General features: G+C 37.8%; 11 protein-coding genes and 2 long non-coding RNA genes across 30 annotated transcripts; 10 read left to right on the top strand and 3 right to left on the bottom strand.

Annotated features, from left to right (window-relative positions):
- The first annotated feature begins 23,168 nt into the window (after positions 1–23,168).
- On the top strand, positions 23,169–33,911 carry LOC6034705 (serrate RNA effector molecule homolog). 2 transcript variants are annotated; one of them, XM_038253625.1, is made up of 8 exons: positions 23,169–23,282; positions 23,594–23,741; positions 23,809–24,063; positions 24,127–24,309; positions 25,106–25,172; positions 30,944–32,976; positions 33,038–33,145; positions 33,518–33,911. In XM_038253625.1, the coding sequence occupies exons 2-8, from the start codon at positions 23,605–23,607 to the stop codon at positions 33,591–33,593; spliced, it is 2,859 nt and encodes a 952-aa protein (XP_038109553.1). In that variant the 5' UTR covers positions 23,169–23,282; positions 23,594–23,604; the 3' UTR covers positions 33,594–33,911. The 2 variants fall into 2 exon arrangements, with proteins under 2 accessions (XP_038109553.1, XP_038109552.1); XM_038253624.1 differs by lacking the exon at positions 33,518–33,911 and adding an exon at positions 33,258–33,438.
- A 4,617-nt stretch (positions 33,912–38,528) lies between these two features.
- On the bottom strand, positions 38,529–40,672 carry LOC6034703. Its single transcript, XM_038254527.1, has 3 exons — positions 40,176–40,672; positions 39,032–40,114; positions 38,529–38,944 (listed from the first exon to the last, which is right to left on the bottom strand). Exons 1-3 carry the CDS (start codon positions 40,556–40,558, stop codon positions 38,632–38,634), a joined length of 1,779 nt encoding a protein of 592 aa, XP_038110455.1. The 5' UTR covers positions 40,559–40,672; the 3' UTR covers positions 38,529–38,631.
- Positions 40,673–40,842: 170 nt separating this feature from the next.
- Positions 40,843–42,594, top strand: LOC6034702 (zinc finger protein 791). 3 transcript variants are annotated; one of them, XM_038254529.1, is made up of 5 exons: positions 40,843–40,912; positions 40,974–41,083; positions 41,602–41,754; positions 41,811–42,209; positions 42,265–42,594. In XM_038254529.1, the coding sequence occupies exons 2-5, from the start codon at positions 41,003–41,005 to the stop codon at positions 42,445–42,447; spliced, it is 816 nt and encodes a 271-aa protein (XP_038110457.1). In that variant the 5' UTR covers positions 40,843–40,912; positions 40,974–41,002; the 3' UTR covers positions 42,448–42,594. The 3 variants fall into 3 exon arrangements, with proteins under 3 accessions (XP_038110457.1, XP_038110458.1, XP_001844983.1); XM_038254530.1 differs by lacking the exon at positions 40,974–41,083 and having other exon boundaries at positions 40,846–40,912; XM_001844931.2 differs by lacking the exon at positions 40,843–40,912 and having other exon boundaries at positions 40,919–41,083.
- A 608-nt stretch (positions 42,595–43,202) lies between these two features.
- On the top strand, positions 43,203–46,520 carry LOC6034701 (zinc finger protein 484). 4 transcript variants are annotated; one of them, XM_038254524.1, is made up of 9 exons: positions 43,203–43,310; positions 43,382–43,843; positions 43,898–44,086; positions 44,146–44,634; positions 44,897–45,310; positions 45,362–45,445; positions 45,502–45,720; positions 45,981–46,214; positions 46,275–46,520. In XM_038254524.1, exons 2-9 carry the CDS (start codon positions 43,382–43,384, stop codon positions 46,350–46,352), a joined length of 2,169 nt encoding a protein of 722 aa, XP_038110452.1. In that variant the 5' UTR covers positions 43,203–43,310; the 3' UTR covers positions 46,353–46,520. The 4 variants fall into 4 exon arrangements, with proteins under 4 accessions (XP_038110452.1, XP_038110453.1, XP_038110451.1 ...); XM_038254525.1 differs by having other exon boundaries at positions 43,217–43,305; XM_038254523.1 differs by having other exon boundaries at positions 43,274–43,329.
- An 836-nt stretch (positions 46,521–47,356) lies between these two features.
- On the top strand, positions 47,357–50,030 carry LOC6034700 (zinc finger protein 587). 6 transcript variants are annotated; one of them, XM_038257605.1, is made up of 7 exons: positions 47,458–47,593; positions 48,302–48,413; positions 48,487–49,074; positions 49,135–49,218; positions 49,280–49,498; positions 49,556–49,780; positions 49,838–50,027. In XM_038257605.1, exons 3-7 carry the CDS (start codon positions 48,508–48,510, stop codon positions 49,913–49,915), a joined length of 1,173 nt encoding a protein of 390 aa, XP_038113533.1. In that variant the 5' UTR covers positions 47,458–47,593; positions 48,302–48,413; positions 48,487–48,507; the 3' UTR covers positions 49,916–50,027. The 6 variants fall into 6 exon arrangements, with proteins under 6 accessions (XP_038113531.1, XP_038113528.1, XP_038113533.1 ...); XM_038257606.1 differs by lacking the exon at positions 47,458–47,593 and adding an exon at positions 48,098–48,177; XM_038257603.1 differs by lacking the exons at positions 47,458–47,593; positions 48,302–48,413 and adding an exon at positions 47,357–47,435.
- Positions 50,031–50,458: 428 nt separating this feature from the next.
- Positions 50,459–52,587, top strand: LOC119766991 (zinc finger protein 888-like). Of its 3 annotated transcripts, none has more exons than XM_038253967.1 (7): positions 50,459–50,554; positions 51,145–51,462; positions 51,525–51,614; positions 51,678–51,767; positions 51,831–52,058; positions 52,129–52,185; positions 52,244–52,587. In XM_038253967.1, the coding sequence occupies exons 2-7, from the start codon at positions 51,145–51,147 to the stop codon at positions 52,523–52,525; spliced, it is 1,065 nt and encodes a 354-aa protein (XP_038109895.1). In that variant the 5' UTR covers positions 50,459–50,554; the 3' UTR covers positions 52,526–52,587. The 3 variants fall into 3 exon arrangements, with proteins under 3 accessions (XP_038109895.1, XP_038109896.1, XP_038109894.1); XM_038253968.1 differs by having other exon boundaries at positions 50,461–50,941; XM_038253966.1 differs by having other exon boundaries at positions 50,461–51,058.
- A 3,906-nt stretch (positions 52,588–56,493) lies between these two features.
- On the top strand, positions 56,494–62,965 carry LOC6034699 (zinc finger protein 91). 2 transcript variants are annotated; one of them, XM_038253965.1, is made up of 21 exons: positions 56,494–56,774; positions 56,908–57,274; positions 57,332–57,613; positions 57,685–57,795; positions 57,946–58,122; positions 58,185–58,289; positions 58,350–58,436; positions 59,616–59,834; positions 59,893–60,066; positions 60,121–60,453; positions 60,703–60,762; positions 60,831–60,917; positions 60,973–61,188; positions 61,252–61,485; positions 61,539–61,640; positions 61,713–61,898; positions 61,965–62,045; positions 62,109–62,318; positions 62,383–62,466; positions 62,529–62,684; positions 62,744–62,965. In XM_038253965.1, the coding sequence occupies exons 2-21, from the start codon at positions 56,963–56,965 to the stop codon at positions 62,852–62,854; spliced, it is 3,327 nt and encodes a 1,108-aa protein (XP_038109893.1). In that variant the 5' UTR covers positions 56,494–56,774; positions 56,908–56,962; the 3' UTR covers positions 62,855–62,965. The 2 variants fall into 2 exon arrangements, with proteins under 2 accessions (XP_038109893.1, XP_038109892.1); XM_038253964.1 differs by lacking the exon at positions 56,494–56,774 and having other exon boundaries at positions 56,790–57,274.
- A 2,087-nt stretch (positions 62,966–65,052) lies between these two features.
- Positions 65,053–76,904, top strand: LOC6034697 (zinc finger protein 721). Of its 2 annotated transcripts, none has more exons than XM_038256384.1 (20): positions 65,053–65,165; positions 65,792–66,121; positions 66,179–66,433; positions 66,493–66,777; positions 66,840–67,040; positions 67,100–67,435; positions 67,493–67,690; positions 67,759–67,851; positions 67,911–67,997; positions 70,614–70,832; positions 70,899–71,072; positions 71,128–71,451; positions 71,546–71,587; positions 74,924–75,466; positions 75,528–75,803; positions 75,865–75,945; positions 76,009–76,218; positions 76,283–76,366; positions 76,427–76,618; positions 76,680–76,904. In XM_038256384.1, exons 2-20 carry the CDS (start codon positions 65,792–65,794, stop codon positions 76,746–76,748), a joined length of 3,999 nt encoding a protein of 1,332 aa, XP_038112312.1. In that variant the 5' UTR covers positions 65,053–65,165; the 3' UTR covers positions 76,749–76,904. The 2 variants fall into 2 exon arrangements, with proteins under 2 accessions (XP_038112312.1, XP_038112311.1); XM_038256383.1 differs by having other exon boundaries at positions 71,510–71,587.
- A 2,045-nt stretch (positions 76,905–78,949) lies between these two features.
- On the top strand, positions 78,950–81,491 carry LOC119767942 (zinc finger protein Xfin-like). Of its 2 annotated transcripts, XM_038257997.1 has the most exons (11): positions 78,950–79,094; positions 79,152–79,444; positions 79,507–79,638; positions 79,794–80,021; positions 80,089–80,166; positions 80,224–80,409; positions 80,469–80,552; positions 80,609–80,818; positions 80,888–80,968; positions 81,041–81,208; positions 81,271–81,490. In XM_038257997.1, exons 2-11 carry the CDS (start codon positions 79,154–79,156, stop codon positions 81,355–81,357), a joined length of 1,545 nt encoding a protein of 514 aa, XP_038113925.1. In that variant the 5' UTR covers positions 78,950–79,094; positions 79,152–79,153; the 3' UTR covers positions 81,358–81,490. The 2 variants fall into 2 exon arrangements, with proteins under 2 accessions (XP_038113925.1, XP_038113926.1); XM_038257998.1 differs by lacking the exon at positions 78,950–79,094 and having other exon boundaries at positions 79,134–79,444; positions 81,271–81,491.
- Positions 81,492–86,360: 4,869 nt separating this feature from the next.
- On the top strand, positions 86,361–91,820 carry LOC6034696 (zinc finger protein 266). The gene is made up of 12 exons (XM_038257213.1): positions 86,361–86,682; positions 86,749–87,051; positions 87,119–87,598; positions 87,664–87,885; positions 87,944–88,177; positions 90,482–90,562; positions 90,621–90,803; positions 90,867–90,944; positions 91,007–91,231; positions 91,297–91,377; positions 91,439–91,582; positions 91,647–91,820. The coding sequence occupies exons 1-12, from the start codon at positions 86,650–86,652 to the stop codon at positions 91,758–91,760; spliced, it is 2,178 nt and encodes a 725-aa protein (XP_038113141.1). The 5' UTR covers positions 86,361–86,649; the 3' UTR covers positions 91,761–91,820.
- A 9,428-nt stretch (positions 91,821–101,248) lies between these two features.
- Positions 101,249–105,010, bottom strand: LOC6034695 (SET and MYND domain-containing protein 4). Of its 2 annotated transcripts, none has more exons than XM_038255044.1 (3): positions 104,922–105,010; positions 102,841–103,304; positions 101,249–102,779 (listed from the first exon to the last, which is right to left on the bottom strand). In XM_038255044.1, the coding sequence occupies exons 2-3, from the start codon at positions 103,194–103,196 to the stop codon at positions 101,387–101,389; spliced, it is 1,749 nt and encodes a 582-aa protein (XP_038110972.1). In that variant the 5' UTR covers positions 103,197–103,304; positions 104,922–105,010; the 3' UTR covers positions 101,249–101,386. The 2 variants fall into 2 exon arrangements, with proteins under 2 accessions (XP_038110972.1, XP_038110973.1); XM_038255045.1 differs by having other exon boundaries at positions 102,841–103,299; positions 104,922–105,006.
- Positions 105,011–106,638: 1,628 nt separating this feature from the next.
- On the top strand, positions 106,639–107,753 carry LOC119767165. Its single transcript, XR_005277366.1, has 2 exons — positions 106,639–107,148; positions 107,467–107,753. It is a non-coding gene; the product is annotated as an uncharacterized LOC119767165 (long non-coding RNA).
- Positions 107,754–109,761: 2,008 nt separating this feature from the next.
- LOC119767164 lies at positions 109,762–110,439 on the bottom strand. The gene is made up of 3 exons (XR_005277365.1): positions 110,202–110,439; positions 110,068–110,139; positions 109,762–110,007 (listed from the first exon to the last, which is right to left on the bottom strand). It is a non-coding gene; the product is annotated as an uncharacterized LOC119767164 (long non-coding RNA).
- Between the last annotated feature and the right edge of the window lie 20,708 nt (positions 110,440–131,147).

The raw sequence follows: 131,147 nt of genomic DNA, 5'->3' as shown, positions 1-131,147 counted from the left end.
GACAAATTTATGTCATTATCAGCATACAAGAATGAGAAATTTATTTGCGACGTGATCTTGATAACATTTTCTTTGTTTCTCGACCCGGACAGACGGTAATAACAATTTCAATAACAATTACTGTTAAAATAACAGAAAATGTTATGGAACCTTCTTGAAAAATCCATTTTTGCATAAGAGTTTAATAACAATTTATGTTATCATAACAAAATTTGTTATTGGTCTGATATTGGTTGAAAGCCAAAACAACTTGGGAATAAATTTTTTTGTTATGGAGAATAACTCAAACTGTTAATAGGATGATAGGGTTAGTTGTTAAAATAACAAAAAAATAATAACAATGATTTGTTCGAAGAATAACTAAAAATTTTATTAGTCTGTTATTACAATAACAATCCAATAACAAAAAAAAATCTTATCGACTAATAACAAATCCTGTTATAAATAACATAAATTGTTAATGGCCTAGTATTTTCAAATATCAAACAATGTTATTCCCAAGTTATTTCCATCAGCTTGGGTCGGTTATAAAACAAAGTTTTAAATTAATCGAGAAATTAAAAAGAAAGATGTGAGCCGGTAACATGGAGTGAAACTTTTCCAGCTGTCATGGAAAACTTCACAGAACATTGACAGAAAGTTTAACTCCATGTTGCACTTTCCCAGTCAAACGAAACGGAATCTAATTAGAATCGTATACAAATTCCGTTTCTAACGCAACAACCGGTTCGAACACGGAACCGCTTGTTGCGTTTGAAACGGAATTTGTATACGATTCTAATTAGATTCCGTTTCAGAACTCGGATTGATTTGACTGGGTTTAATTTCTCAATAGTAACCGGGCCGACGGAAAAACAAAATTAATAATATTTCAATAACAAATCCTGTTAAAATAACGAAAAGTGTTATTATTTTATCCTGAACTTCAAGAAGAAAAAAAAAGTTTCTGGTAAAATAACAAGATTTGGTATTGACGTGATATTATATTGAAAATTTTCAATAGCACGCTAATAAGAGGAAATGTTACACATTTTAAAAACTCTCCTAATAACAAGATTTGTTATTCGTTAGGTATTCTGACTTAGAAATAAAATTACCATAAATCGCACAAATGGAAAAGTTGTTATGTGTCCATATCACAATCTGTTATTATTTTTTCTTTTGTTAAATATGTTTAGATCTTTGGGATAATTTTGTCCAATAACGTCTTTATTTTAGCCATGAAATTTTTCGAAAAAGTTGGAATTTTGAAAGTTGATTTTTTTATTTTTTGATATTCCCCTAAGGAACTTTGCTAAAATTGGCTAAAACTATGGGATAATTTTGACCAATTTCATCGGGGTCATTTATTTGACCATGAAATGGGGTCCTTAAGCTAAAATTAATCCGACTAAATTAACTTTTGAAAGTTGTTTTTTTTTATTTTGTTATATTCCCTAAGGGAATTGATTTATTTATTGAGAATTTTTGAAATGTGAATAACAAAAACTGTTATTATTTTCACAGAGCCAGGAAGTCGGAGCTACGTGGAAGTTCGAGCTGGAGTGAGACCTCGGAGACGGCATCGGATTCAGCTAATTTTCAGCAACTTTTACTTGGAGTCGGAATCTGTGAAGTCGGGTATTTTTGGAGAGCTGAAGTCGACGTTGACGCACGGACGAACGGACATGACACCAGGAACAAATTTTCTTCAAATTTCTGAAGCAAACTATCACTAGCACCATCTACATTTAAGTTGTCGAAGTAGCATCGAGCGATTTCACAGGATTTCTCAAAATGTCTTATGAAATAATTAATTAAAAAATTCAGCATTTGTATGGTACTAGAAACAGTTTATTGGCATTAAGTTTGTCTTTAAGACTCTAGGTAATTCATCTTTTTACTAGAATTTCCGAAAAATTAATAAAAATTGTATTTTTAATGTAAATTTCATACGACCATTTCAAAAAGTGCCCATGAATTTGCAACATCAGCTGGCTTTGTTTACGTTTGAAACCACGTGGAGCGTTGATTTTGACACAAGCGATCTCGCTTGCGCAGGTTTGCGCCAAGAAGAAGTAAAAGAAAACCGGCTTCACTTTTTGAAGCCCCGTGTCATGTCCGTTCGTCCGTGGTTGACGTCATATCCTGCATCCAGAGTCGGAGTTGTCTTCAAAGTATGGATTCAAAGTCGCTTGAAGGTAACCGACTCTGCAGCCCTAACTAGTACAGAGGAGTTATGGAAACTAACTTTTTTGTTATGGAGACACACCAGTTCAATAACAATTTTTGTTATTATGCTACTCCACCTCTCCGTACAAAATAACAAATCTTGTTAGTTCTTCTTTTGTGATTTGTGATTCCTTCTGTGTTATTGGTTTGTTATTGCAATAACAATATAATAACAGTTTAATGTATTCTTCGAACAAATCTTTGTTTTTGTTATTTTTACATCTAATCCGATCATCCCAATAACATATTTCGATCTTCTCACAATATCAAAAACTGACCTTCCCAAGTTATTTCCGTCTGCTTGGGTATCAAGAAATTAAAAGTGCAACATGGAGTTAAATTTTCCGTCAAGGTTCTGTGAAGTTTACCATGACAGTTGTGAAAGTTTAACTTCATGTTACCGGCTCACATCTCTCTTTTTAATTTCTCGATAGATTTATTTCAAAAATCAAGTGTCTTGTTAAAATGGTTGGTTGGTTTGAAAATTTAACAATGTAGATTGCAAATTAAAAAAAAAACTAACTTAATCCACCTATGTGGTTGGAGCCTTCCTCACTTATTACCAACAATGGCTGATATTAATAATTTCAAGAAAAATTAGAATCCTGCGCTCCAATTAATCGCCGCAGAAAGATATTAATAATTTCGAGAAAAATTAGAATCCTGCGCTTCAATAAATCGCCGCAGAAAGATACCGTCGCAATGGAAAACCCTAAAGAGAAGGCAGAGAGTAGGCTTAGACGAAAAAAAAAATAAAAACATGTTGATTGTCATTCTGAAAAAGGCGTAGGAACGTTTGGAGCTGCCTTTCGATTGCTTGCTGACTGATGTTTGGTGACGGAATCTGCGGTTCGTTCTACGACCTTCGCGGCTGGCTCGGTGGCATCCCTAGTGGAGCAGGAATTTGCGAACTTCGCGACAAGCTGTACCGTACCGTCGAATGGAGACACTGCGGGTAGGCTGTCCCCTCGTTGGCGAACCTGCTGCCCAGGAATGCGCTTATCGGGGCATGCCCTGAAGGCCAGTTAAGCCGCCTGAGGGCATATCGTCCTTGATTTTTTTTTTTGCGCTAAAAGGCGCAAGACGACGGGGAAAATGGACCCAAACATTTACAGGAACAAATGCATACAAAAAAAAGCTTGTTTTTTACTTTTGCCAAGAATTTTTACTAATACAAAAAAAAATCCAGCTCCAGGCTCTCTAATCAAAACCGGTTTCAAGATCTCCGGTGGCCACATCCAGAACCGTTTTAAGGAAAAAAATATAAACAGACTTAACCTGATCATGCAACAAATTCTTGAATTTGAATAAACAGTGTCTCTTAGTCTAATTTCGTCTCCTGGACAGATTTCCAGTGGTTATATCCGGTCCCCCCCCCCCTTCGTTACAAAATTTCCCCCAACCGTGTAACAAAGTCTTCGACCCCCTAACCGGACCGTCCCGTTGATCGGTCTTCTGGGCTGAATCCAGGGTTCTATGGCCTTCACGGCGTGCTTGGTGGTCTTTTGGCTTCGACCCTGGCTGGAAGAACACACTGCGTTGCTGGCTTCTTTGGGGAGATAACTTCATAGTTGAATCGGTGGTCCGGGTGTGTGCTCGTATAGCGGATGCAAGTGCAGCCTATTGATCAACGAGGGACAATTCGGCCTGACAAAGCCATCACCACCCCACCCACAGTGCGTCCATCCGACCCGGTACGAAGACTAAGGATCGCCATGCCTGTCGCGAAGGCCACAGAACCGCTGCATCCGGCGGAATTTCTGAACATAAATTTCTTAACGTTTGTAATTTGACAGCAATGGAAAGTGGTAATCAACACGGTTGCTGCGATGAATATAAAAAACGCTTGCGCTCCTATCTTTGAGACCCCTACAAGAAAATCACCAAAACTGATTTTTTCTCAATACGAGCAATACCGTCGCAATGGAAAAACCTATAGAGAAGGCAAGAGAGTAGGCTTAGACAAAAAATTAAAAACATGTTGATTGTCAATATGAGCCAAATCGTAGGGACTTTTGCTGCTGGCTGTCGATTGCTTGTTGGTGTTAGCTGACTGATGTTTTGTGACGGAATCTGCGGTTCTGCGAGCTTCATGGCCGGCTCGGTTGCATCCGTACTGGTGCCGGAATCTGCGACCTTCGGGATTAGCTGTACCGTACCATCAAATGGAGGCACTGCGGGCGTTGTTGGCTTCGTCGGGCAGGCTCCCCTCCCCTCGTTGGCGAACCTGCTGCCCAGGCATACGCTTATCGGGGAATGTCCTAAGGAGAACCTTTTGAAGGTTAAGCCGCCTGATTTTGTTGGCGCTAAAAGGCGCAAGACGACGGGGAAAATAGACCAAAACATTTACAGAAACATGGTTTCGTGCAAACTACAAAAGCTTGATTTTGACAAAGAACTTTGTCCTAAGGTTTCTATACGTGGTGTCAATCCAAAATTTTCGCGAAGCGAAAACGTTACGTGACGAATTCCCCTCTCGGCAAATTTCCCCTCTTTTTGGTGCACGCTGGTTGGATGAACGAACGTTTCCCAATCAGTCAATCGAGAGACGTGAGATTGATGTATCTAAATTCACCCCCACTCCACCTCATACTTTTCGGATCGTCGACGAGCCAACAAAACTCGGCTCGATCGGTCCCGAAAATTCATTCTGTTGCTGGACGTCGACGAGAACACATCAGAAGCAGATGGCCTGGTGGCCCGGTAGCAGACGGCCTGGAGGTCCGAGAGCAGATGGCTTGGAGGCAAGGACCAGCTAAGACATGCCAGTCGCGGGAGTCGATCATTGGAACTGGCCACCACCTGGACTGGAGTGGCCGGAGGCCCCAGGGATGTTCCGATGGAGGGACACTTTCCGGACCGTAAGAGTTGGGGCAATATGGGTATCAAACTTTATGGTTTTTGATACCGGACATGAAATTTGACATTTTGGCAGTAGTGGCCACAATCCGGAGTGGCCGAAGGCCCCGCAGATGTTCCGATGGGGGGACATTTGCCGGACCGTAAGAGTTGGGGCATTATGGGTATCAAACATTATGGTTTTTGATACTGGACATGAAATTTGACATTTTGGAAGTAGTGGCCACAATCCGGAGTGGCCGAAGGCCCCGCGGATGTTCCGATGGGGGGACATTTGCCGGACCGTAAGAGTTGGGGCAATATGGGTATCAAACTTTATGGTTTTTGATGCTGGACATGAAATTTGACTTTTTGGCAGTAGTGGCCACAATCCGGAGTGGCCGGAGGTCCCGCGGATGTTCCGATAGGGGGACATTTGCTGAACCATAAGAGTTGGGGCAATATGGGTATTAGGGTGGGTACGTTTTTCAAAAAGTTCTCGGATCAAGTTTTAGTATGGTTCCCTTTGTAGGGCATGCCCATAGGGACTTTCATGCCAAATATCAGCTCATTTGGTTGTAAACTGGCTGCGCGCATCAGGGTTAAAGTTTACATGGGAATTACTATGGGAAATTGGAACTTTTCGTTCAAACGCTCCTACAGGTCTGGGAAAATCACGCGCCAACTTCTGGTATGGTCAGGCCTAAGGGGAATGGTCTGGAGAACACTTTTCCCGAAGAGAGCATATGGATTCATTGTCCCTAGACCTGGCGCATCGGCAAACAATCCGATGTCTCCGGAATCAACGAGTTTCCCTGAAAAAGCATCAAATTTTCCTAAGCATGCTATGAAAGTTTGATGAACACTGCGACGCCATACGTCAGGTAGCTACCACGTGGTTGAAATATTTGCAAAAAAATACAAATTTGCTATGCAAAGATTCTGAATTCGACTAAATAATAGCAGGATTACTCGAAATGATCATTTTCTAGATAAAAGAAGGTTTGCAATTAAATATTCCAGCCGTTTTTCACCCACGCGGTAGCTGTCTGACATATGGCGTCGCGGTGTTCATCAAGCTTTCATAGCATGCTAAGGAAAATTTGATGCTTTTTCAGGGAAACTCGTTGATTCCGGAGACATCGGATTGTTTGCCAATGCGCCAGGTCTAGGGACAACGAATCCATATGCTCTCTTCGGGAAAAGTGTTCTCCAGACCATTCCCCTTAGGCCTGACCATACCAGAAGTTGGCGCGTGATCTTCCCAGACCTGTAGGAGCGTTTGAACGAAAAGTTCCAATTTCCCATAGTAATTCCCATGTAAACTTTAACCCTGATGCGCGCAGCCAGTTTACAACCAAATGAGCTGATATTTGGCATGAAAGTCCCTATGGACATGCCCTACAAAGGGAACCATACTAAAACTTGATCCGAGAACTTTTTGAAAAACGTACCCACCCTAATGGGTATCAAACTTTATGATTTTTGATACTAGACATAAAAAGTTGCATTTGGCCATTATCTGAAATCAAGCAGTTAAAATATATTGCTTATTAGGCAGGAATTAATAAATAGATTACTGCGATGCACATTTTTTTGTGCCACTGCGAAAATCTGTTTCTGAAAATTTAAAATAACTATCCCGTAATCATTAAGAGCCCTGTAAGGGTAGTTTTTAATGTTTGCTGTTCAAATATCCTTTACTGCCGCCGATTGCTTGCAACAGCCTTGCAAAAACATTCCCGCATCTTGGTAACTTTCGAGTGGTGAAGGAAAGTAAATTGATTTCACTTCGATTTCTATATCAGCTCCACTTGCAATTTCCGTCCCCTTAGTTCGATAGGACGGTTATTATAAGGAGGGAATTTGGACCGGACATTCTAATCGAAAATTTCAACAATCATCTTGCAAAGTTCTTTGTCATACTGGTCATGTGTAACATAACCACCTGCACCTTTTTTCACACAGAAACAGAATGTAATGAAAAAACTAACTTAATCCACCTATGTGGTTGATGCCTTCCTCACTTTTACCAACAATGGGTAATATGAGTGGTTTGGACACATATTTCAGCTATTTTTTTAGGTCCAGAAAAATAAGTACACAGATATAACTTAAGTTGTCATAACTCGAGACAGGGTTGCCAGATTTTCAATTATGTGGACTCGTTGGAAAGGTCTCTTGATTACCTAACCAACGATGGGTCGGATGATGGTTCCGGACATCATTTACATGCATTTAAGTGAGATCCGGCTTCAAAAAAGTACACAAATATCACTTAAGTGGTCATAACTCGAGACAGGGTGGCCAGATCTTCAATGTTGTGGACTCGTTGGAAAGGTCTCTCGATTATCTAACCAACAATGGGTCGGATGATGGATCCGGACATCGTTTACATGCATTTAAGTGAGATCCGGCTTCAAAAAAGTACATAAATATCACTTAAGTGGTCATAACTCGAGACAGGGTTGCCAGATCTTCGATGTTGTGGACTCGTTGGAAAGGTCTCTTAATTACCTAACCAACGATGGGTTGGATGATGGTTCCGGACATCATTTACATGCATTTAAGTGAGATCCGGCTTCAAAAAAGTACACAAATATCACTTAAGTGGTCATAACTCAAGACAGGGTTGCCAGATCTTCAATGTTGTGGACTCGTTGAAAAGGTCTCTTAATTACCTAACCAACGATGGGTCGGATGATGGTTCCGGACATCATTTACATGCATTTAAGTGAGATCCGGCTTCAAAAAAGTACACAAATATCACTTAAGTTGTCATAACTCGAGACAGGGTTGCCAGATTTTCAATTATGTGGACTCGTTGGAAAGGTCTCTTGATTACCTAACCAACGATGGGTCGGATGATGGTTCCGGACATCATTTACATGCATTTAAGTGAGATCCGGCTTCAAAAAAGTACACAAATATCACTTAAGTGGTCATAACTCGAGACAGGGTTGCCAGATCTTCAATGTTGTGGACTCGTTGGAAAGGTCTCTCGATTATCTAACCAACGATGGGTCGGATGATGGATCCGGACATCGTTTACATGCATTTAAGTGAGATCCGGCTTCAAAAAAGTACATAAATATCACTTAAGTGGTCATAACTCGAGACAGGGTTGCCAGATCTTCGATGTTGTGGACTCGTTGAAAAGGTCTCTTAATTACCTAACCAACGATGGGTTGGATGATGGTTCCGGACATCATTTACATGCATTTAAGTGAGATCCGGCTTCAAAAAAGTACACAAATATCACTTAAGTGGTCATAACTCGAGACAGGGTGGCCAGATCTTCAATGTTGTGGACTCGTTGAAAAGGTCTCTTAATTACCTAACCAACGATGGGTCGGATGATGGTTCCGGACATCATTTACATGCATTTAAGTGAGATCCGGCTTCAAAAAAGTACACAAATATCACTTAAGTGGTCATAACTCAAGACAGGGTTGCCAGATCTTCAATGTTGTGGACTCGTTGAAAAGGTCTCTTAATTACCTAACCAACGATGGGTCGGATGATGGCTCCGGACATCGTTTACATACATTTAAGTGAGATCCGGCTTCAAAAAAGTACACAAATATCACTTAAGTGGTCATAACTCGAGACAGGGTTGCCAGATCTTCAATGTTGTGGACTCGTTGGAAAGGTCTCTCGATTATCTAACCAACGATGGGTCGGATGATGGATCCGGACATCGTTTACATGCATTTAAGTGAGATCCGGCTTCAAAAAAGTACATAAATATCACTTAAGTGGTCATAACTCGAGACAGGGTTGCCAGATCTTCGATGTTGTGGACTCGTTGAAAAGGTCTCTTAATTACCTAACCAACGATGGGTTGGATGATGGTTCCGGACATCATTTACATGCATTTAAGTGAGATCCGGCTTCAAAAAAGTACACAAATATCACTTAAGTGGTCATAACTCAAGACAGGGTTGCCAGATCTTCAATGTTGTGGACTCGTTGAAAAGGTCTCTTAATTACCTAACCAACGATGGGTCGGATGATGGATCCGGACATCGTTTACATGCATTTAAGTGAGATCCGGCTTCAAAAAAGTACATAAATATCACTTAAGTGGTCATAACTCGAGACAGGAATGCCAGATCTTCAATGTTGTGGACTCGTTGGAAAGGTCTCTCGATTATCTAACCAACGATGGGTCGGATGATGGATCCGGACATCGTTTACATGCATTTAAGTGAGATCCGGCTTCAAAAAAGTACATAAATATCACTTAAGTGGTCATAACTCGAGACAGGGTTGCCAGATCTTCGATGTTGTGGACTCGTTGAAAAGGTCTCTTAATTACCTAACCAACGATGGGTCGGATGATGGTTCTGGACATCGTTTACATACATTTAAGTGAGATCCGGCTTTAAAAAAGTACATAAATATCACTTAAGTGGTCATAACTCGAGACAGGGTTGCCAGATCTTCGATGTTGTGGACTCATTAGAAAGGTTCTTTGATTACCTAACCAACGATGGGTCGGATGATGGATCCGGACATCGTTTACATGCATTTAAGTGAGATCCGGATATATGTGAAAACACATTTTTATACATAACTTTTGAACTACTTATCGAAACTTCAAACAATTCAATAGCGATGTATGGGACCCTAAACCAAGTCGAATGCAACTGTTTCGATCAAAATCGGTTCAGCCAGTGCTGAGAAAACTTGGCAAGATTTTTGAACACATACATACATACACACACACACACATACACACACACACACATACACACACACACACAGACATTTGTTCAGTTTTCGATTCTGAGTCGATATGTATATATGAAGGTGGGTCTTCGAGCTTTTGATAAAAAGTTCATTTTTAGAGCAGGATTATAGCCTTACCTCAGTGAGGAAGGCAAATCACACTGCACGAACTAAAGATCAAAAGTTTGTTGAATTTTCATCAAGTTTATTCATACGAAAACTGATTTCATTTAATTTCTCCGCTGGCCACATCCAGAACCGTATTGAGGAAACAGTATAAACCAGCCCCCTGGCACCACTGTAAATGTCTAGAACGTTTGACAGTCACCAAAACCTCGAAGAGCCCACGCATTAGTATGTGTGAAGAGCCCACCATAAACAAAGCATCGGATAGAGAATGTGCATAAGTATGTGTGAAGAGCCCACCATCAACAAAGCTTTGGTTGAATTAGTATTGGTGTTTTCTGATTGTTTACATCAAAATAGGGAAATGGCGAACACGAAAGAGGTTAACCAAAAATAATATTTGGTGTAAATTTATTATAAAATTCACGCGAGTGGCCTTTTTATCTTGGGCAAATTTCCGGGCATATAATGTGTGTGTATGAGGCCGGAGTCGAAGGAGCTCTTGAATCGGATGGCGGGATGAGCAACCGGAGAAGCAGGAGTAGTTTTAACCAATTTAGAGGAAAATCCGAATCAACCGGGAAAATCTGGGACTTGGGAACAAAAATTTCTTGGAATCGACTCGGTTGGAACATTCTTTAAAGAGTCCTGGACATGCAGCAAGTGTTACATGAGAAAAAGTACATTTTTAAGAAACGTCTGTGCACTTTGTTTATTTTTCAAAATCTGACAGTAGACACCTTCGTTTTCTTCTTTGTTTTCTTGATGTTCGTCATCGAATATTTTGGTTTCATAAACATGGCGGCAGTGACAGAGGGCTGGTATAAACTGATCATGCTACATATAAAACTTCTTGAATTGAATGTTTGAATATAGAGTGTCTCTAGTTCAATTTCGTCTTCTGGACATGTTTTCCATGTTTCCCGGTGGCCACATCCGGTTTCTCAAATGTAACAGTCTTCGACACCGTAGCCAAACCACCCCCAACCCCACCCCCTTAATGTGTTAGCGGTTGGCCGGTTTTCTGGGCATTGTGCAGCGGTTCTATTGGACTTCGCGGCGGGCTTGGTGGTTTTTTAGCTTCGCACCTGGCTGGATGTTAACGCACTGCGTTCCTTTCATCGGGCAGAAATCTTCGGAGTTGAATCGGCAGCCCTAGCATCCGGTGGCCCGGCTCGAATAGCGGATACAAGTGCCGCCGATTCACCAACGAGGGACAACTCGGCCCGACAAAGACATCACCACCCACAGAGCGTCCATCCGACCCGGTACGGACACCGAGGATCGCCATGCATGCCGCAAAGGCCACGAAACCGTTGCATCTGGCGTAATTCCTGATCATAATTTTCTCAACCTTTGTAAATTGACAGCAATGGAAAATGAAAATCAACACGGTTGCTGCGATGAATTTCAAAAAACGCTTGCGCTCGTATCTTTGAGACCCCTACAAGAAAACCACCAAAACTGATTTTTTCTCAATACGCGCAATATGATGGAATTGTACAAAAATTTCATCTATTTTTAAGATCCATTTAAGTGAGATCCGGCTTCCAAAAAGTACATCAATATCACTTAAATGGACATATCTCGAGACAGGGTTGCCAGATCTTCAATGTTTTAGGCTCGTTGGAAAGGTCTTTCGATAACATAACCAACGATGTGTTGGATGATGGACCCGGACATAGTACGTTTCAAACAAAGTTCACTTTTAGAGCAGGATTATAGCCTTACCTCAGTGAGGAAGGCAAAATAGTGATGTATTGCTTGCAGATGAGAATGCTGGTAAAAAATTTAAACTCTGTATCTAGAGATAGACGAACGAAGGAAAGTGTAGTTTTTTTTATTAAATAAAAAAAACTAACTTTCGATCAACGATTTCTCTTCGAAACCCCAAATTCGTAACTACTTTCTCTCACCTACATCCCATTTTTGGCCGTTCTCCCCCATATGGTCATTGTTCTGAATAACTCCTTGCTAAAAGCAGATTAAAATTAGTCGAACAGCTAAGTGGACGCATCACTTGGCTTACATTTATTTCACCAGATTGGCTAATTAATCTTCGTGGTGCCATTATCGGGGTGAAATCCGCCCTCATGCTGTCAGCATTAGTTAGTGTTTCAAGATTTAGCTGCACTCTTTAACGGAGTTTCTCTAGCATAGCTATGATTAATCTCAACTTCTCCAAAAGTGATAAAAGCTTGCGTTCTCATCGTCGGCGACGTCATGAGCTAGGCAGTTGCGTCGAGAGATCCGCAATAATAAATTCTGCTGCAACGACGACGTGATGGCCAAGGTTAGCACAACTAACTAAGTTAGCGGTTTATCAAAATTATATATGACTCAAGACTTGAGCGTGGGTGAATCGTGGGGAAATTCCTCTGACGATGCTTTTCGAAGGGGAATTTCTGGTTCTTTCGAGGAGAAAGGTCAGTGTCAGTGTCGGAAGAAGTATGAAAGATTGTTTTGGGCTTTGAAACGCGTGTATTTACGTGGGACTTGAACAAGTTCAGGCGAGGAACCCTTTGGTTCTTAAGAAATTTCAACTTTGGAATAACGAGCTTCATGATGTCATCGCGTACAGCACAAGCTGAAAATGTCGTTTAAAGTGTAGCTCCAAGCCAGAGTTTAATTAATTCCAACTCAATTGAGTGTGAATGAACACAGAAAAGAAGAGCAAATACATTGCACCTGAGAGAGGAGATGGGCTGTGAATCTTCATACTTTGCTCGTAGAGACCGAGACGTTGGCTCTTTTTTCTTGCATTACTCGGTTTCCTGATGTTTAGTAGTTTTATAGCACTTCGTGAGGGGACTGCACAATCGAACTCGAACAAAGGTATTCAAAGTGAAATGATTTATTTATTTACTTAGGCTATTAGTAACATTTGTCAAGTCTTTGTTTCGTCTCCTTAAAAAGTATTGTTGCGGCAAATTTTTGAAAGTTTTGCATCATACTCAGAATTCCGGAAGTAGAATTCTGCAGAACCCTGAAATCAAGCAAGTCTGATTTAAATAAGCGTGCTGTTTTTATTTCTTTGCTAATTGTCTCATAATAGGTATTCGATCTTTCTTTTTATGATATTTTATTTATATGCTTTACATTCCAAATACAAAATCATTTATTTGATCATGCGTTTTTCGTTTTGTGTCGTCTTTTCAACTGTTATAATTTAATTAATTTAAGATTGCTTATCGATTTCAATACACTTTGCATTTTTTTTGTTTTGTGATGCATCTGCAAACAAGGACTATAACATTTTAAATTTGTTTAAATTCACTTTTAAAGTGTGCTCCCTTTTCTTAACAATCCTGCAACCCATAACACTACTCGACAAAACAAAACTTGTGTCAAGGGATTGACGATATCTCATCGGTTCCTCAGAGAAAAGGCATCCCCGAATCCGATGCAATCGACAGAATTTGATTTTATGTCCACGCGGACTGATGCGAATGTGGTAAATTTTTTAACATAAAAAAATCGAACAATTTAAAAAAACTTGCGTCTCCTCCCAACTATATGAGCCATCTACAAAAATATGGAGGCGCCTGGTGCATAGTCATTTCCTTTAAGCACAACGGAAACAACCAATACAAATGTATAAAAAGTTGTCAAGATCGGGGGTCCACAGCTAGCATTTTTTGTACGATTATAAGAATAAATATTAAAAGTTTAAAATTAAAATATTTGAAAAACATTTTTTTTAAATATATTTGTTTACTAAAATTTTATGTTTCTCAAAGGTCTATGGGTACTTCGGGATGTCCATGGTAATCCAAGGACTCCCTAGAGTTAAGATCTATGAGTCTACCGCCGTAACAAGCAAGAGGTCGTCGGATTTTGACCCCGGATCATGTGCGTATAGCATCAGTGGATATGGTAGACTACTATATGAATGTATTGGGATGTCCATGGTCATCCAAGGACTCCATGGAGTTAAGATCTACGAGTCTACCGCCGTAACAAGCAAAAGGTCGTTGGATTTTGACCCCGGATTATGTGCGTATAGCATCAGTGGATATGGTAAACTACTATATTAATGTAATGGGATGTACATGGTCATCCAAGGACTCCCTGGAGTTAAGATCTACGAGTCTACCGCCGTAACAAGCAAGAGGTCGTCGGATTTTGACCCCGGATCATGTGCGTATAGCATCAGTGGATATGGTAGACTACTATATTAATGTAATGGGATGTACATGGTCATCCAAGGACTCCCTGGAGTTAAGATCTACGAGTCTACCGCCGTAACAAGCAAGAGGTCGTTGGATTTTGACCCCGGATCATGTGCGTATAGCATCAGTGGATATGGTAGACTACTATATGAATGTGTAGGGATGTACATGGTCATCCAAGGACTCCCTGGAGTTAAGATCTACGAGTCTACCGCCGTAACAAGCAAGAGGTCGTTGGATTTTGACCCCGGATCATGTGCGTATAGCATCAGTGGATATGGTAGACTACTATATGAATGTGTAGGGATGTACATGGTCATCCAAGGACTCCCTGGAGTTAAGATCTACGAGTCTACCGCCGTAACAAGCAAGAGGTCGTTGGATTTTGACCCCGGATCATGTGCGTATAGCATCAGTGGATATGGTAGACTACTATATGAATGTGTAGGGATGTACATGGTCATCCAAGGACTCCCTGGAGTTAAGATCTACGAGTCTACCGCCGTAACAAGCAAGAGGTCGTCGGATTTTGACCCCGGATCATGTGCGTATAGCATCAGTGGATATGGTAGACTACTATTTGAATGTAATGGGATGTCCATGGTCATCCAAGGGCTCCCTGGAGTTAAGATCTACGAGTCTACCGCCGTAACAAGCAAGAGGTCGTCGGATTTTGACCCCGGATCATGTGCGTATAGCATCAGTGGATATGGTAGACTACTATATAAATGTGTTGGGCTCCCTGGAGTTAAGATCTACGAGTCTACCACCGTAACAAGCAAGAGGTCGTCGGAATTGGACCCCGGATCATGTGCGTATAGCATCAGTGGATATGGTAGACTACTATATGAATGTAATGGGATGTCCATGGTCATCCAAGGACTCCCTGGAGTTAAGATCTACGAGTCTACCGCCGTAACAAGCAAGAGGTCGTCGGATTTTGACCCCGGATCATGTGCGTATAGCATCAGTGGATATGGTAAACTACTATATGAATGTAATGGGATGTACATGGTCATCCAAGGACTCCCTGGAGTTAAGATCTACGAGTCTACCACCGTAACAAGCAAGAGGTCGTCGGATTTTGACCCCGGATCATGTGCGTATAGCATCAGTGGATATGGTAGACTACTATATGAATGTAATGGGATGTACATGGTCATCCAAGGACTCCTGGAGTTAAGATCTACAATCGATGTAAAGTTATCGAAATATTTAAGTTTGAACGATGAACAAAAGTCCTTGCTTACCACTTTAGCCAAACGGCGACCTCTTTTTGTTACGGTGGTAGACTCGTAGATCTTAACTCCAGGAGCCCAACACATTTATATAGTAGTCTACCATATCCACTGATGCTATACGCACATGATCCGGGGTCAAAATCCGACGACCTCTTGCTTGTTACGGCGGTAGACTCGTAGATCTTAACTCCAGGGAGTCCTTGGATGACCATGGACATCCCATTACATTCAAATAGTAGTCTACCATATCCACTGATGCTATACGCACATGATCCGGGGTCAAAATCCGACGACCTCTTGCTTGTTACGGCGGTAGACTCGTAGATCTTAACTCCAGGGAGTCCTTGGATGACCATGTACATCCCATTACATTAATATAGTAGTCTACCATATCCACTGATGCTATACGCACATGATCCGGGGTCAAAATCCGACGACCTCTTGCTTGTTACGGCGGTAGACTCGTAGATCTTAACTCCAGGGAGTCCTTGGATGACCATGTACATCCCATTACATTAATATAGTAGTTTACCATATCCACTGATGCTATACGCACATAATCCGGGGTCAAAATCCAACGACCTTTGCTTGTTACGGCGGTAGACTCGTAGATCTTAACTCCATGGAGTCCTTGGATGACCATGGACATCCCAATACATTCATATAGTAGTCTACCATATCCACTGATGCTATACGCACATGATCCGGGGTCAAAATCCGACGACCTCTTGCTTGTTACGGCGGTAGACTCATAGATCTTAACTCTAGGGAGTCCTTGGATTACCATGGACATCCCGAAGTACCCATAGACCTTTGAGAAACATAAAATTTTAGTAAACAATTATATTTAAAAAAAATGTTTTTCAAATATTTTAATTTTAAACTTTTAATATTTATTCTTATAATCGTACAAAAAATGCTAGCTGTGGACCCCCCGATCTTGACAACTTTTTTATACATTTGTATTGGTTGTTTCCGTTGTGCTTAAAGGAAATGACTATGCACCAGGCGCCTCCATATTTTTGTAGATGGCTCATATAGTTGGGAGGAGACGCAAGTTTTTTTTAAATTGTTCGATTTTTTTATGTTAAAAAATTTACCACATTCGCATCAGTCCGCGTGGACATAAAATCAAATTCTGTCGATTGCATCGGATTCGGGGATGCCTTTGCTCTGAGGAACCGATGAGATATCGTCAATCCCTTGACACAAGTTTTGTTTTGTCGAGTAGTGTAATCCCTACACACATGTCGTGCCGATAGGCTTAAACTGTAACTGAAATTTGTAATGGCAAAAACGAATTTTGAGCAACTAAAACTTTATTTATTTTATTTACTTCAATTTTAATGTATATTTATTAGCATTGTTTATTTAAGGTGAAGCCATTGATCATTTTCGAAGAAAATTAAATTAAACTCAATTGTGTATTAAATTCAATTTAACGAATTTCAGCACCAAAAGAAATCAGCATGAGCCGGTTGTTGTCTTCTTGAAGCCACTGAAGGAATTTTTGATCTAAATCAATTGTGCTTCAAAATTTATATAATTTTGTGGCACAGTCTTTGACGTCCTAGTTGGCAATCATTGATTAATGACGATTTCCATAACTTTACAAGAAATGGGATAATCGTTACCAAAAGGAATCAACATGTGTAGGGCACTATTCTAAACAACTTGTTGAAGGAATTTTGTCAAAATATTGAAAGCGACGCAAAATTTATATCTTTGAAGGAAAAATCATGACAATGATGGAAGTCTTCACGTTAACAAACTTCTTTTTTAACTACTTCAAATTGATTTGCCGCACCATTTTTTAAGAAGCTACCTATGGGAAAAATTACTCGAACTGTCACTTTTTACACGGCGCTCACGCACACTATCAAAACAAACGTTTGGTAGTGCCTGTGAACTCCGTGTAAAAGGGGTGTCAAACTAAAAAGTGACCCCGTTCGTTTGACAACAGTTGGTGTCAAACCATCGGGGTTTGAGTATATTGAGATATTATTAAATTAATTTGTTTAAATATCTCCAAAATAAAGCACGTCCTGAATCTCAAATTCATCAAAACTGGAACCATCACTCAGTCGCCAGCCAGCGACAAGTTCAGACGTGTTTTGCTCGTGTTGTCATCTCGCGTGCTTGGAAGTTTTTGACAGATGGAGGTGGAGGAATCCTCCGAGGAGGAAGATTTTCGTCCCGTCCGCGGGAATCGGAAGCGGAAGAAGTCCAGCGAGGTCACTGGAATCGGCATCGAAGGAGAAAAAGTTGAGAAGACCCTGCTCAACAACAACAAGTTCAGCCCGCTAGCGGATAACAAAAACAACAACAATGCCAGCCCAGCAGGAGGAGGGGACGCCCCGGCGGTTCCACCACCCGGCCAGTCGGCAGGTAAACAAAAGCAACCACCTTTGGTGGTGAAGAACACCACGGATTTTTACAAGCTCGTGGCGATAGTGGAAAGTTGTAAATTGGGTACTAAAGCCCTGTGTCAATTTTTATGTACAACGGTAAAAAACACGATTAAAACCCATTTCTGATCTTTTTTTTTCATTTTAACTCAAAAAAAAATTTGACAAGACAACATTTTTTCGATGGATCAACTATGGTCCCCTTGGAACGAGCTGTCAAGTAGGAGCTTTTCTGTCAAGAAGGACCGCGAGGTTAATTTTTCAATATTGATTTAAAAATCCATTTTAAACTCTTTGTGGTCGTACAAAGGGTCATTGTACTTAGAAAAATAAGCTTTATCGTTGTAAACAAAAATATCAGCAATCTAAGCTTCATTTTAGGACCCAATTAGGTTTCAAACCGATTTACAAACTAACCCGATTTGGAACCAAGGTGACCTGCTTCTCTGTCAAAGATTTTGACAAGTTGCAAGAGCTACTCAAGAAGAAGAAAGTGGAATTCTACACCCACGATCGGCGGAGCGAAAGAAATCATCGGGTGGTTCTTCGTGGTTTTCCTGATGAACTGAAACCGGACGAGGTCAAGTACCTGCTGAAGAGGGATCTCAAGCTGGACGCGCTGGAGGTGCATGTCATCAAGCGGAAGGAAAAGTCTACCGTGGACGAAACTCCGTACATTGTGGTCTTCCCCAAGGGATACACCAATCTGAAGAAGCTCTCTGCAATGAAAGTTGTGGCATGCACTATCATCCGGTGGGAGGCCTACCGGAACAAGCGGCCGAACGTGACCCAGTGCAGGAACTGCTTGCAGCTGGGTCATGGAACCAGGAACTGTCACCTGAAAGGCAGGTGCAACAACTGTGGGGGTCCCCACAAGACGGACGAGTGCAAAGTCCAAGAAGCCGAGCCGAAGCGGTGTGCCAACTGCTCTGGAGCCCACGAAGCCTCGGACCGCAGCTGCCCTAAGCGTGCGGACTTCATCCGAAGGCGCCAGCAGGCGTCGAAACCGAAACCGCCGGCAAGGAAGGCGGAGAAGCAGAATCCAGTAGTTCCGGCGTTTACTCCGGCGGAGTTTCCTCCGCTGCCGGGCGCAGTTCCGGACGGAAAATCCAAGGATCGCCCTCGTCCCGCAGGAAGCAGCCAAGGTGGCCCCCGAGACGGTGGAGCCAAGGGAGAAGGAAGCCGGGGAGGTACTCTACAGTTCGGCTGAGCTGTGGGGGATTTTCTCCGAGTACATCGGCAGGTTCAAGTCCTGCAAGACCCGCTTGGACCTAGTAACCCTCGTCAGTTACATGATCTCCAAGTATGGAATTTAGGGAGTTTTTTTTTGTTATTATATATTGTTATACTGATTCTCGGTCCCAACCTGGTCACAGCACCTAATAAAGGACCTAATAAAAATAAGTTAAGAAAAAAAAACTGGAATCATTGAAATAAGTGCAGTAAAGATTTTTTTGCTTTCCGTAATTTCAGCAATAGGGAAATTTAAAAATTTTGATAAAGTTCAGCAAAATTTAATTAATCCCTTCCCACCCAGAGACAAAACCATTTTTGTTTCTTTTTCCTCGTTACTCAGTACTGAATCGACCAAATTGGATGAAATTTTAATGGTTGTCAGTTAACATAAGTAGGAAAACTATACCCATTCTCAGCCTATTCTATTATCGGCCTATCAGCACTTTGATCATGAATTACAGCTTAAATAAAGTGTTTTTGACTGTTTTTTTTTTTTTACTGTGAACAGACACGGACCACTGCGACACTTGCGTATCTATTGTAGTATGATCTGTTCTCAGGTTTTCTGTTTTGCTGCTATACACAGCCTGCCGAACGATCGTCTTCCGTAGCGCTATTGTTTGAGCGAGACAGTATTTGACAAATTATTCGAGCAGTTGCCCCTCTCATTCCCCAGACCAATCCCCCAAATGCCATGCCACACGAGCACGAGAGACCGATCCGAGGACGTGGAGATGAGCGAGATTGAGGAAATCTCGTTTATTTTTGACCCATCTAGAGATCGTTACCGATCATATAGCCCAATCTTCAGCTCGAATTTTGCCTGAGAGCATGTGACCGAGTCGAAAGTAGCATTTGAAGCTCTTCTCTACGTATTGTTACAGAGTTCTTCAACGCTCAGACTCAGTCGCCAACAGATCGTCCGAGAGATTGGATGGGATGGGTTTTGGAGAGGCTTGGGACTTGACAAAGTCAATTCCCGCAGCAGCCGATATCCCCTCTCGACCGCCACCTACCCCTTTTGCCACGCCAGATGGGTTTCAAGCCATCGACCTTCCGCTTACAAAGCGAAACCCGTACCACTACACCACGGGAGCTCGGCTTTTTGACTGTTACAAAGTAATAAATAGCTCAAATTAAAGTGAGCAAACAACTCTTCATTGTTGATACATCTGAAAATGTTGATTTAATAGCGGAAAACGGCAAAAGTGATGAGAATGGGTCGAACGGCTTTGTGTGATTAAAATGAGTATATTTCCCCTATTATTTTAATAATCAGTTGAATTAAAACACATAATTCATATTCAAAATATTTAAATGTAATTTCTTCATCGTTATTTAATATCGTTGATTAATAAAATTTAATAATTTTACAAAAAAATAAAAATTTAAAAGAGTTTTCTTTCAAAGAAGTGTTGATTGATGTTCTTTTAAAATCATTTTTAAGTTTGCGCAATAAAGAAACTATCAGCATTTTATTGAATATTCTTATGAACAATATCTTCAAAAAAAAATTGTGGATCGGATATGAAATCATTTTTTATGTATAAACTGCTCGTTGATTAAAATGTTTGAATAAAAAAATAAAGCTTGAATGCACTGAGAAGCAATTTATCAATTGAATATTTAAAATTTCGCTGCATTTCACAGAATTTCCCAAATTTCACGGCTTGGGAGAAATTTTACGGATTACGCGGCTTCCGTGAAATCGCGAAAAATCACTAGCCCTACCCTCCACGCGTCTGCGTACAATTTTGACAGCTATCCATACAAAAGTGATACGAAATTATTCGAAAATCTTTATAAAATGAAGAAAGCTTCTAATCGATTTGGAGTCATCGGCAAATGTAGGAATTCATGAAAAATGGAAACACGAAAAGAAACGATTTAAAAATTAACCTTTTTCCACAAAAAAATAAAACTCAAAAATCGAATTTGCACCGTTTTCGAGATATGGCCACTAAAGTTTGATTATAACTAAAAATGGCATGAAATGAAATTTTCTTCGTTGCTTTTTTTGTAAATAGTACCCATGAGTTACAATCTTAAAAAATTCAGGAAGTTCAAAAAATTTAAATGAATAAAAAAAGTGTTTCAAAATGTTATTTTCACTTGCCCAATTGTTTTGCAAACATTAGTTTTTTTTTTTTTTTCAAAATATCCAAGTATCGACGAAACCTTTTTTTGGCCGAAAAAAACACTTTTTGCAGTACTGTAATCTGGGGCGAATCGGGACTACAGTCTGAATTTGGACAGCAGTTTTTAGAGCACTTAAAGCTTTTAAATTTGGAAATGGATATAAATATTGGCCTGACCCAAGTAACTGCGGGACTCTAAAACTTAACATTAAATCCACTCTATATCAAAATATAAAGTAAGCTATTTACAGTCACATAACTCTATATTCCCTTGTAAAGTGAGTTTAAAGCCAAAAGTGGCGACTGCAACAGTGGATATAGAGTTTACGTACATTGGAAAAGCACCTTAAAAATGTCAAAAGAAGAAAAAGCTTTTTTCAACGCGCCATCTGTTGGTTATTTGATTGGTGAACTTTTTCAAGTTCAGATGGCGCGCTATCAAAGCTCACGTTTTTTTTGTGAATTCTTCCAATTTGCTGCTCCGTGACCCCGGTCGGTGATGATGTTGTGATGAACTCCAAGATTATGATGCCGTGTACTAACCAACTGCTCTGTAAAGTAAAACACTTTTCAACGAAGAAAATTGTCGATGTTGTCGATGTTGATCTCTGGGGAAGGATCGTTCCAAAAGTGCACCTGAGTAATCAATTTAGAAACTCCTTTCTCTGATCGTTATTTATTTATAATTTTAAACATTGTCAATACAAAATCACTTTAAACTTGAACACAAATCACTATTTTAAAGATCATAAGCAGCAGCCTGTTTTTTCTTGCCTGAGATGGTTCTCATTCCGTCACTCGTAGACTTGTACTTTCACCTAGGATAAGTCGATTGGAAAGCCCGGAATTCTGGGAGTATGCTAAAAATTTTCAATAATGTTTCAGTAACAAGTAATTTTCACTGTAGTTTATCACCAACTTACCCATAATTATCACAGTTTAAGCGAAAAATTCAACACCAAGATCAACACTTTGAATATTTCAATGTCGCTTTTGTTTACAATATTATGAAGCACTAGAACAGTTGATATAAAGTTATTTTAGAGTAACATGAATTGTCAAAGTTTTGAAACTTTAACCAAAGCTTATATAGAGATAGAACTCTAAAGTAACAATATAATTTGCATTTTAGGGGCTCAAAACATGGAAATAATGATTTAGAGTTGATTTAGAGTTCCGATTTAGTGCTTGTGGTTACTTGGGGAGTCTGTTCTAACTGAAACCAACCATAAAAATCAAAATATTGTGCTCCAACATGGTTAAAACTGCTGTCCCAATTCGCCCCATGTGTCCCGATTGAACCCAGTTTACGGTACTACAAAACGGAATTTCACAAAAAAAAAAAACAAAATATTTTTTATCGATCCCAGATATGCTAAATATAATTTTAAACCTACCTTAATGTCTTTAAGATTTTTTTCAGTTGATTAGACTTCTATTTTTTCAATTCAATTCGGTTTTATTGGTGAATAATCAAGATACAATGAGTCTTTTTGAAGTGCATAACAGAGTTTTGGAGTTCCTTTTAGCTGTGTGTTGCATCATAATCGTGATCATAATCCATTTTAGAACAATTATTTCTTTAACTAGGGCACTAGCAAGAGTAAGAAAAAATTAAAAAAAAACATATAGAAATTCTTTCTTTTTTTCACAGACTTCTATTTCCATTAGAAATTTTGAAATCTTTAGAATTTTTTAAATTGTTGATGAAACAACATTCGTCTTACAGTTTTTGAAACTGATTATTGCACAATAACTGGGCAGATGTAAAATAGATTTTAAAACACTTTTTTCGTTCTAGAGTTGATTTAAATGTTTTGAGTCATCTAAAAAATAACTTTAAAAACCCCATTTTTCCTTAAATTTATTCGTTTAAAGAAACTTGTGCCTAGCCTAGTGTTAAAACCAAATTTTCACAACTTATCCAATTCCTTTACCTATCCTGAGCATCCCTACCTCCAAAGCGACGCCCATTGTAGCGCTCCTCCAACAACAACACTGCCCATTGTAGTGTTCCCCTACCCCGCGCGCGTCTTTTTTCCGCTTTCTCCGCTCAAACGTCATCCAACCTTTGACAGCATCGCGTGGGCCATCAAGCGAAAGTTTTTCAATCTGCTGGCAGCGGACGCATCCAATTTTCGGACAAGAACAAAATCCAACTTTTTAGTGCTTAAAAACGTAAGTAAAGTGGAACATTTTGTGATAAATTTGAAGATGGTGTGACATTGAACGGACTTGTGGTGTTTGTGATTGGAATTTGTGGGAATTTGGTGCCGAAAATTGTATTTTAGATTTAGACCGGAATGACGGAACATTTTTTCGTGGCGTCCTATTTTTAGCGAAAAGTACCGTTGGTGCGCAAATTTCTGGTGATTGGACGCTGAAATCGGCGATTTTGCAAATTTTCGCACAATTATCTTCCGAATTTCAACTGTTTTAAATAGTTATTTAAAAAAAACTAATTTGAGGTTATGTTTCCCCCTTTCCAGCAACTCCCAAAATGGGCGATTCCGACGACGAGTACGACCGCAAGCGGCGCGACAAGTTCCGCGGCGAGCGCGGCAGTGCCGGTGACAGCTACCCGCGCGGAGCGGACCGTTCGGAGCGATCGCGCGGCCGAGACGATTGGCCGGAGCGGTAAGTGTTGAGAGAAGGTCAAAGCTGAGAAGCTTCTAGAAGGTAAATTTTGTTTGTTTTCTTTCAGTGGACGACCCCGGCAAGACTACCGTGACTATCGGCCACCGCCGCGGGACCGCGGCTACTCGCCGGTGCGCGAGGGTCCTCCGATGAAGCGGATGCGCGGCGAAGGCTGGGGTGACGAGGGACGGGGTGGCCGCTTCGGGGGTCACGACTCGTACGGGATGTACGGAGGTTATGGCGGAGGCCACGACCACTACGGTGGGATGCACGGGGGTGGCGGCGGCGGCCCGTACGGCCATCCGGCGCCGATGCATCAGAGGTGAGTTTTTGAGGGCGAATTGTAGCATGTTTTTGAACTCTTTGCTGATGCTGGCTCTTCCAGGGAACCGCAATCCTCCGGCGACATGCAAACCCAGCCGTGCATGATGACGCTGAAGCAGTTCCTGGCCACCCAGGACGATGCCATCTCGGACTCGGAGGCGATCCAGAAGTACAACGACTACAAGCTCGAGTTCAAGCGCCAACAGTTGAACGAGTTCTTTGTGGCTCACAAAGACGAGGAATGGTAAGAACCATGATTGCAATTGCAGGATCCCATCGCAGCCCGGCGCTCCTTCCTGTGTGTGTGCGCGCAACCCCCCCATCAGGCCGGAACCGCATCACCCCAGGAGCAACGTCAACAACGCGCACACACACGCCGGCCCGGCCCCGGGAACAACCTTCCCCACATGTTTATACGATTAACGAAACCATAAATTCTTCTCCTTGACAGCGCTAGAACACGCCGTCGCCGTAACTCCTCCCACTTCTCCCCCGTGCTAGGTTCTGCTCCCCCTCCACTTGCTGGCCGCGTAAACTTTAAACTCGAACAAAGTGTCCATCGCGCGAACGTCTTGGTTAGGGCCCTAGCTCGCGGCATTTGAGAGAACGCGTCCGGCGAGCAATGCCGGTTCGCTGCGTTCACGAGCATATTTGTCTCTGGTAGGTTTCCTTTTTGGGGGGGCGTGGACCACTTTCATGGTTCGCCCCTCACGACACGACTTCTTGATCGCAATCGAATCGCGGGCGTGAAAACGAAAGAAACAGAGAGTGTGTGTTGAGAGCCAGAGGTATTTAAATTTTAATAGAATAAGGGTTAAAACTGAGAAAATATTGTGGTTGTGTCAATGGGCACACGAATGTGATAACAAACAGAGTTGTCTCTTTTTAAGCAAGCTTGTGAAAAGCTAGAATCTTGAAATCTTTCAAAGAGAAAATCAAACATTTTCAACTTACTTTATAACTTATTCTAACAGACGTTTTGTTTGCTTTCTCTTTCTCTCTCTCTTTTCTTTTTGCCAAATTCTCATTGTTTCTACTAGGTTCAAGATCAAGTACCACCCGGAGGAATCGCAAAAACGAAAGGACGAGCAGTTTGGCTTCCTGAAGGTGAGTTATCTTATCTGAATTGATCTCATTTACATGTTAACAGCTTCTTGAAAAATCCAGAAAAAGGGTTTTTTTTACTCACAATTTGTCAGGATTTGATTAGTTTCTGCCAAGCGGAAAGTTGTTTGAGCTCAATTCTGTCAAAGTTAGGCAGATAAGCGTGAGTCACGTAACTAAACCTGAACCCGGTCCTATTTAAAGCCATTCCGATTATGCGAAATTATGACTACTTTGACTTTTTTTGATAAAAGCTAAGTACGGGGTTCGGAAGGAACAAGGTCAGGCAAAGTTGAGATTTATAGGGGAAAATATTGCAAAGATTAAGATATTCAATAATCAAATTGAAAAATTTAAATGCTCAAATTCAAAAAATGCATATCTCAAACTTTAAAAATTTAAGATTTTAAAAATTAAAAAAACCCGGGTATTTAAAAACATATGTTTCTCCAAAAATTAGCAGTGTTGGTATGATCGCGCTCTCGCGAGAAAATTTTCTCTCTCTCGAGTTCTCGCCGCGAGTCTCGAGCTGCCGAGAGAAACTCACCGAATGCCCGTGCACTCCTCCGCTCGCGAACGGGCTTTCTCGCGAGCCAGAATTGCCCGTTCGCGAGAAGTTGAACGTGTTAGAAACGATCAAAAAACAACACAGCGATTGAAGTTACACCTCTATACCATTGCCTGGTTCGTATTCATACGCCTGATAAACAAATTGCTAGCTTGGGGCGAACGGCTAGCACGAGGCGCTCGCGAGCGCTCGCGGCGAGAGCGAGAACGCGAGTGAAAATGCAAAATTTTACATTTTTCAATAGGGTCCCAAAGCCCTATGCCAATTTTTATGTGAAATTGTAAAAAAAAAACACGATTAAAACTATTTCTGATCACATCTTTTTTTTCATTTTAATGCAAAAAAAAATCACAAGACAACATATTTTCGATGGATCAACTCTGGTACCCTTGGAACGAGCTGTCAAGTAAAACCTTTTCTGTCAAGAGCCGCAAAGTTATTTTTTTTTAAAATTGATTTAAAAATCCATTTTAAATTCTTTGCGGTCGTACAAAGAGTCATTATACTCAGAAAAATAAGCTTTATCGTTGCAAACAATATTTAATTAAAGGTTAATTTTAGAACCCAATTGGGTCCTAAAATGAAGCTTAGATTGCTGATATTATTGTTTACAGCGATAAAGCTTATTCTTCTGGTTACAATGACCCTTTGTACGACCACAAAGAGTTTAAAATGGATTTTTAAAACAATTTTGAAAAATTAACCTCGCGATCCTTCTTGACAGAAAAGCTCCTACTTGACAACTCGTTCCGAGGGGACCATAGTTGATCCATCGAAAAAATGTTGTCTTGTCAATTTTCTGTTTTTGCATTGTCCAAATTTGTCAAAAAAAAATGTATGGAAAAGGGGTTGAGATTTCCAAAAAAAAAACTAACTTAATCCACCTACGTGGTTGGAGCCTTCCTCACTTATTTCCAACAATGGCTGATGTAATGGAATTGTACAAACATTTAATCTATTTTTTAGATCCGGAATAAAAAAGTACATAAATATCACTTAAGTGGCCATGCCTCGAGACAGGGTTGCCAGATCATCAATGTTTTGGACTTGTTGAAAAGGTTTTTTCATAACCTAACCAACGATGGGTCAGATGGTGGATCCGGACCTAGTTTACATACATTTAAGTGAGATCCGGCTTCAAAAAAGTGCATCAATATCACTTATGTGTACATATCTCGAGACAGGGTTGCCAGATTTTCAATGTTTTGGACTTGTTGGAAAGGTCTTGCGATAACCTAACCAACGATGGGTCAGATGGTGGATCCGGACCTAGTTTACATACATTTAAGTGAGATCCGGCTTCAAAAAAGTACATCAATATCACTTAAGTGGGCATATCTCGAGACAGGGTTGCCAGACCTTCAATGTTTTGGACTCGTTGGAAAGGTCTTTTGATTACCTAACCAACGATGGGTCGGATGATGGACCCGAACATAGTTTACATACATTTAAGTGAGATCCGGATATATGTGAAAACACATTTTTATACATAACTTTTGAACTACTTATCGAAACTTCAATCTGTATAAAACTCGATCTATGGGACCCTAAACCAAGTCGAATGCAACCGGTTCGGGTCAAATCGGTTCAGCCAGTGCCGAGAAACATGAGCTAGTTTGTTGGTCACATACATACATACACACACACATACACACAGACATTTGTTCAGTTTTCGATTCTGAGTTGATATGTATACATGAAGGTGGGTCTACGACGTTTTTATACAAAGTTCATTTTTAGAGCAGGATTATAGCCTTACCTCAGTGAGGAAGGCAAAAGTGTGCACGCAAATTCCAAAATTTAAAAAAATTAAAAAAAATCAACAATTTAAAACAAAAGCAAACATGTCACAAAATAAAAAAAAAAGATTCTAAAAATTTCATAAATTTTATAAAATTTAAAATTTTTATTCCTTTAAATTTATTTCAAAAATTAAGAAATAAGTGTTTGATGATTTATTTTTTTTTTAAATTAAGGATCTCAGAAATTTTTGATTGACATTTTTAAATTTTGAAAACTCTTTAAAATTTGGAAATTTTAGACTTTTTTTAAGTTTGGTATTTTTGAATTTTTTTATTTAAAAAAAATAATTTTTTAAAATTGTTCTAATTTTTAAAATCATAGAAATTATTGCACGGCGTGTTTTCTAGATCAAACTTTTCAGGAAAAAATAGTCATCGCTACTTTCAAATGTAATGTATAGAAAATTTTCTCAGCTTTCCAATGCTTCTAAGAGCGAAATGTTTCATCGGGAAATTTCTGAGATATCTATATTTTAAGTTTTTTGGTTTTAAATTTCTATATTATTTGTTAGAAACTTTATACTAACAGTTCAGAAAACATATCAAATGATGTGTTTCATTTGTCATTCACTCATCAAAAAGTGCAAAATAAGACAAGAAACAACTTTTTAGAAGGTTACAAACCGCTAAACATTTTGAAAATTATGTTTTGTCTGAGTTTTTGAATATAAGGGATTTATTCAGAAATTTAAATGATAAAATAGTGTAAAAATATATTTTTTACAAGAATTATTAGATTATTACATATTTTTGGTGTACAAATATCACGTGTCTGCTCTAATTTAGCTTGTTCAACCGAAACTTTGGCAGGTTTGTGATTGTGAATGGTATTATTGAATTTTAATGAATAAATTTGATATTTTTTTAAACAAACATTAACCAGGAACATAAATACAAATATGATTTAAAATCGAAAATGTACTACATATTACTGTTGCAAGCTTCAAAAGTCATTTTTTCATTAGTTTAAAATAAATATAAAATTTTATTTAATGTTTACTTTTGAAAATGCACTTAAAAAGTAGCAATAAAACTCGAGTCTTCCAGTCTTCCAGTGCTGAAAACACCGTCACAAACTTTGTTTTGTTCGAACAATATTATTTATCAGTTCAACAAAAAAATCAAACAGAAACTTCCTTTCCAAACTATTTCAAGAAAAATCAGGAAAAAAACATTTTTAAAAAGTTAAGATTGAAGATGAGAGTCTTATAAACTTCTAAAATATTGCTAATTCCTTGATTATTTAATACAAAAAAACTAAAACAATCATTTTATACAAATGAAAAGTATTTCTCTTAAAGCTTGCAACAGTTAACATGTTTTGTATCCATGCAACTGGTTAATGTTTGATTGAGGAAATAAGATATTAAGTCATAAAAATCTAAAAAAAAACCCCCATCAATCTCAAACCTGAAAAAAATCGGTTGTATCAGCTAATTCCAAGCTGGATCAGAGCAGACCGGTGTTATTTGTACACAACAATTATGTAAAAATCTATTTGTTCTTGTAAAAATAATATTTTAATGCGGTTTTATGATTTAAATTTCTGAATAAATCCCACATATTCAAAAAATCGGTTAAAACTTCATTTTCAAAATGTTAAGCGGTTTGCAACCTTCTACTAAGTTGTTTCTTGTCTTATTTTGCACATTTTGATGAGTAAATGACAAATTAAACACATCATTTGACAAGATTTCTGAACTGTTAGTATAAAGTTTCTGATAAATAATATAAAAAATTAAAAACAAAAAACTTAAAATATAGATATCTCAGAAATTTCCCGATGAAACATTTCGCTCTTAGAAGCATTGGAAAGCTGAGAAAATTTCCTATAAGACACATTCGAAAGAAGCGATGACTATTTTTTCTCTTTAAGGTTGCCCAGAAAACACGCCGTGATTGACATTTTTAAAACGTTTAAAATAAAAAAAAATTACAAATCTCAAAAAAAATATAACTTTAAAAAAAGTTCATTTTTAATTTTTGGAAATTTATTTAAAATAAATAGAAATACATATTTAAATTTTGAGAATCTTAGAATTCAGAATTGAGTTATATTTAGCTATTTGAGCGTCTGTTACGGTATGTCCACGCATCCTCACTGCTCTGATAATTCTATAAAATATAGGTTCCGTTCGCTGAATCTGTCTCATGCGGTTAATGCAACACAGCAGGCCTGGCCGTTTTTACTGCGATCAGAAAGAATTTTGGGGTGTAATCTAACTCAATCTAGCTGCATTCGAAATGAAACTTTTACTTTTTTTTATTCTCTATTTATTTTTTTGTTTGGTACAGTCCAGACTCGATTATGTAAAGGTCCTGGAAAATTACACCTTGAATAATCGAACAACACCAATAACAGGTTTTCGTTGTTTTATTTTTGATTGTCGATCTGAAGTATGGCCACTACGCTGAAGTGATTTAGAATTTGTAATCAAAGATGGCGGTGATAAAATATGACTAAAATGGGTTCGTAGATTTCAAATTTCATGTTAAAAGTACCGTAATCTGGGGCGAATTGGGACTACAGTCTGAATAGGGACAGCAGTTTTTAGAGCACTTAAAGCTTTTAAATATGGAAATGGATGTACACATTTTGTTAGTCTGAGTCTGTTCTAACCGAAACCAACCAGAAAAATCACAATATTGTGCTCCAACATGGTTAAAACTGCTGTCCCAATTCGCCCCATGTGTCCCGATTGACCCCAGTTTACGGTAAGGCCTTTGCAGATACCGGAAAAAAATTGTTTGTAAAAAAACATGTTTTTTTTTTAGTATTTAGATATTTTGGAAACTTATGATTTCAAAACAACTGGACAGGTTTACAGTTACAGTACTTGTTCGGTAATTGGGTGTTGTTGAACTGGGCGCTCGATAATTGGGATGTAGCCCAATTATTAAGCTGACAAACGTCAAAAAACAAAAACAAACCCGAAATGATCGAGGGGCAGGTGGATGCAAAAACATGTTAAAAGTCATACTTATTGTTTTTTTAATGAAATTTCGAGTCAAAATTAAAGGAATAATCAACAATGAGCTCAGGAAACAAACTTAAAAAAAACCTTTTTTTTTACATTTTGTAGAGGAATTGTTATGCATCGGTGGTCCCCTCGTCAGTTTTCGTACAGTCCAGTTACCGAACAAGTAGTATGAATGCATTTTAAACCAAAATGATCGGGAAAGGCAAATTGCTCATAACTTTGCCAAAAATGTAATCAATTTTGATCCTAGAAGCATTTGAAACGAAAGTTATTCGGCTCACTCTTGATATTTTTGGCAATTTTTAAAATGAGGTGAAACAAAAACTTTAAATCAAATTTGCATTGTATATTTCCTGGTCAAATTCTATTCGACTTTAGTTAGTTTCAAAACCAATAATTCCATTTCCTATCTTAACTTTCCAGCGCCGCTGCGACGTCTTCTGCGAGGTGCTGGAGCTGGGCGAGGTCGCCAAGGTCACGGTGGACACGAGCCAGGCCGATCCGCTGCTCCGCCTGCTGGACACCGTCGTCATCAAGCTCGAGGGCGGCACCGACGAGGACCTGAAGGTGCTGGACGAGAAGCCCCCGCCGCCGGCGGTTCCGGACGTTCCGACGCTCAAATCGCTGCTGCCCGAGAAGCCCAAGCTGGAGATCAAGCGGGAACCGCTGGACGACGGGATAAAGAAGGAGAAGATTTCGATCAAGGAAGAAAAGATGGAGGAGGAGAAGGACGGGGCGGAGGAGAGCGCGAAGGATGGGGTTGAGAAAGAGGGGGAGGTACAGGGGGAGAAGGAGGCGGAAGAGAAGGGGGTTGGGGAGGAGCAAGTTGGGGAAGCGGAAGTGGCGAAAGGAGCCGAGGAGGAAGAGGACTCTACGAGAAAGAAGGATCGTAGAAAGCGCAGCCGGTCGGATTCCAACTCCAGCTCGTCGAGTTCGTCCAGTTCGAGTTCGAGCGACTCCGAGGATGAGAAGGAAAAGGAGAAAAAGGACGAGGAAGAGGGGGTAAAGGAGGGTCAAGTTGAGGGAGAGCCTACCGCTGAGAAGCCGGTTGACGAGGATGAAACTCCGAAGAGTCCGAAGGCGGTTGAGGAACCGGAAGCGGCTGAAAGCAACGGCCACAAGAGTGGGGATGAAGAAGCTGGCAGGAAGGATGACGAGCCGGAGAAGATGGACACTGAAGAGGTTGGAGCTGCTGCTGCGGTGGCACCGGAGGAGACTCCGGCTGAGGCGGACAAGGAAGGTGAAGCGGAAAAAGACAAGGAAGCCGGTGAGAAGAGTGGTGAGCAGGGAGAAGCTACGGAGACGGTTGATTTGGTCAAGGACAGCAATACTTCTAGCAGTCCGCGTGCGCTGCATCGAACGAGTTCGATTTTCCTGCGAAATTTGGCCCCGTCAATCACGAAACTGGAGGTTGAAGCCATGTGCAAGCGTTACAACGGATTTCTGCGAGTTGCGATCGCCGACCCGCTGCTGGAGCGACGTTGGTTCCGGCGTGGGTGGGTCACGTTCCGGCGCGATGTCAACATTAAGGAGATTTGCTGGAATTTAAACAACATCCGGCTACGGGACTGCGAGTTAGGAGCGATCGTCAACAAGGACTTGAGCAGGCGGGTTCGCCCGGTGAACGGCATCACGTGCCACAAGACGATCGTCCGAAGTGACATTAAGCTGTGCGCCAAGATTGCGCACAATTTGGACGACAAGGCCGGTCTGTGGAAGGACTCGACGGAGGATAATAACGGAGGTCAAGGGGAAAAGAATGGAGAGTTCTTCGGACTCAACTCGAAGAACCCTGTTCTGCAGAACATCACCGACTACCTGATCGAGGAAGCTTCCGCCGAGGAGGACGAACTGCTGGGACTGTCGGAGGCCGAGGCCAAGAAGACCACCGACGGCGAACTCGTCGAACGCGACGCCCAGCTGCTCGAAGTTCTGGACAAGCTAATTCTGTACCTGCGCGTTGTTCACTCGGTCGATTTCTACAACCACTGCGAGTACCCGTACGAGGACGAAATGCCCAACCGGTGCGGAATCATCCACGCGCGTGGCCCCGCCCCCCAGAACAAAGTCACCACCAACGAGCTCCAGGAGTACGTGCGCACCTTCGAGGGCAAAATGGGCTCCTTCCTGGCCCGCGTCAGCACCCTCGAGGAGGAAGAGATGAAAAAGCTCGGCGCCAAGGACTGCGAAGCCGAGGTGGAAAAGTTCATCCAGGCCAACACCCAAGAACTGGCCAAAGACAAGTGGCTCTGCCCGCTGTCGGGCAAAAAGTTCAAAGGTCCCGACTTTGTGCGCAAACACATCTTCAACAAGCACGGCGAAAAGGTCGACGAGGTGCGCAAGGAGGTCGAGTACTTCAACAACTACCTCAAGGACGCCAAGCGGCCCCAGCTACCCGAACATCCGGGTAACACGAAGAAGGCGGCCGGCGATCACGGCGCACCATCCGGCGGAGGGTGAGTTCCTCAACTTCTGAACCATTGATTTTGAAATTCACTTATTACCCGTCTTTCACAGCTACCGCCAACCGTACGGCATGTCGCACGGCTACGCCCCAATGTACTCTGCGTACGCGCCACCCATGATGGCGCCGCGTGGCCGACCCGGATTCGGTCGTGGAGGAAGGTAAGTGTCCACCACCCCCTCTCTCTCGTCAGCGCCCAGTTTAGCTTTTCTCTAGTCTAGTCTAGCTTCCAAGTCTGACCTCTTCTTTTTGGTTGCCCCCTTTTTTCCACAGCGATTCGATGGCGGACGTTCGCCGTCCGATTGTGGCGTACAGCGATCTGGACAGTGCCAGTTTTAGCGATAGTTTCTTCTAGCCGGAATTCGAGTTGCTGTTTAGAGAAAAAAATGTTTTTATTTTCACGCCCCAAAAAACACTGAGCAAATACATAAGATTTGAGAATAACTAGAGAAAAGCTATTCTTACTCTTTCTTGATCCGAACAACAAACAAGCAAACAAAAATGAGACTAAACCTAACTTTACTACTCCACAGAATGGGCAACGACTACCGTCCGGTGATTCACTATCGCGATCTGGACGCACCGCGCGAACCGGACGAGTTTATCTAAACATAACCCAATCGTTTTTTAATCATACACACAACTAGTACTTTGAGCAATTGTAAACAACGCGCAGCATTTAAAACACAAAATAAGAACATTGCATCACAGAGCGCTGAAATTGACTAAATTGAGCGGAACAGTGCCCCTCTCCGTTGTCTTGTGGTTCGTATTATTTTAATCCGTACAACACGTATCTTAAAATTTCAAAAGTAAAAGAAAATCTCCTGAAACAAAGGCTGCAGTCTTGATCTTGGAACGATTCCCCGTAGCTGGTAAACTGCTAAATTATATTCCAAACATATTGAAATAAATGTAGTAAAGGCATGGATATTGGCTTATTTTGTGAAAGAAATGATTCCCAAAAGGTAGAGTGGGGGGGAGGAGATATGATTATCAATGCAGAAGGGCATTTTAGATTGCTTTGAGTAGATTTGAGTTCTATTTCCACTAAAATTTTGCAGTTTTATGAAAAAAAAATGTTTTGCCCTCTGATTGTTCGAATCAATTTTGAAGGAAGGGCGACATAAACTTTGAAAAACTTTTGTAACGGCCTAACTGATTTCAAAAAATATATTTTGAAACTAAAAGAATGTTATTGATACAACAAACAAGTTTAATATATATTTGATTAAAGTAGAAAGATAAATCCTAATCCAAAACGTTATAAATTTCAATGTTTTATTTCACATTTACGTAATGTAAAGTATGTAACACTTATTTAACTTTTTTTTTGCTTTATCATAGAGCAAAAAAAAAGTACTTACATAAGAAGTTTTCAATGAAAAATCTGCTTCAATGGTAGAAATTTTCAAAGTTTTCAAAACAAAATCAATATAATATATTATACACATGAAAAAAATTTCATGAGTTCTAAAATAACTATCTTGCAAATTAATTAAAGCAACATAACTGGCATCTAGTTGCAGGCCAAGGGCGAATGATGCTGCTGATACCTCTTCAGTTGACGCTCAGGCAAGAAACGTCCTGAGCAGTTCTCTACGGAATCGGTATTTTTTCTTTAATTTTAATTTTTGTATTTTTTTATCCGGCTGAAACTTTTTTGTTGCCTTCGGTATGCCCAAAGAAGCCATTTTGCATCATTAGTTTGTCCATATAATTTTCCATACAAATTTGGCAGCTGGCCATAAAAAAATGATATGTGAAAATTCAAAAATCTGTACCTTTTGAAGGAATTTTTTGATCGATTTGGTGTCTTCGGCAAAGTTGTAGGTATGGACTACACTGAAAAAAAATGACACACGGTAAAAAAAATTTTGGTGATTTTTAATTTCACTTTTTGTCACTAAAACTTGATTTGCAAAAAAACACTATTTTTATTTTTTTTATTTTATGATATGTTTTAGAGGACATAAAATGCCGACTTTTCTGAAATTTCCAGAATGGGCAAAAAATCTTTGATCGAGTTATGATTTTTTGAATCAATACTGATTTTTTCGAAAAATCGAAAAATTGGTCGCAAAAATTTTTCAACTTCATTTTTCGATGTAAAATCATCAAATTTGCAATCAAAAAGTACTTAAGTGAATTTTTGATAAAGTGCACCGTTTATAACCATTTTATGACCGGCTCCGTGGCTCAATGGTTACGACTTCTTCCTCACAAGCAGAAGGTTCAGTGATCAAATCCCGGTCGGTACCTTTGAAATTTGGAATCAGGAATTTGAACTTTAAATATGAACAAAAACGAAACAGAATCAGGTGGGATTCGAACTCACACCTTTGGATTGGTGGTCTGGGACTCTAACCAGTCAGTCATCTGAAGGTTTTAAAAAACATGTTGTATTCTTCTCATATTAAATACGGTCTGATCCCTGATTTGCCTCAAGGGATTGGGAGTCTTAAGATAGATAAAGGATCCGTCTGGTGCTTGCTTCTATGTTAAGGCGGGGCCGGACAATGCCCAACGACCTCGGAATTGGGCCGCTAGGATCTCTGCCATTCTGAAATGGGTCGTTGGAAGCAGCGCGAGGGCTATCACCACCTAATACTGAAATAAGTTGTATCCGCATTCGGCATATACAAAGTCTGATACAAATTATACTTTCCCATAATTTCGCTACCGGTTAGCGGGTATTGGATTGGACCACACACACACACACAGTGCACCGTTTATAACCATTTTTAGGTAACTTTTTTGAAAATAGTCGCAGTTTTTCATTTTTTAAAATTAGTGCCCATGTTTACCCACATTTGAAAAAAATATTTTTGAAAAGCTGAGAAAATTTTCTATATTTTGCTTTATTGAACTTTGTTGATACGACCCTTAGTTGCAGAGATATTGCAATGCAAAGTTTAAAAAACAGGAAAATTGATGTTTTCTAAGTCTCACCCAAACAACCCACCATTTTCTAATGTCGATATCTCAGCAATTAATGGTCCGATTTACAATGTTAAAATATGAAACATTCGTGAAATTTTCCGATCTTTTCGAAAAAAATATTTTCATCAAGACTAACATTTTTTTCTTTCAATATTGCGCCCGTTTCAAATGTTAGTCTTGATTTAAATTTTTGAAATGGGCAATAATTTAAAAAAATAAAAAACTGCGACTATTTTCAAAAAAGTTACCTAAAAATGGTTATAACTTGAAAATTGATTGCCTATCCATCGACAGGTCGCATGATAGATCCGAACAACGTTTTCATCGAAATATACGTTGGAAAGGTCTTTCGAATACCTTTCTAAAAATGCATAACATGACCAGGTTTCTTACAAAAACCACCCTTTTTACAATCTTCCGGATTTTTGTTAGAATCGTTTTTTTGGCATAACTTTTGAAGTACTTTACTAAACTTTATAATTTTCAATAGCGACTTATAGAACCCCAAGATGGATCGAATGAGACCAATACGGTTCCAATCGGTTCAGTGCCGAGATAATCCAGTGCAATTTGTTTTGATCAACATCCCACCACATACACAGACATTTGCTCAGAATGTGATTCTGAGTCGATAAGTATACATGAAGGTGGGTCTAGGAGGTCAAATTAAGAATTTCGTTTTTCGAGTGATTTTATAGCCTTTCCTCAGTAAGGTGAGGAAGGCAAAAATGAAGTTGAAAAATTTTTATGACCAATATTTCGATTTTTTGAAAAAATCAGTATTGATTCAAAAAATCATAACTCGGTCACCCCATTCTGGAAATTTCAGAAAAGTTGGCATTTTATGCCCTCTAAAACATATCAAAAAAAAAAAAATAGTGTTTTTTTGCAAATCAAGTTTTAGTGACAAAAAGTGAAATTAAAAATCACCAAAAAAATTTTACCGTGTATCATTTTTTTTAAGTGTAATCCATATCCATACCTACAACTTTGCCGAAGACACCAAATCGATCAAAAAATTCCTTCAAAAGATACAGATTTTTATCATTTTTGTATGGACAGCTGCCAAATTTGTATGGAAAATTAAATGGACAAACTAATGATGCAAAATGGCTTCTTTGGGCATACCAAAGGCACCAAAAAAGTTTCAGCCGGATTAAAAAATACAAAAAAAATCGAATGACCGAAATCTCAGAAAATTGCTCTCCTGGAAAGAGCGTCACTGACTACGTCCGTAGTCCTGTTAGATCATTTCTTGATCAAGACAGTATAGCTCTGGTCCCTTGCAAGTGTCCTATTTTCTTAACTCCACGTTGGCTTGGTTTTCATGATGACCTAGCTGGTGGCCTGTGGAAATGGCTCGTAAACCTTTGACTACCGCGGGTCAGACTCGAGACGGCTAAAAGAAAGGGGTGCGACAATGTAGGAAAGAGAAGTAATTTGTGATTGTAGACGGTATTATTTTGATTCGCAGTATGTTGGGTCAACTGCTGTGAATGTACCTGAAACATCGCACAACGGGATTTCTCTTCTTTTCGTTTTTTCTACCATCTATATTCTGTTTATTTTGTTTCACTGATTCTCTAACACGCCTTCTGTTTATTATCGTCCATTTGTTTTCGATTTTACTTTCATGATTCTCTTATTTCTCAACGCTTTTTCACTCTATTTACTAATTGATTCTGTTGTAACAAACTGTCTGTTTTCCCTTAATTTGGCAGCGATGTCAATTTTGTTTATCTTTATTTATCTATTTGAATAATTTTTCATCTGCCCTATAAATTGCACTTAATATAATCTAAGCTTGTTTGTTGCCTCTATTTATTAACTATTGTTAATCTCTTTATCTACTTCATAAATTACTATCTTTCTTTTACTATTGATTCTTCAAATAGTATATTTCTTTCACTGTCCATTGTTTTCAATCTTCACCCTTTTCTTCAAACAAATGAGTTTCGAGCCCTTACTCAATTTTTTAAATGATCAAAGAATTAACACAAATATTACTATAGTACTTTTGAAAAACTTTTATAAAATGCTTAGGACCAAAAATTGTAACAAAACACCGCGACAAAAGAAATAGAAACATAAAAATACGACTCAAAACTAGTAAAGATTTCAGCAGAAAACAGTACACAGTAAAATAACAACTAGTTATTGAATTCAAACCAAAAAATAAAACAGTTTTTGCTTTAATGAAAATTGATAGGCACACTTGAAATGGTTTGGCGCTTATACTTACATCAAACCCTACGTAATGTACCACCCCGGCCGAGTTAAAATGCGTAATCGGAAAAGAAACACTCAAAGCGTGTTCTAGCGCGTTGCTCGTACTGACTCAGAGCAAGGGTGAGATGTAGGTGTAAGGGCAGTGCGTGTTCGTCGGGCACCAAGTGCATAAGATCGGTCAAGGCCCGTTCTTACACTGAAAATTGCGAATGTACATACTTCGAGAAAATCTCGCACGAAGTTTTTAATTACTCAATAAAAAAAAGAGGAAGATGTAGAAAGTTCAAGAATAATAATTATTCAATTGGTTCAAATATGGGATTTCTTTAAGCTCTTGGTTCAGAAGACTTTTTTTTAATTTTCAGTAATTTTATTATGAAATGACAAAAGCAACTGTGTGCCATAAAACTTAATTATACAAAAAGAATGGAAACTTTACAATTAAACAATCAACATTTTTTCGAGCATACATTCATCACAGCATCTTATCCGCCCGTTCCCGCGCCTCACTCCGCGCCAGCACCAGCCCCCTCTCGACCGAAGCCTTCCGCAGCCCGTCCAAATAGCTCGCCAAGATGGAGCAAAGCTCGTCGTTCGGATAGTCGACGTCAAACTTTTCCACAAACTGCTGCATCATGTTCAGCTTGGCCGCGTGCGGTGCCCGCGAATCGGCGATGATACTAAGCACAATCTGAAAGTGCTTGAGCGCCTTTGGACCAAACGGACAGCCCATCTGAACCCAGAAGTTACGTTCGATCGGATTGCACACCTTGCAGATGCAATCGAAGCTGAAATAAATAAATAATAAATAGGTAACAGTCGTTGGCCACCAACGGCGCCCGCCATGTCAGTTTGTAGATCTCATGGACAATCACCTGAGTTGAGCGCGCGTTCCGTGCGGTTTGTTCGGGAAGTCGCGGAACCAGTTCGGTCCGTACGTTATGAAGATTTGATCGTTCGGATCGAGAATTCTGAGGGCGATCAGCTTGGCGGAACGCGTTCCGCCGGTTAGGATGGCATCCGGTTCGCAGGAGTGGTTACAGATCGAGGCGATGGGGAAGAACGAGTTGACGGCTTTGTTCCAGTGGGTGACGTTGAGGTAAGCGAGGGCTTGGATGTAGTCGTAGAAGTAACGCAGCATGAACTTCCGGTTGGGTTCTGTTACGAACAGCGACTGCACGAGGGGGTGCTTGAGGTATGCTTGTTGATAGAGACACGCGGCGAAGGCAAACTGTCTACGCTGATTGGCGTCAAAGTTCGGGAACTTGACCTGGTGAAAGTTCTTGAACTTCTCTAGCTCCAACCCGTCGGTGTTGCGGTAGTCCAGCTCGAGCGGGTTCGCTCCGGATCGCTTGTGCGACTCGCAGAACTTTCGCATCTCAACGACGTCATCGTTGAACAGCGTCAACCCGGTGAAGAACATCCGCGGGCCAATGGCGTTCGACGTGTGCAGGTAGTTCAGCTTCTCTCCAATACCACACTCAAATCGGTGCCCACCTTGGCCATCCTTCTCCAAACACTCCTCGCTGCAGTACATCACCGAGCAACAGCCCGGACACGGAACCAGCTGGAAGGCCTTCATCTCCGTGCAGTAATTACAATTGACGAGCCGAAACTTGGGATCGTTCATCGCGACGAGGGCCTCCTCCTCCATCAGAACGTCCCCCGGACGAAAGATTTCATCGTCGGGAAACAGACATCGGCCGTAGTCCGGATCTTGCTTCATCGCGAGACCCTTGGCCATAAACGGAATTCGTGGGTTCGGCTCGAGGCGCATCGGAAGGCGAGCAAATGGCGCGTTTGCGAACGATTTGCCTTCGGCAATCTGCTCGCGGCATTTGGTCTCGCACGTGGTCAGCTCTTCGAGCAGGTCCGGTGAACAATTGGGCTGCTTGCGCGCCAGTGCAACATTGTACAGCGCGAACTCGTACTCTTCGTTTTCTATGCAGACTTTGGCTCTGGAAAATAAAATTCAGTTTAAAAATAAAACATATTTTTAACATGAATAAAGAAACTAACCTTGCCGCATACCCCAACGCCATCACCTCGGTCCCCTGCTCGGCCCAGCACAGACTCTCGTTGTACCTGCGGACGGCCTCGTCGTGGCGAAAAACGTTATCCAGCGCCATCAGCTCATCCCCGAGGGCGAGCAGTTCCGCGGCCTTCTCGTTGCTCTTGGGCGGATCTTCGGGCCACGCGATCGCCGCGGCGAGTCCCGATTCTTGCACCTGGTGGAAGATGCAAAACAGGTCACTCGTTTTGCCACGATTGCCCAAGGTGGATAGATGCTGACGGTGCAGCGATTGCAGGGCGCTCTCCTGGGGTCTCTGCTGTAGCCTTGGCGTCAACGGTAGCTCGCCGCTCAGTTTGCGCATCAACATGGTTTGAATTGGACGATTCATGATGGAATGTACCGAAAAAAATACGGAAAACTGATTTTGCCAAATTTCACCGTTAGAATCCGCAGGACATGTGAAAGGGACAAAATTGCGCGCAAAAATCAGCTGTTTGGTGCATGACAGCTGTGCAAACCGCTAACTGTTATACAGACCGGCTTTTGAATCCCGTTATAGAACAGTTAGAGCATGCACGCAGCCAATAATGATCAACAGGTGTCATTTCGAAATGATGTGAACACTGAGGAAAATTTGCTAAACATTTCCAAGGTGAACACTAAGTCTTTTAGCATGACATTTATATGCGTGCATACGCACTTGTCAAAAAATTGAGGTGAACATTAGCAGCTTGATCTAAAGGTAAACAAAATGTTATGTATCAAAACAATCCATTAAATTTAGATTTTTCGTGTTTTTTGAGGTCCTAAATTAAAATAAAAAGCGAAAGTCATGCAATCCGAAGACTCAGAGGAAGCGGTGGTGATAAAGGATGAGCCAGATGATGTCGAGGACCCGTTGGATACGTCCCACGTAAGAACCCACATTATTCAGTAAACTTTGTAGCTTTTCAGGTCAAATAAGAAGCAACGGTACTAGAAATCGGTTAATTTCCAGCAAAACAATGGAAATGAGCCAAAGACAAAGTGTAAACAAACAGTCCATCCTGCTCACGTCAGTTGCTGTTCGCTAGGGTTATAGTAAAATTTTCAGTACAAACTTTGATCCCAAGGGAACAGTACAAATTAAAAATCTACCTCCAGTTGTCAAGTTGGTAGAGCTATTAAAACTACCAAAGCAAGCAAAAATTCATATTTTTATCAAAATCGAACCGTTTCAAAAGGGGTAAAAGTTCCGGTTTGACAAAATAGATGCTTGTTTTCAGGTTTCAATCCATCGCCATCACCATATTAGTCCATGAAACGTATTTTTTACTTGACATATAATTTCTATAAAAATATTCAGAAGTTTAGAAAAATTCCCAGTAATTTTTTTAAATATTTTTCAAAACAATATTTTTGATGATGAATTTTAATTTTTTATTTTTACAGCCATCGGCAATGATCATGGAACACGAGGGACAGCTGGTTTACCAATGTCCGGAATGTGACCGGCAGTTTGATACCGATCGTGCCTTTTCCCTTCACTCGGAAAAGCACGAAAACATTAAGAACGGCACGTTTCAGTGCAAGCACTGTAGGAAGGTATTTGAAGTAACTGTTTTCAAAAAGCTTTCTCTAAGATTTCCTTTGTTTTCAAGTGCTGCATCACGCTACCGTTCCTGCGAAGTCACCTGTGGAAGGCGCACAAAATTATCACCGAGTTGACTGATTCCAGCGGCAAACGATCCTACACCAAAAACAAATCGTCTTACTGCGAAATATGCAACAAAACGTTCCTATCGGCGCACAATTACAATTCTCACATGCGCAGACATCGCCATCTCGAGTCCGGCAAGTACAGTTGCGGCATTTGTCAAAAGTCATACGGCACCAAGTCCGAACTAAACCGGCACATCAAGATGCACCCGCCCATGGGAGTGTGCGAACGGTCGGACATTCCACGTTACTGCAAGAATTGCAACAAACACTACGCGTCGGACGTTTCGTTTCAGCACCATCTGAACTATTCGATGAAGAAAGGCCAGCAAATTAAGCGGGTAAGCTTAATTGAAGGATTGAAACCAACATCAACTAAATTATTTGCTCTTCCAGCTGAAAACTCACGCCGAGAGGGCAGCAAGTAAAAACGGCGAACCTGGTCCAAGCGTTCAGCAAATGGTGGTCAACGTGAAAAGCAGTAATATGCCGGATCACGATTATGTTGGGGAGCCACTGCAGGGCGGTGCACTGGATCCATCCGAGTTGGTTCAGGTTAAGCTGGAGGGCGGCGATTGACGACGGCAGCGGCTAATTTTATATAATCTTTATTTTCTTCAGTAAACCTTTGTTGTAATCATTTGAAGTGTTATTTTCTAGCTTTTAAATTATTTTCTGGGGCTAATGTGAAATAAAACGTGAATTCAATAAGACAGCTTAGAACATTAAACTTTAATGTCATTTTTTTCAGGAGACTGATTAGTTATCGAACCATTGCCTTTCAATTACGGACGTTTAATTAAATTGCCGGTACACCTCAACGCCACATTTCTGGGACATATTTTTCAGAGAGTTTCGAAACGTAGCTGGTAGCTCATTGAAGGCTTTGAATCGGCCATCAAGATGCAATATCTTTCTGATTCGGAAATACAGAAACGCAGTCGGGTTGAGGCTGTCAGTTGATCCACGCGGACAAACTTCTGGCAAATTTGCCATGGTAGCAGTTTTTTCCTTTGCTTCTCTAAGTCTTCTCTAACCTTTGCTCCGAGCGGCCCTCATCTTCGGATTCCCGTTCTCACTCTTATCGTTGTTCGTCGGCAGCCGGATATGGGACATCTTGTCTTGACGTCCCCTGTATGACTTTGTGTCCTGCTGCTTTCCCACTTCTTACAGAATCCCATCCTCGTCGCCAGTTGTAATATCTTACTTTGAGACTTTAAGTTACGACCTCGGCTACAAAGCCACAGCTCTGCTTTTACTTTAAAATCAGCAAATCAGCTGACTTTTAGTGCATTCTGTTTACCGACAAATCACAAGTAAGCAGCACGCAGCTAGTTTTTGACAGATGAAAAAAAAAAACAGATTGTTTTTGTTTACAAGTTTGCTAAAGTTCACAGGACGGGTCGGTCAGTTTCACGCGTGCACTGCTAAGAAAAAGTGATGTACATTTTGTTAAAATTTGTAATGACTTAAATTTTAAGGGGATATTTATTCTGCCAAATTATTTCTTCAGATGGCGTCAGAACAATCAACCGACTCGAATGTGGTTCTACAATATCCGGTCACCGTGAAAGAGGAACCACAATCTTTGCCAGAAGTCGACGATCGCATCCCAGCCATCTACAGCGGAACGGTGGTGACCAAGGAGGAACTTATACTGGAAGATGACTACCTAGACAACGAGGAGGATGAGGATATGGAGGTGGACTCCCAAACCGAATCTTTCGGCGAAGGATTCAGGTGCAACATATGTCAGGAGACGTTCCTGGATCAAGAAATGCTATCACAGCACTTGCTTATTCTCTGTGATAAGCAGTACGAGCGTTTCATAGACATTGAACTGTTGAATAAGGATGGGGTGATAAAATGTACCAAGTGTAAAAAACCTTTCAAAGTGTTTACGGCAGCTCGGTTTCACTTTGAAAACCACATGACGTTGGAAAAGTTTAGATACGAGTGCGACGTGTGTTATTTGGTGAGATTTTACTAAACTTTCTCTTGGTAGAAAGCATAATTTATTAATTTTTAGGGATTTGGCACAAAAGCCATTTATTTGAAGCACATGATGACCCACAAGAAGAATGTCGAACTGTCCCTTCTGAAGTATCAGTGCCATCATTGCGACGAAGTTTACACGGATCGAGCAACGTTTAGGGAACATCTGGAAAGGCATGAGTCTCTTAACGCGGGCAAATACAAATGCGAAACTTGTTCATCGGTAGCTGGTTCAGAATTCAACGGTTGAAATCCATTTACTAATCATTATTTTCATTCCAGTTCTACACCACCAAAAGCGATCTGAAAAGACACGAACTGAGCTTTCACAAGAAGTTGTCCGCGATCTGCCGCGATGCCTGCGAGGAGTCGCCGGATGTGCCGCTGTACTGCAAACGGTGTGACATCCAGTTCGATTCGAAGAAGGCGTTCAACGCGCACATTCGGTGGCTCCAAACCAATGACGAACGGCTGCAAAAGACGGCTAAAGATTCGGCATCTGCCGGGCCGATGGCAGTCGAGGACAGCTCGTTAAATTTCCAATGCACCAAATGCGACAAACGATTTGAAACTGCAGAAGCTCTTAAGAAGCATGCAAAAACTCACAGCATATACATTAATAAGTCGGGAATGCTGGTTATGGTCAGCGAACGCGAGTACAAATGTACCCAATGTGATAAAATATTCAGCAATAAGGTTTCGGCAAGTGAACACGTCCGTAATCACCTTGTCAGGTTGAAGGGAACGTATCAGTGTAAAACATGTAAATTGGTAAGCAATTTCAGTAATAAAGGAGCTATTATACTACCGCAAACAAACAAACTCGCATTTTTCGTGTTTGACAGTTTGCCAAACTCGCAAACTTGTTAGCGGCTAACTCGGAAACAAGGCAAAATGTATGCAAGCTGACGTTTGTACAAACAAATCCAGGCAAACTGTCAAAAAGTGCGAGTTTGTTTGTTTGCCGTAGTGTAATAGCTCCTTAATAATAAGTTTGACTCATTGAAAAAAATTCTCCAATCATCAAATTAAGCGGTGCATTTCTGAGCGTCGTTTGAGGATCCACATGAAAATGCACGAAAAAGCTCAAAGTTTATCAAAAAAACGTGACGAGATGACATCGAAACAACCCGTCGATAAGGTTCAAGCTTCCGTTAAAGTGAAGCAAGAACCGCAAACAACCGTCGAAGTCTCTGTAAAGCGAGAAGCGGATGCCGTTGTCGTGAAGGCCGAACCGCTCGAACCGGAAGCCAGCTCGATAAAGGAAGAATTCATCATCGAAGAAGTTCCTGAAGAGGAAGAGGCACCGGTTCAACCGTCAACGGATGGCCACTTGGAGTGTCCTCAGTGCGGTCGCAAGTTTTTGAAGCAGCATTTGCTGCAAAATCACATACGAGACCATAGGAACTTGGAGACGGAGCGGTACAAGTGTGACGTGTGCGGGAAGGTTAGTTTTAATATGCTTGTTATTTCATCTACTTTAATCAAATCATTTCAGTGCTTCCCGAAGAAAGGCAATCTCGATATACACAAAAAGATTCACAAAAGAGGAACTCGCTATGAATGCCAGACATGCCACGAGGTGAGCGTTAGCTTTTGTTCATCAAACATTTTCAAAAATAACTTTTTTAACTGTAGAAATTCACCAACCACATGGGTCTGATGAAGCACGAACGGGTCCATGAGATGGACCCCAAGTACGTGGAAATCCTGGACAACATACCACAGGACGAAACCAGAAACTGGCGCTGCGTCATGTGCGAAGCGAAATTTCCGCTTCGAACAGCTGCGTATGGGCATTTAAGGAGGCACATTAGTAGATTAGAGGACACATTTTTGTGCAAAATATGTGGTCTGGTAAGAATAAAGTATCCAGGTTTTTAAGCGAAGATGGCGTTCGAATGGTGAACGTCCCAAATGTCAAAATCGTGCAGAAGCACCAACATTAGAAAATAAAATATGCCTGTCATACATTACACACTTTCTTCGTAATGTTGGTACCACTGCGTGATTTTGACATTTCGGGCGTTCATCATTCAAACGCCATTTTCGCTTAAAAATCTGGATAAAGCTGAAATATATTTAACACCACTCATATATTGTTCCGCCCTTTCCAGCGATGCACCAAAAAGTCAACCTTTAGAGCGCACATGCAAATGCACGATAGCTGGAACGAGCTGGCGCAGCAACCGTCCGACAATGCAGGTGAAAGCGAGGAGGAGCTGCCCAATCCGGACGTTGTTTGCGAGAAGGGCGAGGTGCCACTGCACTGCAAAACTTGCGACAAGTTTTTCCTCACGAAACGTGACTTGCACGTGCACGTGCAGAAATCGGAGATTCGGTTTCTAAAGGTAATCAGAATGGACGAGTAACGAATTGGTCCATTTCTAAAAAAGTGTTTATTTTTTCAGTTGAAGTTAGCTGCCGAAAAAGGGATCAAAGTCGACGATAAGGAATCGAAATCGAACAAGATCAGTGATTTGATTTAGAAACTTGTTTGAAAGCGGTCCAACCAGTCAAACAGAAGAGCAATAAAAGCTGATAACTTGCGTAAGTGACAAGACTGACAAGCGTTTCAATAAGAAGTTATTGAAACATGTCAGTAGAACATGCTCAACAAACAATTCAATTCAATAAAAATGTGCATTCATCCGCTAGGTTCGCTGTTGTTTTGACCAGATTCGAAATGCTCCCTTAGCATGGTATTGCATCACGTGCTAGATCACAAACAAACTCGTCCTTTTCGCGTTTGACAACAAGACAAAATCTGGGGACAAAATGTATGCAAGCTGACGTTTCTGCAAACAAATGTTGGCGAACAAACAACGCAGACAAACCGTCAAAATTTTCGAGTTTGTTTGCCATAGTGTAATATCTTCTTTACCACTCGTCACCGACTCTTGGGTTGCTCTTGGTGGGTTTAAACTTTTTCTAAATTTTAATTTGCTGCCATTTTGTCCAAAACTGGCAGGTAAGCGGATCGGTCCTATTTTTGTCTTGTGTTCAACTTTAGATAGAATCTTGCTTGCGCACTTTCTAATGAGCTGTCGAGATGTTCAAAGTGCAACATGAAGTTAAATTGTCTGTCCAGTTGCTGTGAAGTTCACCATGACAGCTGTCTTTTTTCAGGCTGTTGTCCCTATTCACCCGACTCACCCAGTTGACAGTACCGTCTTTTGGGGCGAATCGGGGCTACAGTCTGATTAGGGACAGCCGATTTTAGAGCACTTCAAAGCTTGAAATTTGGAAATCGATGTACTATTTTTGTTGATCTGTGTCTGTTCTATCCGTAAACAATCAAAAACATCCAAATATTGTGCCGTAACAAGGGTAAAACAGCTGTCCCAATTCGCCCCAGATGACGGTACACGTTTTTATTTGTGAGTTTTTGAAACGAGATTGCAAAGCGTGACATATCAAAGTTATTAAATTCCTGTTAAAACAATGTGATTTTTAATCTTGGTGCACAATGAACGCAGCCGGTTTTTGACAGATTTCAACAGTATGTTTGTTTATAACCTTTCACTGTTATTAATAACTGTTTACGTTTCTCCAACTTTGAAGCTTAAAAGGTGAAAAAATCAATTAAGTTTACGTAGTTTCTTTTCTTTTTGATTCGGTACAATGTACAATCATTTTAATGCAATATATACAAAATTATTCGATAAAATTCCATTGGTTTTAACCTGTATAGTGGTTTGGATGATCCTGGCAAATGAAAACAGAAGCGGTATAAAATAAAGTGCAAAGATTTTTTTTTTATAAAAGCCTTAATATAAGAAAAGATATTTGTGTCCGAAAATTTACTCTTCAAACTGTGTTTTAAGTAAAACATAAAAAAAAGGATATTAATTAAAAATCAAATATAGGCTACTATTGAACAAGAATCAAAGGATTTAAGGATGTTTTCAATAACGGAAAAATGGGTACTAAAGCCCTATGTCAATTTTCATGTACAACGGTAAAAACACGATTAAAAACTATTTCTAATCCCTTTTTTCATTTTAATGCAATTTTTTTTTTGACAAGACAACATTTTTTTCGATGGATCAACTATGGTCCCCTTGGAACGAGCTGTCAAGTAGGAGTTTTTCTGTCAAGAAGGACCACGAGGTTAATTTTTCAAGATTGATTTAAAAATACATTTTAAACTCTTTGGGGTCATACAAAGGGTCATTGTGCTCAGAAAAATAAGCTTATTCGCTGTAAACAATAATATCAGCAATCTAAGCTTCATTTTAGGACCCAATTATAACGAAACATATGCTGATTCACTTTGCTTAGCAGTATATAAATGCTGAAGTGTTGGATAGGGTGAGGTTGATAAAATGTACAACGTGTAGATAGACTTTTAAAAAGTTTAGACCTGCTCGTATGCACTTTGAACAGAACCTGACCTCAAACCAGTTGAAGTATGTGTGTTTGTTGATAATTTTAGGTAAAGCAGGACTAGATAGTAATTTAAACAATGCGCACAAGAAGAAAACTTACGGTCTGAATTATCAATGCAATCAATGTGACAAAGGTTACAAAGAAAGTCCTTGAAGAGGGTAAATTCAAGTGCAAACTTTGTTCAAAGGTGGCAATACTCAGACCATATGCTAATCAATACTTTCATTCCAGTTCTACGCCATCAAACACGCCATGAAGATGCCCGAAGTCAGTCAAAATCCTTTCGAGGGGGCGCCGGATGTTTCGCTGTACTGCAAACGGTGTGACATTCAGTTCGATTTGAAAAATACGTTCAAAGATCACCAGCAGTGCCTTCAAAAGACGGTGGTGTCTAAAGCTGAACATTGTGCTTCGGCGACGGTTAAACAGGAGCCAATGGTGATCAACGAAAGCTCGTCAAATAGCCACTACAACTTTCAAGAATCTATCGTGGTGAAGCAAGAACCGCAGCTTAGCGACAGCATCTCAACACTACCCATGGAAATCATCTTCAAGCAGGAACCGGCCACAATCGATGGCGCCAGCTCATCTTTCTGCTACGAAACGGTGGTGAAAGAGGAATTAATTTTCGACGACACTGCTCAAGAGCAAAGCACTAGCCTAGCGAAACCGAAAGTAAAAGCGCGACAGGAAACGGTTCGGAAGTATGACTGTCCCCGGTGCGATCGCTCGTTTGGGAAGCAGTTCCTACTGAGAGATCACACACGAGACCACGTCAACTTGGACACGGAGCGGTACAAGTGTGACGGGTGCGGGAAGGTTAGATTAAGTTTAGCAATTGATTGGAACCATTTAGCTAATCAAATTTCAACCTTTCAGTGCTTTGCGCGGAAAGGCAATCTTGAAGTTCATAAAAGGGTTCACGAAAATGACACTCGCTATGAGTGCCAAACTTGCCACGAGGTAAGCGATAGCGTTTAATCATTGAACGAAGCATTTTCACAGATAACTTTTTCAACTGTAGACATTTACCACCCAAGTGAGCCTGACGAGGCACGAAAGAGTCCATGTAATGGACCCAAAATTCGTGGAGCTTCTGGACAACATTCCACAGGACGAGAGCGGCAAATCGATTTGCGCCGTATGCAATGCGAAGTTCACACATCGCGAGCTAGCATATTGGCACCTAAGAAGACACATTATGAAGGTGGAAGGCCATTTTTCGTGCAGTGCTTGTGGCCTGGTAAGAAATAGGTAAGACACATTCCGAACACCCTTTTAATTTTGTCGATCTTTCCAGCGAGGTTTAACCAGAACTGCCCACCAAGTGCACATGAAAAGGCACGAAAATGCAAACGAGGTGCCGGAAGAACGCGACGAAGATGGCCCAGACGAGGAACTACCCAATCCGGATGTCGTTTGCGTGAAAGGTGCTGCAAGGCACTGCAGAACTTGCAACAAATTTTTCCCAACGAAATATGACCTGAACTCACACATTCAACGGTCGGAAATCCGGTTCCTCAAGGTAATTGTGACGTGTTGGTTCTATTGGGTCATTCTAATGCCGTTTTTTTTTTTGTAGCTGAAGTTAGCTGCCGTAATTGGATCTGATGTGGAGGACAACCGAGAGAAATCGAACAATATCAAAAAAGATTGTTAAGCTATCAGTCCAATGAGGGGAGTTTTTCATATGTTTGGCAGGTTAAAGATTCGTTCTATTGTTTGTTGTTTAAACTTATTTTCCGAAACCATTGAAATAAACTTGATTCCTCTGACTTCGTGTTTGGCCCATTTAAATTGTTATGGCAAATTTCTCCCCGAGCATGCAAAAATAGATTTATTTACGCATGTATTGCGTGTACGTACACGAAAATAAAGTGAGGTTAAATTTTGTCAGGCAGCAAAACCCGAGGCAAAACCAAATGGTGCGATAGTGTGCGTACGCGAAACGTCATAAAGCTCTGTAGAGTTATCTAAGCCCGCTCTCACGCACACTTGCACACCATTTGTTTTGCTGGCGGGTACAAAATTTAACCTCAATTTTGTTTCGTGTACGTATACGCAATACATGCGCAGGTAGATAACTCTTTTCAAGTAACATTTTTTGGTAAAATACAGCGCTTATTTAGCTCAGTGCACACTGTGCGCGGTTAAACTAAATTAAGCAGCACGCAGCCAATTTTTGACAAATGTAGACATGTAAACAATACTTAGTGTTTATCTTATCCCTTGGTGGTGTTTATCAAATAAATTAAAATTTTGCAGCTTAAATATTAAAGTACCGATCCAGGAAATAAAAGTAAATTTTAAATTAACTTTAGACATAGATCTTTGTCTTAAGGGCTCTGTTGAGGTGTCAATCCAGAAAAACGAAAAGTGTCGAGGAAGGGGTCTGCAACGCAACAAGTCTCGTTGAGTGGAATTTTCAGCACGGTTGCAACAAAAAGTGAATGCCGTAGGAATGGGATAACTGACGCTAAGGGGCGGGACATGCGTCCCCAATCTAGGCCAATAAAACTAGTCCCGGTCAGTCGAGGGAGATCATTCTATCGCTGGACACCGAGGAGTAAACTTCAGCCTGGGCATGGAGCCAGATGGCCTGGAGTTTGGAGCAGTCTAAGTTGAGGCCCCGGAACAGTCCAGCCACAAAAGCTGTACTGGCAAGATCTCTCAGGGGGCAAAATGGGTATCAAACTTCATGGTTTTTGAAATGTATAACTCATCGGCCTCAGGCAATAACGGTTTGCATGATGGATCCGCCCATCATTTCATCAAAAAATATAAGATCCGGCATCCAAAAAGTGTATGATATACACTTTAGTACTCATTACTGTTGATAGGTCTATTTACTGTTTCACTCAAAATTGTCAAATTTCGAATTTCATCCAGATGACAACGGAGCAACTGCCGGAGCAGTATTCTGTCTTCGTGAAAGAGGAACCCCGTGAGGAATCACAAATTCCGGTATTCTGCTATGAAGCGATAACCAAAGAAGAAGTTATCCTCGAGGACGAGCTGGCCGAGAATGAGCCATCCGGTGATGAACGCTCGCACGGTATGCCAGCTCCAGTGGGTGAAAATCAATTTAAGCACTTTAAATGCTCCGAGTGCAACAAATTGTTCAAGAGAAAGAAATTCGCCAACACATGCGAAAAGAAGCACGAAATAATACGGCTAGGACTGTTTGAGTGCAAGATTTGCAACAAGGTTGGTGTTGGCTTTTAAAATTTATAATTGATTTAATAATTGATTTGTTCATACACTTTAAGCGCTTAAGTAAAAAACAACATCTTGCGAATCACATGGAATCCCATAAGAGAGGAACGGTTAAAATGTTTGGGTGCAACATTTGCAACAGGGTTGGTATTGATGTGATACGATTGAGAAATTTGTCCAAAATTTTTCCTTCAATTCTTTTTTAGCGCTTTTGTTCGAAGCAACTTTTTGAGAAACATGAAAAGAGCCAAAGCTGCGGAGCTAACAAAATGTTTGGTTGTCAAATTTGCAAGGAGGTACACATTCAAATTTGGTTGTTTATTTAAATACTAAGCTGACTTTCTTATTTCTTTTAAAAGCATTTCGATACACAGGCAAATTTTTACAGACACATGTTATCTCACACTAAAGAAAAAAATGCAACAAATGCAACAAATATACTCCCGGCGAAGGTTGCAGTCGATAATCACATGTTCAAGTGCCCAGAGTGCGGTAAAACATTTGATCGTGTTAATTTGGTTAGAGGATGTCTTAGGAAGCACGAAGCCCGGCAAATGGGATACTTCAAATGTCGCTTTTGCTTGATCGTTAGTATTTTATGACTTTTTTATCATTTCAATCAAGCATATTTATAAAAATGATCATTTTCTTTTTAAGCACCTTGGCACATATCAATATCTGAAGAAACATGAGGCTCGACATCGATTCGAACAGGTTTGAAAAAAAAACTGCTGATTATTCCTGCAATTTTTAAACATTTTTTTTTCTTTAGAATACTGACAACGCCGAAACAGACCTTCCAACAGACGAGCAAACGCTCCCGCCAGTCATCAACGAGGAAGAAGATGAGGCTGAAGACTGTAACGGCGAGCTGGAGGCGGAATCAAAACAATTTTACATTATCGAAGAGAGTTCGGTAACTGCTTCGGTGAAAGAAGAGGAGCTGCAAAATCTGCCCATCAAAACTGAGCCTGATATCGAGCAATGCATTCCGCACACTGTAGTGAGTGTCAGTCCACAAGTGAAGAAAGAATTTAGTCGAAATTGGACCTAAAATCGTACTTAATTAAACGCGGCTGCTACTCACGAAATGGCAAAGGGTCCATTTCGCCCCAATTCCCTATTTTTCAACAATTTTTCTTGAAAATAGATCTGCACTTAGAAAGGAGGCTTCACGCGGCCATCTAAATGCACTTAACTTATGTAAAAATGTCCCAGCATTCCAGTCAAAATAACCACCTGCACCGCAAAAATCATCTAGGGCCCATTTGACCCCAATTTCGCTGTAAAAGCATTTTTTAACGTTTTCAAATGTTAAGTCAGACTTTAAAAAATCTGAAAATATTTTTATCGGAACGATCAGACAATTTCACATAAGAATGACACTTGACTTACACTTGATAGTTTGAAAAATTTAGGTTCTCTAAAATGATCAAAAATATTGTTTGCCTAATGTAACAAAAGAACGCTCCATTACACTCTGACTTTAGCCGATTTACTCTTTTTTAGCTTGATCTAAAATTTTATTGTTTGCTGCGCAGAAATGCATACACGCAGAAAAATCAAGCCTATTTGAATCAAACAAATATTTTGTTGTTTTAATTTGACGATTTTTTGTTAAAGTAACCCTGAAAACCAATTGAAACAACTCAAAACTTTGAGTTGAATTAACTTACTGTATTTTGTCAAACTCTTTGAGAAATAACAACAAAATTGTCGCTTTGATTCTACCTAAAACAGCGTTGATTCAACTTAACTTAATTTTTTGGTTTAAATGAAAAGTATTGTTGTTTACACGTGCCCGCTATCTGTCAAAATGTTAAGTTTTTTCTCGGCAGGCGAATGATCAATCTTCGAAGTTCGTTTTTTTTCGTTCCGTGCGGCCAGTCCATACGTGTGATTCTATCCGTGGCCTGTTCTCTTGCAGCGGCAATGAGCGTGAGCAATGATTCGCGAAATTCGGGACGGAAGTGTTCGAGATTCGAGCCACCAAGAACCAGAACTCAACAAGTTGCAAAGCGGAGAACCAACCCAGGTCAGCAGATCGAATGGAAATCCCAAAAAAAATAGCCTTCGACGAAACCAGTTTCGTAAGCATCTTATGATTTTACCTCAAAAGTCCCTTTTTAACGCTTTTTCCACACTTGCAGAAGTCTGTGAAAAACCACGATTTACCTGGAAGCCAGTACTGGCGTGATAACATGGCCGCGAAGATGCAACTTAGCCAACTTGGCGGTTCAACGAGCGATGTTGTTAGCAACACCAGGTGCGGTGCAAGGACAGCGAATCAGATTGTTCAAGAGTCGATTGAAATTATTTGAGATCTTCAATAAAATTTGAAAAATTAATTGCCAATTTTATTTATTGATTCAATAGAAATAATCACCAAAAGAATGGATAAAATACTCAGTTGTTTCAACAAAAAATCCAGATTTAAGTCAACAAAAAACCGACGTTGTTTCAACAAAATTGTGATTTGAACGCACTATCTGTCAAATCTCGATCAACAAAAGTTAGGGTAGATTCAACAAAAAAACTGCTTTGAAATAATAAAATGTCCCGATTTTAAACAACAAAATTCGAGAGTTGATTCAATGCAAAATTTTTGTTGATTATATTCAACAAAATATTTTGTTGAATCAAACCTCGTACAGGCTGATTCTACAAAATATTTTTCTGCGTGTAAACTTCGATTCGTTGTGGACCTTTCAGTTAAATGCACCTGAACTCAAAGTGTAAGTTTATTTCAGTGTAACATGTCTTCTGCGGCCATATCCCAATCAAACCGTTCTCCGCTTGACGGGTTCATTCCGCTTCGAATTCCGCTTCGAAAATTGTTTCGAAATTTTCTAAACGGAATCTCCGGATGGACTCCGTTTGGATTCCGTTTGGGCCATTTTGGCACACTTGCGACACCTGGTGGTGTACGATAGAACTTCGGTGACATTCCTCCGAATTTCGCCCAAACGGTTTTGTTGTTGTTTTGACAATGCGTGCGTGAGTCAAACGTCACAGTGTTGAGAAAAAGGAATGCCAAAACATGTTCATTCCTGTTTTGCTTAAATACGTGCCACGTTTTCAGGAAAAAACCTCAGATTGTTTGAAGAATAATTAAACTGGTAAGTTAAACATAAAGTTGAGTTTTTGTTTATTCATCAGATAACATTTTGTTTTGTTTTTTTGTAGTTTTCCCCGCCGTGTTAACAAACCGAAGTGCTCGGATAGAAGAACAAGCCGACTTTTTGTTCCCTGCTGCGCAACAAACTGACGGAGACTCAAGGTGTTCGTCAGTCTTACCTTTTTTAACCCTCCAAGTATGCCAGACCGGATGTATCGGATAGCCTACTTCAGGTTCCGATTTTTTCGAAGAATCGACGGTAGTGCTCAGAAAACATAACCTCACAAAAGTGATTACTAATTTTTACCTCTATTTTCAGATCCAAGAAACAGAGACGGAAGCTGGGCGGAAGTGGAATGGCGATGGACAGAGGCAAGGGTTTGCGATCACACCCGAACAACGAACTCAATCACAAACGATGTTCCCATCGCGTAGGCAACTAGCAACAAAATGCCGCTTCGCCGATCAATGCCTCTGACCGCTTGCTGGCTGCTGCGGCTGGAGTTTTCTATGGTGGTCTTAGCTCATCCACAGCATCATCCGGTACGACCGTGCCGCGTTGTCTTGGATGAGTGTGAGCCACCAACATCTGCAAATTGTGCATTCTGGCCAAAGGACCACGTCCGCCAGAAGAAGAACGTCAAGAAGACCTTGTCCAAGGCGCCCAAGATCCAGCGTCTCATCACGCCGGTAGTGCTGTAGCGCATGAGACATCGTCCGTCATCAAGAAGCGTCACGTTGAGTCGCGCAAGGAGGTCAAAGCCGAGTACCTGAAGGTTCTGTCGAAGGACTGTCGTCGATGCTTGACTCGCGCAGCTCGGTCGGTTCCGGAGGAGGACAAGGCCGTATTCAAGGCTGCTAAGAAGGTCGCAAAGGAGGCTAAGAAGGTGACCGAAGCCACCAAGAAGCGCGACGAGGTCAAGACTGCCAAGAAGTCCGACGACAAGAAGACCGACGCTGTCAAGCCCAAGACCGATGCCGGCAAAAAGACCTTCGTTTGACCTTAGTCACCTGAAGGAGGAGGAACCGCACAGCGCCAGTATAGCGAATAATTCTGTGGACAAAAAGGAAGCTGCGGCGTTCATCTCTACAGAATCAGTGGAAACCAGTTCCAACATTTTGGAATCATGGCAGGACGATTGGCCGACGACTGTCACGTACCGCCGCCAGCAAGTGACCTCAAGCAGGATACGATCTCCAAGGATGTGCTTTAAAAGTTATGCCGTATGGACTTTTGTTTCGTTCGGGCTGCCGTCGACAAGACCAGCCTCCGTTTCACACTTGTCAGCAACGGTCCTGATCAGCAAGACAACCTTCGATAGCCACGCCACGTCAACGATCTGTTCAGACACCGTCGGTAAGCGGCAAGCGGGACGGCGTGGACCAGATCGGACGAACGGCGGAATTCAAGCTCTCGCGGCCGTTCACCTTTACGCCTCAGTTCAGCAACTTCAACTTGGCCAACAGATTTCGTCGGTTCGGTTCCTCCGAGGTGCGGTCTCGACACAATTGAATGTAATATTTGCTGTATTGTGAAAGTTAGAACAAAATATTATTAAATTCCTGGGGATTTGCGGTGGGGAGTGTTTTATTTATGATAAATTTTTGAATGTCAATAAAATTTCTTGAAAAAGGCAAAAGTTCAATTAGTTGTTTAATTCTAGTCTCACTAAACTAAGAATAAAAACTAGACAGAAAAAATAAGAAGAAGAAGCAGCTGTCAAAAACCAACCCGTAATTCCGTTTCGATTCCGTTTGAATTCCGCTTGAACCGATTTGCGGCGAAAACTCAAACGGAACCGGTTGTTGCGTTTGAAACGGAATTCGTTTTAGAATCTAAAACGAACACTGTTTAGAATTCGAATCGAACTTTTTTCGCTCAAGCGGAATTCTAAACGGAATTCAAACGGAACGCGCCGAGTGGGATAGAGTTATTTACGTGCGCATGTATTGCGTGCACGTACACGAAAAAAAGTGAGGTTAAATTTTGTCCGGCCAGCAAAATCCAATGGTGCGCTAGTGTGTGTACGCGAAACGTCATAAAGCTCTATTTTCGTGATGACATCGATGACATTGTAAACAACAAAAGATGGTGAATATAAAAACAGTGCATAAGTATGTCAAGTAGTGTTATCAGGATGATTTTTATGAGTGCACCCGTGCAGCCGCAGCCACTCTCCCAGAGGTAAACAAAACCACTACAAAAACAAAGGTGACAGATCAGTGAATCAAGATGGGAGTGGAGAATGTTTTGCATTACTAGAATATCGTTATATTCACAAAAGGTTTTTGGTTCAATCAATTTATTGTAATTTTAGCGTTTATCGATAACGATAGCCCGATAGTTTACCAACAACCATATCAGATCCATAAATGGCAACGGAAATTTTTTCCGAACAGTTGCACCAAACTCATGTGTTTACGGTTGTGAAAGAGGAGCCTCCAGAGATTGACCCGGGAGCCGCGTCATTCTGCTACGAAACGGTGATCAAGGAGGAAGTTATTCTGGAGGATCCGGTTGAACGTGCCGACGATCTGCCAGAACCAACAGAAATCCCAAAAGAGCACCCCTTTAAATGTTTCGAATGTTATCGAACGTTTGCTATAGAAAACAATTTGAAAAAATGTTTAAAAAGACACCATGCCATTAGAAATAAACTTTACCAATGTAAATTTTGTGGAAAGGTTGGTTTAATTTTTAAACTTTAACAGACAAATTCGACTGTTTCGTTTTATTTTTAGTGTTGTGGTACTAAGCAAGACAACGACAGACACAAGAGATCCCACAAGAGAAATTTGAAGAAATTAAAGCCGCCTGTTCAAGATATTGAAATAAATAAACAGGAGCAGCCAGAACCTGTGGGCGAAAGCCCTAGCGGAAATTCAACGGAAATTTCAAAAAGCCACCGCTTTAAATGTTCCGAGTGCAGCAAAACATTTGATAAAAAGCATCTGCGTCAAAGATGTGAGTGGAAGCACAAGGTTATTAAAAGTGAGCGGTACAAGTGTGAAACATGTGGAAAGGTTGGCAAAATTAGTTCTGTCTAGCCTTGCTACTGTAAAATTCTAATTCAATTGCCCAATTACTCTTCCAGCTTTGTTGTTCCAAGTTTAACCTTACCAGGCATGAGTTCACCCACAAAAACGAACAACAACAGCCAAAATCCGGTGGAGATCTGCCGAGTTCAGAGGAGAAAAATTCAATGGTACAGTTCCCTTCCGATTTACACTTACAGCTCTAAAATAGTTGCAGTAGTAATTTTAACGTTTCTGAAAACTGATTAAAAATGTTTCTAAAATAGCAAAACTCTATTTTACACTCTCCCTACTTTACATGCGCTGATAATAATGAAAAGACGCCCAATGAGGACAGCAATGAAAACGAAAGTGAAGAATCGGACGAGTCTTCCGAAAATTGTTACAAATGTCCCGAGTGCCCACGCAGGTTCAAAGAACGGTACCAGGCCAATAGATGTAAAAAGCAGCACTTGGCCAAACGGTTAGGATTGACCGAGTGCAAATTGTGTAAAAAGGTTGGTTTGCGTTTGGGAAATTTTGTTCAGGCGATGCAGCTTAAAAATCGTTTCTTTTCCAGCAATTGGGAACCATACGTGATCTTAAAAATCATGAACTTACTCACAGTAGAGTAAAAACCCCCGTAGTTAAGCCAGCGTACTTTGCGTGCGAAATTTGCGATAAGGTTTGTAGCTGAGTTAAACATTAAAACAGTTTCAATGACTCTTTTTACTGAAATTTTCAGCGCTATGTCAAGAAGAAAAGCATCAAAAAACACATGCTTACTCACCAAGAAGGGGCACTTCTGTTCAAATGCCACACGTGCAATGTGGTATGTACAAAGATGAGAACACAGATAAAAGATGTGAAATTTGAACTTTACCTCGCATCGTCTACAGTAACGGCGATTCAATTTAAAATATTCTAAAATTCTCTAATTCTTAAATTCTTAGATTTTTAAATTCTTAAATTATAAAAGTATAAAATTATAAAATTCAAAAAAAAACATCAAATTATTCGCTCTACAGCATTGCCTTGGCGTTCTCGATTGCGAGATTTCTACTCGAAACTAAGTGTCCGAAGGCTTGATTGTTGAGGCAATTGCAAACCTCTTTTTACACTTTAGTTTCCATCCACCCCGGGATTCGAACTGACGACCTTTAGATTGTGAGTCCAACTGCCTACCAGCGACTCCACCAGGACAGGACCCAGGGAAACGACTCCTACACCTGGACTGAGCTAACGACCTAACCTTTTTAGGTTAGTCCGGGGCCAACATTTACTTCCCGTCCGACGGAAGGCGTGATCAGACAAATCTCGTCTCAAAATTTGCCACCGGGACCTTCTGGGATCGAACCCAGGCCGACTGGGTGAGAGGCAATCACGCTTAAATTATAAAATTATAAAACTATAAAATTATAAAATTATAAAATTATAAAATTATAAAATTATAAAATTATAAAATTATAAAATTATAAAATTATAAAATTATAAAATTATAAAATTATAAAATTATAAAATTATAAAATTATAAAATCATAAAATTATAAAATTATAAAATTATAAAATTATAAAATTATAAAATTATAAAATTATAAAATTATAAAATTATAAAATTATAAAATTATAAAATTATAAAATTATAAAATTATAAAATTATAAAACTATAAAACTATAAAATTAAAAAATTATAAAATCATAAAATTATAAAATTATAAAATTATAAAATTATAAAATTATAAAATTATAAAATTATAAAATTATAAAATTATAAAATTATAAAATTATAAAATTATAAAATTATAAAATTATAAAATTATAAAATTATAAAATTATAAAATTATAAAATTATAAAATTATAAAATTATAAAATTATAAAATTATAAAATTATAAAATTATAAAATTATTAAATTATTAAATTATTGAATTATTAAATTGATAAATTAATAAATCATTAAATTTTTAAATTCTCAAATTCTTAAAAAAACTTGAAATTTACTCGTTTTCCAGAAATTCCCAACAAGGGCGGAGATGCTTACGCACATCACAAGACACGACTGGAACGAAACAAAGCATAGTTATGCCGCAAAGCTGGTTAAGGAAGACGACGGCAACTATTTATGTACGGTTTGCAGCAGGAGATTCATCAACCTGAGAACGGGCATTCCCCACGTGTTCCGGCATATGAACATAATTGAAGCGCTTTTCGAGTGCAAATCGTGTGGACTGGTGAGCGATTTGTTTGGGTTGTTTTTATGAGGAAACTGTTTTTGATACATTATTGTAGCGATGTGGAGATGCATACGAGTACAAGATACACATTCAAACTCACAAGAAACCGGAAGAGGCAACGGATGCTTCCGATGGGAAACCACCTGCGGAAGAACCAGATTCGACTTCGTCGAAGGAAAGTGCTGCTACGCAAAAATCTACCCAACTTGACTGCAGAACTTGTCGAAAGGTGAATTATTTAGTAGATTTTAGGTTTAAAGATTAATCCTCATGTCAATTTTAGCGCCTACGCAACAAGCAATCCCTCGAGAGGCACGAGATTATCCATCGGATACGAAAGAAGCGGACCGATGATGTCGCAGAACCGGAACAAGCGGCGGAAGAGGGGAATAAGACTGAAGAAACTGGCGCCTCTTTTTGCTACGAAACGGTGACGAAGGAAGAACTGATCATTGAGGACGATGCGGTAGAGGAATCAGGGGAGGACGAGGGGCAGGAAGAAGTTCCTCGAAATTCGTTGGAAGGTAGTCAAGTTAAGGAGGATGAGACCGGAAGAGGACAGGAGGAAGATTCTAGGGAATCTCTGAAGGAACAAAGTAAACCTAAGGAGGGCGAGGTAAAAACTCAACTGAATGATATTGAAGGAGGTATTAGACTGCGACAAACAAACAAATAAACTAGCACTGTTTGACAGTTTGCCTGCACTTGTTTGCAGAATCGTCAGCATGCATACATTAGCTTTGAATTTGAACTGTCAAACACGAAAATATGCGAGGTTGTTTTTGTGTCATAATCTAATACCTCCTTGAAGTTATGTCGAAATGTAGATCCGAATTCAAGTTTTTCATTTGGATTTCAATTTTAGCTTCCCAACAAAGAAACCCCAGGTCAAGTTATTCCCAAACAATGCGATATCTGTCAGAAGGTTAGATCTAGTTATAATTTGTTATTTAGACAGCGAATGTCATGTCATTTAATCTATTTTTTCAATAGATTTTCACGAATAGACGTAATGCTGCATCACACAGGCAGTCTCACGAAAAGAGTGAAATTCCTCTAGAGTGCAGGAAATGCCATGAAGTGAGTGATAATGTGGACTAAGAAATTATAAAATAACTTATTTCGTTTTCCTCAGAAATTTGATACTAGATACAGTTTGTTGGCGCACCATAAAACCCACGCAAATGATGAGGTTAAATCGAAGTATAAATATTTGATGGTCGAAGATGAGGAAGGTCACAGATGTTTGCTGTGCGAGACTAGGTTCAGCACTAGGAGTAAACTATTTGCTCATGTACAAAGACACATGAATGTTATCGAGGGCGTTTATCACTGTAAAGTCTGTGGTTTGGTGAGCAACCTTCGAAATTGTATTAAAAGCCGTAAATAATAATTGAAACATCCCCATTTTAAGCGATGCGGCGAAAACTACGACTATCAGCTGCACATCAAAACTCACAAGAACATGTCCAATCAAAAGGCACTTCCGAGAGAGATTGAAGGCGTTCACACCGACTACGATTCATCGAGTAAAGTGGCCTGCGAAAAGTCGGATCTGCCACTGCACTGTAAGACATGCAACGTGTTCTTCAACAACAAGACAAATCTGAACGTTCACCTGTGGAAGTCGAAGCTTAGATTCTTAGAGGTAAATCGATATATTTTTGTAAAAAAAATATTAATGATCACATCTTTTTCTAGTTAAACAATACAACTCATGAAAAAGAGCCACCCGTTGAGAAGAAAAAACCAGTTGTTTCTAAAGTTAAGTCGCAACCGACACAACGTGGTCTAAGGATTAGGGTGAGTCACGTCCAAGTCACGTCGAAATAATCTAGAATTGTTTTTTTTTAAATTTATTAAAAATCATTTCAGAAAGGTAGAAGCAAAACGAATCGTCTTCTCCCGAGAGATGATTCGAAAATTTTCACGGATGAAAATGGCTTCTACAACTGCACCAAGTGCGCCTATAAGACGGTTAAATCAAAACTGTTCAGAGGTCATGTTCGTGGCCATAAGGCGGTTGAGGTTGGCTTGTACACGTGCGAGGTGTGTCAAATGGTTAGTTAAATCAATCTACGTTGACGAATACTTGCTGTTATCTGATACTGTTATTTTTTCCACCAGCGCTTACCAGACAAAGAGCATCTGTTTTGTCATAAGAAAACTCATTTAAAGGAAAGATTTGAGTGTCTTACATGCCATCAGGTAGGTTTTACTAGTTCAATGTTTTACATGAAAAATTTACTAACCTTTTTTGCTGTTTTATAGAAATTTGCAACAAAAGGTGAACTCTTCAAGCATCGAATCATTCATACCAAGAACGTGACAACGAAGCAATTTATGGAGAAAGTTACCGAGGACGAGAAGGGCGTTTTCACCTGTTCAATTTGTGGCAAAACACACACGGAACGGAAGTACGCCTTTGCACACTTTCGCACACACGTGACGGAAAAATTCGTGTGCCAAATATGTGAAAAGGTTAGCGTTCAAAGGGTCTAACTAGTCTGCATTCGCTAAATACTTTTCCATCTAAATTTTCAAGCGCTGCGCATCTAAAAACATTCTCATCCAACACATCGAAAGTCAACACGAAAAACTGCGGTTCAGGTGCAGCACGTGCAAAGAGGTGAGCTGTGAAGTGTGCAAAAAAAACTAAAAAATAAAATTGTTTTTATTTTTCACCCGCAGAGATTTGAGACCAGACCCGCCCTGTTTCGACACAAACAGGAGCACAAATCAGATTTGAAAGTGATTCTGCAGAATGATGACCGCTACCATTGTACGCGGTGTGACAAAACGTATGCCAGGCGGGATAATGCTTTGCTGCACTTTAAATCGCATTCGGTAAGTTGTAGGTAGTTTGAATTTTAACGTTTTAAAAAAATGCGTTTGTTTTTTTTCAGAAAAACAAAAATAAGTCGGATGAAGAGCAACAGATAAAGGAAGACAACGCAACCGAGGAAGATCGAGATTCGCGGGAAAATTCTCTGAATAATGAAGAGCTGGACTCGTGAACTTAAGGTCAGTTGGGATACCAACAAGCTGCACAACATCTGTCAACCATCCTATAAACCTATTTCCATCAAGAAATAAAAATGTTGAATTTAAAATGTAAAAAAGTGGATCGTATTACATTTTTCAAGAACTTCACACATCGCATGGCACATCTCAAATAATAAAAAAATCTGAAAGAATTTGTCAGGTTATGGATGGTCCTGATTTCTGTCCAAATTGCTAAATCTTAACGTATCTAGATTTTTAAGCGAACATGGCGTTACGAATGGTGCACACCCGAAATGTCAAAATCACGCAGTGGTGCCAACATTACAAAAAAAAGTGCACCGTGGAATGACAGCCACACTATTTTTCTAATATTGGTACCAATGCGCGATTTTGTCATTTCGGGCGTGCACCATTCGTAATGCCATCTTCGCTTAAAAATCTGGATAAATTCTCCCTTTCTTTTTCAAAAGGTCCTATCTACATAGAAAACCCATGTTGCATGTTGTTGTGAAAAGTATCCTAGAATTTACTTTATATATATAGTATACATTTTCTAAACATGTTGGTATTTTTATTTAAATTTACAGAGTTTATGAAAGAACTCAGTTTTATTTCATTAAATTCAATTTACTACTCTTATCAATTCGTCTGGAAATTTATAGAGCACTAGAGCTACCATGGGCGTGAGACTGCCTGCAACGCGGCTCTACTTTGTTCTAGTTGTTTAATTTTTCAAATAGAACTGAAACAGACCACCTGCAACGCGGCGTTGCAGTTTTATTTTTCGAGCAGTATTTTGAAACCGAAATAAAACTGCTCGACGAGTTTGTTTCAAACGTGAGACGATTTGGAACTGGAGAACTCAGTTTCAAAAAAAAAAATCAGATATATAGAGATATCCACGTTTTCTTATACACACACTATGATGCTGTGTTGATAATCATACGCACACAATTAAAAGCATTTTTTGAAACAACATTTAGATCAGCGCGTTGTTGCGAGCATCGTGTTCTAGTTTTATTTCCGCCAGTTCTAAATATGTAAAACTGTTCGCAATTTGAAACAATTATAAAACTTCGCGCTGCAGACAGTCTAAGAATGCTAAATATGAAACTACTAAACTTTTTTTTTGCTGTGAAAATTCTTTTAACTGAGGTCATTTATTATGCTGAATCTTAAAAAAATCATAAAAAAACTACTTCTTATTATTAAAAAGGTGCCAGAAAAAGGCAAACATATTTCAAATACTCGCTTCAAATATTCGAAAACTTTGAGTTGTAATTGCATAAAAATGGTATTTCAAGTAAAAATTAATTTCTGGAAAAAATATTTGCCTTGAATAACAGATTTACTGCATTTTTTCATTTTTTTTTCCATGAAAAACATATTTAATGCATTTTTTTTTTTTCATTTCAACTTTCAATTGATAATATTATTCTTTATCATATTTTCTCCAACTGATCACAGAGACAAATTTACAAGCAATTTTACTCACTGTCCAAACACTGTGATTAAAAAATAATACCGTTTTGTATGAATTTATAGATAGCTTATCAATTTAGAAAATTTATATATTTTCTTGAAGTTTTTTTTACAAGGTAAGTTCAAAGCATTAATTGATCCTCACATTTATTTTGACCATTTAAGTTGCTTTTCTATACAATTTTGTTGCACCATTTTAGTCAGAACCAGGGTCAGAACAGTTTTTGATAAATTTAAAATTTCCCGGGAATATTGTTGAACATTTCCCGTTCCCCGCGAATTGTGTAGCCCCGGGAAATTGGACGCTCTAATAAACAGTAAAAGTGCTTGCTGTGTCAAAATAATAACAAGATCACTTTTTCTAACGGTATAGCTTTTAAATATCTCACGATTGATATCGAGTTTAAGGGAACTATGAAGATGTGATGGATTGAAAGCTGCACGAAACTGCGTCTTTAAATCAAATCATCCCAAATTCGCTATGCAAAAAAAAGACAATCACGACGATGTAATTTGAGCTGATTTTAGTTTTAAAAAGTTCTGAAATTTACAAAAAGATATGATCAGAGCGATTTACCTACGAATTAGGTGACAATCTACCCAGCATCGATATGACAATTTGTTTGAGTGCATATTTATGTTTCAAAATCTGTCATAAGTAATCAGCACGCAGCCATTTTTGCTATGTAAACAAAAATAATAATAACAAACTTCTTTTATTCTACCGCATAAACAATGTTTATAATGTCATTATAAACAGTACCATGGATAGAAACAGTGAATTTAGCAACACTTAAAATCAAATCAGTTTTATAAAACAAACCAATAAAACAAACTGCAGTGAGTATTTATGCCGTAAACAAAACCGAAATGACGATGGATAAATAATGCTTGTCAGTTTAAAATGTTTCGATATTAACTGAACTGGAGAACAACTTGCTAGAAGATGTCAGTTGTTGTACTTTATGGTACCGTCATCGGGGGTAACATTCAGCCTTGGAAGTCAGATTGGGTCATACAAATTTCGATTTGTTGTATTTTTACATAAAATTTCATTATGTGTTTGGGAAACACTTGCTTTGCTGCAAAATTTTATGCAGTTTAGTTTTTTTTTGGTTTGAAATTGCCATGATATGCCATGATAATATTGTATTTTTGCTTCAATAGATAAACTAAAGTAGAATATTTTAACAGATAATTGTTTAAATTTTATACCGAACGTACTTTTCCGATTTTTCTGAACAAAGTTTGTTGCCAGTGGCCACACGTCTCGACTCTTTCAGGCCTGATTTTTTTAAAATATTTTTTTAAAGTTTATAATTGGAAAATGATTTTATTGACGAATAAAATATTCTAGTTTTGGAAATTTTTGTTTACGGGTTATATATCAAGCCTAAAAGTGTAAAAAAGAATCAAAATTAAATTGCATGTTTATTAACTGCTAGGAATCTATTAATTTCTCACAGATGGCAACGGAGCAAACCTTGGAGCAACCTACCGAACAGTTACACCAAGGTCATCATCTTACGGTTGTGAAAGAGGAACCTGTGGATGGGTTGGAAACTAGATTGGAAAGCTCGTCTTTCTGCTTCGAAACGGTGACCAAGGAGGAGGTTATTCTAGAGGATCAACCAGAATCTGTGAGCGGGCCTGCAACGGAAATTTCTTCTAAGGAGCACCCCTTCCAATGCACAGAGTGCAATCGATCGTTTGCCAATGTATGGAATCTTAATCGATGCGTTAAGAGACACAATGCTTTGCGACTGGGACTTTACAAATGTAAAGTTTGCGGAAAGGTTGGTTTGGTTTTCACTTTCAGGAATTCTAAACCGATTATTCCGTTATCTTTCTAGTGCTCTAGTGATAGGCATACGCACGTGAGGCACTTGGCCGTCCACAGGAAGGGGTCAAATGCTGAAGATGTTTCGGACTCGAAACCTGTTGGACAGGTTAAGTCAGAAGAATCTGGTGTGTCTGTCGACGAAAATGGCCTTTTTAAATGTCTTGAATGCGATCGAACGTACAAGAAGCGTAACATGGCGGTCAAATGTACAAAACGACACTTGGCAAGACGGCTAGGACTTTTCAAGTGTAAATTTTGTGACCTGGTTGGAACTTGGCGTGAGTTTCGTCTAAGAGTGCAAGCGTAACATCTTTTCTTTTCTAGCGCGCCGGAACTCTTTCTGACCTTCGAAGACATGAGGCAAGGCACAAACCAAACACGGAACTGTTGCAAGCTGTCGAACCAGCGATTCCAGAACCGAAGAAGGACCTTCCGGACGAAGTCATCATCGAAAATCAGGTGACAGAACATTCTTGCGAACAATCAACGGAAATCTTTAAATGTACCGAGTGCAGTAAAACATACAATACCAGAAATAACCTCAACCGATGCATGAAAAGGCACATTGCAATCAAAAAAGAACTTTACAAGTGTGAGGTCTGTGAGAAGGTTGGTTTAGTTTTAATAATTTTAGAATCAACTGTTTACTGATTGCTTCCATACTATTTAAGGTTTCCAGTTCTAAGGAAGTACACACAAGGCATGTGAACAGCCACAAACAAGAAACAAATAAACACACACAGCTCGAAAATGGCCTCTTCAAATGTTCCGAATGCGACCGCACGTTCAAGTCAAAGTACTCGGTTAATAAATGTATGAGAAAGCATGTGGCAAGACGGCTTAAACTTTATCAGTGCAAAACTTGTAACCGGGTTAGTATCAACTGTGACGCTTTCTTTCTTCAATGCAGCTGAACATCGTTTCATTCCAGGTCTCAGGAACTCTACATGACCTTAAAGAACACGAACTTAACCACAAGAAGAGAGCGGAATTACACCTACAGTCTGTCAAAGCAGCAATTCAAGAGCAGGATAATCCACTTCCTGTCGCGGCGATGAAGGGGAAACCACCGAAGGAGATGGACGGCTCGTCCGAAGCGGTTACGAAGAAAACTCTTAGCAGACATTTAACGGAAGTGACCAAAGAACGCCCCTTCCAATGTTCCGAGTGCAACAAGACGTTTAAGCAATTTGCATTGGCTCTAAGATGTGAAAGAGGTCACAATAATATTAAACTTGGACGCTACAAGTGTGAAACATGTGGAAAGGTTGGTAAAATCGACTGGTATTTAAAAATCGATTAACTTCAGCATTTTTCTTTTCAGTGTTGTTGTAGCAAGTATGTTCTTAAAAAGCATGAGGAGATCCATAAAAAGGAGGATTATAAATCAGAAGAAGATGATACCCTTTTCAAGTGCTCCGAGTGTCCGCGCCGGTTCAGAGAGCAGTTCCTAGCCCGAAGATGTGCGAGGCGACACTCGGCAAAGCGGTTGGGATTGTACGAGTGCCAAATTTGTAAACTGGTTAGATTTTCTTTGTTTTTCCTCAACCTTCTACAATGCTGCTCAAAAAATCAACTTTTCTTTTCCAGCGACTGGGAAATTCGACCGAACTTAGAATACATGAACTCGTACACAAGAGAACTGAGCAGGATAAAACGTTTGCGTGCGATGTTTGCGACGCGGTAGGTTGATAAGCTGTACGCCAGGCAATTCCAATGTCTATAACGCGATTTATTTTCAGCGTTTTGCATACAGAGCAAGCATTACAAAACACAAGCGAAGGTACCACACCGGAGAGCTTCGATTTACATGTCACAAATGTAATGTGGTGAGTAAGAAGATGAGAAAAAGATTAGGTTTGCAAGAACTTTGGTTGAACGAGTCTGGACTTAAGTAGATTGAGATTTCTTGATCGCAATTCCTCGATTAAGTACAGTCATCCCTCATATTCGGAACAGTTTATAGATCGGCCAATGTTCAACAAATCATATAAAATCGATAATTGAACATAATGATTTGCTTTTACCTTCATTTGAAAGCTTTTCTTGCGATCTTTCGATTGATGTATAGACTGGCTGTACATTTTTACGTTTTATATCAAGTTTTCAAAGAAAAACATTGACCCTTGAAATCCACAAATTCGGAACACTTTTTTCTTACGATGTAAACAAACTTTTTTTTCTCTCCAGGAGTACATATTTTTTACAAAATAATGACTTTGCACTCTGAAACCAATAAAACTCATGCTTAGTTATGTTTTATGAATGGTCTACTAACTTTTTTGTGAAAATATCAGTTGAATTCAGGTGTTCCACAATTGTGGGAGGCACAATAACATCCCACAATCATGGAACAGTCAATTCGGAGGCAGTGTTTTGGTGCTCTAGATAAAATAGTCTGGAAATGCAGTTTTTGTTTAATAAGTATTACTTTTACTGGTGAAATAGCATGAGAGTGTCCAAATGAAGACCCTAAAAATAGCAGGGTCGGCAGGAAAGATGCATTTTGCATTCTATTGACAAATTACGACAAAAGTGTTCCGAATTTGTGGGTGTTCCGAATATGTGGGATGACTGTACCGTCAGATTTCGACTGACAATAAAAAAAAATCAAATTCTAAAATTCTGACATTCAAAAAAACAATCAATTCTGTAAAAAATAATATAAACCCAACTTCTAAAATTTTAAAATTAAAAAAAACATAGCAAATTAAATCCTGTAATCCCACCGGCGGTCGCTTACGTGTACTTTGTACACAGTTTGTAAGGACAATTGTAAGAAAGTCGAAAACACGCAACTTCCCGAAGGTTTAAAATTCTAAAATTCTAGAAATGTAAATTTATAAATTCTGGAAATCTGAACCGTGAAAAATCGCAAAACACCAAAACATTTACATTACAATTTTAAAAATTCTCATGTTTCAGATTCCAACATTCTGAAATTCGGATTTTCCAAATCTTTTATTTCAACATTTTAAAATGCTAAAATTCTAATATTCCGTCATCACGGATGACATTGGGTCTGGGTGTGAGATTGGGTCATACAAAAATGCTGAAATTTGTATGTTACTCCTCAGACCCAATGTCACCGCTGATGACGGTGCCTAAATTTAAAAAATCTAAATTACTTAAATTAAAAAATTCTAAATTCTAAAACATTCTAAACAAGATTCTAAAAAAAAAAATATTCCTTAAAAAACTTCTAAAAATCTTATTTTATATAAAAGAGCTTTATGACGTTTCGCGTACGCACACTAGCGCACCATTTGGTTTTGTTGCCTGACAAAATTTAACCTCACTTTATTTTCGTGTACGTACACGCAATACATACGCACGTAGATTATTCTATTCTTAATTTTAAAATTCGAAGAATCTAAAATTATTAAATCGGAAAATTCGTAAACTTGTAAATTCTGAAACCCTTTAATTCAAAAATTCTATAATTTTGAAATTAAAAGGCGCTATTATTCTAAAACTCTTATTTTCCTAAAAGCATACATTTTCAAAATTTTAAAATTTAGGTCTTAAATTTTAAAAATAATAAATTCGGAAATCAAAGTAATTAAATTGTAGAGTTATAAAAAATTTGATTTATAAACTGTATAATTTTGAAATTTATAATATTCTAAAACTTTAAAATTTTAAAATTCTGATATACTTGAATTCAAAAAATCTATAATGCTTAATTATTTCAGAATGCGAAAATTTTAAAATTTTAGGAAATTATAATTTTATAACTCTTTAATTTTATATTATATTTTAAAAATTTTACGATTTTAGAATTGTAGAATTTGAAAAATTTCAAATTTAGAATCAAATAAATCTAGGATTACAGAATCCTAATTATAAGAGCTCTAGAATTTTAGAATTAAGAAAATTTCAAGTTTAAGTAACATAAAAGTTTTAGAATATTAGAAAATTAAAATTTAAGAATTATAGGATTTTTAAATTCAAGTATTTCAGAATTTACAAATTTTCAAAATTTTGGATTTTCTGTATTTGACATTTTGGAATTTTATAGCTCAAGAATTTTTTATTGGTATAATTAATATTTGAATATTCTTAATTCTGAAATTCTAGATTTATTCAGTTCTGATGCGTAAAATTAAAAAAAAATCTAAAATTTCACACTTCTTAATTCCTAAAATTATTTTTTCAAGATCTTAAATTCCAAAATTTAAAAATTCTAGTATTTTAAAATTCTAAAACAAATAATAAAAAAAATTAGTTCAAGAGTTCAAAAAACTCTAAAATTTGATAAAAAATATTTGATTTATTGGATTGTTTTGGCAAAAACATCAGTGCAGTGATTTGCTTAAAAGTTCTAACAACTGAAATTAAAAATTTTTATGAAATTGAAAAATTCAAAAAATCATACCAAAAGTTAATTAGTAGTTAATTTGTAACATAATTAAAACATAAATGATGACCCTTCTTGTTTTCAGAAATTCCCAACGAGGGCAGAGCTTCTTACGCACATCACAAGACACGACTGGGACGAAACGAAGCATAAATATTCCGCAAAGCTGGTTAAGGCAGACGACGGCAACTATTTGTGCACCATCTGTAATAAGAAGTTTATCAACCGGGCACCGGCCAATGCTCACGTGTTTCGGCATATGAACTTAATTGAAGGGCTTTTCGTGTGTAAAACGTGTGGTTTGGTATGATAAAAGTTGGATTTAGTTTTTTCATGGAGGAATTATATGTAGTTTGATTCATTTTTCTAGCGATGTGGAGATGCATACGAGCACAAGATACACCTGCAGATTCATAAGAAACCGGAAGAAGTACCCGATGCTTCGGATGGGAAACCACCGACGGAAGGAAAAGATGAAAATCCGTCAAAGGAGGGCGAAACAGCAGGAAAATCTACCGCTCTCGATTGCAAAACCTGTCGTAAGGTGAGTTATTCAACAGAATAAAAATCCTATGCTGGTTTCAACCCTATTGTTCTAGCGCCTACGCAATAAGCAATCCCTCGAGAGGCATGAGATTACCCATCGGATAAGAAAAAAGAACTCCACAGATTATGCAGCAGCACAAGCGGCAAAAAAGGGTAACAACACTGAGGAAGCTGGCGCCTCTTTTTGCTACGAAACGGTGACGAAGGAAGAGCTGATCATTGAGGATGACGAGGAGGAAAAAAAATCTCGAAATTTGTTGGAAGATAATCACGTCAAGGAGGATGAGGCCGGAGGAGGACAGGAGAAAGAATCTTGTGAATCTGTGATGAAACAAAGTGAACTCACCGAGGGAGCGACCCAGCAGAACGAAAACGAGGTAAAGATTAGATTAGTGATTCACTTGAAATAAATATTTTTATTAACTTATTTTTTAGATTTCCAAGAATGATAATCTTGAACAACATTTGCAGGAGGACTCGTCTTTCCGGATGGAATGTGATATCTGCCAGAAGGTAAACTTTTTTGGTTTTGGCGTTTTGGCAAGAACTATAGAATTTTAAAATTTTCGATTTTTTTGACTTTAAGTTTTTTTTTCATTTTTTAAATTTTATATTTTTTGGAATTTAAATTATTTGGAATTTAAGAATTTGTGGAAATTTAGAATTTATATAATTTTTGTAATTGATAAATTTTAGAATTTTTAGAATTTTAGATTTTTTAAAATTTAGGAAATTTTGGAGTTTTCGAATTTTTTTAAATCTTTGGAATTTCAAATTTTTTAGAATTTATGGAATTTTCGTAATTTAGGAAAGATTTTAAGAATTTAAGAATTTCTGAATTTAAGAATTTAAAAATTTAAAAATTTAAGAATTTAAGAATTTAAGAATTTAAGAATTTAAGAATTTAAGAATTTAAGAATTTAAGAATTTAAGAATTTAAGAATTTAAGAATTTAAGAATTTAAGAATTTAAGAATTTAAGAATTTAAGAATTTAAGAATTTAAGAATTTAAGAATTTAAGAATTTAAGAATTTAAGAATTTAAGAATTTAAGAATTTAAGAATTTAAGAATTTAAGAATTTAAGAATTTAAGAATTTAAGAATTTAAGAATTTAAGAATTTAAGAATTTAAGAATTTAAGAATTTAAGAATTTAAGAATTTAAGAATTTAAGAATTTAAGAATTTAAGAATTTAAGAATTTAAGAATTTAAGAATTTAGTAATTTAAAAATTTAAAAATTTAAAAATTTAAAAATTTAAAAATTTAAAAATTTAAAAATTTAAAAATTTAAAAATTTAAAAATTTAAAAATTTAAAAATTTAAAAATTTAAAAATTTAAAAATTTAAAAATTTAAAAATTTAAAAATTTAAAAATTTAAAAATTTAAAAATTTAAAAGTTTAAAAGTTTAAAAATTTAAAAATTTAAAAATTTAAAAAATTTAAAAATTTAAAAATTTAAAAATTTAAAAATTTAGGAATTAAGGAATTAAGGAATTCAGGAATTTAGGTATTTAGGAATTTAGGAATTTAGGAATTTAGGAATTTAGGAATTTAGGAATTTAGGAATTTAGGAATTTAGGAATTTAGGAATTTAGGAATTTGGGAATTTGGGAATTCAGGAATTTTGAAATTTTGGAAGTTTTTTTTTTAATTTTTTAAATTTTATATTTTTTGGAATTTAAATTATTTGGAATTTTAGAATTTGTGGAAATTTAGAATTTATAGAATTTTTGTAATTGAGGAATTTTAGAATTTTTAGAATTTTAGATTTATTAAAATTTAAGAAATTTTGGAGTTTTCGAATTTTTTTAAATTTTTGGAATTTTAAATTTTTTAGAATTTATGGAATTTTCGTAATTTAGGAAAGATTTTAAGAATTTAAAAATTTCTGAATTAAAGAATTTAAGAATTTAAAAATTTAAAAATTTAAGAATTTAAGAATTTAAGAATTTAAGAATTTAAGAATTTAAGAATTTAAGAATTTAAGAATTTAAGAATTTAAGAATTTAAGAATTTAAGAATTTAAGAATTTAAGAATTTAAGAATTTAAGAATTTAAGAATTTAAGAATTTAAGAATTTAGAATTTAGTAATTGAAAAATTTTAAAATTTAAAAATTTAAAAATTTAAAAATTTAAAAATTTAAAAATTTAAAAATTTACAAATTTACAAATTTAAAAATTTTAAAATTTTAAAATTTAAAAATTTTAAAATTTAGGAATTAAGGAATTTAGGAATTTAGGTATTTAGGAAATTAGGAATTTAGGAATTTAGGAATTTAGGAATTTAGGAATTTAGGAATTTAGGAATTTAGGAATTTAGGAATTTAGGAATTTGGGAATTTAGTAATTGAAAAAATTTAAAAATTTCTGAATTTAAGAATTTAAGAATTTAAAAATTTAAAAATTTAAGAATTTAAGAATTTAAGAATTTAAGAATTTAAGAATTTAAGAATTTAAGAATTTAAGAATTTAGTAATTGAAAAATTTAAAAATTTAAAAATTTAAAAATTTAAAAATTTAAAAATTTAAAAATTTAAAAATTTAAAAATTTAAAAATTTAAAAATTTAAAATTTAAAATTTAAAAATTTAAAATTTTAAAATTTAAAATTTAAAAATTTAAAAATTTAAAAATTTAAAATTTAAAATTTAAAAATTTAAAATTTAAAATTTAAAAATTTAAAATTTAAAAATTTAAAAATTTAAAAATTTAAAAATTTAAAATTTAAAAATTTAAAAATTTAAGAATTTAAAAATTTAAAAATTTAAAATTTAAAATTTAAAAATTTAAAATTTAAAATTTAAAATTTAAAAATTTAAAAATTTAAAAATTTAAAAATTTAAAAATTTAAAAATTTAAAAATTTAAAAATTTAAAAATTTCAAAATTTCAAAATTTCAAAATTTCAAAATTTCAAAATTTCAAAATTTAAAAATTTCAAAATTTAAAAATTTAAAAATTTAAAAATTTAAAAATTTAAAAATTTAAAAATTTAAAAATTTAAAAATTTAAAAATTTAAAAATTTAAAAATTTTCAAAATTTAGGAATTAAGGATTTAGGAATTTAGGTATTTAGGAAATTAGGAATTTAGGAATTTAGGAATTTAAGAATTTAGGAATTTAGGAATTTAGGAATTTGGGAATTTGGGAATTTGGGAATTTGGGAATTTGGGAATTTGGGAATTTAGGAATTTAGGAATTTAGGAATTTAGGAATTTAGGAATTTAGGAATTTAGGAATTTAGGAATTTAGGAATTCAGGAATTTAGGAATTCAGGAATTTAAGAATTTAAGAATTTAAGAATTTAAGAATTTAAGAATTTAAGAATTTAAGAATTTAAGAATTTAAGAATTTAAGAATTTGAGAATTTAAGTATTTAAGTATTTAAGAATTTGAGAATTTAAGAATTTAAGAATTTAAGAATTTAAGAATTTAAGAATTTAAGAATTTAAGAATTTAAGAATTTAAGAATTTAAGAATTTAAGAATTTAAGAATTTAAGAATTTAAGAATTTAAGAATTTAAGAATTTAAGAATTTAAGAATTTAAGAATTTAAGAATTTAAGAATTTAAGAATTTAAGAATTTAAGAATTTAAGAGTTTAAGAATTTTAGAATTTTAGAATTTTAAAATTTAAAAATTTTAGAATTTTAGAATTTTAGAATTTTAGAATTTAAAGAGTTAAAAAGTTAAAAATATCAGAATTTTAGAATTTCTGAATTTAAGAAGTTAAAAAGTTAAGAATTTCAGAATTTTAGAATTTCAGAACTTCAGAACTTCAAGATTTCAGAATTTAAGAAAAACTCAATTTCACGATCGAGTGGATTAAATCAAATCGTCTATTTGCAGAGTTTTTTGAGCAAGCGTAATTTTGAAGCACATCAAACACTTCACGAAAAGCGTCAAATTCCACTAGAATGCCCGAGATGTCAAGAGGAATTCGACGATAAATACAGCTTGACGAAGCACTATGAAGCCCACGAAGACGTGGTCAAATCGAAGTATGACGATTTGCTGGTGGAAGATGGAGACGGTCACAGATGTTTGCTGTGTGATAAAACGTTTAAAAATCGCGAAAAAATCATAGGTCACGTCCAGAGACACATGAACATTATCGAGGGCGTTTATCACTGTAAAGTCTGTGGTTTGCGATGTGGAGGAAACAGTGACTACCGATTACACATCAAGATTCACACGGATAACGCCGCCGATCAGAGGGCGCTTCCGAGAGAGATTGGGGGCGTTCACACGGATTACGACCCGCCCTCCGGTCAGGGTGAGGCCTGCGGAAAATCGGATCTACCACTGCACTGTAAAACGTGCAATCTGTTTTTCAACAGCAAGACAAATCTGAACGTTCACCTGTGGAAGTCGAAGCTCAGAATCATACGGGTAAGTTGCCGGTGACTTAATTTTATATAATTATTTTTTCTAAAATAATGTCCTATCTTAGCCAAATTTTACCCCTGGAGAGTCAGTTTCTAAAGTTCCAACGCAACGTACCCAACATTCAACGGTTAGTCAAAATCCATCCAAACCACAGAAAAGAAGAAAACCAAGAACACGCCTTCTCAAGAGAGATGATTCGAAAATTTTCACGGATGAAAAGGGCTTCTACAACTGCACCAAGTGCGACTATAAGACTGTTAAACCAAACATGTTTAGAGGTCATGTCCGTGGCCATAGGGCGGTTGAGGTTGGCGTGTTCTCGTGCGAGGTGTGTCAAATGGTTAGTTAATTCTGAGTTGATGGCTATTTGATGTTATCTGATACTGTATTTTTTTTATCAGCGCTTCCCAGACAAAAGGCATTTATTTTTTCATAAGAAAACTCATTTAAAGGAAAGATTTGAGTGTCTTACATGCCATCAGGTAGGTTTGACTGGTTCAATGTTTTACATGAAAAATTTACTAACCTTTTTTGCTGTTTTATAGAAATTTGCAACAAAAGGTGAACTCTTCAAGCATCGAATCATTCATACCAAGAACGTGATAACGAAGCAATTTATGGACAAAGTTACCGAGGACGAGAAGGGCGTATTCTCCTGTTCAATTTGTGGCAAAACTCACACGGAACGGAAACATGCCTTCAGCCACTTCCGCACACACGTGACCGAAAAATACATGTGTCAAATCTGTGAAAAGGTTAGTATTCAATGTCTCTATATATTTGGTTTTCACTTAATATTTTTCCTGCTAAATTTTTAAGCGATGCGGATCCAAGAGAGATCTCACACTACACATCGAAAGTCAACACGAAAAACTGCGTTTCAGGTGTAGCACGTGCAAAGAGGTGAGCTTAAAGCGCAATTAAAATAAAAAAAAGTTTAACTTTGTTTTTTTTCACCCTCAGAGATTCGAGACCAGAACAGTCCTGTTTGAACACAAACAGGAGCACAAATCAGATTCGAAAAAGATTCGGCGATTTGACGACCGCTATCACTGTACGCGGTGTGACAAAACGTATTCGAGGCGGGAAAATGCTTTAAACCACTTTAAATCGCACGGTTCTTCGGAAGAAGATGAGGCGCAGTCCAAAGATTCCGTAAGATAGTTTTAATTGTTGGTTGAGAGAGGGTGTTGAAATGTTCTACTGTTGTTTTCAGCAAAAAGATGGTGAGTCTAACTTAGAGCCAAAGATGCAGAAAAACGACGAACCTGAAGGAGATGAGTAATCCAAAGACTGTGTCCTCAAAATTGAAGACAAAAATTTTGAAACTCTTTAAAAAAGGTTAGTTCATAAAACCGTAACCGGGATTCATAATTTGCAAAGCAAATGTAGAGATAGTTTTTTTTTGAATAAGAATAATAAAATATATGATTTGATTCGACTTTGCTTCCTCTTTTTAATTCGAATGAAACATTATCCAAGCATGTTCCTCAGTGGTACATGACTCTATACCTACAATCAGAACTCGGCGGCAAAATTTTTGACCTTGCTTTTTTATGGCTCAAAAGTTGCGGTTTTTTGCCCCCTAACACAAACAAAAAAAATTTAAAAAAAACCAAAAAACTTTACTGAATACACCAAACCGGTCAGGAAAATACTTATTTTCGAACATTTACGTTCCATTTTTGTATGGAAAATGGCTTCTGTGGCACCCACAAGTTTTGAGCCAATTCAAAAAATATAATTAAAATCAATTTCCAGTTTTGGTAGAGTTTTGATCATGTTTGTTTTATTCCTGCTTGTTTACTAAGTAAGTCTTAAGACTTTTGTAGAAGAAAGCCTGCCCTCAAAAAAATGTTGCAATATTCTACTGTTGTTTTCAGCAAAGTGATGGTGAGTCTGATTCATAATTTACTCTTAAAAATAAAACAAGAGAAGTAAAGTTTTTCGTAGAACAAAAATTGCTCAAAATTACAAAAATTGTTTGAAAAATATTTGTAACGGCCTTATCACAAGTCAAAGCAGTTTCCCTTCTATGAAAAAGGGAAAATTCTACTTTAAAGGGAATACTCAACATTTATCAGCAATATTCACAAGTCGAAACAGCTTTTCTTTCGTTAAAGATGGGAAAATTCAACTTTTGTCAGCAGTAATCACAAATTAAGACTTAAACGTTAAGACTTGAACGTTACTTAATCCATCTTTAGGTGCTTGGTGCCTTCCTCACATTCATGTAGTACATCGTCACTTGTGTCTTGTTGCACGACCTATCTTTTACCCAGTTAACTCAATCCGAATTCTGAAACGGAATCTAATTAGAATCGTATACAAATTCCGTTTCAAACGAACACGGAACCGGTTGTTGCGTTTGAAACGGAATTTGTGTACGATTCTAATTAGATTCCGTTTCAGAATTCGGATTGATTTGACTGGGTACAAGAGACTCCAAAAAGTGTATAAATAACAATTACAGTTGATAGGATTATCAGATTTCCTATGTTTTAGGCTAATTTGAAAGATCTTTTAATTATCTAACTAACGACCCGGACGTCATTTTCATAGATATATTCTAGATCCGGCCTCCAAAAAGTGTACCATTTCGCTTAAGTGCTCATAACTTGTGATAGGTTTATCAAATCTTCAATGTTTTAGGCTCATTTAAAAGGTCTTTCAATTATATAACTAACGACGGGTCGCATGATGGTCCCGGACATCATTTTCATAGAAATATTTGAGATCCGGTCTCCAAAAACTGTATAATTAACACTTAAGTGCTCATAACTTTTGATAGGGTTATCAGATCTTCGACCATTCTAAAAATATATAACACGGTGGGTTTTCTTACAAAAACCACCCTTTTTACAATCTTCCGGAGTTTGGCCAAAATCTTTTTTTTTAGCATAACTTTTGAAGTACTTTTCTAAACTTCATAATATTAACTATGGCCTTATGGGACCCCAAGACGGATCGAATGAGACCAATACGGTTAAAATCGGTTCGGCCAGTCCGGAGATAATTGAGTGCATTTTTCATCCAGACACACGCACAGACATTTGTTCAGAATTTGATTCTGAGTCGATAGGTATACGTGAAGGTGGGTCTACGAAGTCGAATTAAGAAGTTCAGTTTTCGAGCGATTCTATAGCCTTTTCTCAGTAAGGTGAGTAAGGCAAAACTCAGCTATTGACAGCAGTTACCACAAAAAAGACAAAAATCTTAACAGTTCACACTTTAAAACTGACCACTTGAAAGCATTTTGTGGAATGGAAAAAATAGGATTTGTTTCAACGCATAATTTGTTAATTATACAAATTATACAAAATAATTCAACAAAAACATTGTTAGATCATACCTCGTACAGGAGCACAGGCTGATCGTATAAAATATTTTTCTGGATGTATGAAAAAGTGGGAAATCGAACTCAGTCTATCATGTCTTTTTTTCGAGTGTAATGCCCAAAGTGAACCCAGAGCCGCCAGAACGCAGCCATTTTTAACAGTGGTAAACAAAACCAAAGATAACAAACTCGCGATGTTTTGTTGTAAACAGTGCTCATAACTGTAAATTTATTAAGAGTTAAATTAAATTCCGAAGTCGAATAATTTGTATCAAACTAATCTAAATTATTACAGTAAGTTTTTGTTTGATTTTTTTATATATAGCAAGTTCAAAAAAGTATTTAACACAGAGATGGCAACGGAACAACCTTCCGAAAAGTTGCTTCACGATTCCCTGGTCGTGAAAGAGGAACCTCCGGAGGACGATCCGGAAACCCCGTCTTTCTGCTACGAAACGGTGACCAAGGAGGAAGTCACCCTGGAGGATCCGGCAGAACATGCAACGGAAACCACCTCAAACGAGCTCCCGTTCAAATGTTCCGAGTGCAATAAGTCGTTTGATCATGTTACTAAACTTAACAGATGCGTAAGGAGGCACAACGTAATTAAAGCTGGACTCTTCAAGTGTAGTGTCTGTGAGAAGGTTTGAGTTGTTTTTAATTGGTTATTTGAATATTAGCTGAATTTTATTTTGATTTTTTCTAGTCTTTTGTAAATAACATAGAGCAATCCAGACATGAGCGCGTACACCAGAGAGAACCAGAACCCAAACCACTCCAGAAAAAAACCAAAGCAGGACGGGTCGCCTCTCTAGCTGATTGCAAAATCTGTGGTAAAGTACGTTGATTAGGGTTTGCCAATTGGGTCCTACAATCAATTACTGATTTTACTATATACACATTAAGATAAAGTATATTTTTCAAAGCATAATTATTACTTTCTTTACGAGAACAAATAGCTTAAAAGAGAAATTTTATTGTCAACTTTTGTAGCGCCTGAACAAGACTTCCCTCAAAAGACATGAACTTATATTTCACGAGACGAAAACGGAAAGTGAGAAGCAACCCTCCGAAGATGCCGTCGAATCGTCGCCACAACCAGAAGAAAAGGATGTTCGACCATCGTTGGGAGAAGGTCAGCCCACGGAGGGTCAGCAGAAGAAAGTGACGGTCAAAGCTTTGCAAAAACAAAGGGCCGAAAAAAGAAAAAAGTTCTTTCTGGTAAATTGACATCGTGCCGTTTTACGCATAATTCTAACAGCCAAATGAAAATTTGATTTTTTTGCAGTCGAAGATCCCTGCTGCTTCGGTAAAGAACCAATCTGTTGGGAATGATGAACAAGATGATCGTGCTCAATATTTACAGGTTCGTAAATATATTTCCAAACGATGCGTCTCTTCCTAACTTTGGGATCCATTTTAGTCGTTTTTAGGCAAAAGAGGAACCAGGCTTCCTTATGATCTTTCCAAGCAAGACAAAGACCAAGACGGTTTCTTCAACTGCTCCAAGTGTGAATATAAGACTGAACAACTTAATCTGCTTAGAATTCATTTGCGTGGTCATAAGTCGTTGGAACTTGGCTTGTTCACGTGCGATGTGTGCCAAATGGTCAGCATAGTTTACGTTTTGTCTATTTACAGCAATCTCATAATTTATTTATTTTTTAGTGCTTTAAAACCAATTTGATACTAGTCCGTCATAAAAAGAGTCATGATAAGGGAAATACTTTTGAATGCCATACATGCCACGAGGTTCGCTCCAAGATAATTTTTAATATCGTATTTATTAAACTATTTTGTTTCTCTAGAAATTTATAAACAAATCGGAACTTTTCCTCCATCGGAACGTTCACTCCAAAGTCAAAGTAACAAGGCAATTCTTAGAACAAGTTACCGTGGATGAGAATGGAATTTACACCTGTTCAATTTGTGGCAAAACACAAAAAAACCGCAGACATGCCACGAGCCACTTTCGCTTGCATACATACGACAAGTATAAGTGTGAAATATGTCAGCTGGTTAGTTAAGAAATCGTAAACTGCCCATTGTTTTCATTTGAATAATAATTTCTAACCTTGATTTTAAAGCGCTGCGGTGGTCTCAAGTATTATACACGACACATGGAAACTCACGCAAATCCGAGTTTCACATGTTACACGTGCAACGAGGTAAGTTTGAGGTTTGTAACTCAAATCGAGCCAAATGCGTGAACTTGTGGTTCTTTAACCTTCTATCAACAGAAATTTGAAAACAGAAAAGGCCTCATCAGACACAAACAGACACACTTCGCACGTGTACGGGTATTTCTTGGCAATGATGATATCTATCACTGCACCCGTTGTGAGGAAACATTTCCTAGTAAACAAATTGCCTTAAACCACTTTAAAACGCATCCGTCTCCAATTTTGGTAGGTTCTTATGGGAAACCAATTTAGAGTGGTATAAATATAGGGTTTTTTTTTGTTTTCAGCAAAAGGAAAGCAACTCTGATGTGAAGCTGCAGTTGCAAACGCACAACGAAGCTGCGAAAGCTCAGGATAACATCAGCACAACGTAACCGAAAGCATCAATTTCATGGTTTTTGCCTTCCTCACCTCACTGAGGCAAGGCTATAAAATCACTCAAAAATTGAACTTTTTAAATAAGCCTCCCAGATATACCTTTACGTATACATATCGACTCAGAATCAAATTCTGAGCAAATGTCTGTGCGTGTGGATGGACGTAGAATTTTTTTTCTCACTCACTTTTCTCGGAACTGGCTCGACCGATTTTGTCCGGATCTATGTTTTTGGATTTGCTTTCAGGTTCTTTAAGTCTTTTTTAAATTTCATCCGGCTTGGTGCAGTACTTTAAAAGATATGTTCGAAAAACTGTTTTGGTTGATACTAAAAAGGGTCATTATTTACATAATTTGAAAGCTCCGGCGGATAGCTGTCGGAACTTTACGCTCAGTGCACGCACACAAACACTGCAGTGCTTTCAAATGGTTCATTAAATTTATCATACCTAGATGGCAGCACTCAGATGTATAGTGTCTTTACTAAGTAAGCGTTAGCCAAAGCTTTCGTAGTGTGTGGTTGCAAGGCTTTTAGGAGGAAGGCAGCAACCACCTTCCGGTGGATTAAGTAACGTTTTTAAATAATAAAATTGATTAATAATTAATAATAGCCAGCCAAAACAGTGTTTTATGCCGGCACCGAAATTATCGAAAAATAAACGGAAAACAACATGTTATGCTAATTGGCTCTATCGTAACTGTAATCATTCCTAATGGACTTTGTGATAGTATTTGCTTCAAAATATTAGATTTTTTTGGTGAAGCTTCTCAAGAAAATATTGCAGTTCAGTCTAAACTATTTTTTTAAACATGATTAATTCTATAGGGGAGAGTGGGGAGACTTGATCCCCTTTTTTTGTACTTTTTGCATGAATTGAAAGCTTAAACATTCATCTATGTTTGGTTAATAAGGGTATTTCATCAGATGATCTCTTCGAATCATGCCAAGCGTTTTTAAAAAATATTTAAAACCGGCATTTTAAAAATGTTAGGGGTAACTTGATCCCCCTTTCAACATTTTGAAGAAATCTTAAGCAAAATGTTTCTTTTTCATCCAAACTTTTAATTTTCTATAAGTTACAGCAATTTCACATAAAACCTGTACGTTTGTGTTCAAAATATAACAAGTTTTGTATGTAAAATATTTGAAAACTGAAAATATTATTTTTTAGAACAAAATTAAGCATGTTTACAAAAGCTGCAAATTTTTGTTTACAAAACTTTTTAAAAAAAGTTCAAACTGCAGTAAGTTATGTTCAACTATATTAAAGGAACTATATTAAAGGAAAAATATTTTGTAGAATCAGCCTGTATGAGGTTTGATTCAACAAAATATTTTGTTGAATACAATCAACAAAATTTTTGTATTGAATCAACTCTCTAATTTTATTATTTCAGATCGAGACATTTGGTTGTTTCAAAGCAGTTTTTTTGTTGAACCTACCCTCATTTTTGTTGATCAAAATTTGACAGAAGCCACTTTCAAATCAAAATTTTGTTGAATCAATGTCGGTTTTGTTGTTGAAACAACTAGAGATATTTTTCAAATTAAGGTTATGGTCCTTGAATTGAATCAATAAAATGTTGAATTGAAATAAAAATTGTAGTTTTATTGATATTTAAATTTTATTGAAAATTCCAAATAATGTCCATCTGTTCCATCAAATGTTGCAGCAAATTTGGCCCGTGAACCATTTCCCCGTCTTCGTTGACACTGTCGCCTCTGATTGAACCGACAAGTTTGCAAAGTTGCCTCCCCGCGTTGAGCGGCCATGTTGGCACATAGTTTCCAGATCGTGGTTATGCAGTTTTCCGCAGAGGTCTGCAACGGTGGGAAAAACGTAAGAAAAGAAAAATTTATGTAGAATCCTAAGGCGCTTACCAAAAATGTCCCGATAAATCTGCTTAACTGGGTTGGTTCTCCGTCTTGCAAGCGACACGCTGAAGAACTTCTGGTGGCGGCAGCATCGGCATTTCAATTGTCCGTGTTAAGTCGGCCTGGTTTTGGGTGGTTTTGAAATCACCCTGAATCTACCTTTTCAAATTTCGCGATTCGCTCGAGGCAAATGAACAAACTACGGATCCGTAAGTGCAGCCTCGTCGTACGGAACGAACAAAAAACGAACAGCAAACTGAGAAAAATTTAACTTTTTGACAGATAGCGGGCACGTGTAAATCACAACAATTTAGATTTGAATCAAAAACACACATTTAAGTTGATTCTACGCCGTTGTGGGTTGAATCAAATCAAAAAATTTGTTGTTGTTTCCAAAAGAGTTTGACAAATTACATCACGTAATTTCAACTCAAGATTTTGAGTTGTTTCGATCGGTTTTGAGGGTTATTTCAACAAAAAATCCTCAAGATAAAACAACAAAATATTTTTTTGATTCAAACCAGCTTGATTTTTCTGCGTGTTGACAAGAGATTTTCAGGTCGATGTGGTCTCTTCGGTAAAGTTGTATGTATAATAGGATGTAACAAAAATGACTTTTTGGCGGGCATTCAAGGGTTTGTTCCGGTGGGCATACTAAGCCCAAATCCAAAATATGAGCTTGATTGGACGTAACCTGAGCAAGCGCACCGCCCTTCAATTTTAAATGAGATTTAACCCGTAAAAAAAGAATTTTTTCAAAAATGTCACTTTTTGAGGCATTTTGGCCAAAGAAGCGCTTATTTCCAACATCATTGGCGTGTAGGCCAGATCCTTGCGCATCTTTTGGTATATATTACATTGAAATTTGGAGCACCCTGTAGCTCGGTACAGGCCTTTATTTTTTCGAAAAATCGGTCCCGGCAAAAAAGAGATGCGTAGCGCCTCGCGACGCCCTAGACGCCATTTGATTTTGCCGGGGCCGATTTTTCGAAAAAATGCCAAACTTTGAAGGCCTGTACCGAGCTCTAGGGTGCTCCAAATTTCAATGTTATAAATACCAAAAGATGCGCAAGGACCTGGCCTACACGCCAATGATGTTGGAAATAAACGCTTCTTTGGCCAAAATGCCTCAAAAAGTGACATTTTTGAAAAAAATCTTTTTCTACGGGTTAACCTGCCGTTCTACGCATAATTGTCCCATGTCAGTTTTGGTCGATTTTGACTTTATGACATTTTAAAGTTTAGTTTGATGTGTACTTTAAGAAAAACACATAAAATCTGGTACTTTGTTAGGAAACTCATTAAAAACAACACCAAGTCTGTTTGTCCCATCGTTAAACTTCTACGCATAATTGACCCACCAAGTATTTTCTTACACGGAATCATTAGTTTTACTAAACATTATGTCTTGTTTACCTTTTGTAAAGCAAGAGAATCACAAATAAAGGTGATAAACTGCTAACTGGGGCGATTAGGGACACATAGGGCGAATAGGAACCCACGGGACAATTATGCGTAGAAACACAGAAATCGGTCGAAAAATTTCAATCGCGTTTTTCTCAGTTGCACTTTTTTGAACATGGGACAATTATGCGTAGAACGGCAGTAAATCCCATTTAAAATTGAAAGGCGGAGCGCCAGCTCCTGTTACGTCCAATCAAGCTCATATTTTGGATTTGGGCTTAGTATGCCCACCGGAACGAACCCTTGAATGCCCGCCAATAAGTCATTTTTGTTACACTCTAATGTATAACAAGCCTTACCCGAGAAACTTCGTTCTGCATTTTTTACGTTTGTTAACGTTTTTAACTTGTTTGCTCTGTGAACTGTGAACAAAATTTGATTTTACGTTACTTTTCCCATACAATCTGAAGATTTTCCGGAATCGGTTCCAGAGTGGCCAAAGTTGTAACTTTTTGGCGTAAGAACCTTCCTTGGACTTATACGAACCCAACGCAACAAAGAGCACCTCGATCCGACGTTCCGTGTTCAACTGATTCGCGTTCGAACAAAACCATCGAAATTTTTTATATATGGGTCATCTGAAGCGGAACAGCATTTGAAAATTACCATCTCCGATTCAGCTCAAATTTGGCAGAGCTGTTGAGACTATCAAAACATGCAAAAATCCCGCAATTCATCCAAATCGGACCACCCCCTCCATTTTTGTACCCTCCCAAAAAATCGACTTTTTGGCGATTTTTGAGCGAAACCCCCATCTTCAAACGACGATAACTCAGGAACCACAAATCTTAAAGGGTCGGTCTTAGACTCAATTTTGAAGGAAATTGGACGTAGAATCAATTTCCGTGATCAAAATTTAGATTAAAATATTTTTTCTACCTGTATTGCGCAATTTATCAGAACATCTCAAGGTCAAGGTACAGAATTGCGAATATTCACATGTCCGGTTGATAAATAGCAAAAAAAAAAAAAAATAAAATAAAAAATAATAATTTTAATTACGAGGTAAGGTTTCAACACTTGAATGAAAAAGGTGTTTAAAAATACATTGAACGTATGTACAGTTCCTTTGCAATCTTTAGTTTCCAATATATCTAAGTATTGTCGAAATTTTCGTTTAGAAAAAAAACAAAGTTTTAGCGGTTACATCGGAATTTCATCAAAATTCCAAATAGTTTCAAACTAGCCTAAACAATTTGAATATAATCATATTAGATGATGATCAATGCAGAAAAATGCATTTTAGATGGTTTTTTCTGAGAAGACTTGCGCACTAAAAGCGTAAATTTGGTGCGGAAACTTGAAGATTAGTGGTCAAATATTGATGAAATGTGTAATTTAGAGTCTTTTCAAGCATATTCGTAAGTTATTTGATGGATACATACATGAATATATGTATTTTTAGCGTTTTTCATGAAGATAAATCAAAAATAATCAAAAAAAAAAACCGTGTAGAGAATTAAAACAAAAGGTTGTGACAAAGAAAAGCAGCATGCTAAACTTGTAATAGTATGACCCATTTAGGGACCACCCATAAACCACGTGGGCATTTTTTGGTAATCTCAACCCCTCCCCCCCCATCGTGGACAATTTCCATACAAAGAAATCTTTTTTGTATGGAGCGTGGACAACCGCCAACTATCCCCCCCCCCCACCCCATAACGTGGTTTGTGGATGGTCCCTTATATAGTTAGCTACTTTACCAATGAGCATAGTCATACATTTTATAGTTATAGTTACTTTTTTTTGTACTTCTTAAACATTGATTTTCTAACGCGGGATTTATCGCGTAACATTAACGGGAATATTTGTTTGAGTGCAGACAACAAACGTCAAAGCGATCGAAGCCGGCTTTAACAGAGGTAAACAAATCAGAAGCTTCGTTAGATTTTGTTGTTTTACAATAAACACAGCGAAGAACAGAGAATTTAGAAGCAGTTTAATTAGAAAATGAGTTTAATTAAACAAATCAAAATCGTCACCGTAAGTAACTGTTTTGGTTTGGTATTCTGTTTGAAGAAAACAATTGAATTATTTTTGTTTCAACAGTTGGCCAAGGGACAACCCTCCGAACAGACCCACCAGATTCGACTCCTAACGATTGTGAAAGATGATCCTCCAAAGGACGCGTCGGAAGTGTCGTCTTTCTGCTACGAAACGGTGACCAAGGAGGAAGTGATCCTCGACGAACACCCGGAACCTGTGGGCGAAGAACCTCCAGCGGAAATCCCCAACGAGCTCAAATGTTCCGAGTGCAAGCGAACGTTTGGCAAACTTTCGAACCTTCAAGCATGTTTAAGAAAGCACAAAGCAATCAGACTTGAACTGTACAAGTGTCGATACTGTGGGAGGGTTGGTTAATTTTTAATGTTTTTGAGTTTTTTCAACTTAAAATTAACGTTTTTGATAACGCTTCTAGTGTTTCGGCACAAAGTTCGACAATGAAAGGCATGAGGGAGTCCACAAGAAGGGAATGCAACCCGCGGTAGATGTTTCCACGGTTATTCCCGTTCCGGAACCAGACGTGTCTGTTAGCGTAACACAAACGGTACCATTTGAAGAGGACCTGCTGCTTGAGGATTTCGAAGAGGCGATTCCGATATCAAAAATAGCGGTGGAAAAGGCTGACAAAGCGGTGGTGGCGGCGGCGGAACCGCTCATGGATGAAAGTAGCTCGACGTTTTGCTACGAAACGGTGATCAAGGAAGAGCTGATCATTGAGGATGATGCGTTTGGCGACTCGGTGGTCGAAGACGAGCCGGAAGAAGCTTCTCGTTGTACGTTGAGTGTGGGTCAACCCTTGGAGGATGAGGCCAGAACAGAGCAGGAGGGAGATTTCGATGAAACGCTGGACGAACAAAGTGCACCGGAGCGGTTGAAGTGCGACAAGTGCCAGATGGTGAGAATGGATGATTCATTTGAAGAATTATTTTGATTAGATTGTGCTTGATTCTTCTTTTTCAGATATTTTATAAAAGATATCACTTGCAAATGCATTATAAAACCCACAACCCAGTCGTGATGAGACCAATGTACGAAGAATTGCTGGTTCGTAATCAAGATACTAACAATTACACTTGTTCGTTCTGCGAGACTTTTTGCTCAACTCGAGACAAGGCGTTAGCTCATGTGCAAAAGCACATTTATGTCATCGATGGTAACTATCAGTGTTCAATCTGCGGTTTGGTAAGCATTTTAAATTTTAAACATCTCTTCAATAATTAATGAAAATCCCTATGTAAAGCGATGCGGAGGGCAAGTCGAGCACCTGAACCACAAAAAGACTCACACGAACTCGTCCGAGCCGGTGGCGCTTCCAACAGAGGCGGAAGATTCCCACATGGAGTTTGATTCTTCCAGTAGAGTCGCTTGCGAGAAGTCGGATCTGCCACTGCACTGTAAAACGTGCAACGTGTTCTTCAGCAATGCGACAAACTTCACCATTCACCTGTGGAAGTCTACGCTGAGAATTTTTCGGGTAAGTTACAAGCGGTACCTTACTGATCTACGCATAATTGTCTTATGAGCAAAAATCCATATAAGTCTGCATATTTGACTATTCAATACATAATCCATATTCAATATTGATTTGCTGAACGATTTTGTGTCTTCGGCAAAGTGATATGTTTTAAAATGTGATTTTTGGATAATTTTAAATCCTAAAAAAATCTGAACCGTTAAGAAAAAAATTGTAATTCAAATTTGTAAACAAAAAAAGATTTTTCTAAAAAATTGCTACGTTTTTTTTCAGACACTGCCGTTTAGTAAGATTTTGAAGAAACAATAGAATTGTTTTCATTTCAAAGTGGCACCAAAATAGACCGTAATTTTCAAATGCTTATGTCTCAAGCTGGTATAAGACTATGACAAACAAACAAAATTGCACTTTTTGACAGTTTGCCTGCTTTGGTTGTTTGCAGAAATGTCAATGATATTTTTTTAAAGAAGCTTGAGTAAAGTGAAAAAGCATACAAAGTTTCGCTTCGTTTGATACCCATATTGCAAATTATAAAAATTTGAGTATTTCGAAAAAATACGGTATTTTGTAAAAATTTCAGTATTTAAAAAAAACTATAATAGAGTGCAAAAGCATACAAAATTTCACTACGCTTGAAAACCATATTGCATAATTTGAAAATTTGAGTACTTTCGAAAAAATACGGTACTTTGTGAATACAACTCAAAAAACAAAAAAATTAAAATAAAAAAGCATGCAACATTTTAATTCAATAATTTGTGTATTTTCGAAAAAATGCGGTATTTTGTATTCTATAAAAATTTCAGTATCTTCAAAAAAAAAAAAACCTCTAATGAAATAAAAAAAGCATAAATTTTTTGCTTCGTTTGATACCCATATTTAGGGTTAGTGATTTTTACGCTCAAAAATTGCAAATTTCAAGGGGACCTTAATTTCAAAATACCAAATTTCACGGACATTTCGCGGAACGTAAAAAATGTTAATATAACTCTGATAATCTAATGTTAAAATTACTGAAACTACGTTTTATGCTTCATAATATATTATTTTACAATTTAAAAAAATCTTCACTCAATTTTTCAAGGTGACACAAAAAACTTTTCCTAATTTCCTAAAAAGTATCCACGTGATTTATGGGTGGGCTCTATATATATTTCAATAGGCATAAATAATTTAATCTGTAACGAAATCTTCAAAATTTTATTCAAACAAAAAAAGTGGTATTTTTTAACTTCCACGGAAACCATCCACCCAAAATAATCAAATATCATGTAAATTGAACAGGACTCAGAAAAAATCCGAAATGGTCTTGAAAGGTGATTTTATAATACAAATCATCAATTCAAATAAAGGGAAGAGACTATTTAGTGTTACTTTCACATGAATGTGTGCTTTTAAATAATTTCTAAAAATAAATAAATTCAATTAAAAAAATTCAGTTAAAAATCAATATTTCAAAAACATCATAATATTTCACTCAATTTTATCAAGTTTGGTAAAAAAAGAAAGTTTAAACATTTAAACTTTTTGCTATAAGAAGAACTGCGATCAATGACATCATCCTTGTGATAACTCGATGATTCCAAGAATATGTTTTTTTTTAATTTGACTGATTTATGCTAACATTATTTAAGTATTTGCAGCATCCACCTCTCAGTAAATGCATTTCATTTTAAAACTAATGAAATTTTCTTAAAAAGACTTAATGGCTGCAATATTTATTATGTTGTTATTTCAAAGAATTGATTTCAGGAAATTCATAAACATCACGGGATTTCACGGAAATCTTCAAATTTCACGAATTTCACGCTGTCCGCGAATTCGTGAAAATTCACTAACCCTACCCATATTGCATGCTTTGAAAATTTGAGTAAACGGTAATTTGCGAAAATTTTAGTATTTTCCAAAAAAATCTAATAAATTGAAAAAAGCATATATACAAATTTTGAGTATTTTCGAAAAATACGGTATTTTTTGGACAATTTGAGTACATATTTAATATTATTTATACTGTGAAACTTACTAGGTTTTCATAAAATATATTCTTAGTGGAAGCATTGAAAATGAACATGATATGGATGAAATAAGTCGATTTTAAAGATTAAAAAAAATGAGTTATCGTTCATTGTCGGCGATAAGATTATCACCGATAGAATTATCGAAATAACGATAACAATAACGATAGATCATCGTTATCGTCAGACGATAATATTATCGACGATAATGTTATCGATTAACAACCTTGAAATTTAGATTGTTACAATTTGCCCCTCTGTGATGTTTAAAGTATATTTATTTTTACAGGCAAAGGTCGCCGCTGCTGCAATTGCAGAGGATCAATCTGTTCGTAGCAAGAAACAAGTTGTTATAGCTAAAAAACCAAAGGTTAGTTGAAATTATTCTAGACGTTGACCTATTTCTAACTTTCTTAATACATTTTCAGAAAATTCCAGCAAAAAAGAAACCCGTCATTCGGGATCGCGTGAAAGTTGTCACAAAAGAAACTGGTCCCTTCAGCTGTTTAAAGTGTGATTACAAAACCACTAAGAAACAATTGTTCTTGGACCACAACCGTGGTCACAAGGCGATCGAGCTTGGCTTGTTCAAGTGCGATTTGTGCGGAACGGTTAGTACAGTCTTATTTCTGTCTAATTAATGCATTGTTATCTGATTTTATTTTTTCCCCTAGCGCGTGAGAAACAGAAGACAGCTAGCGCTGCATGCAAGAGTTCATGAAAAATTGCTTGAGTGTCAAACGTGCCACGAGGTATGCTTGATTTTTGTTTTTTTTTTTGTTGTCAAAGTTTTTAAATCCCGTTTCTTTTTTAGACATTCGAAACCCGGACTAAGCTTCGACGGCATCTGGTAACCCACTCGAAGAAGGAGGTAACGATCCAATTTTTGGAAAAAGTAACCGAGGATGAGAAGGGCACTTACACCTGTACAGTGTGTGGTAAAACAGACATGTTTATTCGGAAATACGCCTATGCTCACTTTCGCACACACGTGCTAAACGAAACCAAAGCCAAGAACGTGTGTGAAATATGCCAAAAGGTTAGTAAAAATACTCGATATAGCTTAATGTGTTAAACGCATTCTTCTTCTGTCTAAACTTTCAGCCCTGCCTCAGCAGCTACTCTCTCAGACTTCACATGCAAACGCACCAAAAGCTGCGGTTCACGTGCAGCACATGCAAGCAGGTAAGCAAAGAGCAACAATTACATAACACGAACGAGTTTAACTTTCTTCATCTCCCAACAGAAATTTAAAACCAGAAAGGCCCTAATGAAGCATAGAATGGTACACAGACGCAACGACACGTTCCAATGTACGCAGTGTGACCGAGCGTTTCCCACGCGGCAGATGGCCATCAAACACTTTCGAATGCATCTGCCCTCGAAATCGGTATGTTTTTACGGGTGATTTGACTTCCAAACGGTTTAGTTAAAAGTTTGTACTGTTTTTTCAGAAAACGAAGAGTAAATCTCAACCAGTGCGTGCAGAACCAACACGAAGCTCAAATCGAAGGAAATCCACAAGGGTCAGTGCTGTGAGCAGGGAAGATAAGAATAAGCGTTCATAACACGATTCGATAATATCATTTGCTACAACAATAAAGTAAACCTTTCAGATCGCAACCGTAGGGAGCGTTTTTTAATTACGTTACGCAAAAATTTGAATTCCTGGACCCCCTCTCTCGCAATTCGCAATTTTTTCAGTGTAAGAACGGGCCTTGACCGATCTTATGCACTAGGTTCCCGACGAACACGCACTACCCTTACACCTACATCTCACCCTTGCTCTGAGTCAGTACGAGCAGCACGCTAGAACACGCTTTGAGTGTTCGTGCCAGGCATGCACACCTTCTTTTCCGGTTACGCATTTTAACTCGGCCGGGGGTGGTACATTAAGTAGGGTTTGATGTAAGTATAAGCGCCTAACCATTTATAGTGTGCCTATCAACTTTCATTAAAGCAAAAACTGTTATATTTTTAGTTTGAATTCAAAAACTAATTGTTATTTACTGTGTATTGTTTTCTCCTGAAATCTCCCCTATTGTTGAGTCGTGTTTATCTGTTGCTATTCTTTTGTCGCGGTGCTGTGTTACAATATTTTGGTCCTAAGCATTTTAGAAAAGTTTTCCAAAAGTACAATAGTAATATTTGTGTTAATCCTTTAATCATTCCATAAATTGAGTAAGGGCTCGAACCTCACTTGCTTAAGAAAAAGGTGAAGTTTCAAAACAATGGACAGTGAAAGAAATATACTATGTAAAGAATCAATAGTAAAAGAAAGATAGTAATTTATGAAGAAGATAAAAAAATTAACAATAGTTAATGAAAAAAGATAACAAACAAGCTTAGATTATTGTTATGATGGGCAATTTACAGGGAAGATGAGAAATTATTGAAATAGATAAATAAAGAAAAGGAACATGATAAACAAAATTGATATCGCTGCCAAATTAAGGGAAAGCAGACAGTTTGTTGCAGCAGCATCAATTAGTAAAATAGAGTGGAAAAGCGTTGAGAAATAAGAGAATCAAATAAGTAAAATCAAAATCAAATGGAGGATAGTAAACAGAAGCTGCGTTAGAGAATCAGTGAAACAAAATTAACAGAATATAGATGATAGATAAAAACGGAAAGAAGAGAAACCCCGTTGTGTGATGTTTCAGGTACCGTCAGTGGGGGTGACTATGGGTCAAAAAACGAAACACCTCTCGAAATTTCTTAATAACAAAAACAATTTAAATAACATCGAAAATCTTTTAACGTAGATTTGTTCTTAGATAGTTTACTAACATTTTCCCAATATATGGTCGATTTTGATGAACACTACCTTAAATGCCAATTGTTTGAAAATTGACCCAATCTCACCCCTTAGAGGGGTGACATTGGGTCAAATGAAACTAAAATGATGCTGAAATACAAAGATATGGTAAAAACAAGTCATCCAACAGCGTTTCTTGTTCGAGGGAATCGTATTGACACGCTACAATGTTTGAAGTGGAGATTTTCAAACACTTGGGTAGTTTTCGAGCAATTCTAACAAAAATATTAGAAAAATGATTTTTCGAGAGGTCATTTTTGGCCAAAAACGTACCCCAACTTTAGACATCTGCCAAAATAACAGGATATGTTCTAGGAACGAATTTTTTTCAGCGAAGTCATCTTAAGATGTCCCCTACACAACCCTTTTAACAGAATTCAGTTTCATTGAAAAGAATCTGAGAAATGGTAAAATCCGTAAAAAATCACTTTGACCCAATCTCACCCCCCAGACCCAATGTCACCCCCACTGACGGTACATCCACAGCAGTTGACTCAACATACTGCGAATCAAAACAATACCGTCTACAATCACAAATTACTTCCCTTTCCCACATTGTCGCGCCCCTTTCTTCTAGCCGTCTCGACTCTGACCCTCGCTGGTCAAAGGTTTACGATCCGTTTCCACAGGCCACCAGCTAGGTCATCATGAAAACCAAGCCAACGTGGAGGTAAGAAAATAGGACACTTGCAAGGAACCAGAGCTATACTGTCCTGATCAAGAAAGATCTAACAGGACTACGGACGTAGTCAGTGACGCTCCTTCCAGGATGTTCCTCGCCTGAGCGTCAACTGAAGGGATATCATCAGAATCATTCGCACTTAGCCTGCGAATTTCTGGACCCCCTCTCTCGTAACAAAATTCTCATTCAAACTTTGAAAATGTTCTATGGATTGTAACACAGCCATAACAATTGGCAAAAAAATAAATCCAAAAAAGAAATTAAAATATTTAGAAATTTGGATATGAAATCTTAAATAAAATTTAACCTTAAGGAAGTCGCGTGTTTTCGCCTTTCTTAAAAGTGCCCTTACAAACTGTGTACAAAGCACACTTAGGGGAGTGTGGGGTAATTTGGACACCCTAAGGAAATTGCTCTGCCACGGGCTGTATGGATATTTTAAAGGAATGTTGATGACACCAGAGGATAATAGAGACCATATTTGATGAAAAAATGTCATTCATTTCGATAAATTTTGATGAAAAACCCATTTTTACCGCAAAAATTAAAAGGTGTCCAAATTACCCCCACATTTTTGTGTGGGGGTAATATGAACACCCCTATGGGGTAATTTGGACATGCCTTGTGGGGTAATATGGACATACCTTGTGGGGTAATATGGACATACCTTGTGGGGTAATATGGACACCTTTTGTGTGGTAATTTGGACACACGTTGAAGAATAAGTTTAACATTTGATTTTTTGAGCATGTTTTTGTAATTGTTTTATATTTTGATGTGTTTATTTTGCTCACAATATTTCATCAAAGGTATAAATAATGATTTTGTGATAGAACTATATTTCAATAGGAAGATAACAAATGGTTCAGTGTTGTATACATAATTCAATCATTAATTCTGAAATGATTTAAACATTGATTCTGGATAAGGCACAAGTATAGTTTTTAGTGATTAAGGTATTGTTTAGATTTATGTAAATCAATCTTTATATAAAACTAGTTAACCTGAAACCATCTTTTTTTTTTAATTTTACATGTAGCCCTTCAAGTTTTGATATTTTTGTAAACCAGCATAGAAATTAGATATGTCACAGAAATTGACTAAAAGCTAAATGTGCAGTAATCAAATTTCATCCATTTGAATATTGCAATAAATTTATCTAAATTAAAAAATAGGGATTTTGTGAAAGTTCTGATTGCTCACATTCCTTTTTGAGTGTTTTGACATTTTAAATCCCTTTAAGAACTCAATCAACCATGAAAGTTATTTTTTACCTGACAGGTAGACTTTCAGGTATGTCCAAATTACCCCACAAGCCATGTCCAAATTACCCCCATAGCATATTCTATCATAAATTGCAATTTTTGATGATAAAAATTGATAAAATGCACAATTTTTATAAGTACATATCTCAGACATCGTCCAAGCAACCCCCTTAAACAAAAAATGTCCACTTTTTTGCCATATAGCCTCTGCAAAACCTTATTTCCCAACCCTCAAATATTAGAACTTAAGGCAGTGCCAACCGGCCTTTGGAAACTTTCACATACTATACCAAAACTACTTAACCTATTCCAACTTTTTTTGATTTGTCCATACTCCTAGGCCATTACTAGTACTAGCCTTATCACTTAAATTGCCGTTTTCACTTTATATCCGAAGAAAACGTGATTTTTTAAGGGGTGTCCAAATTACCCCCACTGTCCATATTACCCCAAACTACCCTACGTGACCTCCAGTGGGTTTTAAATTAAAAAATTTAAACAATAAAAAAGATTGTAATATTTATAAATTTAAAAATCTTACAAAACCATAAATCTACGGATTTGAAAATTTAAATACAGTTTGTACTTGATGATTCTCGCTAAAGAGACACACAAAAAAATCGAAACACGAAATTTGTATTATTTTTTTCTCAAAATTTCTCTAGCCTGAAATATGATTCCAAAAATACTCCAATAATATCAGATTTTGTGTAATCTATGACGGTGACAAAATCGAGATTTTTTTTACGTTTTTGTACATTACTCGTAATCAGATCGACCAAATTACATGAAATTTTAATGATTATAAGTTAACATTCTATATAAACTAATGAGCCAGGTTAAAGAAATGCATGGTTGCAGAGAAATTTAATTTTGAACACAAAAAATAGTGGAGCTCTGGAGTAACCATGGGCGTTAGAGGGTTAAGAACTCTGCAGTTCTTTATTTCAAAAGGATCTGAAATTAAGAATTCAGTAAATTAGGAATTTTGAAATTCAGGGATTTTCTAATATAGAAATTCATGAATTGAAGTATTTAAGAATTGGAGAGTTTAAGAATGAAAGATTTTAAGAATTTATGAGTTTAATAATTTATTAGTTTAAAAATTCAATAATTTAAGAATAAAGGAATTTAGGAGTTTAATAATTTAATAATTTAAAAATTCAATAATTTGAGAATTTAGGAACTAAAGTTTTTTATTTGAGAATTTATGAGCATTTATGAATTTAAACAATTGATCATTTGAGAATGTATATTTTTTTTGTTCTCTTGGTTGTTTTCAATTTTCAATTCAATTCAATTTTAATACAATTCTTAGTTGTCGGTTAACAAAAGTTTTTGTAAGTGCAGTACATAGTTTTGGGAGATCCTTACAGCTGTGACTAATACATTTATCTCAATGGATGGAAGTAAAGTTACGTTACTTAATCCACCCTTAGGTGGTTGGTGCCTTCTTCACATTCATAGGGTAATGCTATCCAAAATAGATACAAAAGGGCGGACCTTTCAGTATTCTATCAACTTGATTCATTATGCATACCATCAGATTGGGTAGTCAGATCTTCATAATTCAGGGCACTTATGTGCTTATAACTTTTGATAGGGTTGTCAGATCTGCAATTTATTGTACTCGTTGGAAAGTTCTTTTGATCACCACTCCAACGACAGGTCGCATGGTGAATCCGGACAACGTTTTCACCGAAATATATGAGATCCGGCCTCTAAAAAGTTCATAAATAACACTTAAGTGCTTATAACTTTTGATAGGGTTGTCAGATCTTCAATCTTTTGAGCTCGTTGGAAAGGTCATTCGAATACCTAAATGTATAACATGACGGGGTTTCTTACAAAAACCACCCTTTTTACAATCTTCCGGACTTTTGTCAGAATCGTTTTTTTAGTATAACTTTTGAAGCACTTTACTAAACTTCAGAGTTGTTACGGACGGCGCGGATCGCGCTGATGGCGCGGATTTGCTGGCTAATTTTGCTCAGGCGCGGATATCGCGCGGATGGCAATTTTGAAAATGTTTGTTTGTATTTTCTTAGTACGAAACGTCGAAAAATGAAGCTAAAGATTATGTAGAATTTTTTTATATGTTTCTTGTCATTTCTTAACATCTCCGGCTCTGAATATTTAATTTCTTTTGAGTTTTGAGTAATGATTTTTAACCTTATTTATTTTTAATTTTATACTGGATTTATTCAATTTTTAATTTTGTAAATTACAAAATTTTCCCGAAGATATAGACATTAGAATGTGCAACAAAAACTATTATTGGGGCTTGTTCTGGTGGGCGCCAAATATGAGCTTGATTGGACGTAACAGAAGCTGGCCTCCACTTTCGAATTTTGGAATTGAATTTAGTCGGTAGAAATATTTGTTTTTTTTTTCTAAATTTGAACATTCTTGGCGAAAATAAAAAGATCAGAACATTTCAAATTCAAAGCTTCAGAAATTCAAAAATTCGAAAAAAAATTGTTTTAATAGTTTTTATAATAACAAAAAAAAAAATCAAAATACATATCAATTTTTTTTCGAAATTTCTAAACTCGTTATTTAAAAAATCTGAAATTTTGAAATTCAAAATTTGAAATCTGAACAATCTGAAATTCAAAATACCAAAAATTTGGGTAATCAAAAATTTTAAGATTTAAAAAAAATCAAAATTAAAAAGTCAAAAATCAAATTCAAAACAATGTAGAAAAAAAAATTCTCAAATCTAAAATGATTTTAATATTTTTAAGCTTATAAATTCTTAAATTCTAAAATCCTAAAATCCTAAAATTCTAAAATTCTAAAATTCTAAGATCCTAAAATCCTAAAATTCTAAAATTCTAAATTCTAAAATTCTAAAATTCTAAAATTCTAAAATTCTAAAATTCTAAAATTCTAAAATTCTAAAATTCTAAATTCGCAATTCGCAATTCGCAATTTTCAGTGTAAGAACGGGCTTTGACCGATCTTATGCACTAGGTTCCCGACGAACACGCACTGCCCTTACACCTACATCTCACCCTTGCTCTGAGTCAGTACGAGCAACACGCTAGAACACGCTTTGAGTGTTCGTGCCAGGCATGCACACCTTCTTTTCCGGTTACGCATTTTAACTCGGCCGGGGGTGGTACATTACGTAGGGTTTGATGTAAGTATAAGCGCCTAACCATTTATAGTGTGCCTATCAACTTTCATTAAAGCAAAAAATGTTTTATTTTTAGTTTGAATTCAAAAACTAATTGTTATTTACTGTGTTTTGTTTTCTCCTGAAATCTTTTCTAGTGTTGAGTCGTGTTTATATGTTGCTATTTCTTTTGTCGCGGTGTTTTGTTACAATTTTTGGTCCTAAGCATGTTATAAAAGTTTACCAAAAATACAATAGTAATATTTGTGTTAATCCCTTAACCATTCCATAAATTGAGTAAAGGCTCAAACCTCACTTGTTTGAAAAAAAAGGGTGAAGATTGAAAACAATGGACAGTGAAAGAAATATACTATTTGAAGAATCAATAGTAAAAGAAAGATAGTAGTTTATGAAGTAGATAAAGAAATTAACAATAATTAATAAATAGAGGCAACAAACAAGCTTAGATTGTATTGAGGGCAATCTACAGGGAAGATGAGAAATTATTTAAATAGATAAATAAAGAAAAGGCACATGATAAACAAAATTGACATCGCTGCCAAATTAAGGGAAAGCAGAAAGTTTGTCACAGCAGCATCAATTGGTAAAATAGAGTGGAAAAGCATTGAGAAATAAGATAATCAAATGAGTAAAATCGAAATCCAATAGAGGATAGTAAACAGAAGCCGCGTTAGAAAATCAGAGAAACAAAATAAACAGAAGATAGGTGGTAGCTGAAATGGAAAGAAGAGAAACCCCGTTGTTCGATGTTTCAGGTACATCCACAGCAGTTGACTCAACATACTGCGAATCAAAACAATACCGTCTACAATCACAAATTACTTCCCTTTCCCACATTGTCGCGCCCCTTTCTTCTAGCCGTCTCGACTCTGACCCTCGCTGGTCAAAGGTTTACGATCCGTTTCCACAGGCCACCAGCTAGGTCATCATGAAAACCAAGCCAACGTGGAGGTAAGAAAATAGGACACTTGCAAGAAACCAGAGCTATACTGTCTTGATCAAGAATGATCTAACAGGACTACGGACGTAGTCAGTGACGCTCCTTCCAGGATGTTCCTCGCCTGAGCGTCAACTGAAGAGGTATCATCAGCATTATTCGCACTTGGCCTGCAATCTAAAATTCTAAAATTCTAAAATTCTAAAATTCTAAAATTCTAAAATTCTAAGATTCTAAAATTCTAAAATTCTAAAATTCTAAAGTTCTAAAATTCTAAAATTCTAAAATGTTTTTATTTTTTAATTCTTTGTTCTTAAACTCTTAAATTCTTGAATTCCACAATTTTTGAAGTCCTATTTTATTAAGAGGTTTTGAAATTATGAGCAGACATTATTTTAAATATCAGAAATTAAATTTCTTTCGGAGTGAAATTTTAGCGAGGATTTTGGATTACAAACTGTATAAAAATTCTTAGATTTTGAATATTTAGACTTTCAAAATTTGAAATTTTATCATATCTGGAGGTTTTTGAAAAGGTCCAAATTTTCAGTTTTTGCTTTTGGGTGTTTTTATTACCCTGACTCAAGGCGGTTTCAAAAACACCCAAAAAACAAAAACTGGAAATTTGGTTTATTGGACCTTTTCAAAAAAACTCCAGATATTATAATTTTAGATTTTGATTTAATTTCTAGGTTATATTTTTGAAGTTAAATTTTTAGGTTTTTAAATATTGTATTTTCTATTTTGAAGACTTTTTTTTCATGACCTTTGCCTTGACCGTCTCTTAAGGATTTTTTTTAAATGGATTTATTGCTTTCATTCTTTTGGAGCCGAGTTTTTTTTTATCAAATACTTTCTGAATTAGTTTTTCTTCATTAAAAATAAAATTTCTTAAATGCTGCTCGCGATATTTTTTTATATGGCATGGATTTTGCGCGGTTTCGGGTTTAAGGTCGGCGCGGATTTGGCGCGGATTTTTTTTCGACTCTCCCGTAACAACCCTGTAACTTTATAATTTTCAATAACGACTTATGGGACCTCAAGACGGATCGAATGAGACCAATACGGTTCAAATCGGTTCAGCCAGTGCCGAGATAATCCAGTGCAATTTGTTTTGATCAACATCCCACCACACACAGACATTTGCTCAGAATGTGATTCTGAGTCGATAAGTATACGTGAAGGTGGTTCTAGGAGGTGAAATTAAGAATTTCGTTTTTCGAGTGATTTTATAGCCTTTCCTCAGTAAGGTGAGGAAGGCAAAAACGAAACGGAAAACAGGAAAACTCTCGCAAAAAACCCGTTGCTGTTTTTAACTTGCAATTTTTAGAATTTTCAATTTTGACTTTTTAAATTATTTGAATTTTAAAATTTCTTCTTTTTTATTATTTTTGAATTCCTAAATTTTTTTGTTTTGAATTTTATATTTTTAAATTTATTAATTTATGAAATTTCGTATATTTGAATTTTTGAATATTTTAATGTCTGTATTTTTAAATTTTTAGGTTAGATAACTATGAAAACCAAAAATGTTTGAATATCTGAAACTTTGAATTTTGAATATTGGAGCTCTCAGTTTTGAATGATTTGATCTTTTAATTTTTCCCCAAGAATGCTGAAATCCAGAAAAATATCATTCTACGGAATACTAAAATTCTGGAGCAACATTTGAAAGAGCGCTTTAAAATATTTTAAGCCTTTTAATCTTAAATATGAAAAAAAAAAATAAAAAATAAAATATATAGATGGTGTGCTTTTTTCTTTCAGTGTATTTTTTTTTGTCCAGAAAGCCCAAAAACTATTTAAATAACTAACACCCTTTTCAAATGTAATTGACAAGTGTAATTGGCTCCATAAGCACAAAAATGGCTTAAATAAGGCTAGGATAACATGTCTTCAAAGTAATATTGAAATCGGAGAGGGTCCGATACAACCGATTCCCTATTTTGCATGGAATAGCCCTAGATCGATTTGTGTTTGTGACTGAAGGTGGTATTAGACTATGACAAACAAACAGACTCGCACCTTTTCGTGTTTGACAGTTTGCCACACTTGCTTGCGGCAAACTCACAAACAAGACTAAATGAATGCAGGCTGACGTTTCTGCAACTGTCAAAATGTGCCAATTTTTTTTGTTTACTGTAGTCTAATAACTCCTTGATTTCCAAAGATGAGACTAAAAAATACATTTTATTTTATGAGTTGTTTAGCAAAAAATCACTTTTAATTCATCAACAAAAATTAATACAACATTTCGGTATCTTATCTAGTCGCTGTTCGATTTCCGATTTCAAAATCAGGAGAATGTAATCAACATGAATAGTAGAAAAAGTAAGAAAAAGACGTCCACTTACAGGCCACGATCAACCTGCTCCAGCGCCTCCGAACGCATCTTGTTGGCCCACTCGTTCATCAGCGCCTCGTAAAGAATATCGGTGAATCCTTGCAGCACCGAGCAGAACGACTCGTTCGGATGGGTGTGCGCGTATTTCTTGATAAACTGCTGCACGGCGTTCATCTTGGCCGCGAGCGGAGCCAAATCGTCAGCGATGACCTTCGAGCAGGTGCGCAGGTCCCGAATGCCATGCTCGTCCAGGCGCTTTTGGGTGGCCAGCCAGCGCTTGAGCCGGGCCGGATTGCAGGCCACGCAGTCACACTGAAACAGGAACAAACTCATGGTGCTGTCCTGTTTGGCTTTGTCACCGTTTTTGTACCAGACGGGGCCGTACGAGAAGAAGATTTGCTCACCCTTTGCGATCGGTTTGAGCGCGACCATTTTGAAGTGGCTCATGCGGGGGATCGCGTAAACGTTCGGATCGCACGAATGGTTGATGATGGAGGCGATCGGGAAGAGGGGCGCGTTGGCTTCGTCCCAGAAGAACATGCTTGCCTGCAGGCAGATCTGTTTGTAGTCCATGAAACAGCGGAGCATAAACTTTTGCTGGTCTTCGGAGACGATCAGGGCTCGAACGGCGGGACTTTGCATGTAGACGGTGAAGTAGATGGACGCGGTGAACATGAAGCGCCTGTAGTTTTTCTCTTCCTTCTTGGTGACCTTGACCTGGTTCAGATTCTTAAACACCTCGAGGGGGTTATACCCGTTGGAGTAGTCCACGTCCATCGGGTTCGATCCGGATCGCTTCTGCGCTTCGCACACCTTTTGCATTTCATCGACGTTGTCTCCGAACAGAGTAAGCCCGTAGAGGAACATCCTCGGTCCTAGGGCCACGATGCTCGTGTACAAGTGGTTCAGCTTCTCCTTGATGCCACACTCGAAACGGTGCAGGGTTCTCTTGTCCTCCTGCCGGCACTTATCGCTGCAGTACATGACCGAAGCACAATCCGTACACGGGATCAGGTTGAACAGCTTGGATTCACCGCAAAAGTGGCAGTGCAGATACTGATACTGTGGATCGCTCATCGTCATGAATACCTTCTCCTTCATCAGCACGTCCCCCGGTCGGAAACTCCGCTCAGCTACCATGGCGCGCCCGTACGCCGGAACCTCCGTCATCCGGAGACCTTTTGCCATAAAGGGAATCTTCGGATCGCTCTCGACGTTCATCGCGAACCGAGGATTCGGAACGGATACTTGGGACATGCCTGCGGCAATCTGCTGCCGGCAGTTCTGTTCCCGTGCGGCCAACTTCGGTTCCAACTTGACCGGACAGTTGTGCTTCCGGGCCAACGCGATGTTCAGCAAACAAATCTCGTAATCGCCGTGCTCGTAGCAAATCGCCGACCTGCAAGAAACAAACAATCATTCCAGAAAACCATCCCCACAAAATCAATGCCCCAACTCACCGATTGGCGAACCCAATCCCAAGCTCTTCCGAGCCCGGTTCCGCCCAGCAAATACTTTCGTTGTACTTCTCCGCCGCCTCGTCCAGCACGCGGTCCGCATAGTACCGATTGCCCTCCTGCCGAACAGCCACAGCCTTGGCGTTGCTCTTGGCCCGCTCCGGAACATCATCCACCCGGGGGCCGTTTTCGAGCACGTGGCGCCACGTGGACTCCAGGTCCATCTTGCGGCCGCCAGTGCTGGCCAGGAACTCGCGGTGGTACCGTTCGATCGCGAAATCGAAGTCCTCGTGAACGTCCGGCCGACCCCTGGCCCGGGTTAGAATGTGGTCCTGCAGCGAGGCGATGTTGATTTCCATCGTGGCGAGAAACTTTTCTTTTTCGGAGCACCGGAACAGGTCTGCCTTCGCGTCTCGAGCGCACGAACGATGTTTGCGCGCCAAAAATGTTGTTTTCGGTTAACTGTTCTACAAAGTGTTATACACGGTCTCAACTGTCATGTGAATACAGGCATGCCAAATTTTGAAGATTTTCGGGCACATCACAAAAACTCAAATGAGTTTAACTTGTTGGCAAGATAATATTTTACAAATCTGTTTTCGGCAAAAGAAGCAAAACATTGTTATCTTTTTCGTGAGTAATTCATTTAATTAAAAATCATCTAATAACATGGCAAAACAATACGTTGGAGCATTGAGCCTGTGCTCGAAAATCTTCAAATGTGGCATCCTTGTGTGAATAGTGCAGGGTGACCACCTCGGGAAAAAACCGGGAAAACCGGGAAAAACCGGGATTTTTATCCATCGGGAGAAAACCGGGAAAAACTCGGGAATTCGACCGACAAACCGGGAAAATATTTTAAGTTTCGTTAAAATTTGACAAAAGCCTCTTTAATGTATTCAATATGTTCTTTTCTCGATAAGAATATTATTCCTGTTATTCTAAATGAAGAATTCGCGAAATCTATGTTTGAATTTGTGTGATAGACTCATGCTTCTTGGCTATGGATTTTTTTTTTCTGTTGCATCCTATGATACTTTTACCAGGCGAATTTGTTTTTTTTTAATAAATCAAAATGTTTGCTCTACCAGCGAAAAAAAATTCACAGAAATTGATAATTCTTGGAAGAATTGTTCTTTTTGAATTCACAAAACCTTTTTTCAAAGAAAATTAACGAGCATTTACATCAATGTTGATAACAATGCACAGTGTTCGGAATGGCAAAATTAAGTGGAATAAATTGATAACTCCTTTATTTGACGTCCTAGCCAAATTGTGTCTTCGGAAGAGTTGTTGTACTTGATAAGGGCTATCTTTTAAAGTTATTGACATACAGGGTGATGACCTTAAAGGGTGTCAACCAAAAATTAACTTTGTTGCATTACGTTGTAGGGCTTTGGTGTCTTGAACAAAGTTGTAGAGGATAAAATTTCATGAAAGTTTGTCGAAAGCGCCAAATTTGTAGCTCTTAATCTACTCGAGATATACACAATTTTTGCAAAAATGGTCAAAAAAAAGTATTTTCCACAGAAATGGATCAATTTACCCTTGTAACGCGCAACCTTTTCACAACGTACCAGGAGCGTTACATTGCGCAATCCCTGGACGATCCAATTGATTTGAAACACCTTTTTATGCTTAGCCTGCAAACAACTTTAGCGCCACTCCAAAAGTTGGAGGTTGTTTGTGGATTTTAATCAGGGAAGCCCGACCTGAAGCTCTTGATCTCAAGGCGAGTTTTAGTGTAATCTAAACCGAAAAGTCGAACCAAAAGATCCCAAAAATTTACTCAAGGTCAACAACATTTACGAACTCTTTCATCTCAGTCTTTAAAACAAACGAACGCATTAGTTAGAGAGCATTCTAATCCAAAATTTATTAAGAAAAACAAAGTTCATTACGAAACGAAAGAAGGTATATTTAAGTTAAACGCGTGCAGAATTAATCCTCGTTTTTGCAACGCAAAATCCGAAAAAGACCCGGATTTTTATTTGTGGTTGTAAATGAGCTCAAATAAATACTAAGGGGGTTTAGATCTTAAATCTAGCAAAAACTATTCCCTATTGTCGTGCACTGTACTTTACCCTACTAATCTGGTACCAGCAACTGCTTGCAGGCGTTCTTGAACGGCGTGTAGATTCTCCTAGGTCCGGACCTACTGCGACGATCAGCGATCCAACAGCTCCGGTGCGTTCGCGCAACCCTACCGCACTCTAGCGGCGGCTAGCAGTACTCCGCCGTGGACACGTGGCACAGCGATCGGCGTCGACACGTTCTTCGCCGCGCTTTGGGCTTCCAGCCCCCAAGCGGCGTCTAGCGGAACCAACGTTTACACGTGGCCGTCGCACGGCGACGTTCTTGATGGGGACGCTCGGTCCAACGTTGTTTCGAATCGGTGGAGACGGATGGTACTGCTGCTGTCAGGCTTTTGTCTCGTTCCTCGCACTTCCTTCGGTCGGGCAAGCGAGGTTAGAATCGGCTGGGCAGCCGGCGAGCTTTGGCGTGCTCGAAAGCTCGGAACTTCCTCCAAGCTCTGGGATTGCTTCGAAAAGGACGTGTGGGGTCAACTGGGTGGGCGGAGTAGATGCGTCTCCGAGTCGTTGGAGTTGACTAAGGCGGTTGAAACGGTTCGTCACGACCCCGTCGTGGTTTTCATCCACCAGTCTGACCAACGAAGCATTCCCAGCGTCGAACGACGAAATGTACGGCTTTTCTGCCCAGAGACTTGCACCCACGTTAATGGGCAACCTATAACGTGGCCAAAAGTTGCATTTCTGCCTAATCTCATGATCTGTATTTAGATCTTACCTGACACGCGCAAAGGGTTCACCTAACCTTTGCTTGTTCTAGGGGAAAACTATTTCTTCAAAGCTTTGAGTGCTAGAAAGTAAGTGCATTTGTAATTTGCGAAGCTTTACAAAATCGTTGCCCTGTGCACTTACTGCTTTTCCAGAAAGAGTATCACAATCACCAGAACTAATTCCACTTTAAACTTTTCACCGAAATTAAACTGTTCGAAAAAAGCAAAACCGTTTCGTAAAAGCACTCCAACTAAAGTGAAGCGTCGGTTTTTTGACTCAGCTTTATAGAGTTCCTCGATCCGTGATAATTGTACCTAGTTGACCTTGAATCAACCAATCAGATTCTTTTGCGACGCAGGAAATTAAAACACACGAACACGGTTTTAATTTCAATTGTAGATATCATTTCAATCTCGTCGTGATATCAAAAGTAGATCAAAGCAGTGGTATCGAGAAATTAAAAGTGAGAGTGTGTGCGTGCAACATGGAGTTAAACTTTTCAAAGAGTCATGGTAACCTTCACAACATCTTCATAGAAAGTTTAACTCCATGTTGCACACACTCTCACTTTTAATTTCTCGATACTACATGTGTATGTGCACACAATCAAATCAAAAGGGTTCAGTTGTTTGCAGTCTACTTGCAGGCGCATTATTTTTATATCGTTTTACAGTATGTGACACATGAAATGTTACATTCGACTATTCTAATTTAATAAAAATTTTGAAATAAAATTTCAAAATTTTTATTAGGGTCAGATACGACACCTTTCCAATTCATAAACACAATTCATTGTTGTTATTCACAAAATATTAATCAAAAATGTCTTCGAAAAATAAAAACTTTATCAAACTTCTAACTACTCTTCATCGTAACCGTGACGCAGTAAGATCAGCTTATGTTTTTTTCTCATTCATACCTAGCGTTGTATTTGTTTACATACGCATCAACTCAACGAACATACACTAACTTATGCTCCTCAATGCAAGCCTTTCATTCCCTAACGAATACAGACTCAATGTTCTGTGATTACTCCGTAAACTTACGGAAAAGAGTTTTGTTTTACGAACGAACGTATACCATTACTTCAGATACATCTGAAAAAGAATCATTCAGTACTTTTCGTAACTGATTTTATCCAACTTAACTTACATTCATTCATCATGCATACACACATTCACACACGCATACGTACAACAAAATTTGGGCGAACAATAAGCTTTTTCCTACTACGAGCTTTTTCTAAACAATTCTGTCGATCACACACTTTCCGACAGGGTTTTTCTGTTTGACGGATCTTCTCGAGAACTGTCACTGTCTGAATGTTGTTTATGTTTAACAAGTGAATGCTGATGGCTGTTCTGTACTTTAACTTTAAAAATAATGAAATTGACCTGTTTTTACGTATTTATTGTTCCTGAAACTATTGTAAATTTTTACTATTTCACGTGTAGGATGTTATTTAATTGTTTTATTTCAATTCATTATCGAATTATGGACCAAGTCGGAGGTGTGTTTAATCGCATTGTTAACAGAACCTCAAAAAAAAAACCAATCTTCAATTTATATATCCTAAATTTGTTCAAATGTTCCTAAAATTGATTCAAATGTGCCTAAAATTTGTTCAAATGCTCCTAAAATTGATTCAAATGTGCCTAAAATTTGTTCAAATGCTCCTAAATTGAGAAATTTCTAAGAAATTTCTTTCGCATTGAACCTGCGAGAGGTGTTTATCTTGTTTTGCTGAGGAAAATCATCTCAGAACATTTGTTTTCTAACTTACATAGCTCACCAAACCGCAAGAACTGAATCACTGTTTTCATTCTAGACTGCTTATCAATGAAGGGGAACACTCGAGGTGACATCGCGACATTGTAAGAGAATTGGAGACGAAATTTATCAATGACTAATTCCTGCCTGTTTAAGGTCAACTTGGACCGAGACCAACGACGATCAATGGACTGACTCGACATGAATCGACGTGGCGAAACCGTAGCACCTCGAACTGAGTGTTTTTGTTAGGTTTACGTACTAGTCTTTACATCTTCGGTGTAGATAGTAATCATAGCTATTAAATCCTTTTTCTAAAAAATAAACCGTGATGCATTCTGGAAATGAGTTTTTATTCATATTCTCTAGAACGCCTGTGTTCAATCCGAATTATTTTTTTCTAACCTAAGTCTGTGTATTTTGGTTAAAGAACTTCATTGCCCAGTTTTTGTCGTTTTTATCTAATCAGTTGGTATTGACTCTTTTTGACGATTTTTCAAGTTGTTATGCTTTGAGTACCTTTCGAACGCTTCCATCATATTTTCCTCTCAATTTCATTTTCTTTTGTCAAGTTTTGAGTTAATTTTTAAAGATAATTCGCGTAATTGATCGTATTTACTAACTATTTTTAGTCTATTTGTGCTGAAGTTTACGAAATACGGATTAAAACCATGCTATCGTCGTTTATGGTCCTACTATCTTTTGCAATTACTTGAACAACCTTATTACAATCACGATGCGCCGTAGTTTCATTTAACGTGTATCGAAAAACTGTGAGCATGATTGAATTCATTATTTTCTTGTATTTGGACTAGATCTCTATATGATTTTATTTCAATGGTGCTCTTCGTATGTTTAAAACAACTTTTTGATTTGAAATGTTTTAATCACTGTAACGTTTTTACTTTTGTGTGTTCGCAATACTTTTATTTTTAAAAGAAATACCAACCTTGTTCGCTGTGGCGTTATGTTTTCACTGTATCACAACATATTAAGATGAGTAATTTGTCTACCTGTTTTCATGTTTCTATCACAGATTTGGTTGCAGAAGTTCAACTCATAAAATCCCAATTTTTTTCTTCTTTATTTTTATTTTGGCTGGCGGGAAAGTCTAGGATTGAACCAGTCTATTTAAAAAAAAATCTTTACACAATCAACATTTATTTAACACTACTAACAAATTGGATTCATTTACTCAATTTTCACTCATAACTAACTTGAATTCTAACGTAATTTGTCAAACGTAATCTATCGAACGTACTTAATCGAACGGAATTTTTCCTACTTATCGTACTCAAACTCACTCATTCATTCAATCTTACGTAACATCACACACTAAATCTTACGCACGGACAACTGAGAGTACTAACTTAAGTGACCCAAGACGTTGGGCGCCAAAATGTAACGCGCAACCTTTTCACAACGTACCAGGAGCGTTACATTGCGCAATCCCTGGACGATCCAATTGATTTGAAACACCTTTTTATGCTTAGCCTGCAAACAACTTTAGCGCCACTCCAAAAGTTGGAGGTTGTTTGTGGATTTTAATCAGGGAAGCCCGACCTGAAGCTCTTGATCTCAAGGCGAGTTTTAGTGTAATCTAAACCGAAAAGTCGAACCAAAAGATCCCAAAAATTTACTCAAGGTCAACAACATTTACGAACTCTTTCATCTCAGTCTTTAAAACAAACGAACGCATTAGTTAGAGAGCATTCTAATCCAAAATTTATTAAGAAAAACAAAGTTCATTACGAAACGAAAGAAGGTATATTTAAGTTAAACGCGTGCAGAATTAATCCTCGTTTTTGCAACGCAAAATCCGAAAAAGACCCGGGATTTTTATTTGTGGTTGTAAATGAGCTCAAATAAATACTAAGGGGGGGGGGTTTAGATCTTAAATCTAGCAAAAACTATTCCCTATTGTCGTGCACTGTACTTTACCCTACTAATCTGGTACCAGCAACTGCTTGCAGGCGTTCTTGAACGGCGTGTAGATTCTCCTAGGTCCGGACCTACTGCGACGATCAGCGATCCAACAGCTCCGGTGCGTTCGCGCAACCCTACCGCACTCTAGCGGCGGCTAGCAGTACTCCGCCGTGGACACGTGGCACAGCGATCGGCGTCGACACGTTCTTCGCCGCGCTTTGGGCTTCCAGCCCCCAAGCGGCGTCTAGCGGAACCAACGTTTACACGTCGCACGGCGACGTTCTTGATGGGGACGCTCGGTCCAACGTTGTTTCGAATCGGTGGAGACGGATGGTACTGCTGCTGTCAGGCTTTTGTCTCGTTCCTCGCACTTCCTTCGGTCGGGCAAGCGAGGTTAGAATCGGCTGGGCAGCCGGCGAGCTTTTGCGTGCTCGAAAGCTCGGAACTTCCTCCAAGCTCTGGGATTGCTTCGAAAAGGACGTGTGGGGTCAACTGGGTGGGCGGAGTAGATGCGTCTCCGAGTCGTTGGAGTTGACTAAGGCGGTTGAAACGGTTCGTCACGACCCCGTCGTGGTTTTCATCCACCAGTCTGACCAACGAAGCATTCCCAGCGTCGAACGACGAAATGTACGGCTTTTCTGCCCAGAGACTTGCACCCACGTTAATGGGCAACCTATAACGTGGCCAAAAGTTGCATTTCTGCCTAATCTCATGATCTGTATTTAGATCTTACCTGACACGCGCAAAGGGTTCACCTAACCTTTGCTTGTTCTAGGGGAAAACTATTTCTTCAAAGCTTTGAGTGCTAGAAAGTAAGTGCATTTGTAATTTGCGAAGCTTTACAAAATCGTTGCCCTGTGCACTTACTGCTTTTCCAGAAAGAGTATCACAATCACCAGAACTAATTCCACTTTAAACTTTTCACCGAAATTAAACTGTTCGAAAAAAGCAAAACCGTTTCGTAAAAGCACTCCAACTAAAGTGAAGCGTCGGTTTTTTGACTCAGCTTTATAGAGTTCCTCGATCCGTGATAATTGTACCTAGTTGACCTTGAATCAACCAATCAGATTCTTTTGCGACGCAGGAAATTAAAACACACGAACACGGTTTTAATTTCAATTGTAGATATCATTTCAATCTCGTCGTGATATCAAAAGTAGATCAAAGCAGTGGTATACTACATGTGTATGTGCACACAATCAAATCAAAAGGGTTCAGTTGTTTGCAGTCTACTTGCAGGCGCATTATTTTTATATCGTTTTACAGTATGTGACACATGAAATGTTACACCCTTCAATATTCCGATTATTACCACGATTTCAATAAGATTCCGCTTAAAAATTATAAATAAATTAATTAAAAACCGTCAAATTCAAATTGAGATATCTAAAAATTGACACCGATAGACACATAGATATTTTGTGGAAATGTATTTGAAAGTGTGTACTTTCAGGTGTACTATTCGGTTTTGCGCCAAAATGCGCCATTTTGAAAACATAGCAACTTGAAAATAAGCTCAAAATCACTTAAAAACGGTAATAACTCCTCAATAAAGGCTCAAAAAAAATTGCTGTCCTCGGCAAAGATGTGTACCTTTTTGTCATAAACAACTCTTCAGAACATAGTAGGCCTCTAAAATGCTAACATTTTGAGTTATCACCTCGAGCAGTGTCTTGCGAACCTTCGTGGTGAACGGACACTAGAGCTGCGGTATTTTTTACAATCTAAGCTCAGAGTTATTTCAAAACAAAATTCACAGTCTTTTTAAAGACTACCTGAGTTATTTTCCAAAATTCTAAACAGTCTTTTCAAGACTAACACCACCTGAAATTTTGTTGTATTTTACAAACGAAGCCATCTTTTTAAGAGAACTTTGCTTGCAAAATGCGTCAAAACAAAGGTAAACGCAAATCTTCTGAAGATTTGGTCGTTACGTCGGTGAAGCGTTTGAACGCTAAACCGGCTAACGGAAACAGAAAAAGAAAACAGCCTCTTCTGAGGTCTGATTCTGATTCTGAATGTGAGGTCAATCCTCCAATTCCATTGACAAACAGTTTCGATGTTTTATCCGAAACTGAAGACAAGGAACCTTCTCCTCGTACTGAGCCTTCTGCCGTCGAGAAACGAGTAAAGGCTCCGCCAATTGTAGTGACTTCCGTCTCCGATTTGGCCAGCTTTCGAACTCAACTGAAGAATTGCAAAGAAACTTGCAATTTAAAGGTTTCGTTCCAGCTTGGTCGAAGAGGAGAATGTCGCTTGTTGACGGAATCTTTACAAGATCACCAAACTTTTGTTGGTTATTTGAAAAACCACAAACACAATTTCTACACGTATGAGACCAAGAATGCTCGGCCATTCAAGGCGGTCTTGAAAGGTCTCTCCAACGACTTGTCGGTGGATGAGATCAAAAACGAACTTAAGGTGTTGCTTGGCTTTGCCCCATCCCAAGTAACACCAATGAAGAAAAAATCATACGGGAATATTTCTCGCTTTGGTTTGACTTCACAATTTTATCTGATTCATTTCAACAGAAATGAAATCAACAATTTGAAACTTTTGGACAAAGTACAGTTTTTGTTCCATGTACGGGTAAAGTGGGAGCATTTTAAGAAACATGGCGGTAATGGCCAGAATCTGACCCAGTGCCGGCGTTGCCAGGCATTCGGTCACGGTACTGATCATTGCGCCATGGTTCCAAAATGCATGGTTTGCGGGGATTCTTCTCACGACAAGGACAATTGTCCCGTGAAAGAAGTCACCCAATTTAAATGTGCAAATTGTGGTGGAAATCACAAATCAAATTTCTGGGATTGCCCCATCAGAAAAAAGGTTTTGGATTCTCGTGCTAAGCATCAGCCGAAATCCAAACCGAAATTTTCTCAAAGTCAGGTTGTACCTGCATCTTTAAATCAAACGTTCGTGCTGTCTCACTCGAACAATGCTAGAATTACCCCTACCGTGGAAAAGTTAGGTAACAACAATGGCATTTCTTATGCTAACGTCGTTTCGGGTTCATCCACGAATTTTAAATCCTCTACCAATTTTCAAATTGGGCAGGTACCTCAAATTTCATTTGAAAATTTTTCTGCTGGCAACGCTTTGGGATCTTCTGATCTCGGCGATGTTACGTTTGAAAAATGACTTTTTGCAAAACTCACTGTTTGGTTTGATTCAAACAATGAGTAATGCTACATCCATGATGGAAGCAATCCAGATTGGATTAAAATTTGCGAATGATGTTGTTCTTACCCTGAAGTTTAATCATGGATCTAAGTAATTCCATCAATATTATGAATTTTAATGCTCGCTCTTTAAAAGCGAAAGAAAATGAATTTTTCAACTTTTTACGAGTTCATAACGTGCATGTTGCTGTTATAACCGAAACATTTTTAAAAACTGGCATTTATTTGAAAAGTGATCCAGATTATAAAGTTATAACTAATAACCGAATGAATCGAAATGGCGGTGGAGTTGCAATAGTTATCCACCGTAGTATGACTTATAGCACTTTACGTGACTTTAAGTTAAAAGTTATTGAAAGTTTGGGCATTGAACTTGAAACTTCTTTTGGGAAAATTATGATTGCAGCTGCATTTTTGCCTTTCCAGTGCACTGGGGAAAATAAAAATTATTTCAAAGGGGATTTGAATAAACTTACTCGGCATAGATCTCGATTTTTGATTATCGGTGATTTTAATGCCAAACACCAATCTTGGAATAATTCAAAAGTAAATTCCAATGGTAAAATTCTGTTCAGAGATTGCACTTCTGGTCTTTATTCGGTTTTATACCCGAATGGGCCAACTTGCTTTTCTTCTGTTAGAAATCCATCAACAATTGATTTGGTGTTGACAAATCAAAGTCAGTATTGTGGTCCTTTAGTGACTCATGCTGATTTTGATTCTGATCATCTTCCAGTAACTTTTTCACTTTCTCATGAAGCAGTTACCAGACCCAATAGTTCTGTGTTTAATTACCACAAAGCTAATTGGGACAGGTATCAGCATCATATTGAGAATAATTTAAATCATGATTTTGTTTTAGAAACCAAAGCTGATATTGATTCAGCCTTGGAATCTTTAACTAATGCAATTTTGGATGCTAGGAATATTGCTATTCCTAAAGTCCAAGTCAAATTTGATTCTCCCATTATTGATGACGATCTTCAGCTTCTGATTCGTCTGAAAAATGTTCGCCGAAGACAGTATCAACGTTCTCGTGATCCTGCACTGAAGCGAATTCAAAAGATTTGCAAAAGGTTATTGACCACAGATTCACTCTCCTGCGAAATGAAAAGTTCGCAAGAGATGTCGAACAAATTAAACCTTATTCCAAACCTTTTTGGAAACTTTCAAAGGTTCTTAAGAAACCTCAAAAACCCATCCCTTCTTTAAAGGATGGTGATAATATTCTATTAACTAATGGGGAAAAAGCTCAAAAACTTGCTCAGCAGTTTGAGAGTGCTCATAATTTCAACTTGAATGTTTTGAGTCCTATTGAAAATCAAATTTCAATAGAATTTCAGAATATTGTTGAACAAGAATTTTCATCAGATGAAGTTTTTAATACGGATCTGAATGAAATAAAATCTATTATCAAAAAATTTAAAAATATGAAAGCCCCTGGTGAGGATGGCATTTTTTACATTTTAATTAAAAAATTACCAGAAGCAACTTTAAGTTGCTTGGTCAAAATTTTCAACAAATGTTTTGATTTGGCATATTTTCCCAGTAGTTGGAAAAATGCCAAAGTAATTCCGATTTTGAAACCGGATAAAAATCCTGCTGAAGCCTCAAGCTATCGGCCCATTAGTTTGCTTTCATCTATTAGTAAATTATTCGAAAGAATAATTCTTAATAGAATGATGACGCACATTAATGAAAATTCAATTTTCGCTGATGAGCAGTTTGGATTTCGCCTTGGGCATTCAACTACTCATCAGTTGTTGAGAGTTTCAAATTTGATTCGAAGCAACAAATCTGAGGGCTATTCTACTGGCGCTGCTCTTCTAGACATAGAAAAAGCATTTGACAGTGTTTGGCATAAAGGTTTGATTGCGAAATTGAAAAGGTTTAATTTTCCGATTTATATCGTGAAAATTATTCAAAATTATTTGACGGATCGTACTCTGCAGGTATGTTATCAGAATAGCAAATCTGATCAACTACCTGTACGTGCTGGCGTCCCTCAAGGAAGCATTTTGGGTCCAATTTTATACAATATTTTTACTTCTGACTTGCCTGATTTGCCCCCAGGATGTCAGAAATCACTTTTTGCTGATGACACAAGCATCTCCGCCAAAGGCAGAAGCCTTCGTGTCATCACAAGAAGATTACAAAAGCTTGGATATTTTCAATTCTTATTTGAAAGAATGGAAAATTACTCCAAATGCTGCAAAACTCAACTTATTATTTTCCCTCACAAACCAAGGGCTGATTTTCTTAAACCAAAAAGTCATCACATTATAAAGATGAATGAGGTAAATTTAAAGTGGGAGGATCAAGTGAAATATCTTGGACTTGGTTTTGACAAAAACCTTACTTACAAGGATCACATTGAAAGTATCCAGGTTAAATGTAACAAATATATTAAATGTTTGTATCCACTTATAAACAGGAATTCTAGACTTTGTCTCAAGAATAAACTGTTAATTTATAAACAAATTTTCAGACCTGCCATGCTTTATGCTGTGCCGATCTGGACAAGCTGTTGCTTAACCAGGAAGAAAAAACTTCAGAGGATTCAGAACAAAATTCTGAAAATGATTCTGAAACTTCCTCCCTGGTTCAGCACCAGTGAACTTCATCAATTAGCCGAAGTGGACACTTTGGATGTTATGTCCAATAAGATAATTGATGCATTTCGACAAAAATCATTGCAGTCTTCAGCTGCATTGATCCGCTCTTTATATAGTTTATAAGTTAGTTTTAAGGTATCCCTTTTCCCTTTTGTACATGTAGGACCTCCTACATTTGAAATCACTGAATAGCGAAAGCTACAATATTTCATGAATAAATGAAAGTTGCTAGTATTTAAAATTGAGGTGAAAAGTCATCGTTTGTGATTGGACACTCAATAATATTTTAACTGAATGAATGTACATGGAAAAGAAATTTGAATAAATATAAATTAAAAAAAAAAAAAATGAGTTATCACCAAAAAAGTGCTTTTTTGGACCATTTTTGCAAAAATTGTGTATATCTCGAGTAGATAAGAGCTACAAATTTGGCGCTTTCGACAAACTTTCATTTTCTCCTCTACAACTTTGCCGAAGACACCAAAGCCCTACAACGTCATCCATCAAAGTTAGTTTTGGGTTGACACCCTGGAAGGTCACCCTGTATGTCAATAACTTTAAAAGATAGCCCTTATTAAGTACAACAACTCTTCCCAAGACACCATTTGGCTAGGACGTCAAATAAAGGAGTTATCAATTTATTCCACTTAATTTTGCCATTCCGAATACTGTGCAATGTATTTTTGTTAATCTTTTTTTTCAAAATTAATAAATTCTATTAATAATTTATCTAATTTAAAAAAATAAAAACGACTTTTGATGAAAAAACCCAATAATTTGAAAATTAGAGGTTTGATTGATAACAGATAAAAACGGCATCGTTTACAACTGACTTACTTTTTACTCAAGATTTGAAAGCTTTCTTGAGGAATTCAAACTTTGAACCAAATGTATGCGTTCAAAAAGTATGATGATATTAACGATAGCCTAAAAAACATTGTAATCTGGTTTAAAAACATTCCGGAAAATTCCTTCTGGTCTCGGGAGAAAACCGGGAAAAAACCGGGAAATTGAAAATCGAAATCTGGTGGCCACCCTGGAATAGTGCTGCCAGACGATTTTAAAAAGATTTCAAGCAAAACAATGTAAATGGGCACAAAACCGTAGTGTAATGAGTCTAATAAAAAAATAGTTCACGAGTTTTTTTTAAAAGGTCCCATAAGCTAGCCCATATGCCACTGTGCCACTTCATATGTTTCATACCTTTAAAACAAATCTAGCGTTCTCCCATTTATTAGTTACTATGATGAACTCCGCTTTTTTAAATATTGTTTTCATCTCGGTTTTCATCATTACTCAAGTTTTTTGACAGAAGGTATCATCATTCTGAAAGAAGAAATGTCAAATAAGGCACAAATCTAGAGTTTTTGCCTTCCTCACCTCAATGAGGAAAGGCTATAAAATCACTCGAAAAATGAACTCCTTTATTCGACCTCGTAGATCCACCTTCACGTATACCTATCGAATCAGAATCAAATTCTGAACGAATGTCTGTGCGTGTGTCTGGATGTGAGTCTGTGCATCGAAAAATATGCACACGATTATCTCCGGAATGGATGAACCGATTTGGTCTCATTCGATCCGTCTAGGGGTCCCACAAGACACTAGTTAATATTATGAAGTTTAGAAAAGTACTTCAAAAGTTATGTTAAAGAAACGATTTTAACAAAAGTCCGGAAGGTTGTAAAAAGAGTGGTTTTTGTAAGAAACCCGTCATGCTATACATTTTTAGAAATGTATTAAAAAGGCCTTTCTAATGAGCCTAAAACATAGAAGATCTAATAACCCTTTCAAAAGTTATTAGCACTTAAATGGTATTTATACAATTTTCAGAGGCCAGATCTCAGATATTTCAATTAAAATGATGTCCGGGTCCATCATGCGACCCACCGCCAGTTTGATATTTAAAAGACTTTTCAAATGAGCCTAAAACATCAAAGTTCTGATAACCATATCAAAAGTTATACGCACTTTAGTGTTGTTTATACACTTTTTTGATGAAAACGTTGTCCGGATCTATCATGCGAACTATCATTGGATAAGTTCCCAAAAGACCTTACCGATGAGCTAAAAGGATTGAAGATCTGAAAATCCTATCGAAAGAAACGAGTATTGAAGCTTAATTTGTTAAACATGTTAAGGAAAGCACCAATCACCTAAAGATGGATTAAGCAATGTTTTTTTTAAAAGGCCCTATAAACACTCAACCCCCGGTTTGACGCTTTTTTAGTTTCAAAGTCAAACTAAAAAGTGACGAACTGTCACTTTTTTACACGGCGCTCACGCACACTATCAAACAAATGTTTGGTAGTGTGTGTGAACTCCGTGTAAAAGGGGTGTCAAACTAAAATGTAACCCTGTTCGTTTGACAACAGTTGGTGTCAAACCGTCGGGGTTTGCGTGAACACATAAAACACAATAGCCTATAGGACTTTTTCAAAAAAAAAAAAAATCTCTAGAAATAGGCCCAGTCAACTCAGTCGGAATTCTGAAATGGAATTCAATTCGAATCGTTTACGTATTCCGTTTTAAACGCAACAACCGATTCCGTGTACGTATCGGTTGTTGCGTTTGAAACGGTATCCAGGTTTTTAAGTGAAGATGGTGTTCGAATGGTGAACGTCCCAAATGTCAAAATCGCGCAGTAGCACCAACATTAGAAAATAAAATGTAGCTGTCATACATATGGCACACTTTTTTCGTAATGTTGGTACCACTGCGTGATTTTGATATTTCGGGCGTTCATCATTCGAACGCAATTTTCGCTTAAAAATCTGGATACGTAAACGTTGACTGGAGTGTTTTAACGCCCTATATAAATTTGTATGTATAACCTATACGCACGTTCAAAATCACTCAGTTTTCGTCAAAAAATGCATCTGTCAGATTTGAGTGAATTTCATGCAGATCTGGGTGAATATCACTCAGTTTCCGTGGACTTCTGAGTGAAATTCACTCAAATATGACAGATGTCTCCATTACTCATTTCCAAGAAGGTTCGGTTTGGACGAAAACTGAGTGATTTTAAACCTGCGCGTAAATAATACCAAACTGCATTTTTGGAGTATTTTTTTGAAAGGGTCCAAAAAATAAAACTTGATAAATAAAACTGTTCTGTATTCAAACACTCAATAAACAAAAAATAAAAAAAAAACCCCGGTGGTAAGTTTATTTTTTTTACAAAATGTTGTTTGTCGTTAACTTAAGTTTTGTATAATCATCCTCCATTGCGTACAGCCACACCATCTCTTCTATCAGCAAATAAAATCTTCAACTTTTCACACCTTTCCCCAGTAATTTTTGCCACTCCAACGCGCAAACTTCGATGCAACTTTTTCCATTTCCACCGATCAATATGATACTCCACGTGCTGTTCAGAAGAAAACAAACTTTCATCTCAGTGGGGGCCATTTGGGTAAATCTCGTAGAGTTGTAACTTTTATAGTTTTAGTAGATTTATGTCTCAAGATGAAATATATATATATTTAAGGATCAGGTTGACGATTGTAACAAATTTTATTGGTGTCTATTTAATTTAACCCTCGCTTCTGCATGAGTTAATCCAATCTGTTACACTATTCATCTTGCTACTCCGATCAAATTTGACGCCTGGTTCGTTCATGTTGCCCGCGAAACTGCCCAAACTTTCGCCAATAACTGGCGGCATATTGAAGATCTGCCGTCCTTCCCCCAGCAGCATGACTAGATTAAAGACTTGTTCTCCCCCCTACTCATTTCGGAACCAAAAGTTCACGACCTTCGACTCTTCGACAGCATGTTAAGGGGGAGGGAGGGTTCCTAGTGGCGCCAACATGGTTCCAGTTTTATGTACTATTTGCTGTAGCATAATCCCTCATTTCTCAGCCCAACCAGCAGCAATAGCGGCAGCGAGCGCGACTTTTGGCTCAACTTTTTTTTTTCTTTCCGGGCGGCCCAACGAAAACTTCCCGGAAGGTACGTGGGAGTTTGATGAATAAGAAACACGCACACTTCCGGGAGATTGAGGGATGCTGCGTGATTTATGGGCACAGGAAAAGTTCACCTCCACCCCCCCCAACGGCTTTTCGTTTTTCTTCCGACTGGTTGATTGATATTTATTTTAACTAGCACCGACAGGATTAACAAGGAAAGTGCGAATTTTCGCGACAAATTGTCGCGCAGTGAAGGAAAATCACGTGGAAAAGAGAGGGGGGTAAACGATTCAAATTTTTCACAAAAATGTTCACATTTAGAATCACGCGAAGTATGTGCAAAGAGATATGGAACTCAATTAAGCTTGGCTCTTTCAGCTCGTCCGATTTAGATCTGCCTGTCGAGTTCGAGGGAAAAATTCTGCGCCAAAAGGAAAACGAGGCTGGAATTTGGATTTTCCATCAGGCAGTCTTGAAAGAAAAATGTGAAAGGGATAAGCGACCAAGCAAAACGCAGCAAAAATAAGAAAAATGTGATTGATTTACATTTTTACCAGCTTTTGGCGCGAAATGGGGCTCGATCCGAAAGGAGAGCTTTCTTCCTAGAAGGAACGTGGGCTAGCACCGTTGGAGGCGCAAACAAATTGTACTGCCAAATTGGAAATCTAAATGTGAATTGGAAACGAGAAAGTTCGGATTTTGAATCATAATGCGAGCAACTTGCAGCACCAAAAGAGTTACTTAGACGAGAAACGTGTTGCAAAAGATTGAAGTTTTAAATGCAGAATTAATCTATAAAGCTCATCTGAGACTTCAACCTTTCAGAAAAATATTTAAGAGCGAGTTTTTCACCAATGTGTAACAGGTCGTATCGAGGTGCTCCGATTTGGATGAAACTTTCAGCGTTTGTTTGTCTATACATGAGATGAACTCATGCCAAATATGAGCCCTCTATGACAAAGGGAAGTGGGGTAAAATGGGCTTTGAAGTTTGAGGTCGAAAAAACATAAAAAATCTTAAAATCGCTCGCATTTCCGTAAAACTTCATCAATTCCAACTCTCTTAGATACATTCGAACGGTCTTTGGGACCATCCATAAACCACGTGGACACTTTTTTGGAAATCTCAAACCCCCCCCCCCCTTCGTGGACAATTGTCCATACAAAAAAAAATCTTTTTTGTATGGACCGTGGACAATCGCCATACCCCCCCCCCCCCTAAGGTGTCCACGTGGTTTATGGATGGTCCCTTTTGAAACACTTCAAAATATACCATAGACATCCAGGATTGGTTTGATTTTTTCTCATAGCTTTTGCAAATTACTGTTAGAAATTGATTTTTTTAGAACCTTAATATCTTTTTGCAACAGCCTCCAACACCCATACTCCCATAGGTCAAAAGTTAGGGAATTCCATGGACTATAAGTCTACGGTAATAGCTTTTTGGCCAATCGCAGTTTTTCTCATAGTTTTTCGATTTTTCCATAACAAACTTTTTACAACGTTAGTTTTTGCCCTGTAGGCCGTCATAGCGGCACATATTGGTCTCAATTTTGTCATATTTGGAATCCTCGGACAATTTCACGTAAGTTAGAAGTATTGGATTTGTAAATTTGATTTCAAAAATAGTTAAATAAAACATTTTTGAAAAAAGAAATAGGACTTATTTACCTAGTGATCAAAACGTCAAATGCCGTATTAAGTAGGCGAATATCTGTTTTAACCCTAATCCGACAAAATGTTAAAAAATATTTTAAATATTTTAATTAAATTTTGCGATTGGTCAAAAAGTTATTTCCGAAGGCTTATAGTCCATAAAATTCCCTAACTTTTGACCTATGGGAGTATGGGTGTTGGAGGCTGTTGCAAAAAGATATTAAGGTTTTAAAAAAATCAATTTTTAACAGTAATTTTGCAAAAGCTATGAGCAAAATCAAACCAATCCTGGATGTCTATGGTATATTTTGAAGTGTTTCAAAAGACCTTTCAAATGCATCTAAGAGAGTTGGAATTGAAGAAGTTTTACGGAAATGCGAGCAATTTTAAGATTTTTAATGTTTTTTCGACCTCAAACTTCAAAGCCTGTTTGACCCCACTTCCCTTTGTCGTAGAGGGCTCATATTTGGTATGAGTTCATCTCATGTATAGACAAACAAACGCTTAAAAGTTTCATCCAAATCGGAGCACCTCGATACGCACCTCGAAAAAACTACAAAATGTTCAACAGGCGTTTGGATGCTGTTGATTTTTTTTAAGGAATTGTTCATAACAACGAATTGCAGATACTTGGTTGTAAATTAAATAAAGATTTTCTTTTCCTAAATGCACAAAATTAAAAAAAATAAATGTAATGTTATTCAAATTTGCATGAAACAAAACGCAAAGCAGTTTAAGCATTTTTGGTTTTTAAATCACTATCCAGGTTTTTAAGTGAAGATGGCGTTTGAATGGTGAACGTCCGAAATGTTAAAATCACGCAGTGGTACCAATATTCCTAAAAAAGTGTGCCTAGCATGACACCCACATTTGTTTTCTAATGTTGGTATTACTGCGCGATTTTGACATTTGGGATGTTCGCCATTCGAACGGCATCTTCGCTTAAAAACCTGGATAATAGCAATTTTTGAGAGGAAAATTTAAAAATATTTATATAGGGGAAATATACCCTTTCTAATCTAACACCTATCTTCGTCATATGGAGAGTTTGATCGACGACGTCGTCGGTTTGATGCTCGATTTAAGCTCCAAAAATACTATTTAGGCTATAAACTTACCAGCAACAACACCAACAGCACCGCCTCGAGTAAGCACGCAAATTTATGCCATTTACTGGCCAAAAAGATCAAATTTAATGCACTTTTGATCATAATTACTGGAGTTTTTTTTGAAAAGTTCCAATTAACCAAATTTCCAGTTTTTGCTTTTAGGGTGTTTTTGAAAAAAAAAAAAACTGTTATAAATTAAATATAACGGAATCGACGTAACACCTTATTATGTGGCCTTCTTAAACCTTGCGGTTTTGTCAACGGATCCACAGGCGTGTATCGTTCTTTTTGTGACAAGACTCCGCCTCCCGGGTCTCCTAAGTGTGAAGGTATGGCACGGGGAGAGGGCACCGAAAACCTATATTTAAACATAGACTTTATGTGCGTCCGCCTCGGGATTCGAACCGGTGACCTCTGGATTGTGAGTCCAGTGCGCGGTCCGATTGATCCACACAGGCAGACGCCTGCCTGCCTGTCCTTTTTTGAAACACACAAGATTTAATTTTGCTGAAAGTTATGGCAACACAACACAAGTTTATTTCTTTCATTTTCTGGACTCTACTTTTGGTGAATATGTCGTTTAGGATGTGCTTCGTTTTGATTTGAGCAAAATACATTTTTTAAATCTCAGACAAACTTGGACAGATGAATCTTTAATTTAGTTGACAAAAATTCTTATGATAAATAGTTTTTGCCAGGGGGTAATTTGGTACACCTTGAACTATTGCTACATGGATAGAAATTCTATAAGCCAATCCGGTAACTCTGTTTTGTTGAATTCAATAACATTGAAATGTTTCCAAAATTGTCAAAAAAAATTTTTTCGATTTCGTTATAAATGTTTTCAAAACTGACAAAATTATTCCCACAATCGAAAAATTTAGACGATTTTGGAAATTTCTCTATAGTCTGGATTTTAGTTTAGAATTTGCTTTAGAATAACATTTAAAATTATATCAATGCTGCTAAACAAAATATCTGGGAACGTAAATTTCCACACTGTACTCCTTACAGTTCCGGGGATTTTGGAGGGAAGTTTTGTAGTTTTAAAACATCATGTAATTTACTAAAAAAGCTCGTTCACACATTAAAGACAATTTTCGAGTGATAATAACACAACTTCCACTCAAACAATCTGACAACGATCATATTTCCTGCAACATTTTTCCTCACATGCGGGAAAATTTCATTATCGTGCGTCGAGCTTATTTTCCCACCACCATCACCGACCGGCACAGCTGACAGCTGAAAAGGTTTACGACAAAGTAATTATGTAATTAGCCGTACACTTACTTTCGCTTTTTTGTTTGCCGTTGTTAACGGGGCATGACCACACCGGCACCGACATACAAACCGCGATGTCCTGTTCCGCGGAACCACCATGTGACGAGCAGGGTGGCAAATGATGTAGAAAAAGTTTGATTTCTTTCCGTTCAAAAACTTATTTAGTTGGTATTGATTGTTGACGATCGTTAATTAAAATTTGAATAAAACTTATTTTTATGATTGAAATATGATTTAAAACATATCAAGGTTGTCACCCACATGTCCCAACAGAATGGGTGCTATATTAGACCATGAATAATGTATCCTTTAGCTTATAGTTCGACCGTCGGACAATAAGCCACGTGACGGATGTTTGTTCCGCGACCAGCTGGCATTTACTGGTGTTGTTGTGTGTTAATGAAATAAACCTGATTTTTGTCCACATTGAATCGTTTGGTGGGAAAAGGTGATAACTGGGTGGCGACATTGCGAGCAGAACATGAACATTTTAATTTTAATTGTATGCGTTGCTTCATGATACTAGTAATAAAAGACGCAGTGAATTGGTCGGACACACGTCAATATTTACCTAATTTAAATAATTAATTTAAATCCACTCATGCTAGTTGATTCTTAACTATACGTAATTTAATTGTAGACTCATCGTGAATCACGAATCGTGAGAGTCGTAAAAAAATCAGACCAATGCATAAATAACATTTTCATTGATCACAATCATGTCATTGAACAGAACGTAATATTCTAAATTACGATTCTACCATTAGTCATTGCTCATCACACACACAAGATAATTTGAACTCATGTGATGGCGACAACATTCTGTGACACTATCGATTTGCATAATTCAATTACCGGAAGGGGCGACCTTTGTGGACGGGGACTTGCGATGTACCAGCATGATGGATTAGGGAAATTGCAGGTGAAAATCGATGCACGCGTGACACACTGTTGAAAACTGTATTGATCCTGCACTGTGCATGGTTAATTGTCCTGTGGTGGGCAATGCTCTTTGGCCTGCCTTTAGCAAAAAGAGATATAATGTCAATTTTGTTAATAAAACTCTTCGGGCAAAATTTCATACTGGCTTGATCCCATATGAAAAAAATAAAGGTGAGAATTTGTTGTTAGAAAAACAACACAATTACATTTTTACAGAAAATCGTTAAACAGAAATTTTTCTAGTTATTTTTTTAAACGTGATTATTTTTATAATTATTATTTTTTTATTATTTTTTATTTTTTTTTTACCAAGGTTCAAGAAGATTTTTTTTTCGAGAAGATTCAAAATTTCAAAATTAATTTACCTTAACCCTTTCAGGCCTGATGGGTCATATATGACCCATACCGAAATTCGGTTGTATAAAATCACACAGTGCTCAAAACATATAACATTGTTCAGCAAAGTTGTAATTTATGAGTTTCTCTACCTAGGAAAAAATGTTTGAGTGGTTGTTAATGGCCTTTTTGACGACCTAGAACATCCTGAAAACCTGAAATTTGGAAACTTCAGAAAATGTTGAAGATAATTCAGGTTTACAACGATTTTTCAAGGCAAATGAAGTTTAGTTATTACCAGTCACATCCTCACGACCATTTGGGACCACTTCGATCCCTTTGGATCTCTTTTGGGATGATCTAGGTCCTCCAAAGTGTCCTGGAATACAGATCTTGGAGTCTACCGCCGTAACAACACGATTCTACCAAGTTTCCGATTATGGTTCATATTCAGTGATGTCCCTGGGACCCTTTAGCAACCCTCTGAGCTATGTGGATTACTTTTGGGATGATCTGGGTCCTCCAAAGTGTCCTGGAATACAGATCTTGGAGTCTACCGCCGTAACAACACGATTCTACCAAGTTTCCGATTATGGTTCATATTCAGTGATGTCCCTGGGACACGTTGGCAACACTATGAGCTATGTGGATCACTTTTGGGATGTTCTGGGTCCTCCAAAGTGTCCTGGAATACAGATCTTGGAGTCTACCGCCGTAACAACACGATTCTACCAAGTTTCCGATTATGGTTCGTATTCAGTGATATCCCTGGAATCCTTTGGCAACACTCGGAGCTATGTGGATCACTTTTGGGATGTTCTGGGTCCTCCAAAGTGTCCTGGAATACAAATCTTGGAGTCTACCGCCGTAACAACACGATTCTACCAAGTTTCCGATTATGGTTCATATTCAGTGATGTCCCTGGAACCTTTTGGCAACCTTCTGAGCTATGTTGATCACTTTTGGAATGATCTGGGTCCTCCAAAGTGTCCTGGAATACAGATCTTGGAGTCTACCGTCGTAACAACACGATTCTACCAAGTTTCCGATTATGGTTCATATTCAGTGATGTCCCTGGGACCCTTTGACGAACACGAGAAACCAATCCGCGGACGTGGAGATAAGTGAGATTGAGGAGAAACCTCGTATATTTTTGACCCATATAGAGTTCGATACCGATCATATAGCCCAATTTTCAGCTCGAATTTTGCCTGAGACTATGTTAGCGAGTAGAAAGTTGCAGTTGAGCCATTTCTCCGTGTATTGCTACAGAGTTTTTCAATGCTCAGATTCAGCCGCCCACAGATCGTTCGAGAGATTGAATTTGTTGGGTTTTGGGAGGTTTATGACTTGAACAAATTCAACTAACGCTGCAGTCAAAATCCTCCCTCGACCGCCACCTACCCCTTTTGCCTCGCCAGATGCGATTTAAGCCATCCTTTCGCTTACAAAGCGAAACCCGCCAGGAGCTGGCACCCTTTAGCATTACTAGACTCCAAGAACTGTATTCCAGGACACTTTGGAGGACCCAGATCATCCCAAAAGTGATCCACATAGCTCATAGTGTTTCCAATGGGTCCCTGGGACATTACTGAATATGAATCATAATTGGAAACTTGGTAGAATCGTGTTGTTACGGCGGTAGACTCCAAGATCTGTATTCCAGGACACTTTGGAGGACCCAGAACATCCCAAAAGTGATCCACATAGCTCAGAGTGTTTCCAAAGGGTTCTAGGGACATCACTGAATATGAACCATGATCGGAAACTTGGTACAATCGTGTTGTTACGGAGGTATACTCCAAGATCTGAATTCTAGGACACTTTGGAGGACCCAGAACATCCCAAAAGTGATCCACATAGCTCATAGTGTTGCCAAAGGGTCCCAGGGACATCACTGAATATGAACCATAATCGGAAACTTGGTAGAATCGTGTTTTTACGGCGGTAGACTCCAAGATCTGTATTCCAGGACACTTTGGAGGACCCAGAACATCCCAAAAGTGATCCACATAGCTCATAGTGTTGCCAAAGGGTCCCAGGGACATCACTGAATATGAACCATAATCGGAAACTTGGTAGAATCGTGTTGTTACGGAGGTATACTCCAAGATCTGTATTCCAGGACACTTTGGAGGACCCAGAACATCCCAAAAGTGATCCACATAGCTCATAGTGTTGCCAAAGGGTCCCAGGGACATCACTGAATACGAACCATAATCGGAAACTTGGTAGAATCGTGTTGTTACGGCGGTAGACTCCAAGATCTGTATTCTAGGACACTTTGGAGGACCCAGAACATCCCAAAAGTGATCCACATAGCTCATAGTGTTGCCAAAGGGTCCCAGGGACATCACTGAATATGAACCATAATCGGAAACTTGGTAGAATCGTGTTGTTACGGCGGTAGACTCCAAGATCTGTACTCCAGGACACTTTGGAGGACCCAGAACATCCCAAAAGTGATCCACATAGCTCATAGTGTTGCCAAAGGGTTCTAGGGACATCACTGAATATGAACCATGATCGGAAACTTGGTACAATCGTGTTGTTACGGAGGTAGACTCCAAGATCTGTATTCTATGATTCTTTGGAGGACCCAGAACATCCCAAAAGTGATCCACATAGCTCATAGTGTTGCCAAAGGGTCCCAGGGACATCACTGAATATGAACCATAATCGGAAACTTGGTAGAATCGTGTTGTTACGGCGGTAGACTCCAAGATCTGTATTCCAGGACATTTTGGAGGACCCAGAACGTCCAATAATGAAATGTAACTTTTTTTTGCCTGTTTCTGTTTACTCATGTAAAAAATGAACTACTGGTACCAAAATTGTAGATTGACACAGCTCAGAAAAATTCAGGCCTGAAAGGGTTAATGAAAAATCAATGAATTATTAGAACATTTTTGAGAGTGCAGAAAGCTTTTTAAACCTTTTTCTTTTCTTTTGTATGTAGCAGAATGAATACAATTAAAAGATCGATCTTAGGTTCCTTGGTTCCGATCGAGGTCGATAAGGGGATTAATAAAAAAATAATATTGAAGTGATGAGTACCATAAAATATTTTGGCATGATTGGAGTTATGCCACAGCTATTTATATTTTAATTGCACAACATTTATTTGAATTTGGTGTCTTCTGTCGATCTTGGTGACCACCCCTATTTATTTTTATTTTTTTAATGATCGAAATTCTCCCATTCAATACACATTAAATATAAAAATAAAATTCTAAAGTGTATTCTAAAAAGGTTTGCAATTGAGCCAAAAGCCAAAATTACCACTTTTTCAAAAAAACTTTTTTGTTTTTTGTGTGTATTTCTATAAAATTGCTAGTTTTTTGTGTTGCTTAGTACAGTGCACATTCGATTATCTGAAGGACTCGGAAAAATTTCACTTCGGAGTATAACGAAAAAAAAAATTCCTGTCAAATTATACAATAGGGTTGCGAATGAGCGAGCGCTCACGGAATGCTTGCTCGCTCCAGCTGGAGCGTGAGTTTTTATCAGGTAGCTCGTGCTCGCTCACGCTCACCGGAGCGTTTTGCGCTCACGTGAGCTGGTGAGCCAGAGTAGGTAGTTGTTTTTTCCTGTTGAAGCATCTGCCTGTTTGAAACGAAGTTTCTAGAACTATCTCAGCACAGGCAGCAAAAACAAACAAGAAAGTGGTCGAACAAACAAAAGTAGGCAATGAAATGGATTTGATCAGCGAACCAAAATTTACGTTCTATTTAAAATCTAGACATTTTTCGAACAAGGAACAAAAAACTAAATTCATAATGTAAACATTCATTGACGTGAAGAGATTTCAAATCAAATCCATATTGGACCATATTGTATTGTTGTTATGTACAAAAATATTGACAATTTATGTATATTTTATTTATTTTTAAATAATCTTTTAAACAGTTACAATCATCCATGTTCAAAACATCATATATAACTTGTAATTGAATATTTTCAGAGGTTTGGTTGCGAAAGTGTTGAATAAAATCCACTTGTTGGAAGAAGAGCCAACCTTTTCGTGGTGAAAAATATTGACAATTTATTTGACTTGAGTCAAAAGGGTTATTTCAACCCTTAGAAATTTTAAGGCATATATTTAATATAGAACTGTTTCAATAATGTTACCCTATTTTCTAAAATGTTTGCTAAATAAAGACTTTTTTTAATGGTAGCTCATTCTGACACGCAATCTGGAAATGTAGTCAAAACACTGATTAGGTACATAAAACAGTTTAATGTTATATTTTAATCAACCAAGCATTTAACCTTGAATCGAACTTACCAAAGCATAAATCCTCTTGAATCAATTCATTGTTTTGTAAGTTTTTCTAAGGTTTACAGGCCCTTTTATTTAGGCGTCTATACCCCTCCGCCCCTCTCTGCTACAATAAGGCCTTTAAATTCAAAAATATTTATACATTCAACTGTATGTCTAAAAAATTATTTGACCCTTGCGAATCCAACCTTTTATTTAAAACATGATTGATGAAAATAAGCTATTCCAATTCATATATCATAAAATTTGTTCACAATGTCATATTTCCACAGCCCTACTGCACCTTACGCAAAAAATCTATCTAGAATTAACTTTCTCAAAAACGTTAAATGATTAGCGACACGTCCAAAATGAGCGCTCCGTGAGCGAAATATGAGCGCGAGCGCGAGCGTGGAGCAAACGCGAGCTGAAAAAATCGGAGCAAACGTGAGCGCGGGCAAACGTGAGCTAGCTCGCGCAGCGCTCCTCCTCACGAATGAGCGAAAAGTGAGCGCTCACGAGCGCGTGAGCGCGTGAGGGACGCAACACTGAGTATTGGTTACATAATTGTTTCAAATTATTCCTTTGTTTTAAAGTAAGCTAGAAATCAAAGTTTCATGCCATTTTTGTGTTTTTTGCATTTTTCTATTTTGTTTGTGTTGTATTTTTTGTGTTTTCCCGAGCAGACGGAAATAACTTGGGAATAACATTTTTTGTTATTTGAAAATACTAGGCCAATAACATTATACGTTATTTAGAACAAGATTTGTTATTCGTCGTTATGAATTTTTTGTTATTGGATTGTTATTGTAATAACAGACTAATAACATTTTTAGTTATTCTTCGAACAAATCTTTGTTATTATTTTTTTTTATTTCAACAACTAAACCGATCAACCCAATAACATTTGGAGTTATTCTTCCATAACAAAAAATGTTATTCTCAAGATGTTTTTGCTTCAATCAATATCAGACCAATAACAAATTTTGTTATGATAACATAAAGTGTTATTATACCCTTATGCAAAAATGGATTTTTCAAGAAGATTCCATATCAATTTCTGTTATTTTAACAGTATTTTTGTTATTGAAATGACATGAATTTTGTTATTACCGTCTGCCCGGGTTGATGTTTTTTATTTTCACGTTTTGTATTTTTATTTTTTGCGTTTTTATTTTTGTATTTTTTAAATAATACAATTAAGTTAAAATTGCGTTAACATATTATTTTTACGTAAGTTAAAATATTTTTTTTACATCAACAGAAATTAATGCTCAGCTTTTTGCAAAACGTAAAATCAAAGAAATATTGATTTTTTTTGTGTGTGAAAAATTACTCAGTCAAACATAACACAGACTAACAGAGCTACAAATGTTGTACAACACAGTAAGTAACAACTTGATTAATCACTTCTCATCATTGGATGTCTCACCGGAAGCAAGCCGAGCCCGTTTCGGCGATGTCATCAAGTGCCACAATTAATTCACCCCTCTGCCTTATAAATGTCGTGAAAATCGTCGTCTAAGCTCAACTCCCGAACGGCATGAGCCGAAGCAATTTATCACCTTGTTAACCTGCATCCCATCAATAAATTTTGGGGACCCAATCTACTCCTGTATATTTATAGTCATCCTTCCCCCCAGCAGGTTGTGCTTTTAATGGCTTTGATTCGATGGATGTTGTGCTTACTTGAAGTAATTTAATGTTCAGATTGAGGGGAGCTTTGATGTTCAGTTTGTAAATAGTTTTTTTAAATAAACTTTTAAGAACACAATTTTGCAGTGTTGCCAGTATTAACATGCTTTTTTCTAATTTAAATTATGTGACACTTCAACCCTGCTGACATCATCAGGAAAAAAGGTCCTGTTTGAGGGGATGAAAAAAATGACCCCATTTTCACTCCTCAAAAATACAGATCCATAATCGGATTTTCTTTCGAGGGCAGCAAAAAAAAAAAAAAAGCACAACTTGGAGGAGAGCTTCGTTGAAAGAGGTAAACATCAATTTTAATCCATAGAGCTGGGGGTCTTCTTTGCGTGAAAAATAAATGGTACTACTCGGAACAGAGAGCAGCGTAAAATGAATCGCTGGAAAACAGAAGGATGAAAATCGTGGGAAAATTGTGCTCACGAGGACGGAAGTGGGTGAATATGTGTTGGGGGTAACATTTTAAGAGGGCGATTTAATCTTAAAAAATGGAAACAACCTTTTTTTTGATATTGTTTTTACTTTAAATTGCTCCTAAACATTTTTTTAAGATTCACATAAGAATTTTTCCCTTTTTTAACTCCGATCTGTATCAAAGCGATTAAGATGATTGCTAGTTGTGCTGTGTTTGCTTGCACAACCTGATGGTTCGCCATTTCCTATACCCTGAAGTTTTCCCCATTCTAGGTAAGCACTTTCTTTTGAGGTGGGAAAATTGCTCCCCACGATAAGCATGATTTATTGAGTGAAATTTTTGCCAACCATTACTGTACGGGGTTTACTTCAGGTTGGTCGATTCAAAGGGAAGTGG

The sequence above is a fragment of the Culex quinquefasciatus genome, chromosome 2 (genome assembly GCF_015732765.1).
Source record: "Culex quinquefasciatus strain JHB chromosome 2, VPISU_Cqui_1.0_pri_paternal, whole genome shotgun sequence".
Taxonomy (NCBI): domain Eukaryota; kingdom Metazoa; phylum Arthropoda; class Insecta; order Diptera; family Culicidae; genus Culex; species Culex quinquefasciatus.
Note: the sequence above shows the minus strand (reverse complement) of the source record. Positions and strands in the feature narration are given on the sequence as shown.

Bases quoted from the DNA above. Each gene is read 5' to 3' on its own strand.
- LOC6034696 (XM_038257213.1), top strand. From the start codon at position 86,650: ATGAGTTTAATTAAACAAATCAAAATCGTCACC. The intron at 88,178-90,481 runs GTAAGTTACAAG...TTATTTTTACAG, and splicing joins CTACGCTGAGAATTTTTCGG to GCAAAGGTCGCCGCTGCTGC. The intron at 91,378-91,438 runs GTAAGCAAAGAG...ATCTCCCAACAG, and splicing joins CGTGCAGCACATGCAAGCAG to AAATTTAAAACCAGAAAGGC.
- LOC6034700 (XM_038257599.1), top strand. From the start codon at position 47,786: ATGGGTACTAAAGCCCTATGTCAATTTTCATGTACAACG. The intron at 49,499-49,555 runs GTAAGAAATAGG...CGATCTTTCCAG, and splicing joins CGTGCAGTGCTTGTGGCCTG to CGAGGTTTAACCAGAACTGC. The intron at 49,781-49,837 runs GTAATTGTGACG...TTTTTTTTGTAG, and splicing joins CGGAAATCCGGTTCCTCAAG to CTGAAGTTAGCTGCCGTAAT.
- LOC6034699 (XM_038253965.1), top strand. From the start codon at position 56,963: ATGGCAACGGAAATTTTTTCCGAACAGTTGCACCAAACTCATGTGTTT. The intron at 58,123-58,184 runs GTTGGTTTGCGT...TTTCTTTTCCAG, and splicing joins AGTGCAAATTGTGTAAAAAG to CAATTGGGAACCATACGTGA. The intron at 60,454-60,702 runs GTAAAAACTCAA...TTTCAATTTTAG, and splicing joins GTAAACCTAAGGAGGGCGAG to CTTCCCAACAAAGAAACCCC.
- LOC6034703 (XM_038254527.1), bottom strand. From the start codon at position 40,558: ATGAATCGTCCAATTCAAACCATGTTGATGCGCAAACTGAGCGGCGAG. The intron at 40,115-40,175 runs GTTAGTTTCTTT...TTTATTTTCCAG, and splicing joins GCGTTGGGGTATGCGGCAAG to AGCCAAAGTCTGCATAGAAA. The intron at 38,945-39,031 runs GTGATTGTCCAT...TATTTATTTCAG, and splicing joins GGAACGCGCGCTCAACTCAG to CTTCGATTGCATCTGCAAGG.
- LOC119766991 (XM_038253966.1), top strand. From the start codon at position 50,954: ATGGTTTTTGAAATGTATAACTCATCGGCCTCAGGCAATAACGGTTTG. The intron at 51,059-51,144 runs GTATGATATACA...AATTTCATCCAG, and splicing joins AGATCCGGCATCCAAAAAGT to ATGACAACGGAGCAACTGCC. The intron at 52,186-52,243 runs GTTTGAAAAAAA...TTTTTTCTTTAG, and splicing joins CTCGACATCGATTCGAACAG to AATACTGACAACGCCGAAAC.
- LOC6034697 (XM_038256383.1), top strand. From the start codon at position 65,792: ATGGCAACGGAGCAAACCTTGGAGCAACCTACCGAACAGTTACACCAA. The intron at 66,122-66,178 runs GTTGGTTTGGTT...TTATCTTTCTAG, and splicing joins AATGTAAAGTTTGCGGAAAG to TGCTCTAGTGATAGGCATAC. The intron at 67,998-70,613 runs GTGAGTAAGAAG...TCTTGTTTTCAG, and splicing joins CATGTCACAAATGTAATGTG to AAATTCCCAACGAGGGCAGA.
- LOC6034701 (XM_038254523.1), top strand. From the start codon at position 43,309: ATGTACATTTTGTTAAAATTT. The intron at 44,635-44,896 runs GTAAGCAATTTC...CATCAAATTAAG, and splicing joins AGTGTAAAACATGTAAATTG to CGGTGCATTTCTGAGCGTCG. The intron at 45,311-45,361 runs GTTAGTTTTAAT...AAATCATTTCAG, and splicing joins AGTGTGACGTGTGCGGGAAG to TGCTTCCCGAAGAAAGGCAA.
- LOC6034705 (XM_038253624.1), top strand. From the start codon at position 23,605: ATGGGCGATTCCGACGACGAGTACGACCGCAAGCGGCGCGACAAGTTC. The intron at 25,173-30,943 runs GTGAGTTATCTT...TTAACTTTCCAG, and splicing joins AGCAGTTTGGCTTCCTGAAG to CGCCGCTGCGACGTCTTCTG. The intron at 33,146-33,257 runs GTAAGTGTCCAC...TTTTTTCCACAG, and splicing joins GGATTCGGTCGTGGAGGAAG to CGATTCGATGGCGGACGTTC.
- LOC6034702 (XM_038254529.1), top strand. From the start codon at position 41,003: ATGCAATCCGAAGACTCAGAGGAAGCGGTGGTGATAAAGGATGAGCCA. The intron at 41,084-41,601 runs GTAAGAACCCAC...TTATTTTTACAG, and splicing joins ACCCGTTGGATACGTCCCAC to CCATCGGCAATGATCATGGA. The intron at 42,210-42,264 runs GTAAGCTTAATT...TTGCTCTTCCAG, and splicing joins AAGGCCAGCAAATTAAGCGG to CTGAAAACTCACGCCGAGAG.
- LOC119767942 (XM_038257998.1), top strand. From the start codon at position 79,154: ATGGCAACGGAACAACCTTCCGAAAAGTTGCTTCACGATTCCCTGGTC. The intron at 80,167-80,223 runs GTTCGTAAATAT...GATCCATTTTAG, and splicing joins ATCGTGCTCAATATTTACAG to TCGTTTTTAGGCAAAAGAGG. The intron at 80,819-80,887 runs GTTAGTTAAGAA...TTGATTTTAAAG, and splicing joins AGTGTGAAATATGTCAGCTG to CGCTGCGGTGGTCTCAAGTA.
- LOC6034695 (XM_038255044.1), bottom strand. From the start codon at position 103,196: ATGGAAATCAACATCGCCTCGCTGCAGGACCACATTCTAACCCGGGCC. The intron at 102,780-102,840 runs GTGAGTTGGGGC...TGTTTCTTGCAG, and splicing joins GGGATTGGGTTCGCCAATCG to GTCGGCGATTTGCTACGAGC.